Here is a 144,179-nt window from a genome sequence, read left to right as displayed (position 1 = left end):
ACATGCAGAGAGGACAAGGCAGGACAAATGCCACAAATGGGCAAGAGAGAGATAGAATTTCAAGGGCAGACGAAATCTAAAATGACAGAAAGCAGGTCTTTCTACCTTAATACCATGAAGTTAACAAAGCAACAAAGTTATCCAAGTGTGGAACATAGTTCAGGACATCTAATAATTTTCTCTTGTACCACACAATTAACAGAATATTTCTCTCTTTTCCTCCAGGCATCGGGTTCCAGAGAAGGGTCTCCATTGCAACAACAGAAGTATATAGTACTCACTACTTGAACTTCGAACATAGAATAAGCAGAGTTAGTCTCATGGTTCTTATCTTGACGGCAAAGTAACAGCAAGATTTGCACATGGTATTTCTGGAAGCCCAAGGACTTCTGGGGAGGGATCACTGGCTATAACGCAGGAGCTTTACATCCCCTGCTTATGAGTCAACAGTCAGGACTGTCCACATAATACCTTTCACGTGGTCATATTCATTACCAAAAGACCCTTGTAGGCTATAAATATCATATTTATACCGATGGTCTTGGAATTGGGAGGGCTCAATTTATGATTTTTCAACTGTATGCTGGTTATGCAAGGGGTATTTCAAATTTTGAATTTTGATCTTTTCTCAGCAGGAGTTTTCACAGAAAGAACCTCAAAGCACATAATAAAATATTGAAAAAGGATAAATAACTCTAGCTTGGGAGTAGATAGGAAAGAACTTTCCAAACAAAAGTACAACTTTTTAAATTATAGCTGATAAGATTTTACATAGAAATGGCCCTAGTGATATTAATGGCTGATTTAATGGAGCATGTATTAAAAGCTGGACTCTGCTACCTGCTGTATGTATCATGCAAAAGAGCTTTCCACAGCAACTCTCCAAGCCAGGTAGCAGTGTCCTTGATCTTCAGAAGTCTCATCAACGTGTTAACTATTTACAAATTGTAGGGATCACATGCCTTCAGGGACCTGCATTAAGAGGTGCATAAAGTTTATATAGTCTCACCAATCATAGATATAGTCGGCACAAGTATGTGATGCAAATTTGGTTAGCAAAACCTGAGAGTGGGTTTCCGTCCTTCCTCTCAAAAAAACACAAGAGATGACTCATTTTTGTCTATGGAGGTTTTTTTGTGTATATGTTGAACTCAGGTTGAGTTACTGAGCAAAATCACTCTCGGGCTGCGTACAAATCAACATCTTATTGGGCCCAGCGCGGTGGCGCAAGTGGTTAAGGTCCTTGCCTTGCACACCCGGGATCCCATATGGGCACCGGTTCTAATTCCAGCAGCCCTGCTTCCCATCCAGCTCCCTGCCAATGGCCTGGGAAGAGCAGTCGAGGAAGGCCCAAAGCTTTGGAACCCTGCACCCATGTGGGAGACCTGCAACAGTCTCCTGGCTTCGGATCGGTATAGCATTGGCCGTTGCGCTCACTTGGGGAGTGAATCATCGGACGGAAGATCTTCCTTTCTGTCTCTCCTCTCTGTATATTCGCCTTTCCAATAAAAAAATAATAAAAATAAATCTTTAAAAAAAAAACAAATCAACATCTTATTATGGCCTCACAAAAGGATTCAACCACTTGAGTCCTAGACAGTGATGAGTTGTAGGACCTATGGCTTGGAATGACATCACCTCTGTAGTCCTGTGCTTCTCAGCATGGGATTTGCATACCTACAACTGTCCTGAAATACTGACAGACCCCAATGAAACGCGTCAGGAGATAAAGCGGAACGCCATTTCATCTCCTTCACCAAGAAAGACTTGCCAGCAAAGGATAAAAGAGTGATAACTAAACACCATTTCTTTATCCGCTGAACCAAGGAGTGGTTGTTTGGCTTCCATTCTAGAGCTAGGTCCTTGTCTTGTCATTGACTGGTATGGTTTATAATCTGGCATTTGCACTGTTGGAAATTTCTTATTATGGAAGATGATAATTGCCCTTATTTTTCGGGCATTTATGTTCTAGTTTTCTGTGGTTGGCAAGTGAAAGCGACTGAACAAATAGCAATATAAATTATGGTTTATTCAAATAGCAGTATGTTATGCAATCACAGTTTCAGATATTATTTCAATATGTTTAAAAGCATTACATTAAAATGCAGGATATAAAAATATTTATACAGTTTAACCCAACTTTTCGCTATAGTAACATATACCAACAGCAAAAAAGATACAGTAAAATATTATTGGTGTCAAGCAATACAATGAACTATTTTATTATTCCTTTTATACTTTTACATACTTTCCAAAAGTCCACAATTAATACATACTAATTCTTTAATCATTAAAATATTAAGAAGTATTCAAAGTTGTGACTACCTTCTCTAGAAGGAAGCTTTGTATTCTATTTGAAACTATTTGAACTTAAAACAAATGATAAATGATTAAAAATGTAACTACACATGAAATATATATAAATGCTTAGGGAATATTGATAATATTAATGTGCAAAAAGATGTTCAAAAGCTACTTGGAAACCCAGCAGTCCAAGGGAAAGAGATACATTTTAACATGCATAAAAATTAGACTATAAATAAAGTTTAAAATAATTACCTCACAAAAAATTTCTTCACACAATATAAAAGATAATGCCTTCCATAAATATAAATAGAACATAGACCAAAAAACATACTTACTATAAAGTTAATATCCTCATGTTGATAAGAAAAAAAAACATAATCCAAAAGAAAAACTGGCAAGGCTCACAAAAGTATCCAAGTTAAAAATCTACACAAGTTCACTGATCACCACTGATCCTAAGATATCATTGATGTAAATTAATAGTTTAAGAAAACACAGCTTCTCAAAATTTAATGACAAACACTTTAGGAAAGCAATATCGTCCAGTGTTCTGAAGGATACACTTGTAGAATTATCAAATATTATATTTTAAGAATACCAACTATTAATAGCTTGAAATTATAAGCTTACTTTCTTTTTCAGTTTTCTTTATCTCTTCTAAGTCTATTTTATAGAAAATAGAGAACCAGGACACCAGAATGTATGTATAATGTATGTATGTAATGTATGTATGATTGTTGCAATATTGCAACGCCAGGAACTGTAAGCACCTGAATTCCCTTCATGGAGAATGGTTGAATAGGTTATATCTCACATCTATCTGAACTTCCTGCAACTCCTTAAAAAGTTTGACATTCGTTTGCTATGCTGCCAACATCTTCTAGTTTGTGATGTGTTGTGCTGCGGTCACATCTAGCATTTCTCAGTCACACCCCTAAAAAAAAAATCTCTGTAATTTAGCATCTTCTGTGCACTCAACAAAAGCTTCCCTAGTATTTCCTTCCCCCAAATTTGATCACATACACCTTTAAATCTCATTGACTCTGTTGCTTCTTTTGCCAAGTGAGACCAACCAAGCCCGTTGAAATTGTAGTCACACTTTCAAATGGGTGGCCCAAAAATTGTCCAATCTTTCCTAATTGGATAAAAGAGTCCACCACAATCAGTGGGGAACATCTTACCTGTACGTTCCTGTCCAACAAGAAGGGGTCCGGAAAGGCTTAAAACCCCAAAACACCTCCCAGCTTTCTCTCAACGAGTGCTTTTCCCTTTCTTCTTTCCCTGCTCACCTGGTCCCTTCGCAAATAAAACTTTAACTTCAACTGGTTCCTGACTTTTTATTTCTATACTAAGCTGGGAAAAAAAAAACCCATCGAGATTTTCTGGTAACACCAAGTGTCCTTATAAGGCTCAGGACTATCAGTCATTGGTTTGGAGAGATCATTTGATAGACCTATCTCATGTTCACCTGGCCACTTACCCACAAGGAGTCGGCCTGATGATGGTCTTTGTGATATCTGTCTTATGTCTTCATTGGATGTCCTATTAGTGGAGATAACGGTAATCTAGTGTGTGGAAGACCCTGAGTGATGGAGCAAGTACTACACAGTAATGCATCAAAGAAAACTCAGACCTGACAGAATTAAAGCAAGCAAGTAAAACTTTACTCAAAAATATCGCAGTTGCAGAGAGATGAAACCCAAGGGAAGTAATCTTTTTAAGTGGTAGAAAAGCAGTGATGAACAGTTTGGGGGCCAACACGGTGGTTTAGCAAGCTAATCTCCCATCTGCAGTACTAGCATCTCATATGGGAACTAATTCAAGTCCTGGCTGCTCTATTTCTGATCCAGTTTCCTGTTTATGGCCTAGGAATGCAGTGAAGGATGGCCCAAGTCCTCAGGCCTCTGCACTCATGTGGAAGACCCAGATGGAGCACCTGACTACTGGCTTCGGGTTGACCTAGCTACAGCAGCTGTGTCTATTTGGGGGAAGAACCAGGTAATGAAATCTCTCTGTCTCTCTGTCCCTCTCTCTCTCAAACTCTTTTAACTAAGATAAATAAATCTTTTTTAAAGATGATAATATTTTAAGAAATTATTATCATTCAATGATCGGAATGATTCATTGGTTGAATTATAAGATATTAATTGCTAGAACATAATCTGCGACAAATAACTTAAAATTATAAACATATTAATTTTTTTCTTTTGGCCAGTGTAATTACACCATCTGTGTCCACTAATTGGTGCTTCTTGAAGTTGAAGTCCTCTGCAACAGAGCGTGGGAGTCAGGAATTTATCCTCTTTGATTATTACATTTGAAAAAGATGGCTTTGACGTCATTAAGGAAATAGTCCTGGATAAATAATGCACTGGCAAAAGGTTGGAGAACATTTCAAAGGGGCATAGAAAGAATTTACTGTGGAATTATTTCTAGTCCAAATATTCTTTAAAAGAGACAAAATAAGGGATCACAGACAAAAGGAAACCTGTCTGTATTTTATTCAAGGTAAGGAGAATCATAAAGCCATCTTGGTCAAATATGATGGTAAGTGATTAAAAAACCTTCTCTTTGGAAACAGAATCCTAATAAGAAGCATTTGACAATCTCCAGTTGCATAGTTACTCCCACATTGGCCAATTCCGAGCTGTTAACATGCGGACACTGAACGTACAGAGGAATAGAAATGCTGGAGGGACAGCTCGCCTGGTGGGAGTTGACTGCAGCTTCCCCTGGCGAAGGGACACTCTTACACCAACCACATCTGCAAATGACCCAGAAAGGGGACCTAGGGCATGTTAGCATTGGAAAACCACTAGTGTTTCTCTGGCTAAAATCTACAAGCAATCTCGTTTTTAAAAAATACTTACATATTTTTTAAATTTTCTATAGACATGGAAAAAGATGTGGAGAAATAAATAACGGTAGTTAAAAATTTTCTCGGTAGGAAGGGTGGAGGAAGGGACATCATTCATAACTTTTTAGAACTTCATCCGTACCTTGCTTTACTAGTTACAGTGTGTTTATACTTCTTAATAATAATCAGCTCATATCATAATATAAATTTATTATATGATAGCAATATATGAGTAAATAGAATTTAGACTCTTCTGTACCTTTTTGTCCTCCCCGCGTAAGGAAATATCACCTTTCTGATGTCTGCCCTTTCTTCATTTTGTCTTTTAAAAGTATGACTAGGGAAAAAGACAACGCAATTAAAAATAGAAAAAAAAAAACTCTTTTGAACTTTGGTTTCTGCAAAATACATTGACATATTGTTTACACTCCTGCAGAAAAGCAAAGAGGCTGCTTAGTTATTTTCTCCGTCTTCATGTGGCCCTCTGGTAGAAGGTACTCCACCTGCCCTGCTGCTCAGTGGGAGCCCCGTCCTTCCGGCTGCTTGGAGCGCTGATCCTTGAACTCCAGTCACACCAGTAAGACATCTGCTTGCAGATCTTTGGAGCTTTTGTTCATAAGAGTGTGTTATATGTCTAAAATTGCATCACTTCTCACAGGCTCCACACTTCTGCAATGATTCACTTCCCTCATTTATCAGCATTTTCCCTGCTTTCTCCCTTGCCACCCTAGAGTCTAATTTCAATACAGTTGCCAGAGTGTTTTTATTAATAGAGAAGTCAAATTACATTATTTCTCTGTTCCAAGGCTGTAATTTTCCCCCATCTTTGTCAAAGAGAACCTCAACTTTTCTACAATGATCCACAAGGTTCTCTGTAATGCTGCCCACTCCTCACCAGCATTTCCTGCACATCAGCCCCTACTAGCCGGTGCTCACTCGCCTGCCCTCCGCGACATGCTATGACCATCACATCCCTGCCTCACAAAAGGTGCTTTGCTGCCCATCTACCTGGGTATCCTTTCCCCTCAGGTAAACTTGCCACTCTCTCACTGCCTTCGGACTTTTATCTGGAGGCCAGCTTCTCCCGGGGATCTTTAGTTGCTGTCTGCTTAGAATCAAGCACACAGATGCACAGGCATGCACGTGAGTGTGCACGCAGGTGCATGCACTTGGTCCTCATCTGCATTACTCTTCAGGAAGGCAATTATCGCCATCCAAAATGTATGTCTACTTGGCGACTTTTATCAGAAGAACATGCAAATTTTGAAAATAAACCAAAAAATCGGTGTATCTTCTTTAAAATGCAATCCTGCTATCTCTTCATAATCTGCACTATTTTTAAATTCCGTAGGACTAGATTCAACCTGTAGCTTCTTTCTTCTGATAGATACAAATAGCTTTTCTTTTCAACTTTATTTTCATTTTTTATTTGAAAGAGACAGACAGATCTTCCATCTCCTGGCTCATTCCCTGGAGGCTTGTAACAGGCCAAACCAGGAGCAGCACGTGCTGACAGGAACCCAAGTGCCTCCAATCACCTGCCTCCTCCCAGTGATGCATTACCAGGAAGTTGAAATTAGAAGCAGGTGTTCTGATGTGGGATGCAAGTTCCCCCAGTGGCCTCTTTACCAAAGGTGATGCTCCATACAACGTCAGTCTGCTCTAACAGGTAAAATCAAAGTGTAGTTTATGATCCTATTGGTCAGTACCAAATTTTTATATTAACCAAAAAGACTGATAGTAACACGTACTATCAACCCATAACTCCTAGAATGCTCCCTTCAACCTATTTTAATATTTACCAATTTTCCTTGTTATTTAATTAAATACGATCTTTGGAATGTGCCATTTTATCACTGCAACAGTCACTGCATGACCCTCTTGAAACATAGATGTTCCGTTTATTTGTCTCCTCACAATGCAATAGGAGTTGAGTGAGGCAAAGAATTTTTGTCTCTTTTCAGGACCTACCTCTGTTCCTGGCATGCTGTATGCAGAAAGCTTGCACACTAAGAATTACACTATGAAGAATTCTAAAGTTTCTGGAACATCTTTCCTTAAACATGATCCCACAAATTATTTTCTTCTCTTGGTATTTTTGGGTTTTAAACTGCCTCCAACTCAAGATTGCATACGTGAACAGAGGTTTGTGGTCAGATAATGTATTTAAGTAGGATGGCGCCTGGAATAGAAAATAAACCCTAGAAAGTCCCACTGAGTCATGGATATTGCACCAAAAAAAAAAAAAAAAAGAGGAAGCACACCTCCACACCTCAAACTAAACTATACATCACTGACTATGAAGAGAAAAAATCTTAGTTCCCACCTATTTGTTAACTGAAGCAATCGTCATTGGATTTTGATAACGTCATCTCAGACCACATCTGTCTCCTTTCCAACCACAAGAGGGAAAAGGCATGAAGAGAGCATGGGGTAACTGGAGGAAACAACGATTCCAGGATATCAACCCAGACACCTGCTATGGAACTTAGTAAGTGCTGCTGGAAGGAAGAGATGGGGAGAGGAAGCAACTCTCAAAGTCTCTCCAAGCAACACCTTGTTTTAGTAAACCAGGAAGAGTTTTAGGGCAGCTCTTTCCAGTAGACACATAATGTTAAGTCCCAAATTCAAAGTACTTGTACTACTTTTAAGTTTTTGCATTCAAAACAAGTAGAAGAATGAAATGAATTTCAATAATATTTCACTTAACTATATATCTATTCAAAATAATATTCATTCAATATGCAATAAATAAAAAATTAAAATTTTTTTTAGTCTTTTTTTCTATTATTCAAGTCCCTTGCAAATACCCTTGTGTTACAAATCGCGATAAATGGCTTGGAGAGGAGATAGAATTTATCAGAAATCTACTGGAATTAAGAAGGAGTAATGATTTGCCGTTTTCATTTTGATTGCTAAAAAGAATAGGGCTTTGGGCCATGTCTTTCATCAAAAATTCAGCCCCGGGGCTGTTGCCTCCTGAGGGCCTTCCGTCATCTCTGAGCCCACTTCACTCCTGACAGCAGATTTAAAACGTGACTCACAAGCTTGGGAAGAGTTGGGCTGTACTCATCACATATGTCCTTTGTGGTTTTATGGTTCTTTATTTAGCTTCTTCTGGTTCTATTAGAATCTCTACATGCTAACAATTGCTTTGTGGGTCTCCAAACTGCTCCCTCTCCCAAGACCCTCGTTCTAACCTAATGGCCATAATTGTTTCTAATAATAACTGTAATTATCCTTGAAATTTATATTTGTTTTTCACACATATTATCTCATTTGAACCTCAGAGCAATCTCATGAGGTTATCTCAATTTATGGGGAGAAGACTGTTATTCCCACAAGGTTCAATGGCTTCTCAAGGTCATACAGCTTACAAATAGGAAGTGAGGAGGGGGATTCGGGACAGAAACAAGTGTTGGTTCATGTTTGTGATGTTGGTTTTCTAAGTTCATTATTGAATTGTTGATATGTAATTGTGAGAATTGGGCTATGTGGATCTTTTGTCTTGAAATTTTCAGGTATGTAACATGCAGTTCTGTATCAAATAAACCACTATTCGAGTTTTCTATTGCTTCAAGAGCTGAGTTGTCAGTGACAATCCTTGGGAATCTTTCAGCTCTTCTAGGTTTTGTCTGCACACAGCAGGCACAATTTTTGATCAGTGAGTAGATTAAGGTACTTCAGGGCTTTTCTGATACTCTTGAGTTCATGAAGAAAGAATATATTACACTTCCTATTTCAAATGTTAAGTTGGGACAACACTGTACAGTAGACATTTAATCCAAACTGCATGCACAATCTTGCTTAACGATATTTTTATGCAGATCTGTTGATCATATACTTATGATCAATGGTATATTATATACTATTTCTGATCAATAGCCCAACGCAGTATCAACTAAGCATGCAATCTGTTTCTTCAGTTGCAATGAAATAGCTGACTTTACTGCGTTCATGGGTAGTCTGAGACATTTTGCATATCTGCTCCAGGAACAACACCATCCTGCGGCAGAGAGAATGAGCTCTGTTGCCCTTTTCTCTTTGTGCCATAAATACATATTAAGCACCCACACTGTATCCAGTACTTGAGGTAAGACATGGAATGGGTGGAATTCAAACAAAGCCTTCAGACTGCCTCCTGTTTTATGAGGGGTCACGGTTACGTTTGGCTGTGGCAGTCATTACGCCTACCTCCACCGGGAAGATGCAAATGTGTTTCAGCCAAGGGACCCCGCACATCAGAAGCAATTCGGAGTGAGCCAGACATGGGATCGAAGCTGATGGAAACTTCAGGACTCCTGTGTGGGAGTGCACAATGACGGCCCTGAGAGAGGGAACGGAGTTCATGAAGGGACGCCACTGGCGAGTGTCTCCCGACCTGAAGACAACAAGGACGCCTTCGATGACATCACCACAAGAAGCCACAGAGCAGCATCAAGGGCGTCTTCCGCTCCATCAATACCACAGAAGACCCCTCATCTGGAAGCTGGCAAAAGCACGGGGAAGGTGTCTGCCATTGACGCCAGCCCAGCATGCGTCCCCTCTGGATTAGCCCCTGTAGTGCGCCTCGTGACTTGAGCCACAACTTCACTCAGCAGTGCGTGGGGATAGGGAAGAAAAGATTCAGCTCCCCCAAATCAAACCCACGTCTGGAGGATGACACGGACAAGAATGGAATCGCCTCTGTCGCTTACCGTGGTGGATGGAAGCTTGGAGACGAGGCCGATGTGAGCACAATGCTGCCATGGAGGGGTCCTTCATCCACATCAAAATATTCAACCAACAGAATTCTAAGCGCTGCCATGACACCTGCCTGGCCTCCGACGGTGGTCCCATCGGCCCATGGAGTTGTTGAACTCTACCGACCAGGACCGAGTAACCAAAACCTAGATGAAGAACTCCCCACTGCCACAGCATCCTAGGCACTCAGCCAGCTGGTCAAACGTAATGAGTTCTCCTGCCAGATCAGCCTAAACATGAAGAACACCCAGAGCATCCTGCACTAAGTCATGGACACCTACCTGCAGCTAGAGAAGGGTGTCACATGCTCAAAGGCCCCAAGCAGGGCAGCCTGTCTACACGGCACCTTCAGCCCTGGCCAGGATGACAGGGAAGAAGAGGAAGAGAGAAAACAAGCCAGACAATGATGCAGACCTTGAATCTACAATGCCCTCCAAGCCTAAAAGGCCTTTGGTGCTTAGAGGCTCTGACTCCTGCTCTCTCGTGCTGGACAGATAAGAGTGTCTCTCAAGGAAAATTCAATTCACCACTAAGTAATATTTACAGGCTGAAATTGAAAACATGAAAAAGATAATCCTTGCGAATGGAAATCAAAAGCGAACGGCAAGAGCTAACATTCTATCACACAAGACAGATTTTTAAAAGGAGCTGTTCAAGGAGACAAGGAAAGTCATTTTATAGTGATTTTGTGACCAATTTAACAAGAATATATAATTAGGTGGCTCAGCAAATCAAGCCCCTACTTTAAATTCCCACATGCCAAATTGCTCTGCCTAGTTCAAGTCTCAATTGCTCTGCTTCTCCAGTCCAACTTTCTGCCAGCACACATGTGAAGCAGCACATGAGAGCTCATATACTTGGATTGCACTGGAAGGAACTCTTGGCTTATGGTTTCCATGTTACCTGATTGTTATAGGCATTTAGAAATTGAATTAACTAATAGATAATCTTCATCCTTCTTTTCTCTATCACTTTTTAAAATAAATAAATATTTTTAAGAAGTATGACGCTGTAGATGTATATGCACCTGACCTCAGAGCACTCAGATTTGATTTAAAAAGAGAGAAAAAAAGCAGCAGCTCTAAAGGGAGAAGACATAAACTCCAGTACAATAGTATTGTCTGACTTTAACATCCTATTTTCATGAATGGACGGATAATCAGCCATGGCCTATACTACGGACCAAATGCACACAATTGGCATTTATAGAATATTCCATCCTGAAGATACAGAATGAAAATTATTTTCATCAGCACGTGGATGATTCTCTAGAATAGACCAGATAATAGGCTATACAACAAATCTGGAAAAAATTTTTTAAAAACCTGAAATTGTCTTCTGTGAACATTTTGACCACAGTAGAATAAATCCAGAAACCAACAGAAAAAACTAGAGATTATATGAATGCATGAAGACTGAACAACATGCTCCAGACTGACTAATGAATCACTGAAGAAAACAAGAGAAGTTTAAAAGTTTCTTGAAACTAACAAAAATGGGAACAAAATATACCAAAACTTTGAGGATATGGTAAAAAGTAATTACCAAGAGTTAAGTTTATAAGAGTAAGTGCCTACATTAAAAAAAGAAGAAGAAGAAGAAGAAAAACAGAAAAAAAAAAAACTATTTATGTATCCCAAGGGCCCAGAAGTGCCAAGATCAGACTGTGCAATGTTCACATAACTGGTCTGCTGTAAAAGCTAGGTTGACTGCTGTGAAATGAAGGCACAACACCTCTTGGCTTCACATAATTGTATGAAGTGAAGTTTATCTTTTAAGCCCATTAGTTTAAAAGTTGAGAGACTGCTTTAAATTGCGTATTTAATGGAATTCTAACATGTAAGATCAAATAAGGTTTGAAACTTGGGGAATTTCCCCTGTCCTGCATCAAAGAATCTAATAGGAATTCCTTCTCAGGCAATCCTCCATCCAGCTGTCCTCCAGACAGGGAGTGGGAGAGCAGACATAGAACCACATCCACACACATTTCTCTTGTTTTAAGATTAATTTTATTTCATTTGAAAGGCAGAGTTAAAGAGAGAAAGAAGGAGCAACAGAGAAAGAGAAGGAGATTCCAGCTGCTGGCTCACTCCCAAATGGTCACAAAGGCCGAGAGCTCGGTCAAATGATGCCAGGAACCAGGAGCTTCTGGGTCTTCCATGTGGGTGCGGAGCCCCACACACTTGGACCATCCTTCACGGTTTCCCCAGACACAGGAGCAGGGAGCTGGATGAGAAGTGAGGCAACCAGGACTCAAACTGGTGTCCATATGGGATGCGGGCCCTACAGGCTGCAGCTTAAAACGCTATGACACAACATCACTGCCCACGCACTTCCCATACCCTTTCTTAGAAAATTCTACTCTGAATGCACACTGGGCATGCCTACTTTTTCCAGAGCCATTTGCCTGGTTTATCTGGTGTTTTTCTCTTTATGAAACTCTACTTCGTCATTTCTATCACAAAACAAATCCTAGTAAAGTAGTTCTATTTTTAAAAACTTGGGTGAGGGCCCTGCACGATAGCCTAGCAGCCAAAGTCCTCACCTGGAACATACTGGGATCCCACATGGGCACCTGTTCCAATCCTGGTGGCCCCACTTCCCATGCAGTTCCCTGCTTGTGGCCTGGGAAAGCAGATGAAGACTGCCTTGGGACCCTGCACCTGTGAGGGAGACCTGAAAAAAGCTCCAGGATTCTTGCTTTGAACTGGCTCAGCTCCAGGCGTTGTGGCATTGTGGTCACTGGAGAGTGAACCATCAGACGGAAAATGTTTCTCTCTGTCTCTTCTCCTCTCTATATATCTGCCTTTCCAAAAATAAATAAATAAATCTTTAAAAAAAAAAAACTTTGGTGAAACGCATAAACCTTTACATTCTTTAAAAGAAAACAACATCAAACAAGATGCTTCTGTTACCCTATGCAAGTTTGAACACCTGAGTAATTGTGCAAGCTCTTCTCTATATATAATAGTCAGGGAAAGAAACAATTTTTATGTTATCTCATGTAAAAGATGACCTTTCACTCAGAGAGTGACCACAAATGAACAAGTTCTTGATTCCTATGAGTTTAAGTAACTTTATGTCTTCGGAAAAACACCCATATTTTATAAAGCAATATAGTGGTCCCAAGCTGAACAGACCAATGAATGAAGAATGCATACTGTTAAGATAGTCCACTGATTTGACAGTTGTGAAATCTGAATTGAGAAATTATGGAACCAATGCCATGTGGATGCACAATCTAGTCCTGACTGTTGCCCTTCCAATCCAGCTCTCTGTTAATGGCCTGGGAAAGCAACAAAGGATGGCCTGAGTTCTTGGGTCCCCGCACTTATGCGGCAGACCTGGAAGAAGCTTCTGGCTCCAGATTGGCCCAGAGTCGGCCATTGCGGCCAACTGGGGAGGAAACAAGAAGATGGAAGATCTCTCTCTAACTACCATCTAAAATAAAAATGAATGAATGTCATAAGGAAAGTGGGTAATATGAGTATGTCATCAATGGTATGGGGTTCACCCGACAGAGACTCCAACCCTTTGGATTTCCTGACGGTTTCTTGTAGCACTTAAGCAATTTGATCAGCTCAGTCAAGTCCTACCCAGCACTACATCACAAAGGCACAAATTAACAACTGGAACCAACAGCATTTTTTGATCACGTGTCATGACTTAGGCAAAGTTGTGAAGTTGAACCAAAAAACTTCAAGGGAAGACGCATCATCACACTCCAAACACTGGAAGCATACATTTCCTGCACTCAAACCAGAAAGACCTTTTCTTAACGTTTAAAAATCTAGCAATAGATCAACATGGATAAAAATAATACCATTTTGAGCAACCACTCTGTCCCTTAGTAAGTAATCCTACACCAGCTGCTTTATTTCAGCTTGCTCATCAGTCAAATGGAAATTCCATACAATAATACCTCACACGGGCACTGCCAGGATTAACTAGAGAACTCATAATCTATGCAAATAAGCTACCTAAATCAAAGGCCATCATCAACTTCTGACCCTGAGAGCTTGTCCAACAAGCTATGACTAGTTCATGCCGGTAGGTCAAAGCACAGTTAAAGTATTATCATGCATCTCTCACAGGCTTTCTGAGTAACTGCCTTTATCTCCTTGCATTTACTTCCAACCTGTTCCCTGTCACCTGCCGACTTTGGCTCACTCTGAGCCTCCAACCCCCATCCTACCTCCAGTTTTGAACATGAATTATTCTTAATCTCCCCAGTATCTGAAAATCTGGCTTATCTGCTGCCAATAGACTTTACTGAACCTCTTCTAGTTCATTATCTAAATAAGGAACATGAAAACATATGATTAGAAGAGCCCAAGACTTACACTTTAAAACATAAATTTTTCATTTATAATAATTTTAGATTTCATAGAAGTTACAAAATAGTATAAATATATTCTTTATCTTCTTTTTGTTATTTATTTTAATTGGAAACACACTTATACAGAAAGAAGGAGATGCAAAGAGAAAAACCTTCCATCTGCTAGTTCACTCCCCAAGTTCCCACAATGGCCAAAGCTGAGCCTGTCCGAAGCCAGGAGCCAGGAGCTTCTTCTTCATCTCCCACACAAGTTCAGGGTCCCAAGGCTTTGGACTGACCTCCACTGCTTTCCCAGGCTGCTGGCACGGAGCTTGATGGGAAGTGGAGCAGCTGGGACATAAGTTAATGCCTATATGGGATCCTAACAGATGCAAAGAGAGAATTTCAGCCACTAGGCCCTCGAGCCGGGACCTTTGTTTTATATTCTTCTGTCAGTTTCAATATCCTTGATGTTATCTCATGTTGGCTGTTGTGCATTTGCCAAGTCTACAAAGCAAAATTACTGCATTTACTATTAACTAAGCTCGAAGGGTTTGTTTTTTGGTTTTTGGGGGGTTTTTGTTTGTTTGTTTGTTTTTACTGCTTTTTCTGTCACTGTTCTCTTTTGTCCATGTTGTTTCAAGATCAATTTCAGGAAATCCAATTGCTTTGAGTTAAGCGGTCTCTCTAACTTCTTTTTGGCTCTGACATTTGTCTTGTCTTGTTATTCACAACCCTAACACTTTTGAAGAGCACTCCGCATGAATTTTGCAGATCTGTTCTTCAACTCGGATATGCATGTCTTTTTTTTTAATTATTAAACTGTCATTGAAAGAATACCAAAAAGAAAATAGATTGTTCTTTTTCATTACACGATGTCTACATAACATTCCTGTACGTGGTACCCGTGGGGGGAGGTGGCATTTGTCAGAGTCACCACTGCCAAGTCTCTTTCCTCTGTGATTTTTGCAAGTGTGACGCCTCATCGTGCAGAGGCAGGCAAGTTTAAAACAGGCAAACGAAAAGAAGCAGGACAACAGAGGTGGAAAGGCGACTCGCACGCATGCTGCTCACGTACCCACGTAAGAGAGAAACATCGCAGCAATGAGGACAGCATCAAAACTGTCCAACGCTCCAGGAGTTCTAGAATCCGACTGGAAGGTGTCAATGAAACGAGGCCCTGGCTCCGCCAAGGGCAATTTTAATTACGTGACGGATCGCAACCAGGATGCAGTGGGCCGGGCTCATTACAGAAAGTGGACCTAACGTGTAAATTACATATTCTAGAAGCTTAACTATGAAGGGAGTGGGTGGAAAAGATGGTGACTACAAAGTCAGAGAAAGGGGAACTCTTTGAAAGTTTCTTATTTTTTTTTTTTCTCGGTGGGGAAGAGGCTTGACAAAAACTATATTCTGAGAGAAAAAAAAAAAATCTGAGAAAAAAAAAATAAGGTGAAGGTTAAAGATACAGGCAATTTTACTGGGTAGCATGAGTGTGCACGAGCTATGCCCCGCCCTGTCTGTCACAGATCTGGGCCAGCCTGCACTCAGCAGTCTGTCTGAATTTCATTGATTTGCTTACTGAGAATGTGCAGAGATGCAATAAAACTGAAAACACACATATTCTTAATAAAACAAGAGAGATGATTTCATCTTGGATGTGCCCAAATCTCCAACGAGCTGTTCATCCAGATTCTTAGTTAACTGTTTAAAGCTGGGTGAGCCCTGCCAAACTGGCTTTGCAGCAAGGCTGGGCAGGGCGCCGGCCTGGAAGCCCAGGGAACGGCCGGGAGCTGTGGCCCTTTGACTTCCCCTTGGCCCGCAGTGAACTCCCTCAGTGCAGGTTCTTCAATTTTATGATGTAAGAAAACAGGAACCAAAATTTTCCATAACAAACACCACTGCTTATCATCAGATTAAAATTATTACAGCCTGTTTTTTTTCCCCAGTATCTGTTACATTTTACCTTTAAAAAATAAGAATCCTTCAAAATTCCCATACTTCCCCCGAGGGCTTCAAGTGGTGACGATTATGGCACTTAATGAAGACTTAGGCAATTCTGTAAGGTAAGTATACTGTAAGTGACAAAAGGCACTTGATGAAATAAAACACGATAAATCTAACATAATGAATAAATTTTAACAATATTTGTAAATATCTAATCTACTATATCCAGCCAGTTTTATTCTGACATTTACATTAATTCTTATGAATTAATTTAAAATATATAAGTAGAAAATATTACCAGTACATACTATTAAGATAAAATTATGTTCATAGTTGATACTTTTTAAAAGATGCAAAGCAAGGGCCCAGCGTGGTAGCCTAGTGGCTAAAGTCTTTGCCTTGCACATGCCAGGATCCCATATGGGTGCCAGTTCATTTCCTGCCACTCCACTTCCCATCTAGCTCCCTGCTTGTGGCCTGGGAAGTCAGTGGAGAGCGGCCCAAAGCCTTGGGACCCTGCACCCATGTGGCAGACCCAGAAGAGGCTCCTGGCTCCTGGCTTCAGATCGGCTCTGCTCCAGCTGTTGTGGCCTTTGGGAAGTGAACCAGTTGAGAGAAGATCTTCCTCTTTGTCTCTCCTCCTCTCTGTATATCTGACTTTCCAATAAAAATAAAGTAACTAAATCCTTTCTTTTTAAAGGCAAAACAAAACATCATGCATTGAACTACAGTGAATCTGAGGTAAGAAAGAACTGCCATGGCAGAATTCAATTTTTTTCATGTTGTTACCTTCAGCACTTGGTATCGTAGTGGGCCTCAACCCCGTGCCCTGGCCATAGCAGATAAACATTGCAGAACTACAGGAGGAACGGAAGGAGGGAGGGAGGGAGGAAGGGAGGGATGGGGGAAGGGGTGGAGGGAGGGAGGAAGGGAGGGATGGGGGGGGGGTGGAGGGAGGGAGGGAGGGACGGAGGGAAGGAGGGAGGGAGGGGAGGGGTGGAGGGATGGAGGGATGCAGGGAGGGAAGGAGGGAGGGAAGGAGGGAGGGAAGGATGGAAGGAGGGAGGGATGGAGGGAGGGAGGGACGGAGGGAGGGAGGGAGGGAGGGAGGGGAGGGGTGGAGGGATGGAGGGATGCAGGGAGGGAAGGAGGGAGGGAAGGAGGGAGGGAAGGATGGAAGGAGGGAGGAATGGAGGGAGGGAGGGACGGAGGGAGGGAAGGAGGGAGGGAGGGAGGGAGGGAGGGAGGGAGGGAAAACAGATGCTTTGATCCCTTGTTATCTGAGTGATGCTCTTCTGCCACTTGCTTTGTCCTGCAGCACGTTTCACAATGCACATACTTTAAATATTTATCATTTGTGTGCCACACTTTTTCATTGTTCCCTTTCCTGTTTCCAGCCTGTTTCTTCTTCTGTAGAGCAATATGTAAGAGAACATCCCCCCTCCCACCCCACCCCACCCCCTTTTTTTTTTCAAAGAAAAGAAAGGATTGTATCCTATCTGGCAAATTTTCAAAAGTAAAAATTTAGAGAAGGCATTGAGTTCAGACCCACCCTTCTCGGGGCTGAGCTGAGTCACTTCACTTAGTCAGAGGGTATGGTGTTTAAAATATACCTTAAATCCATTATTCTAGCTCTTAAAGCCTGTGCCTTCTGACCTGGCTGAGCCACATATGCATCATGCAGTGAACACCTAGGCCAGCTCCATGACCAGGTATGTGCCCCATCTTCCCCTGCCCCTCATTTCCACTTGATGTCTATTCTGATAGCTACTCAACTCCGGAAAATCCCCCACCCTTGCCCAGCACCACCATCTATTCATGATCTGTTCTGGACCATGCCTGATTTTAATGAAATGTGTCTTCTTCAGCGCTTTGAGTTTATCTTACCTGCATCTTCTTCTGGCTGTTGTAGAAGACTAACCCAACAGACGTCTAAATTCCCTTACTGTGCAACCTGCACAAGGGACGCAGGAGTAGACACAAGAGCACCTGTCCTCCTTGCCTGGATTGATTGGAGAGGACAAATTAACTTATAAATTAAAGATAACAGCGTTCAAACACCAAGTAGAATCAAATACCACTTTCATATCAGGTAGGATAGGAAATAAAAACACACATGCAGGAGAAGAGTCTCCCAGCTAGTCATCTTTCTATCAGTAAATGTGAACATAAATAATAGAGCATACAGTTTCTGTTTGGAAGGGGATATTTGCTGCAGGAATCATTGTCCCCAGGTAATGGAACCCACACTCAGAACGATGGCTCAGAGCGTCATAACTCCCTCATTCACCAGCACACTGCACAGCATTGAGTGACCACTCTGAAAAGCCAAGAACTTTTTTATCCATGATTCAAAACAACCATTTTGATAGCTTTATTGGGATACAGTTTCTACACAACAAATAGCAAGTATTTAACATGTACTATATGCATATATGTGTGTGAATAAAATCATCATCGATATCAAGACAGTGAATATATTCATCACTCCTAAAAATGTCCTTCATCATTTTTTTAAGTTTTTATTTTAATTTGCATTGTAAAGAAGGTGATCTTTAACAACCTAAGCTGAGCCAGGCTTAAGCCAGAAACCAGGAACTTTATCTGTATCTCTTATATGGGATGCAGAGACCCAAGAAATCAGTCCATCATTTCCTATCTTTCCAAGTGCATTGGCAGGGTGCTGCTTCAGAAATGGAGCTGCCGGGACATTGAACAGCCCTTGGACATGAAATGTTGGTGCCTCATGCAGGAACTTAACCCATTGTACCCCACCACTGGCCCTGAGTACATTTTAAATACCCACCTCTTATGCCTCCCCATCATTGCTCATTCCCAAGCAACCACTGTTTTGTTTTCCATTGCCATGGCATAATTTGCATTTTCTAGAATATTAATTAAACAGAATTAGACAGTGTCTACATTTTTCATCTGGCTTTTTTTGCACAGTGCATAATTATTTTAAGATACATTAATGTCATTATAGGTATCAAAAACTAATTCCTTATTGTTGCCAGGTTGTTGTAATTGTTTGCATATACAGCGATTGTTTATCCATGTGTTGATGGACAGCTTGGGTTGTTTCCAGTTTGGGACTACTACAAATGAAGCTGTTATGAATATTTGTGTACAAATGTAAACAAATGCTACCTGGTAGAACGGGTGGGTCATACAGCAAAGGTATGTTTAACTCAAAAACTGCCAAACTGTTCACAACTTTGCTGTATTGTTTTTATTTCCTAAAAACAATGTGCAAGAATTTCGGTTACTCCACAACCTTGTGAACAGTTGGCATGGCAGTGTTCCCAAGTTCATACATTCTACAGCTACTGGTGTATACTACTGTGGCTTTAGTTCGCATTTCCCTAGTGACTAGAAAGATTGACATCATTTCATAATTCTGTTGGATATCCAATATGCCCTTGATGACGTATCAATCTCTTTTCCTTTCTTTTTATAATTAAACAAACTCTTCACATGTTCTGGATGTAAGTTCTTTTAAGCTTATTCTTCCAATCCATGAATTTGTTATACATTGCCATTAACTCATTTCTATCATCAACATTTTGTATTTCCAATGTATTTTTGCTGCCTTCCTAACCAGCATGTTTCAGTTTCAATCTATTACTTATAGCTGCTTATATTTAATCTTTTTGGACACAAATAGATCACCAATATCTTAATGGCTTTCTAGGGAAAAATTCATTTCCTTATTTTCCACTTTCTAGCGTCTTCTTGCATCCCTAAGCATGTGGCGCCACATTTATCCAACGATGGCTTGGATATTATTATCACAGATCTGTTGTAAAAACTACTGTGATCATATTAGAAGCACCTGGATGAACCAAGTTCCTTTCCCCATCTCTCCAATTTTAACTGCAAAATCTCTGCCTGTAAGGCAACATGTTCTCAGTTTCCAGCAATTAAGTCGGGTGCAATTGGGATTGAGATGTGTTATCAGTGTGTAACACAAGTACATAAAATATGTACTTCTCTGTTCAAATATGGCCTCTCTGTTCTTCGGTGTTGTTAAACTGCCTTAATGATGCTAAGATCTTTTTTGGAGAGTCTATAGGATTTTCTGCATATAATATGAGAAGAGTGAAAAATTGTAGCATGAAAATAATTTTCTAATATGGATGCTTGCACTTCATCTTCATGTCTTGCTTCCTGGGCGACTGCTTCCAGGATGCTGTTTAAAAACAGTAGTGAGGGGCCCGGCACGGTGGCGCAAGTGGTTAAGTCCTCGCCTTGCACGCCCGGGATCCCATATGGGCGCCGGTTCTAATCCCGGCAGCCCCGCTTCCCTTCCAGCTCCCTGCCTGTGGCCTGGGAAAGCAGCAGAGGACGGCCCAAAGCTTTGGGAACCTGCACCCGCTTTGGAGACCCAGAAGAGGCTCCTGGCTTCGGATCGGCATAGTATCGGCCCGTTGCGGCTCACTTGGGGAGTGAATCATCGGACGGAAGATCTTCCTCTCTGTCTCTCCTCTCTGTATATCCGCCTTTCCAATAAAAAAAAATAATAAAAATAAATCTTTAAAAAAAAAAAAAAACAGTAGTGAGAACAGACTCCCTTGCCTTGTTCTAAAAGACAGAGAAGAATTTCACTATCACCTTTTCCATTGTAGAAAATGATTATTTTATTCACATGCTAAATTAGATCCACAAAGTTTCTTCTATTTCCTAGCTGGCTAAGAATTTTTATCATGAATACATGCTAAATTTCATTAAATCATTTTTGCTTGTGCTAACATTATCATATGCTGTTTTCCTTTATACCTTTAATACAGCAAAGCACATTGATTTTCAAATGTAAAAACTGATCTTGAATTCCTGGAATAGCTTCACATGGTGAAAAATATTAGCATATTTTTATATTTTCCTTGGTAAAACTTTGTTGAATTTTTAAAAAAGACTTTTCATTTATGTTCAAGAGTCACACTAGCCTATGGTTTGCCTCTCTTGTACTGTCCATTCCTGGATTTGGTTTCAAGGTAAGGCTAACTTTGCAGAATGACTTGGTGAGTATTCATTCCTCCTCAGTTTGGGAGACATTCTTTAAATGTCTGATACAACTCACTGTGGAAGCCATCAGTGTCTGGAGTTCTCCCTGCGTTAAGACGGTTAAATGAAAAGTCATCCTCTTTCATGGACACATGACCATCCAATTTATATATTTCTGACTGAGTGTAATCTGGAAGTTTTTGTCTTTTAAACAACTTATCAATTTCATCTAAAAAACAAATACTGAGTCATTGTTATCATTCTTCATCACAGTGACCGTTATTTCCAATTTCAAATGTCATTTTATCATGGCTTCTTTTAAGGTCAGTTTATTTTTTTTTTTTCAAAAACTCCTGTGCATTTCTTTAAAGTCTAATTAGAGTAAATTGCCATCAGGAAGTTGAAAGTAATATGCTGCTGATTTTGCTATTTAGGGACATCATCAGAAATTTCACTTACCTTGTCCTGGATTCTCATTCCACGTAAAGTGGCTAAACAGTCCACTGGCTGGCTTTGCTTATGCAACTTGATACCTACCACATTTACCAGTGAAGAGGGCCTGCTTGCTTCCTTTCCCCCTGAAACATGTCCATTACCCTGGTCATAGACTTGTAAACTTAAATTATTATTCCACAGGAGGTCAGCTAGTACAAAGCCAAGGACAATGGTAATGAAAATCACAGATGTTGCGCAGGTGTTTTTCCCAGTGGTTAAGATGCTCATGGGATCGCCTGGGCTTTGGTTGTCAGCTCTGTTTCTGATTCCAGTGTCCTGTTAATGGCACCCTGGAAGGAAACAGGTACTTATATCCAAGTATTTGTATCCAAGATACTCAACCTGGGAGATCTGGAAAGAACTTTGGCTGGGTTCAACCCCACTATGAAGGCATTTGAGAAGTGAAGCAGTAGATAGAAAAATTCCTTTCTCTCCCTCTCTCTTTTTCATCTCCCTTTCCTCTCCCTCCCCATTGCTCTTTCAAATAAAAATAAATTAAACTTTTAAAAATATTAGTCATGTCCTGCTGCTGATGACACAGGAGTATCGCTCCTTGTTGAGTCAGGAGTATCGCCTCTATTAATGATAATTAAAGTGGTAATTCACACTTGCAGATCACTTGCCATATCCCAGGGCTTTTGCTAAATTGGAACCTTACAGACATTGTCCTATTTAATCCTTACAATAACCAGAAATGTAAGAGCTATTATTATCCTCATTTTGTTTAAGAAGAAACAGAGTCTTCGAGGAGCTAATACACTTGCCAAATCACAGTAACCATGAAACAAATTTTCAATGATAGAGACAGACGTAACAGGAAGAACCCATCTACTTTATCAGAGAATATTCATACAACAGGTGGCTATGAACATGAAGTTGAAAAGTCAAAATGGGATTTATGGAGGTTTTTTTTCACTGACTTGTCCTATTAACTCTGAAGGAAATTTCTCTGCAAGAAGTCTAAGCTATATTCCTCCTCTTACAATACTTACCTATTCTCTATGAGAAAGACAGAAGAATCTGTATTCTGGGGCCATCTTTGTGGCAAATTTTTATTGATTTTTGTATTTATTTGAAAGAGTTACAGAGAGACAAGGACATAGTGTGTTGGAATTCTTTTTGATAGTTGTTATTTTACATTATAATCAATTATGTCCAAGACATATTTTTGCTTGTGTGGTTTGAGTCCAGCCTTCCTGTGGATCTGTAAGAATGGACACTCGAGGGAAACCTATCCAGGAGGAGCAGAGTTCCTGGATGAGGCAAGAAGATCACAACGAGGCTTCCTGAAGAACCCTGGCGAGAAAACATCACCTTGCTGGGATCACAGTACAGAGCAACCGCGCTTACCTAAATGACCCTTGAATGATTCCTAGAAGTAGCACTGGAATATTTCCTAAGCCTTTCCTACAAACTGTGGCTCCCACTACATTTACCAATCTGATTTTAGTGTATCGACGAGCTCAGCAGATTTCCTTACACTAATACAATTATTTAGCTTGTTTTAGATGAAATGTGCATAAAGAACTATATTCCTTAGGTGATTCTTCTCATAAGAGCCGGTGCTATGAAGACAGGCATGCCGCTTAAATCCTGTCATCTTCTCTGTCAGTTCTCAGAATGTGTCTAGACATGCAGGAAGAAGTAAAAAATTGAAGCAATCAACTACATAATTTGGACAGAAACATTCCATACAGCTGAAACACTGTGTTGATTGGATAAAATGAAGCAAACTGCCCAACAGTCCTCATTTTTTACTGCCTGCTCAGACACAATTCTTATCTAGGATGCCAGAACAAGGCATAAATCTATGTAATCCATCTAAATTGGTGATAATCACTTCAGCCTCTGCATCAAAATAGAGATAGCTAGTCACAACGATATAAACTGCCAGCTCTCCCCACTTGACAGTTCCTGGGTCAGAGCTCGTCTGTATACACAATACCCCAAAACAACTTGATGGAAATTGGCATTGCGGTCATATATGCAGATGCAGTATCTGACCACTGAATCTTGGCTTACATGTTTACAAGGCAGTTAGTAACCAAACCTTGTTCTACAAATATGAAAGCAAAACTGAGACATTGGGCACCATATTTAGACAGCATTTCCATCAATCCCTGAAACACCGTATTTCAAATGATTCGCATCTTTGCTCTTCACCAAAAGCCCTATGCTTTTACTGTACTTGGAGGACACAACCAACAGCTGCGTATCTGGGAAGTACCTGTCACGTTAAAGAGAATCTTACCAATGAATCCAGTTTGGGTTAACATCATCCTACCAGCAGCTAACCATGCCTTGTCCTGGGGATGGTACATCTCCCTGTGCGTTCCTCTCCAGGGGTCTTCCCCAGCCTGTCCAGTGAAGTAAGTACTTGGTGTCTTGGCAGAGTCAAGCACAAGTGATTTGTTTCTAAGCCGTGCTGCAGTAAAACACCTCCTCCACCTTTTTGGTGGTGTTAGTCTGTATAGGGTGAGTAACAGTTGCAAATATAGATGCATGCCAATTGACAGGTGTTTAATTTTTCTTTACTTCTTTTTATTATTATTATTATTATTATTATTATTATTCTCAGTTTATGATACATCTCCATAGACCCTAGAATTTTCCTTGTCCCCTCCCTACGATCCCCTCCCACTGAGTTCCTCCATATTACTACTGTAGTATAGTTCTTCATAAACAGTCATATGTCCATCATTTCAGGCATGGACAATAGCATAGAGTCCAGCATCCTATTGTTAAGATATAGTTAACAGTTTCATTGTGAGTCCATCTTTGATTAGAGATGCATATTCCATTGTATCCTCACATCTGAATTTGATAGTCTCCGTTATAGTTACTATACATACCCTTGAATGAAAAGCCACAATACAAAATCAACAGGAAGAAAAATAGAAAGTTACAATGCCATGAAGTTAAATAACATGCTACTAGATATGATCATCTTCATTACACAGTTATTATACATTCTCTTAAATGAAAATCCACGAAACAAAATTAACAGGAAGAAAAAATAAATTAAAGTTTATTTTCCTGGCAAAAACAGTAAGATATGCATTTAACTCAAGGTTTTCTGCCAAGTTCATTTTTACCAATCTCAGAAGTTACAGAAAAGTTAAGAACCAGTTCTTTTACAACAATGGCACCATAATTATGGAACCAGGACCTCTGAAGAATAAAAGCCCACACTTCTACTGAGTCAGCACCCATTCTCCAACAGGTCCCGCCTCCAGAGTCCACAATTCTGGAGGCTCGGAGAACAGGGCTCTGGCATCAGGCATCCCTTTTCTTACTGCATCATAGCATCGTGGCAGGGCAAGTAAGCCTACACAAGAAGCAGAAGAAGGAGACAGCTGAACTAGCGTTGTAATAGCTCACTCAGGTATTACTCCCTCTCCAGAAGAGAATATTAATAAATGTAAGAATGCATAGCCCTCATCATCCAGTTAACACTTAAAAGACTTATCTCTTGATACTGTTACAATGCCAATAGTCACACCACATTCACAGGTGGCAGAAGAAATAGCAAAATAGCCTGAAAAGCAGGCTTCATCATGAAAGCATTTTTCTCTGTTTCAAAAATAGAGGAGTTGTGGGGTAGGGGTTGAGTTGCTTCTTGGGATGCCTGTGCTCCAGGTCAGAATATCTGGGTTGGAGTCCAACCTCTGTTTGTGCTTCCTGCTAAGGCACACCCTGCGAGAAAGCAAGTCCTTGCACATACGTGCTCCCACTCAGTGGAGTTTCAGTTACCTGCTTTTTTTGGGCACTGGGGAGTGAACCAACTGATGGAAGTTCTTCTCTCTGTCTCTTTCTCTATGTGTGTGTATATATCATTTGTATAAAAATATGATATAAACAATACGTGTATAGCATTCAAACAAAGGAATATTTTAAAAGCAGAAAATTTGATCTTTATGTCAATAATGCAATTTTATTTTCTTCATAATTTAAATTACTTCCAAATTTTAAAATAAACAGAAACCAATAATTAACAATTGCTATTAAACATGGGGTTTATGTTCATTTTCACTTACAACTTCATCAAAGACAGAGAAAGTCAACTTAGTATCCCCTAAGAAAGAAGATCCAATTTGCTTTGCTGCCAGTGCAAGTATTACTCTGTTGGCCAAATTCAGCCACTTGAAGATCTTTGCGAGTTCATGCTCTGTGCACTTGTAGGCTAGTTCAGGCATCTCCTGTTGGGTTTTTTAATTATTATTGTTTAATACCTTCAAATATGACACAAATGAACATTTTTGTCACTGAATATGTTTGCTTCCCTTAAACATCCTCTTAAAAATAGAAAGCTTAGTTTTATAAAACATTGGTTTATTCTCTATTGTTTTTAGCAGAGCATGATTCAGTAATGTAGACTATTTTATGTAATATTTTAAACAGTTTAAGTAGGGTGCTATAGGATAAAGAGGTAAATTGTAAAAGTTATAAACACAAAGATCAATTTTATGGGCCCAACACAATGGCTCAGTGGTTAAATCCTTACCTTGTATGCACTGGGATCCTATATGGGCTCCAGTTTGTATCCCAGTTGCTCCACTTCCCATCCAGCTCTCTGCTTGTGGCCTGGGAAACAGTAGAGGACAGCCCAAAGCCTTGGGACCGTGCACCCATGTGGGAGACCCAGAAGAGGCTCCTGGCTCCTGGTTACAGCTCAGCTCAGCTCTGGCCATTGAGGCCACTTAGAGAATGAACAAGCAGAGATCTTTGTCTCCCCTTCTCTCTGTGAATTTGCCTTTCAAATAAAAATAAGTAAATCTTTATAACAAGTTATTTTTAATAGAGTTACATTTTTCTCAGTTTTTGGAAGCTTTACATTATTTATTGTTATTGTTTTAATTGTACTCACCTCTCGAAAACCAATTGAAACAGGTCTGAATATAGAAACTCATAAAATAAGACAGCTAATTTTTATAAGAAGATTACTAAAAATAAATGAGGATAATTACCAAAGTTAAGGACTAAATTTAGTTTTGAGTCTGAAAATAAAACAGATGTGCGTTGAGAATTTATAATTCCCATTGTTCTCATGAAAAGTAACAGAATTCAAATATTTGGCAATATATTTCAGAGGGAATGTTTAGAATGTAATAGCCACCATTGAGTCAGTCCTAGGCCATAGATTTGCTGGGATACCCATATGAGAGTAGATCAAAGCATTTGTGGAATATGTAATTAAAGGTCAAGTTTATTTTGAAGGAAAGAAAATTTTTAATCCATGACTATGTTTTTCATGTTATGCAGTTCCCGTGAAGTTTTTGAATACTCTGCATATAACCTGTAAAGGAAAACATACTCATATCAATCATATCAATCCTTCTGAGAGGTTATAGGATCAAGCAAACAAAACATCTTCAACTACACTTTACAATGATCCTGATTCATTATTCAAACAAATATTTTCATCTCCCTTCTGACAGAAAGAGGATGTAGTATTATTAATGGAAGGTGAGCATGGCTGAATATGAGAGAATATAAAAGACATGAATGGTTTGGCAAGCGTTGATTTCTGGGGAACTGGCTCAGTGCGGGGACACAATGAGAGTTAATGGGAGAATGAAAACAAGCAAATCCTTTCATCAGCTCTGTGAAATATCAAATGCCTTAAGTCAGCGCTTGGCAGATGCAGCACGGCACGGGTTGGAGATGAATGCACTAACATGTTCCTGTTTTGTGGTTTTCTCTGTTGCCAAAAAAATTCCTGATGTGCAAAAAGCAGTGCTAGAATTCTGTAAAATTGCTAAAATTTCTCCTGTGTAGAATCTGTCATCCTGCCTTTGTTTTAAATAAGCTGAATCTATATTTTGTCACTTGGAATGGGTAAGGACATTCGCTTTAAAACTTGCAAATATACACTGTAAAATGGAAAGCGAGGTTGTTTGGGATGCAACTCACAGCATTGCTCTCCGTAAACTTCCAAGTTTAACTTTATGCTTCGTATTCACTTGTGCGGACTTCTGTATACTGTTTGAGGTTAGCGATGTCTACCATTCTTTTTTCTGTGTGGTTTTTGTTGGGAAGAGGGGAGGTAATACAATACGGCCACTAGTAAGGATTAGTAGCATTTTAGGTGTTTTCAGTTCTTGTGTCGTAACATTTTTAGTGCTTAGACCCAGCGATTCCAGAAGTCTAATCAGTACTTGGAGGGACTCAGAGTTTTAGCAAAATATTATGTGTATAATGCGGAGGTTACTAGAAGTATACCATGTTCTAAGGTATGCAACTTATGGATATGTACAATGTAATTAACTACATTTAACATACATATGTACATATATGAGTTTGTGTGTGTGTGTGTGTGCATACACACACAGTAGCCCTTCATTATCCACCAAGGGCTGCTTCCAAGACACCAAAATCTGTGGGTGTTCAAATATCTTGTATAGTATCTGCATATAAGCTATTTGCGCTTTCCATATTTTTAAAATTCATTTGGAAGACAGCATTACAGAGAGAGAAGTCTTCCTTCTGCTGATTCCCTTCCCGAATAGCAACAGCAGCAGCAGCTGAGTCAAGCCAAAGCCAGAAGCCAGGAACTTCTTCAAGGTGGCCCATGTGGGTTTAGGGGCCCAAGTATTGGGGCCACCATCCTCCGCTGCTTTCCCAAGAATATTAACAGGGAGCTAGTTTGGAAGTGAGGCAACTGGAGCAATAGCTGGCACCCCCATCTACTTTAGGTAATCTCTAAATTGTTTTATTAGAAGTTATTACAGTTAATAGCTAGTTATACTGCATTGTATAGTCCATGACGACAAGGGAATGTCTGTACACGTTCAAATCAGAAGCAACAGTTTTCTCAAGTATTTCTGATGTACAGTTGATTAAAACTGTGACTGCGGAACACAAGGAGACAGAGGGAGGACTGTACAAGGACACTGCAAAAAGTTCAAGGAAATGGATATTGTGAGATTTTCTGCAACTTGCTGTGTGGCCACTGGGTTTGGGCTTTAATTAGATTTCCTGGTTATCTTGAGACAGTATTTACTCTGTGTCCTCTGCAACCTAGGACTCCAGTGAGAAATGAAAACAATAGGTCAACAGGTGTTCTAAATTCCTTTGTGCAGGATGAGCTATTTTGGTTATATTTGACTTAGAAAAGAGAGGAACAAAGAGCTGCTGTGTTAAACTTCAAGGTGAGAGGGACTGGCACGAGGGCTCAACTGGCTAATCCTAGTCTTTCAATTGCCAGCATCCCATAGAGGCTCTGGTTCGTGTCTCGGCTACTCCACTTCTTATCTAGCACCCTGATTGTGGCTTAGGAAAGCAGTAGAAGATGGTCCAAGTCTTTGGGACCCTGCACCCACGTGGGAGACCAGCAAGAGGCTCCAGGCTCTTGGCTTCACAGCAGCTCAGCTTTGGCCATTACAGCCATCTGGGGGTGACCCAGTGGATAGAAGACCTCTTTCTGTCTCCTTCTCTGCAAATCTATGTTTCCAATAAAAATACATAAGTCTTAAAAAAAAAAAAAACTTCAAGATGAGAAAAGTAGGAGCTAAACTTAAGAGTGTGTGTTGGCTTACACAGAGAAGACTGGTTAAGAAACTGGGCTTCTGTTTCCCTCTCTGCATCACGGTGTCCTCTCTTTGGCGTGGACGGTACAGCGTGCAGAGCATAGGCCAGCTCTGAGGACAAATTAGGCAAAATGTTTGTCAATGTTTAGCCACGGCTTGTCGTTTTCTCTCTGTCATCATCATTGTCTGTGCAAGGCAGCATGACTTTGAACCACTCCTTAGCTAAACAGACTTTCTTCCCTTTCCATCTCTGTCACTGTGGGTTATGCACTGAGTCTCCAGAACGTATTCCTCTTGGAACTGAAACTTTGTGCCCACTGTCCGACACCTCCTCCCTTCCCTGCACTCTTTGTGCATAGGTATCAAAGCACCAAGATGTGTGCCATAAAGATGTATGATTTTTGTGTTTTGAGATATATCAACAAAACCTTTGTGAAAAAGAGAGTTATATGTAAGAGAGGAAGAATAAGAGGATGAAGTAAAAATTATAGAAAGAAAGAAAAAAAGGGAGGGAGAGATAGAGGTAGAGGAAAGAGAGAAAGAAAAGTCAGACAAGAAAAATTGACAGACAACAATTACACACTGGGAAATTTTATTGACAATTTGGTAAACTTTTCCAAAAGTCTGTCTAGTTCTCTTTAAATAAGGTGTTTTTCCCTCCAAACTTGCCATTAAGCATTGCCATTTTTTTTAAGATTTATTTTTATTATTATTGGAAAGGCAGATTTTAGAGAGAAGGAGAAACAAAGATCTTCCATCCACTTGGTCACTTCCCAAGTGGCCACAATGGCCAGAGCTGAGCTGATCTGAAGCCAAGAGCCTGGAGCTTCTTTCAGGTCTCCCAAGTGGGTGCAGGGTCCCAAGGCTTTGGGTTGTCCTGCACTGTTTTCCCAGGCTGCAGGCAGGGAGCTGGATGGGAAGTGGAGCAACTGGGACACTAACCAGCGCCCATATGGGATCCTGGTGCATTCAGGATTAGGAGCTTGCCTGCGGGCCATTGCACAGGGCCCACCATTTGTTTTTTAAGTGTTACAACGGAGTGAGCACTGTTGATTTAACATACTTGTCATTCAGTGTCCCCTAACTTCTTCCTCACTCCTCAAAGGACACCCTAAATGTTTGAAGATAAGTAGGACTCACTGGAGAAATGAAATACCGAGCCATCACAACCCCAAACTATTATTACTTTTTTCACATGTCATGGCTTTACTTCAGCTCTCTGTATTTTTCAATTGATTGATAGCTATATAGCACTATATTTAGCAAGCAGGAATTTAGCACAGAGCATTCCTTGATCCCAAAAAATACATAAGTGGCTAATTTTAATTAAATATGTAAGTGGCTACATTTAGCCAATAAATATATATGTATAAGCTCCTGACTACAAATTTTCAAAAAGTAAAGTATTCGCAGAAATAAAACTATTCTCTAAAAATTCAAATATCGCAGCTGATACTGTTTACAACATGCATTAAATTTAAGTGAGCTACGTTAAAATAAATCTGGCATATGTTGTTTATTCTACCTTATCAGATCTCATCCTGTTTTTCCTTCTTTGTCTTATTTTCTAATTAGTTGTGTCTGATCATGGTACTCAAGATCCCAGTGCAATCACCTCACGGAATTCTTAGCCAAAGAATATTACTAGTTCTCCTAGAATATTGCTTTCACTGATTGCTCCAAAAATGAACGAGCAATTCATATGTATTCTTATTGTAAGTGAAATTCTGTTTCTCAAAAAGAAAGAAAAAACAAACACACCTGTCCTTGAAAACCGAGTGTTCTTTACTGCACGCAGTGTGTAGATTTTGTTTTCAAAGGTTAAGGAATCAAGGATGACTCTACGTTTGGGTGCTGGCACTGGTCGCTAGCTAAGTGCAATGCTGCAGTCAGGTTTCTCATCCTTGACCCGTCAGGTCAAGGCCGAGACAGCTGTTTGTACATAATCTCTCTGTGTTTCAGTTTTCTCATACCAAATGCATATATTTTTCTTGAACACTTTATTTTAGGTGGAAGTCGGAGTTGCAGAGAGTAAGGAAGAAACAGAGAGCGAGGGCGAGAGGGTTCTTCCCCGTGCTGGTTCACTGGCCCTGGTCGCACAGTCCGAGACTGAGCCAAGTCAGGCTTCATCCTGCCTCCAACTTGGATGAAATGGTCTGTGAACTTGGCCCCTCTTCTGCTGCTTTTCCCAAGTCATTAACTGGATCCGACGTGGAGCAGCTGGGACTCAAACAGGCGCAGATGCTGGTGTTGCAAGTTGGAGCTTTACTCACTGTGCCACAATGTCAGCAAAATAGATATATTGAAGGTAATAGGCATTCAATCATAAAATTTCTAGGCACTAAGTGGTTAATTGTTGTAAAATGTGATGGTTCCCCACCCTTACTATAATTTCTTTCTAAAACACACAGTTCTAGGAAATCAGTGTAAGCATGGAGAGTCTCTCCTGAGAAGCTCATTCTGCATTTTCTGATTCCAACAGGAACTGATGTTGTGATATAAAAATTCCAGGAAGAAATCAAATCAAAGCAAATGAGCAGCAACAACAAAATAAGATAAATCTGGGTTTGTTTTGGTAGATGCTAAGAGGTTTGATAGACAGCTATTTGTTTTCACTTTGAGTTCACAATTTTTAATAACATTCATCTAATCCCAGCTCTTCATGTCCTGTCCCCTAAGAATTTGTTTTTAAGGGTTTTTTTCCTAATAAAGTGCTCTCTGGTTGTTCCCTGTGTGAACTGAAATTTTACTGAGACTTAAAGTCATATCTTAATTTTTCTCTCATTTCTCCTCTAAATCCAAGCACCATATTTCAGGTTCTCAAAAATTCTTGCTGAGTCATTGCTAATAAGACTTAAAATCTGCAGGTTCACCATTTACAAGTCACTCCCACATATCCCATTGCTTCGGATCCTCATTTTTGAAATATCCACATTTTTGAGTTTGGAAAGCTGAAATGAGAAAATTCAGTAATTCACAAGCTTAGCAAGACCAATAAGTAGTAGAAGACAAACTCCGAGTTCAGGGATTCAGGCCAGCTCCTCCGCCTACACGTTCCACGCAAGCTCTTCTTTCTCAGCCTCCACAATGGATGGACAACTCTAGGGTGTGGGTGTGGTAAACCCCTCATCTTTCACATCCAGGGGCACATTCTGGACTCCTACCCCATGTGCTCTTTTAACCAACAAGAAAGAGAATTGCTGAGATACGGTAGGGAAAGCACCCATGGGTAGCAATGTTCATGACTCTTCCTTTTGTTTATAGTCAAAACTTTGGCCAAACTGACTTGTAATTCCCCAGAATTTCAAAATGTATGCATCCTCTAAAACAGACTGGTTAGGGTGTTGGAGCCCTGAGGTTGTTCAGAAAAACCTCTACCTATTTAATTACACATTTTATTTCTTTTCTCCTTTAAGCCACGTTGCATACAGCTTCTTTAATGAGAGCTTCTTCAAACATTTGCCTTTGGTGTGGAAGATCAATACGTTCCCTTCAAATCAATTAGCCATGAATTAATTCTAGTGTAGCAGATAGAAGTCTCAGTTCACAAACGCAGGTGTTCAAGAAATATTGCAGTTTTATTGCTTTTTAATCAACTTAATATGGCGCCAAGCCCATGCTGCCATTCCCATCAACCTGAGTACCCCTGTAATCCCAGGTCACAGCAGCACTGATGAAGATTTTGTAAAGTGAGAAAAAAGCAGGAGGAGCTTCCAGCCTTGATCGCGACAGACAGCCTCCTTCTTCAGAAGAAGGAAGAGCAATGCAATGCCAAACTCTCCAGCACTCTTCAATTCACAACAATTAGAGATCTGGCCACGCGCGATAGCGTAGTGGTTAAAGTCCTCGCCTTGAACGAGCTGGGATCACATATGGCCACCGGTTCTAATCCCGGCATCTCCGCTTCCCATCCAGCTCCCCGCTTGTGGCCTGGGAAAACAGTGCAGGACAACCCAAAGCCTTGGGACCCTGCACCCACTTGGGAGACCTGAAAGAGGCTCCTGGTTCCTGGCTTCAGATTGACTCAGCTCCAGCCGTTGCAGCCGCTTGGAGAACCATCGGACAGAAGGTTTTCCTCTCTGTGCATCTGCCTTTCCAATAAAAATAAAATAAATCTTAAAAAAAAAAATTACAGATCTTTTCTTGGTCTGGCAGTGCTTGGTACCCGGGGTCTCTCTTCCTCTGGAATCTTTCCACACTCTTGTCCCATCATAATGCTTTATTCTCATTTCCTGTGTGACACGAAACTTCAAAAGCCATTTCTACTTTGTTTTTTCTGATAGGAAATTTCCACCAGTTCGGAGACTTTCAAGCCTTTGTGAAAATGTGAAAGGAGGAAGGAAGGAAGCATTGCTTCTTTTCTCCATTTCACAAAATAATAACAACGATAATATGAATAATCTCTGAGTCAAGGAAAGAGAGCCAGGCTGTATTTCTCAAAAAGCAAACTTAGAGATGAAAGGGGGATAACAGAAGAGAAGCATCAGTTAGTATTTGGCAACTTATCCTGCCACACTACCTTTGCTCTTGGATCTTTGAGTCAAGTAAGTGATTGCCACAAAGCTGTTTCACATGAAACAAGATTTAACAAGACTAGCTCCTCCAAACTGTGAAGTTGAACACAGCTGAAAGCATGCATTAAGAAGCATTACAAGCATAAAAGGTTCCCACAGGCCCTGCAGACACAATGCAAAATTGATGGATAAACACAATCTCTCTCCTTTCAGGGAGCCAGGTGAGAGGTGATGACGGCTGAACTGGACAGGATTAGAAACTCCAACATACACATCCTCCTGCGGATGCCTCCACACCTTCAGATTCATCTCTTTCACCCAAGCCTCATCAGAAAAACTTAGAAACAGCCTTTGGAGGACAGGTAACCACTTCTGTATTTCCGAAAACATTTGTCCCTTAGTCATTTTTAAATATCTGCCCAATACTGGAAAGTCTAGGTAAAGAGGCAAAGGAAGAGAAGGAAGGAAATTATCAAAGCCTTTCTCCAAGGCAGCAGCTAAATAGAACTAGCTCAGCCAACAGTTTCCCAAGTGAGGGGGAAAGACAGAACACTAATGAATCACCAAAATCCTGTTGGGCAGGATTACAGGCTTAGCACTCACTGGGAACAGATAGGAAAGAACCTGAAGGCTCCCTTTCAAAGACAGGAAGTTAACAACATTGCTTCTATAGATTTTGGAGACAAAATGTCTCCCAGCACCTTTCCTAACCTCTCTAACGCTTCACTAAATATCATTAGACAGGAAGACCCCTTGAGAAGCCCTGGGCTTTTATAACTACTGTTTGCTTTGTTCACTTGGAGGCACTTTATCTTGACTTGATATTGACAAATGGATTCGACGCTGACATTGTTAGCAATATCTTTTTGCTCAAATGTTTCCATTCTTCCTCCACCTATTAATTGTTCATTTATTTATATTGATATTAACATGTATTCTTTAGGTTATAAATTAATATTACTCCATTCCTTTTATTGACCAAGTTGTTTCAGCATTGTGAACTAATATTAATGTTAAAAATGAACATCAGAAGATAGTGAGCCCTATAAAATAAAAGCCATTTAAAGACTATTATCCCTATTTTATAATACACAAATCGAGACAAAATAATCTTAAATAATTTTTAAAGATCATGATTGGAACCCCAAACCACAGGGATCCACAGCAAGTATAACTTTCACACACCATTGCTGCCAATGGTTGGCAGAAAAAAAACACTGGAGAATGGCCAAAGGCAATGTTTGCACTGCACTTAAATGAAAAATGAATGATCTATTAAAACAAACTTTTAAAGGACATAAGTGGGATGTGAGCCAACAGTCATTTAATGTTATTCTATGTGGACCTACATCATAATAATTATTAAAGAGCAAGTAAATGCACAAAAAATCAAATAAACGTCTACACAGAGCAAAATATTTTAAAGGGCAATTGAAGCAACCTAACAATGTTCCTCCTGGCATCACCAGCTGGTCCATGGCTCTAATTTCCAGTAGCATAAAAGTGACCAATTTGAATTTTCTCTCTTTCCTCCATTTCTCTACAAGTCTCATTTTTTAAATTTCTTTTTTAAAACCTCTGGATGTTCAGAGAAACTGAACCAATGGGCAAGACCTAAATAATTGATTTGGAGAAATCTTTATGTCCAGGCCAGGAGGATTGTGGTGAAAGAGAGGCTGCCTCGACTCTAAGCTACCCCTAACTACACACATGATCAGCTAAGATCAACTAAGTAGACCTGAAGGAGAGAATGTTAAGGAAAAGTTGCAATTCTGTCCTGTGCCTGACAGTCCTTCTTTCCTATGCACTTTTCCAAAATACAGTAAGTTTCAAAGTCAGAAACCTAGCATTTGTGAGGGGGGGTCTTGACATCAAACAACTTGCGTGTCACAGGCTAGCGCTAGACCTGCAGCCACATGGCCTTTGGTCACGTGACCTTCCGCTGTATAACCTTCGGCAAGAAACACCCCTGAAACTGAGCTTTGCCTCCTGTGGAAGTGGAGTTATAAACAGTTACCTCCCTGCCGGGTCTATCTCACGGTTTTAATGATACACGTTAATTCGTGGCACAATGCAGGACATGTAATAGATATTCAATATGTCATCTTTTTTCACTCCCCAGGAGAAAGTCTTTACTTTTCCTCAAAATATAGACTCTTTCTGCTTTGAGACACAATATCTCTCTACTCCCGAAGGGCCCTTTGCTTCCCTCCCGCGTGACCAAAGACGGGACAGACTCTTCCTCCCAGGGCTGTAACTGTTTACTCGCTCACCTCTCTGAGCTGTGTTCCTGCATGATCTGTGTCACTGGCTATGACTTATCCCCACACTGCTTTTCAATGAAATGTAAGCCTTTTGTGTGGATTCTCTCACAAAGCTTGAGGGATTATTTCTTCCCTTCCAGTCACACACCTTACTCAGTCCAAAATGATACATTCCCAACATGATACCCATTAAAGGGATAAATGACACCTTTCAAACAAGTGTGCATGTGCAGCTTAGAGAGAGCCAAGTAGAATAAATGTCATTCTATTCATATACTGGGTAACCAAATGGCAGAATATCTTAAACTTTAAAAATCAAATTAATGAAATGTTGACATTTGGAATCTTGGGAAACGCCAATATGATGTACTTCAAATTTTCTCTAGACAGGAGTAGTTCCCTTCCTACCAGCAGGTGAGTTCTAGCTGCAAAGCCAGCTCCCTCCGCACCTGTCTCCCCTGGCAGCTCGAAGCCCTTCTCTGTGCTGCATTTCTCATTGCTTTCTTTCCTGAGCATTTATGTGCTAGGTATGACATTGGACATCAAATAAATAAATAAGTTAAGGAACTATCAGTCTCATGTAGCTGACTGCTCACCTATTTAAGCATGTTATTTACTACATTTCTTTGGCAGGACTGCCGCAGTAAAGCGGCTGAAACAATAGAAACATGTTGTCTGACATAGCTGATGAGTGGAACTCCAGGTCTAAGGTGCTGGCAGGGTTGGTTTCACCCTGATGGCTGTCCCATGATGCTCCCAAAGACTCAGGTGGCTGGCTGTGAACCTGAGCGTTCCGTGGCTGACACATCTTCTTAGTTTCTGTCTTCATGTTCCATGATGCTCATCCTATGTGTGTGCCTCTGTCCAAATTTGTCCGTGTTGTGGTAGCTTGCCCAAATGCACATAGTCCAATCTGACCCTGTCTTAAGTATCTACATCTGCAGCCATTCTATTTTCAAAGAAGGCGGTATTCTGAAATACTGGGGCTTAGGACTTTAACATATGGGGCAGGCAGTGCTCACTGTAACCCCTAACAACCATGCAATCTGTATTTTATTGTATTATTCTATTGTAAAGCTTACTTGACAGGAAGTGCTGGACTGGTACTCTGCACCATGACTGTACTTTATTTGTGCTGAGATTAAACTCTGGCCTTGCACTAATGTTTGACAAGTATTAGTTATCAGTACTAATAGTATTATTATTATTTGGGTATTAAATCTCAACATAATGTCAAACAATAATTCACCTCCAGTAATCAGTGATCAGTAACAGTCGAATTAAAAAAAGAAAAAGAAACACAGTTGTGAGAAGCACGCTGTGATGAATTCAGGTGTAGTTGGCCATAACTGGGAATTTACCAATTAGCCTCCATGATCTGAAATTAAGCATGCAGAAATTAAAGTGTAATGGATTTATTATGTAAATGTGTTCCTGATATATTGATCCATCATGGTTTTCATTTTTATCACAAAACTGCAGAAAGGAGGAGTGAATTTCCCAGTGGGACACATTTAATGAAATATGTGTGAACCACTAAATACGTATTAAACCTAAGAAGCATAAATATACAGATACTCATATCCTTTAACTCAAAAAGTTTACAAATTTTAAAAGACTATACAAATGATTAAGATATAAGATGAATGCTATGGGAATTCGATAGAAATGTGTAAAATGTTTTTAAAAATACACAAAATGTGTAAATATTCTCATGAGGCAACGGCCTGTAAATTTTTGTTAGCATCAACTTTTGCAAAATTACCAGCACCTGACTTGATCACAAAGGCATCTGGCTTTTAGACAAAATTGTATTAGGATTGTTGGCTTGAGAACATAGAAAGAGACTTAACAGCACGCTTTACAAAATTTGCTCGGCTTCCAAAGGAGGCTTAGATGTGTTGAGATTATGAGCATGAGTTTGAGATTATAAATATGGTGAGAGTTTAAAGTGGGATACAGGGCTGATGGCAAGAGGATTCCTAGAAGGGATGTGCATTAGCTGTTTGCTTGAGAATGACAGACAGGTAGAAACCATTGGTCCCATTACAGTTCGAGGAAAGCTAACCGGAGCAGCAAGATTCTGACAGATGACAAGCAAGCAGAGAAGCAACAATAAAGCTTCATGCTGGTGTGGCTGAACTTACTTTTCCCTTTGAAGTCATTTTTGGTGGCTCTAAGTTTCACCTTGCAAAACCTCCCAGTGTTTGAGATTTCCACTTCTGCCTCAGCGCTGGGGGCCTACCTGGTGAACATATCGAGAAAGACAAGAACACAAACTTGAACACTTTATGAAGCATATTCCCACATTACCTTCCAACCCAAATCTCATACATTGCTTCAATCATGTATTTACTGATATTATTTTCACAATATTTGAAAACTGAATTACCAAATTAACTTCAGTGAAATAATACGAGAAGTAGGGATGGTGTAGGTGCCGTCTGCTGTTAGGTTCTACTTATGACTCAGTTGTAAACGTAACTTCTCTGTCCAAAGCCGTCTAGCCACTCCAACCAGCCAGATCTGAGCATCTCTCTTGGTTAGCCTTCTGTCACAGCCCCCTGATTCTGTGTTTTCTCACCATTGTGAGTTTCTCTGAGGAGCAGCTCCTGCCCAGGCTCAGGTCCTGGAAATAGACTGGCCAGGTTTAAATCCTGTCACCAGTCCCCCTAACCTCCGCCATACCGTGATTCCAGGTCAATCGGCTGAATTCCTTTGATCCCACATCCTGATCTGTAAGTGGAGATTATAACAATCTCTCTTCATTCACGAAAAGTGCTTGAACCAGTCAGTCACTGCCCATATTAAGCACTCAAAAATATGTTTGTTATTTGATTCCCTCTGACATTCAGTGTGTGCTCAGAAAATCTTTGTTGGATGGATAAATAAGATTCCTTTGCTTAAAAAGACGAAAAGTGCTTATGTTCCTCTGCATTTCTCCCCAAACCTAGCTCAGTATTTGGTTAATAGACTTATTGTTAAAGAAAGACAAGGAGGCAAAGGTTTTATGTAATTAAGGAAACAAAACAGTATCATTTAGGACATTTCAGATAACCAGGACAGACTTTCATTTCACCAGAGGTTTTCTCCTTAGTCACATATTTAATCTACCGACACAGGAGACACAGTGGAGTTCTCTAATTTCACTTCCAAAGAAAAGATGTTCAGAATGAGTTAACTTCATCTTCCAAAACAAAAAAGTCCACAAGAGTTGGCGAAGACAGGTAAGAATGAAAAAGACTCCACCTTCCACTCCTGAAATAATTCTTGTGCTTGCTTCGGAGGCACATATACTAAAACTGAAACAATTCTTGGTCTTTTGCAGGATGTATGATACTGCCATAACATCTCGCTGAGGTGTTTGAAGTCATTCTTTAATAACTCAGAGAAGCGTTGGGATGCTGCAGCCTATCATGGGTCTGTGAAACACACCCACGAATCACAGCAGCAGGTGGAAGCCTGTCTGGAAGGTTCCAGGAGGAGGACGGGTAAATGTGGATGTCCGCTCAGAGGAACACCAGCGTTATCTAGAAGGCACGCATTTTCTACAAGCCTGCACCACTTTTATGGCAGATCTTTGTTCCAGATGTCAGCAAAGAACATTTACACACAGCAGAGATCTTTCATAGACATGAACCTTAATTATAAAACAACATTAAAGTTTAAAAAAAGTAAAATCATCATTTTTGATCTAATGCCACTTCCTTAGGAGCCACAATACAGCTCTAGTCATTTAGTACCTCTGAGATGGGGCAAGAATACAGGTTTTGTGAAATAAGGGTAGTGTTTTAATCATTTATGTATTAAGCAAGTCACTATTGGAACCCGGCCAAGGATCATGAATATAAATCATTAAGGCAAAATACATTCTACACAATATCCTAAAGAAATAAGCTAAGAAAAACTGAAAGTGAATGGTGTTACTCTTTGTTATAAATATGGTTATATTTGTCCTTTAAGACAAACAAAAATCTGTTGGCAAGTGGCAGCTCTTAATTTTCCTGCAGGAAAGGATGCCCCTTCGTGTCAATCACTCTGTGTTTTCATTTATTTCCTCAAGAAGCCATAGCCTTCAATCTATCTTTGGTATCCAATTCTGGTTTTGCTTTTAAAATGGCCCCAGTTCATTTCCTTGGTACTATGTATTGGTAGCCACATCTTATGTTTGTTTACTGGCTTACTGTTCCTTCCCATCACAAAACATGCTCTCCATGATGTCACAGATCAAAAACGCGCGGTGTTCCACCAGGATCTGGAGCATCCCTGGAATACAGTAGACAGTCAGTACCCGTTCTCTACCTGAACAGCTGGATAAGCATCATGTCACAAAGGAACAGATGCTATGCCCTGGGAGTCATAAGAATTCCTAGCTAGCATTAGTTTGAATTTTCTTTATATTTAGAGGCATAAAGAGGCAAATAACTCTGTCCTAGTGTTCCTGCCCTCTCGTGGGAGTGGTAACCCAAGAGGGAGGAGCCACTATTTCCCTCCCAGGCCTCTCCCACTTCCGGATTACTCACTCTCCAGGTGGTTTCGTTCTCTGCTTTTTCCACTGATTTTTTCTTTCTCAGTAAGGAAGCTTGTTAAAAAATGAACAAAAACCAAACAAGACAGTATCATAGATTAGCTCTTTAATGCAGCCTGAGCTGGGTGCGTTAGCCCAGAGTTTTCATGCATGTTTATTAATGAACCTTCCTCTGGAGAATAGAGGCATGCCCCCAGAAGTCTCCAGGAAATCAATTTCTGGCAAAACTTTCCCTAGAACCGTAACTATCTTGTGCAACAGAAACCAGGCTGCAGTGGTTGGCACAAACTTCTCCGGTGGTGTGTGAGCGCCATCTGATGCTCAGAAGTAGAGTGGCAGCCATTTCAAACTGATCTCCAGGGTTGACACAACTAATCACCAAATACCATCAAAACAGTCACTAGCTCAAAGTCCGTGAAATTTCTTATTAATAATATATATCCAGAAATACTCAGGGTGACTGCGAACAGCCTCCGTGTTATTTTAACATTTTTCTTTACATTAATTTTACTTTATGCCTGAGGTCAGAATTTTATCAAGGCAGGATTCATACCTCACTCTTGGCTATGCAGAAGCTCTAAAACTGAATAAGGAAGGGAGAAAAACAAACTCTTATTCTCAAGGAATTTTGCACTCTTGCAGGAGAGAGGAAACATCTTGACAACCTCAGAAAAAAAGGTCAACATTAGTCAGTATGAGTGTGACATGAGGAGGTTAAAAGTAGCTTAAAGAATACCCAGAACAGCTCAGAGCATGGCATATGTAATGGGCATGAGTGATCATTCCTGAGGACCACGGAACTGGGCGAGGGTGATCCTTCTGCTTAAACCAGTGTCACACCTACTGGCAAAGGTGTGGAGGGAAAGGTGCCCTGCGACACTGCAGGTGGAATTGCAGACTAGTGCTGCCATGCTGCAAATCAACGTAGAGAGTGCCAAGACAACTGAAAATTAATATGCCATTAGACCCAGAATTCCCACTCCTGGGAATATATCCAGAAAAAGTGAAATCTACATATGACAAAGTAATCTGCATCCCTATATTCATAGCAATCCAGTCTAAAATATCAAAGACATGGAAACAACCCATATGCCTACTGAAAGGTGGTTGGCTAAAGAAACTGTGGCACATCTACTGTGTGGAATACTACTCAGCCATTTAAAAGAATGAAATTCTACCATTTGCCACAAAGTGGTCCCAATTGGAGGCCATGATGCTTAGTGAATGAAATAAGCTAGTCTCACAAGGACAAGTGACATATATTCTTTCTGATATAAGCCAACCTGCACACTGAATGAAGCGACGTGTAGGGTAACAATTATGCACATATACCCTCGTAAGCAAACAGTGACACGAGAATACCAGGAAACAAAGAAGTGCTACAGTATGCATTTCTACTCCTGGGGGTCCTAGAAGAAGAACTCCCAATGAAACTGCTAACTACACCCTGACAACAAGATAATAAGTGCTCTACCATTGCCTCTACTAATGTCATGGCACATGAACCTGCAGAATGTTGGCACTGTGGCTGCAACTGTAGGATTATAGTATTATAAAATACAGGGGAATGTGGGAGGGGGAGAAGGTGGAGGCAGACCAGAGTGGGGTGGAGAAGCCTATATGAAACAGTATAATGAAATACGATAAATAAACACAGTTGTGGGGTTTTTTTTTAAGGTAGTGTCAGCAAAGGGAGACTTGCAACAGGGATACAGGGATACACTGGCTTTGGTACTGAAACCTAGAGGCTCAGGAAGTAGGGGGTATCCTGTAACAGGAACAAGAGAGTGCAGAAAAAGAAGGCAGTTGGAGCACAACAGCAGCATGCTTGCTTTGCAGTAGAATGAACCTCCAATAGTGCCGAATCAGCAGCAAACCCTTCCTCGCTAAAATGGCACAGGTCAGCAGAGGTCTGGCTGTGGACTCCTCTCTCAGAAAACGTCTCCCTCTGCGTGAGCTGCTGAGACATAACCTGACCTTGATTTCGGGTGTGCCTCCCTGAAGCAGAACACAGGCCTCCAGGACCTTCTTTGTATTTCTGGTCTACGGCCATTCCTCCCTGAACGCGCCCGGTCTTGTCTTTGCATTTCTGCTCCTCTTTGTCCTGTGAATATACCTTTAAGATCTTCCCACACCCGGGGCACGTGGGAGCCCAGGATCATAAACTTGTAAAACCATCTTTAATGCCTTTACAACGTAGGAAAAAGTTGTGCTTGAAAGACTTACCATGCTGGCTAACAGTTATATCTGAGCCTTCACTACTTGTAATTCCTTGTGAACAGAGACAAAACAGTCTGTAAGGACAGTAAATGGGAGCAGTGTTCATAGTAAGGAAAGCTGGTCTAGGCAGATGAGCCATGCGAAGGCCTTTCAAGTCTTTTCCTGCAATCACTCTATTTTCTTTTTAAGACTGCAATGACTTGATTTTATTTTACACTACAGGGCAGACACAAAGATCTATTATTTTATTTAACTTATTCCTGACACTACTAACACCTACAGAATACAACCTTTACAATAAAACAAAAAAATTTAAAAACCCTGCCTCTGGTCTAATTTCTTAAAAAGAAACCAAAATAATAAATAAGGGATTACTCATTGCTTTGCTGTTTGGGAAAAAGAGGTGATAAAGTATTCAAATCTTTTTATTTTCCTCACATCAAAGGTGAACTTGCTGAGTATGTGCTAATATTTCACATGGGTATCAACGAAGTCAGCATCTTCCCTCTATGGCCGACACAGTGTAGTGTCTGCCTTGGTCTGCATACTGCAATTTGCTCTCAGTAGGAACCAGCTTGCACTCTGAACTAAGGAAGCATCTGAAAACACCAGGGCGAAATAATGTTAAAATTTAGATTTATTGTCAGTCCAGTGAAGTTGAGCATTAACAATCAAGACAAGAGGTAAAGACCTATTTGGGCAAGCTGTGATTTCTTGTGTAAAAAAAAAAGTCCAATTTTAGTGTGTTTAAACTTCAAGGATTGGAATGATTATCCCCAGAAAAAACAAACTGTGGGGACAATGTAATGTTATGAGGTTTATGAAAAATTTGAGGAATATTTGAGGAAAAATTTGAGGAAAATTCAGACATTGGAATGCGAAGCACTATAGGAGTGAGGTTTTTCCCTTTGCTGAATATGTTAATCTGAACATGCAGATTCACCTGTTCAGCTTCCTTAAAAATTATTATTATGGACTCCCTGATAAAAATGGAAGTGAATAAACATTGAGAATACATACGGTGTGCAAACATCTGGGTTCAGGTAGTGCAGAGAAGGGCAAGGAAGAAAGCCACAGATTTGAATTTAAAACATTCAAGCAGCAAACTATTCCTACAGTCACATCCCGAGTCTCACACACAGTCTTAGAAGAATCATAGTCCAGGTGTAAACAAACAATCAATGAACAGGTCATGGGTTGTGTCACAGTAAGTTAAGCTGCCGCTTGGGACTCCAGCTCCCAGGAGTTCCTGAAGGTTGAGTTCCAGCACCTCTGCCTCCTGTCCAGCTTCCTTGTAATGTGTCTAAGAGGGAGCAGAGGAGGGCTCTGGTGCCTGGGCCCATGCTGCGCACATGGGAGAGCCAGATGGGGTGCCAGGCTCCTGCCTTCAGCCTGATCCAGTCTTGCCGTGAAAGAGCTATCTCTCTTTCTCTCTCAGCCTCCCTTCCTCCCTCAACCTTTCAAGTATATAAAGATAGATATTTTTTAAAAGAAATATAACTTTAAAATCAATCATTGATAAAATAAGCATTGGCTAATATCTGATTCCACCTCTAAGAGATATCTGGTATCGACTAATTGATAGAGAATAGAAGCTACCAGAGCTTAGGGAGCAAGGAAGAGGAATTCTGAAAGTGGTGATAGTTGGACAGCACTCTAAATGTATACAATGCCCTTGAATTGTGGACCTAATAGTTAAAATGGTAACTTTCATAACTAATTTACCAAAACATATTTTAATGAAGAAGAAATACTGAGTCATTGTCTATGCAGAAATGGGGAAGTATAATCTCAGGAAACTCTAACTGCCCCCTTATAGAAGTGACTGGAACATGGGCAGCCCAGGATGCATATGGGAGGCCCAGCAGAGAAGTGGACCTAGTGTTGGGGCTGGCAGGTCGACAGGTAATCAAAGCCCCTGCTCCCGCTTGAAGAAGGTGCATCGCCTCCATGTGAAGGAATCTTCCATACACTGGAAAGCAGTGATCAAACAACCATTACGCAGGCTGGAGGTGGAAGATGACAGATGCGGTTAGAACACATGAGATTTGCCCTTGAGATTTGCCCTCCTCGCCATCTGCACAAACCCGCCTTCTCAGGTCTCAGTTTGCATTTGGCAGATGTGAAGTGATGGGCCCGGGATGACGCATGACCGCTCCTGTCTCGATGGGTCTGTGATCCTAAGGCATCACGTTCCGTTCCTTCTTAAACAGCTCCAGATTAACCATGAGGAAGTGCACAGAAGCCCATTTCTTTAGCCATCACTACACTTTTCTGGGCTCTCCAGTTTCTTCCTAATTTTGCTTTCAGAGGGACAGGGATCCAAAGTGAACACAAGCTTCAAAAATTCTCCTTGGCACCGAGTATGGAGAAGCCGTTGCTCACCACTTCTAATGATAGCATTAAATTGCTGACTCTCTTTGCTGTATATTTAAGCAGTAATATTGCAGTGCTGACGCGTGTTTAGCTGTTGAAATAAACGGCAGTCATTGAGAATCAAGCTATATAGTAACAGGAACTACTTTGCTTTTTCTAGATTGGCTGGGTGATAAAAGCATCCTGATTACTCCTTTGAGGGTGAGGATGAAAGTAGGAACAAAGAAACTTTTTATAACCACTTTCCAGGATTTTGAAGCAATAAGGAACTCTCAGTAGCTTTTTTTAACCTGTAGTTTTTGTTCAAATAACACTGATCCAACTCACTTCCGCAGAATTGCTGTTAAAAAGAGCATTATTTTTTTTCACATTTAAGAATATTTTATCTACTACCATTCATGCCACTTCAAATCAATCAATGTGGTTGTATCGTAGAATGTTTTAAAGTATAAAATGGATATTGTAGGTTCAGCTTTTAAAGAAAATTTTCAACCAAAAGTGTGGTTTTTGCCTGTGTGATGCCAAATATGAGTGTTGTTGAGTAATTTACTCTTTAATTCATTATAATAAATAGGATAGACAGATTTTTTAAAAGCCTAAAGCACAACCATAGTAATGAGCAAAGTTATCCTAGAAAATAAAATTGCAAGAAAAATATCTAGGGCCCAGCACAATAGCCTATTGGCATTGGTTCATATCCCAGCTACTCCATTTCCCATCCAGCTCCCTGCTTGTGTCCTGGGAGCAGTCGAGGACGGCCCAAAGCCTTGGGACCCGCACCCACGTGGGAGACCTGGAAGAAGCTCCTGTCTTCAGATTGGCTCAGCTACAGCCATTGCAGCCACTTAGCAAGTGAGCCAGTGGACAAAAGATCTTCCTCTCTATCTCTCCTTCTGTCTGTAAATTAGACTTTCCAATTAAAAAAAATAAGAAATCAAATGAAGAAATATCTGTCAGATCCCAAGATGGAGAAAAAGACCAAATTTATGAAAATCAAGTGTAATTGAATAACATATCCCACCATAAGTAGTAAATGAACAATAGCATAAAGAAATTGTTTGCATTGGGTTATTTTTCAGTTTTAAATTCATTTTTTTATTAAGTTAATCCTCAAGTTCCAGAGAGTTCCTACATCATACAGTGTTTCCTTAATGGATGATAATTCATAGCTTGAGTATGCCAAAGGAAAATCAATAATGCTTCAATCATAAAAACATATTTCATTCAAGATTATAACAAACTATCATACAAAGACTGACAAGAGTTTTATTGGATGATCATACAGTAGTCTTATACAATAGTTCAAGACGTAAGAAATGGATTAAGAACAGTGATTAGTACATTACTCAAACATTAAAGCAAAATAAACTTTCTCTTTACACCTGTCAACACGCATTTTTGTGTACTTTCTGTGACCATTTCCCTCTGTTTAGAGAACCTATTTAATACAACCAATTCAGGTGCTGCTCAGGGCAACTTTACAACCACATTCTTCCTTCTGGATGAGGACCCATTATCTTTAAAGTCTCTTGAAGGCAACACAACCACTGCCATCTCCCATTGCTGGCAGGTATATATCTTACGCACTCACACACACTCTCTCTCTGTCATCCTCACGCGTTGGCTATTCCTCAATCTGCATTCAGAGCCCTGCAGAAATCCTTCTTGACATCTGCCACCTGGCACCCTGTAGCTGGGTTTAATAATGCCTCATCTATGTAGGAACATGTTTATTCATGCACAGCTTGCATGCATATACATGCAGACACATCCCACTTACAACAATGTCCACATAGCACAATACTGGTACATACAGTACTATCTTCTTTCTGGCTTCCCTCAATAGGTTGTAAGTACCTTGACGGCAGATATCATTGAGTAGTCAACTCTAAAGCCTTAAATCCCAGATGGATAATATATTTGATGTTCAAAACCATGGATCAACTAACAAATGCTCATTACAGATGCGATGATCTTCTGCAGCCAAGCGTGAGCCTGAGTCTCACTGCGCACCAGACTTGATCAAAGGGCTAGCTGTTGAGATGTGAGGTTGAGGGAGAGAGAGAAGGAATGCAGAGATTTCTGGATGCCTAGAATCCTAGAAACCATGACCCTAAGCCACCTTCCAAATCCCACTAGCTAGGAGAATGATTGCAAAGGGAGGGTGGTCACGGGCAATAAAAATTAGCTATACCTACTTCAGAATTTTATATGGAGTAGCTCAGAACTGAAGGAACACTAAATACCCGTTATCACAAATTCCAAGCAAAAATCAAGCACTGATAAGACTTAGACAATTTCCTTTCTAGTTAAGACAGTGACTCCCAGTGCTGAGCTGCTTCAGCATGATGATGTGTCCTTGACCCCATATTTGCATACACAGCCAGCATTACCAACACACTCAATAAACCATATGCTTCTGATGCACAAGAATGACTCTCATTGAATGTACATAGATGACAAGGTGATGGATGAAATCCAAATACACTGAAGGATGGTACTGAACTCATCATTAGCTTATCACTAAATATTTTCTTGGCTAATACATAAGTACACAGCTACTATTATGAATGAGTCCTGCAAAGTTTGGCCTCAAAGAAAGTATTTCATGCCAACAAAAGGGCTGGGAATTGCCAGCGATGATTCTACGCTGACGTATCTGGATTCCACCACTTCAACAAGCATATACAGATTGATCTGACTTCTTTCACAGATGAATTACGAATATTTGCAAGCTTTACTGGTGTGCGTAGGAAGACTAGATTTGCCTTTGGAATAATGAACTTGACGAAAAAAAAAGGAAAATGAAGATGCACACAGAGCATTTGAAATCCACACAAAAACATATGGATTTATTAGGCCTCCCCTGATCCTTGCATTGATACTGCAATATCATCTGAGCATGAATCACCTCTACTCTCATCAGGGCTGCTTCCAATCTACTGTCTCATTTCCACTTCCTGAAGATCAGCAGCAGCCAGTGCAGCAGGAAGGACAGACCTAGGCTCATCGGTCACTCTAAGGCAGGTTGATTGCCTGATCCTCCTTGAATTTGGGGATCTTTTCGAATTCACTTTGCTTCCTGAGGAAAAGTTGGGCCAGGATATGGTCTGCTGTGGCTTGGAGATTATCATCCATGTCAATGGTTTGCAGCTGTGGGTGCAAAGCCAAGGAAGATGTGTCAGCACCAAGCCACTCGGAACGTGACAGAGGTCCTACCACTGCCAGAGCACTTGCCTGTCTTAGAGCCACGCACTCCTGGCAAAGGGCTCGCTGTGTGTCCATGTTCCCTTGCCACAGGAAGCACACCCTTCCAACCTGGAGAGGAAAGGAAAGTAGCAGCTAAAGGGGCTGAGGCATCTAACGTTTTCCTTAGAGAGGATCCTGCCCAGCGGGAAGCAGTCTCACTGAGCAGGAACCAGAGCCATCCGCCCCTCCTGTGTGTATCTCTTTGTCCCCTTCCACTTGTGTGTCTCTATTTCTCTGTGTGCTGCTCTGTTTATAAGTCAATTCTCTGTCCCTTCCCAGCTATGTGTGTCTCTGGATATGCATGTGTGTCTCTCTGTGCTTCTCCCCTTACATGTAACTGTGTGCCTCTGTCCAGCTCTCGCTCTCTCTCTCTTTTCTCTCTCTGTGGGTGAGAGGGGATTTGTGTGTCTCTGGCAGTGATTCTCCCTCCCTCTTCCTTCCGTTTAGACAACATGTTCAAAACACACCCTATCACAAACACATCCCATCCCTCCCCCCACGGGTCCCAGCTGACTACCCGCCCCAGGTGCTCAGCAGGGAGCAGCGGTAAAGGAAAACAATTCTTCCCACCAAACATTCGGAAGATTGCCTCCTTCCCTGCTGCAACTTATTCCTGGATTATACCTTTACACTTAAAACTCTGTACTTCAATTCTCTTGCCTAAAGATTTTTTTATCCGAAATTTTGGGATTCATATTTATTTTCAAAGGTCATTTTCCAATTTAAAAAATTTGGGGAAAGCATTGTGGCAAAGCTGGTTAATTCACCGCCTGAAACACCAGAATCCCATCTGAGCACTGAGTCCTGGTCGCTCCACTTCCAGTCAAGCTCGCTGTTAATGAGCCTAGGAGAGTGGCTGAGGATGGATGCAGTGCCTCAGCACCTGCACCCACGTGGGCGATCCAGACGGATCCCTGGGCTTCTGGCCATTCCTGTCATTTGGGGAATGAACCAGCAGATGGAAGACATCTCTCTGTAACTTAGCTTTTGAAATAAGTAAATCTTTTCCTAGAATGTTTTAATCTATTGGTATTGCATTTTATATCCTACACATATTCAAATTTTTAAAATTTACTTATTTGAAAGCAAAGTTACAGAGAGAAAGGGAAACACAGAGGTGAGGGAGAATGATTGATAGACAGAGAGAGAGAGAGAGAAAAAAGAGACATTTCCCAATTGCTCGAAGAAAGTGGAATGTCCCACCAGGAGACTCTCCCTTCCCACAGCAGGACCTGCCCCACCCTGAGGCTGCAGCACCGCGCATGCGGCCTGAGTCAGGCTATGCTCTTCCCCGGAGATCTGAAGAACCACAGCCAAAGGAACTGTCTGTTTCTGAACTTGACCCTTATTGCCCTAATCAGTGGTCTACATGGGCATGCATCCTTCTCAACTATGTAAACATTATCAAAAACAAAAACTTTTTTAAATAAGGCCTGCAAAGCTGCCATCTCACACAACCCTGGCAGCTTCGTTTCTTATCAAGCTTCCTGTTAACGTGTCTGGAATGGCAGCACCAGATTGCCGAAGTGCTTTGGTCCCTGTCATCCATGGGGAAGACCCAGACAAAGTGCAGCCTCATGGCTTCTGGCTGGCCCTGCCCTGGCCCTCACGGCTTCTGGCTGGCCCTGCCCTGGCCCTCACGGCTTCTGGCTGGCCCGGCCCTCACGGCCTCCCGGGAAGTGAACCAAGCGAAGAGGATGTCTCCCTCTGCCTCCTCTGCATCTCTGCCACACACATACCCCTTAAACAAACAAATGTTTTAATAGAACTTTATGGATGCTGCAATTTCAAATTCATAGAATTTTTTTGTAATAAAGTACGAGTCCTCTTTATTTTTGACCATTTAAAAATACAAAACAGCCCTAGAAGGCAGGCTATGCGAAACAAGAGGCTGGTCACAGCACCTGGGTATAAACTGGCACCTCCTACTAAGTGCAGATCTTCCTCCAGCTCCTAGTCAAAACCCATGGTCATCCAGGAAAGCCTGTGTTCAGAGTAAGGTCGTCTTCACTCACTGACGTCTCATCCAGGCGGCGTGAATCCTACTTTTGCTAGAGAGATGGTTATTTTTACTAGACACCTAATAATGTAGTTCTAGAACAGTCAGCGGTTAACCACTTTAAGCAAATCAGAAACTTCGGAAAACCTACCAGTGGTGTCATTCACTTCAATCTTTCTCTTACGAGCCTGTCACCATCCAAAGCATTCTTGCCAAGCCCCCAAGCTTACCCAGTGTCAGGACGTGTGCTTCAGAGACAGGATGCTGGTAAGCTACCTAGGCCCAGGTAACGGGCTTGGTGTTAACTGCTTGAAAGAGAAACTTCTAATTTGGGCTCTTTCCTGACATGTGAAGCCCCCTTTCCAACATACCGGAAATCCCTTAGCACATGCTGCATTTTGGTGTTTTTTTTTTTTATTTCACTTGAGATCATGGGTCATAGAGGATGCTACATTACAGGATCATAAACTGGACTTCAAGGACTCTGATTCCTTGTAGGATCTGTTAGTTTAACCTCATAATGTTATCAACAGTTTTCAATTTAGTCTCTTCTTCTCTATCCTTCTGTCTCTTATCCATTTGTCTCTCTTCCTTCATGGTGCATTTTCCCTCTGACTTAAAATGGATGGATGTCGGAAAGGCTATACCACTGGATTAGTCTGTACACTGAGTCAGTGATGTGTATCAGGAGTAGGCCTTAGCCTAACAAATAATAAATGTGTCTTCCTTGTACCTCCACTGTCAAGCTGAAGACTCAAAGCCAGTTATTCTTCCTACATTCTGAAGAGCCAGGCCTCTACAGCAGTAAACGCTTGCGCTGAGGTTCAAACACGCTTCGGTTACGTGAACATGAGGAGGACCACGGGAAAGAGCCCTGGGACCACGGAAGTTCACCACTGTCCAAGGAACCCTGGGTTGAGGCACGCTCAGGAGAAGGGAACCAGAGCCAGAGTCCTAATGCCTGACCTTTTTTCTTTTAAGGTTTATTTTTATTTGAAAGGCAGATATACAGAGAAAGGGAGATACACAAAGATCTTCCATCCACTGGTTCATATCCCCAAGTGGTCACAGCAGCCAGACCTGTGCCAATCCGAAGCCAGGAGTCCAGAGCCTCTTCCAGGTCTCCCTCGCGGGTGCAGGGTTCCAAGGTTTTGGGCCGTCCTGGACAGCCCATCTCAGACCACAAGCAGGGAGTTGGATGGGAAGTGGGACCACCAGGACAAGAATCAGCACCCATAGGGGATCCCGGTATGTGCAAGGCGAGGACTTTAGGCCCAAGGCCCTATTCTAAAATAAGAAATCTAAGAATTAGAGGAGCAATAAGGATGACAATGGTTAAAATGTTTCAAAAAGGAAAATGTGAGACTTGGTCAGAGCTTTACAGAAATGCAAGCGTGAGAGGAATGAGAACTGTGTACAAGTCATGCGTATCTAGTCCCAAACTGAGGACCAACATGCCACTCAGAAACTTCAGGATTTGGGGGCATTTCAGATGCCAGGTTAGGAATGTACCAACAGGGAAGCCAGGCAAATACTCCAAAATCCAAAAGAATTCCAAAGTCTGAAATACTCTAGTCCCAAGCATTTCAGAGAAAGGATACCAAGCCTGGATTTCAAGCATGATAACAATATGCACAAAAGCAAAAACATACACAGATAACTGGGGAAATCTCATTAAAGCAATACAGCTAGAGCACTTTGGAAATAAGTACAATTTAAAAAGGAAATTAATCTTAGGAACAGATATAAGAAAAACAGGGAAAAGAGAGGAAGAAAGGAGACAAAGGAAGCAAGAGACAGAGGGACATACTAACACCAAACATCACTGAAAGCAACAGCGCGCTGTGCCGCGCTCTGCTGGGGGTCTGGCTCTGCTCTCCCCAATCACTGAGTGGTAAAAAACGAAGCCCACCATTGTAACATGTGAACAGATCCATTCTACATACAAAGAGGCACACACAGACTTGCACATTTGAAGAAATGTCAACTGTTCAGGAAATGTAATTTTATTGGCCTTTTGCGTCTTTCACCACCTTTCACGCTGCTGAGGTTTTTCACAAATTCGCGTGTCTCGGCAGCACGTCCGTCCAACGGGTTTTATGGTATGCAGGGAAGGGTGACAAAGTGGAACAGAAAACAAAATTAAAAATTAACATGTATAAAATCAATTCCATGTAATCAAAACACAGGAGAAAATAAGAAATCTTTTCATGATACACCTCTGGGCAACATTTTGTTATTGCAACATGATTTTAAAAGACATTATTGTAAGCTGTTACATATAAGACAATATCAAAAATACATACATTCATACATTTTGACAAGAAACAGCAAAAGATAAATATATACCAAAAACAAACCCAAAAAGACACAACTGCTCAATCTGGGCAGAAATACCAATGAAGATGAAATCAGATGTTGCCCCAAAAAACCTAAAAACAAAAATAATTCATTTCAGTCTTGACTCCACATACAAGTCACAGCTTTATCTCTGGTCTCAAGTAATTCTTGGAATTTCATTTTTATTATATATTTTTCAGTTCACTTATGTATCTAAACATTACTTAACATTATAACAATTTATTAACTGCTTCTATATATTTTCTCAATACACCTGATAGCACTGGGCAGATAAAAGTTTACCATCCCATTGTCAGCTTTAAGTTCTGAATCATCAGTCCAGAATGTTGCCCCCTACCCAGAAATATCAAAGAAAAATCTTGGCATTTAATCACGTAATTAAATTACTTCTTTAGAAAACTTCTAGAACACTTATTAAATTCAATATCTGAGTTAACTCTCTTGCATATTTCTGTTAAGAAGACTGGAATGAATAATTCTCGTGAAATTAAATACTTTTTAAAAGTAAAAGACTCAATCTTTCCATATTTAACACAAGATAGAAAACTAATGCTCTTTTGGTAAATACTATTGAATTTTCTTATGGTATCAGTTAGAACACTCTGGAACAGGCTCAGCCATTCAGCACTGGAGATGTTTCTAGAAGGCGGCGGTGCTGGGTCAGTGCTCACCCTGACGGCAGGGCCACGTCCTGGCGCTGCTCCCCAGGCACCACACGCACCGCACGTAGCGAGCACGGAACAGTTAGCAGCCGTTAGCTCCCATCATCCTCCCGTCTTCTGCCAAGGGGGACTCTCACTCGGCCTGCTGTGTGATCCTCGCACATCTGCTTAGGGACAGTCACTTCAACTCTGCATTGTTGTCACAGATACTTTAATCCTCAAAATAATGCCTGGTTTAGTTGTACATGCTACTTGCTGCAAAGCAGATCACATTCATTCAGAAAAACGGAACGTCAGTGGCAAAAAGAGTAAACACAGTTATTGGCAAATGCCTGTTAGACAAGCCAGGGCAACATGGTGAAAACCTCACTGGGCAAGAACTAAATAAATAAATAAGCAATAAATAGTATTTGTGCTATCATGTTTCATATGTCTGCTCTAAAACAAAGGTACTACTAAACGGTGGTTTAACAATCTGAAAACAAACTTCTTTGACCCAACGTGTTTGGGAATTACTACTGAAAAGTAAATCTGCTTATCAAGTGTGTTGCCATTTGGGTAAAGTATTAACCTGTTATTTGTGTGTATGTGTGTGTGTGTGTACCAATATTCTTTAATTTCATGAGGCTTTTTTTATATGCTACGTTAATAATGCTTTATGATTAGAATTTGAAGCTTTTGGTAAAGGAGTAACAATAACTCGGCCCAGGGTTGTAGCAAGCCTCCACTTGCGACGCGGGCGCTGCACGTCAGAGCGCCAAGCTGCTGGCTGCCACGCTTCCCGTCTAACCTCCCGCTAACACGCCCGGAGCGCCGCAAAGCTGCTGGCTGCCGTGCTTCCCGTCTAACCTCCTGCTACCGCGCCGGGAGCGCCGCCAAGGACGGCCTGTGCACTTGGACCCCAGCTAAAGACGACTGTGGGAAAGTTCAATTCTTACAAAACAATTCCATGACACCTGCTTTTGGCTTTTCCTTGTTTGTTTTCTTTAGTGTCAAGTTCCAAAAACAACCAGCAACTGAAGTCAGTTTTCAAATTTAAACTGATCACAAAATTAAAATTGGAAGATAATCTGGGAAATATTTAAATATTAAATTTTCAAATGTCTCCCCCAAAATGTTTTATGAAATGGCAAGAATTACTGAGACTATTTTACACAGATCCAAACCATGAACTCAGCAGGGAGACTTCCCTCTGTGTTACAGCATCACCCAAGGGGAAACTGGTGTTTGCAAATACATTCTCTTAAATACCTATAAGAACAAGTAACAAGACTTCCATAAAAATGGGAGATACCACAACTGCTGAAATTCCTGGAAGTGCTTAAAAGCCTATAAAAAAATCTATTTCAGAGAACTCAGACCAACAGAACACTTCTCAGTGGCCCAGGGCCAGATGAAAAGGGTAAGCCTAAGCATATTGCAAGGACAGGTGTAATTCATTGTCAGACAGCAAACACCTGTTGAGCTGAAGTAAGAATTCAGGACGCGTCCCTCCAGTTCACACCCCAGCATTCTGGCACAAGGATAGGTCAGAAAACCTGTTACCGCTCTCAAGGTTAGTTCTTTAAGATACACAATACCTGAACCAAGCACAGAATCGTATATGGCATATAATCATGTGGTCAGCTTAAGTCATACGAGAAAATACATGTTTGTTCCGTGGTCGCTATTTATTATCGGTGGTTTGCGGTCCTCTTCACATTTTCGGTGGCTGTTTCCCGCTGGTGTCATCCACCAGCTCTCTCAGGCGAGACAAATGGTGCAAGGCCCTTCACACAAAGTATAATAAACATCGTAAATACACCAGGAAGGACTGACTGGCCAACGCAGGCAGTGAAAGATGACAATGACGTTGTCAATTTCAAAGACAGTATGAGAAATTAACTTCAAGAACAATAAAAACATCAAATTTTGAGAATTCTCCTTTGTACAACTTTGGGATCTGAACAGTCACAATATTTTTCTAGAGTTTTAGAAATTTTTACTTAGGAGATTATAATTTTTTACATTCAACTTTTAAAAGTTACTTTGTTAGGAAGCCTAACAAGAATAACCATCACTGGTGTAACTGTGCCTGTGATGACAGTTACTGATGTAACACCGATGACATGTGCCACGTATTTTCCATGTAATTTTCCCCATAGTTCTATGAAGTAATAACTTCTTCAGGTGTGTTGCATATATCACTTAATAAACATAAAATTCATCTTTCAAATTCAAATTTAAGATAGCTTTAAACAATATATTAAAAGAGCTCTCAAGCCCAGCGTGGTAGCCTAGTGGCTAAAGTCCTCACCTTAAACACACCGGGATCCCATATGGGTGCCGGTTCTTACCCCTTCTAGTCCACTTGCCATTTAGCTCCCTGCTCGTGGCCTGGAAAAGCTGTAGAGGATACCCCAAAGCTTTGGGACCCTGCACCGGCATAGGAGAACCAGAAGAGGCTCTGGACTCCTGGCTTCCAATCAGTTCAGTCCCAACCTTTGCAGCTGCTTGAGGAGTGAACCAGTGGAAGATCTTTCTCTTTGTGTCTGCTTGTTTCTGTAAATCTGACTTTACAATAAATATAAATAAATCATCCTTTAAAAAAAAAAAAAGAGCTCTCAAGAGGAAAACTTATTGTATATAGGGGAAACCAATGATTTTGACAAAAAGACTGAATAAAAGTTGTTAAACATCTGATTTTTCCTAAAATAAAGCAAGGATTTCCTAGGCCTCACTGGAGAATCCCCTTAATTTCCAAGCTTCCTTCTAAACAAATCCTACAAGCTTTTCTGTACCAGATCTTCCCATTTCTTGGAAACCAATCAAGAAAATACTAATTAATCAATCCTATACATTTTAGAAATAAGGGACACTAGGAAAAATAGACAATATTAAGGATATCTGTGGTAATCTCCAATGGCAGTAATTTTCATTAAGTAATAGTGATTATAACACATATTGTTTCCAACGTGGGAGGAGTAAATGAAATCAATTCAAATAATGTGTTTGGTGCAAAAAACTTGAAATTCGTGCATATGTTTTCATAATCTGCATTTTCCATGAACTTTTTGAAGATACCTTACATATTTAAGGCTCAACAGATATTGACAAAATAAAGCACTCTTTCCCTTTCCCCACACAGCAGACAGGAGGCAGCCAGCAGTGCCCGCTGCCGTGGGAATAGCTATTTCCCTGGACTTCCTAGACACGTTCTAACTCAAAGGAAGACTGAGTGTCCGTGCTGCTCCCAGCCCCCAGTGTGGCCCTGAGGACTGAACTAGTAGATGGGAACAATCATCATGCTTCTGCCTCACAAACAAATAATCATAACAATAATAATTTTAAAAACTAGAATAGGGGGCCCAGCGTGGTAGCCTCGTGGCTAAAGTCCTTGCTTGCACGCGCAGAGATTCCATATGAGAGCCAGTTCGTGTCCCGGCCTTGTTTCCCATATAGCTCTCTGCTTGCGACCTGGGAAGTCAGTGGAGAGCGGTCCAAAGCCTTGGGACCCTGCACCTGCACAGGAGACCCGGAAGAAGCTCCTGGCTCCTGGCTTCGGATCAGCTCAGCTCCAGCCTTTGTGGCTGCTTGGGGAGTGGATTATCATACGAAAGGTCTTCCTCTCTGTCTCTTCTTCTCCCTATATATCTGACCCTCCGACAAAAATAAAATCAATCTTTAAAAAAAAAAAACTAGAAATGGGATCACCCAAATGGCTACATAAGGGAAAGTCATGATGATTTTCAACATGGAAAGATGCGCCAGCGGGAAGTAGAAGTCAAATCATCCCTGTGTCAGATATCAGGCTATACATCAGAGCCTGAAAGATTCAGATCAATCCCATTCTCAAAAGCTACAAAAAATTTAATCCTGGGTTAAATTTAACTAAGGATGCGAAAGAGCTCTACAACGGAAATCAGAAAACATTAAGGAAAGAAACAGAACACACACACACACACAAAATCCTCTATATTTATGGATTTAAAATATCATTAAAATATCCATCTATGCAAGTGATATATACATAAGAATGAAATACAAAAAAAAAGAGTGAAATCCTGTCCTTGAGAAGTGTAATAGCTGCGGCTCAAGAACACCCCGCTCAGTGAGCAACACCCGTCCCAAGAGCGCCCTCCCTGGCTCGTGGTAATGCACAGAGCACCAACAGGCACGATGCCCAGGACGCACTGGACAGCCGAGGCACCTGCTCACAGCTCTCGGCTCGGCTCTCGAAGACAGGAGCTTTTCTACTTCACAACTGCTGACTTTTTTTTAATTGCAGGGTTAGCTGGTGATTATAAAGTGAATTCAAAGTTTGTCATTGCAAAACCAAAAGAACAAGAAAGGAGAGAGGCTGGGTCCCAGGGGATGAGGAAGGGGATAGTAAGCATCCTTGTGGTCTTAGATCTGTAGATATAAAGTACCTACATTTTAAACAAAATGTTCTAAGATGGGTGTGGTGAGAGCTGTATAGCAAATATATTCTGAGCATTTATATTCATTGTATTTTAGATGTCCAAGGGGTTCTGATTAGATTCTTCATATATTTTAAATAGGAAATCATAGAGATTTAAGAGAATATTTTTCCCTCCAGGAGTAAATGGTGTGCTCCAAGAAGCTTAACTCTGACTAGCAGTTATCCAGTGCTGGAACTTTGTGATTTCAGTCCAATCAACACTTATGATGAATTTATGCACATATTCTTAAAGAATACTTACTTTTGAAGTGACTTTGTAATGGGAATCATACTTTCTCTCAATTGTAATGTAGAGAAATCATCTTCTGAACTCTAAAATTAAAACATAAAAAATGTAATTAGGAAATGCTATTTTAAATGTGATTATGAACATTACAAATATTTCTGTGCATCTATAGAATTCTAGTATGTCATTTTTAACAAAGCATTATATGATTTTTTTCTAAAAATACACACATACTTACGTTTATCTTCCAATAGTCCTAAAGTATGCTTGTAAAACATATTAAAAACTATATGTTAGCTTGAGGTTACAACTTTACTAAACAACGTTATATCTTTTTTCAAAGATTTACTTCTTTTTATTTGAAGGTCTGACACTGCAATGAGAAGGAGAGACGGAGAGGTACTCCATCCACTGGTCCACTCCCACCAGTGGTTGAAGTTGAGCTGATCCCAAGCAAGAACCAAGAACTTCTTTCCAGGTCTCCCACGTAGGCACAGGGGTGCAAGGACCAGGGCCATCCTTCACTGCTCTCCCACGTCATAAGCAGGGAGCTAGATCAGAAGTGGAGCAGCCAGGACAAGAACTGGCACCCTTATGGGATGCCAGCAACACAGGAAGATGAAACCAGTGCACCACCACACTAGTCCCACAATGTAACAGCACGAAGATGCTTAAAGGGGAGAGAGGACGGATTGTAGATCCACATGTCATTGTTATAATCATTAGAAAACTAAGCAAACAGTTCATGTAAGCAGGCGTTAGCATTTACTGAGTATTTTACCAGGTATCAAATACTAAAAACAAGTATTTTAAATAATTTATTTCAGTTTCCCTTCTCAAAAATTCATTTTACAGAAAAGAAAACATAAATGAAATGACAGGTGCAAAGACACACTGCAGGATCTCACAATCAATCTTTGAAAAGTCAAACTCAAATAAAATTTGAAAAGTCAAATAAGAGTAAAATGGTGACTAGTGGGAAAGCAGTGGTTGTGGTTAGAGATGCTGGTCAAGCACTACAAAACTTGTTAGGGAGAGTAAACTGAAGAGAGCTATGGTGCAACATGGTGACTGACCACAGTAACGAATAATGCATTACACACTGGGAAATCACCGAGAGCACACTTTACGTTTTCATCACAAACAGTAAGTATGTGACATGATAGACAGGTATGGATGTATCAGTTAAGCATGATTAGCCATTCCACAATACACACATATTTCAAAACCTGCGGCACATCAAAAATCTATATAATTTTTGGTGATTAAAAAATAACTAAATAAACCAAAGGAAATCAAAAGATGTTAAGCGATTTATAAAAATGCTGCACTTGTTCACAAGTGGCAGAGTTAGAATGCACAGTCAGACTTGGGAGAAGGAAAACCCGACTCAAATGCTCCTTCACAGGATAATCTGAAAGGAAAATCCATCCCTTACAGAACAGCAGCCCAAAGCAGAAGCAGAGCCTCACACTCCTAGGAAACGCGCAAAATTAAACAAGCACGATGACCCTAACATAAACCTCTATGTAAGTATGTCCAAAACAGTGAACACACACAGAGGAATAAAATTAAATTCTAAATGATGAATATATTTAAATGTTCGGAAAAGCTTTTCTTGGTTTGCCCAAATGGAACAAGTTAGACTACACAGATTAATTTTGCAGGACATTAAGCAATAGCTCTTAGAATCTTTTCATACTGTCACTGGAACACACATTGAAATAAAATGAATTTATAACCATGAAATTAAATAATGATTTCCAACGTAAAAAAACAAACACTATAGAATCTAATACTATAAATGTGAGTAAATTATTTTCCTAAAAATGAATTATTATACAACTCTATTTGTGGGAGACAGCATGCCTGTTAACACAGATTTATAATAGAGAAAAGACATAGGAAGCAATTTTAACATAAGAAACAATCTTCATGTAAACTCAGACCTCAATTCAAACAGCAAGTCTGTGCTTACCTGCTTGAGTCCTTCCTCTGGCTCCGTACTTTTATTCTGATTAAAGCTTTCTTGTACTGCTTGGAGATTAAATAACATTTGTTTCAGGGCTTCAACAGGACCATGGTGTCTGCCTCCAGAAAGGGTACAACTCTGAAGTTGCAACAAATAATAGCAGAAGGTTAATCACTAAACCTTGGGAGAAAAGCGGTCTTGTTTTACGTTTCAATAGAAAGCCAACATTAATATCCAAACAATACACGTCAGAAAGTACTCCACGACAGCAAATTTGCAGGGGCAGTGTTCTCATGCCTCGGGTTTTGCTGCCTTCGCAATGCCAGCATCCTGTGACAGACACAATGCTGGTACAAGTCGCAGAGTCTCTGCTAATGTGGAAAGGCAAGAGTAAAGGGCCTAAGTGATGGGCCATGCCACCACACCACCACGCAGGAAACTACAACCATGTTCCTGACTCCTGGCTTCCGGGTCCAGCCTGGCCCAGTCCCCACTACAGCAACCAAAGAAGCAGTAAACCAGCTAATTAGAGATTCACTTTCTCTCTCTCCTCCCTCCCTCCCCCCACCATTTTACATTAATTAAAGAAGTCAGAATTGCAACACAGCACTTTTCCATACCCAAAACCCATATAATGTTCCTTAGGCAACCATCCCAGAAATTAACCCAGCCATCTACTAGCAGCAAATACCAAACAAGCTAACACCATTCCCTGGAGAAACGACAGGCTCTTCAACAATGGGTTTTGGGAAAATTGAATTTCCACATGCAAAAGTTTAAATTGAGACCCCCACACCACCTTACACCCTATTCAAAAGTCAACTCACAATGGGTCAAGGGTCTAAACTTAAGACCTGAAGCTATCACATGACTAGAGGAAAGCATAGCGAAGATGGTGCAAGACATTGGTCCAGGCAAAGACTTCTTGAACAAGACTCCAGAAGCACAGGCGAAAAGAGAAATAGACACGGAATTACATCAAGCTGTTTCTAGAGAGTAAAAGGAGCAATTCACAAAGAGTCAACTGACAGGATGGGAGGAAATAATTGCAAACTATATGCACGCTAAAGGATTAATATGCAGAATATATAAGAAGCTCAAGAAACTCCACAACAACAAACCAAACCACAACAGTATTCAATACCAGGTCTGCTTAACTTGAAATACTAAAATAAACTACTTATAATTCTGGAAGGCATATGGATTTTTGGATATGTGTTAGGGACGATATGGGTCTTTCTCTGAAAAACATCTAACTTAGAATTTAATATATAAAAATAAATGTCAATAAATATATATGCATATATAGACACCATAAGTAATCTTTTAGTAAGTTGAAAAGATTTAACTTCCCCTACCTGATCGTCATTATTTAAGAAGTCTTCAAGAACCTGGTTGGCACACTTAACCCTTGCACTTCCACGAGGACTATCTTCAGAGCTGACAGGGACAGGAGATTTGCTACGCGTGATTTAAATAAATACAAGGTATCAATTAAGTTCTCAGCTTCTAAAAAAGTAGTATTTAACTTTTGATTTTTCATTTAAATACAAACGGTCACCAAGAAATCATCATCGTAGATAACTGTCATGATGTTGAAAAGCAGTAGCTGGCTCCACTTTCTCCCTAAATGACACCAGAATTCAGTGCCTACTACCTCCTTTCTGCTTCTGTCAGCCATAAAAATAACCACAAAGAAACACAAGATACCGTTCCTCAACCGAACCAGCAAGTCATCACCCAGAGATTATGCACCAAAATCTCACTTTGTCTAAAACAAATAGTACTTTTTAGAAATAATAAACAAGAAAAAAAAAACATGAATTCCTAGGAGTTTCTACTGGAAGGACAATTTCATGCTCTCTTACTTTAAGGCAATAGGACAGACTTGTACTCCAAAACTGGTACTGACATAGCACAGATCACCTGGGAAAAGGATTAATACTAAAGTTAAATTTCTTAGGACAAATCCCAGTCCCACTCATTTATTTAGATGAATTTCAGTGTCTATGCTGTGGTCCCTCCCCTCTGTAAGATTAGTAAGAGGTGTTGCAAAAATTAACTAAATTAATTCTCTGTGCATCTGGTGCGTTTAATGGTTGTGGTTAATCACGTTTCTGCTGCTCAAGGAGCGGTAAAAGCAAGAGCATCCCAGGCGGGACTGAGACTGTCCCCCAGTCAGACTCGAAACTCACTGTCTTGTCGGTATGTATCATTATAAAGTATTTGTAACTCGAGTCCTCACACACTAATTCTTCTTATAACCTTTTTTAAAAATATATTTTTATTTTGAATTTTGAATTATGTGGTACAATTTTGTATAAGCTGGGATTCCCCCCCGAACTCCCACCCTCCTGTCAGATTTTTCCCATTTTGTTACAATAGTGTAGTTCTTCATAGGGAATCATAATTCTATCAGTCTCTCATTTAAGTGTACCCCAACACTGTTGGTAGAGACAACGTCAGACAGTCCAGCATCCCATTGTCTACACATGTTCAACAGTTTCATTGGGAATCCATCTTTCGTCTGGATGCAGGGAAGCATGTTCCATCAGACAACCTTTAAATGTCACAATATTAATTTTTTTCTTAAAAAGCAGAACTTCAAAAAATTGAGAGTGACTTAGTGTAAGCTTTCTCACTTGACATTTCTCGTCCCTCTTTCTTCCCCAGCGTAGTTTTGACACCCACCATGTTATCCAAGGGCATTGACCTGACTTTTCAAGATGAGTGCGGAGCGCACACTCAGGTACTGCTATTCTACTTCTGTATTACCTGAAACTTTTCATAATAAAATGTTCTTTAAAAAAGCTATTATCTGGCTGTGGCTTTGGTCTATCTTTCAGAGTACTACAGTTAGCACATATTAATTTTGTTTCAACTTAATGACAGGTTGCTAATCTTTCAATCTCAAACTGCGGTCTATTCATTCTTTCACCACTACAGCATTAGTTTGATCTATAAACACATCCATCACAGTGTAAATTCTCTCTTCCAAATATGAACCAAATATGAACTACTGTAGACAAGATACTGAGCCATTTTGATGGTATTAATTATACAAGTTATATCATCTCATTACAACACACATTAAATGCGTTCAGAAATTTTACACTTGATTTAAACATTTCTGCTATAACTTTGACATATAATATCTGACATAATTTAAGCATTCCTGACATATTACAGACTCATTGATTTTGGTTCCAATTAAAATAGTGCAGTTATAATAATTTACACAGGCCAGCTGACAGAAAAATGAAACACTCAGAAATAAAAATAAGAGTTAAATAATGAGTTCAGACCCGTTTTTTAAAAAAGATAATGTGAAATAACATGAGAAATAATGCTAAAAGGAGAAAACAAAAAATCTTTAGTAATAGAGTCAAATCTAGTCAGAAATTATTCCAAGAAATGTATATTCATTTTCTAATCAATTGAGTCTATGTTATAACCGCGAAGTGGCTCCTGCTTCCCATGCTTCTGTGTGTCTGAGAGAGGGAGCTGACGTCTCACACACCCGGAAAGTGGCACACAGGGTGGCCAACAGAAATTACAGTCAGTATGTACAAGCAGGACGAGGTGTTAAACTTGGGAATCAATCAAGAAAGAATACAAAAATTAAAAAATTGTTAAGACAATTACCAGAGTCAAAGGCACGAGTTTGGAGTTATTAATATGCCCAACAATAAAACTTTCTCGTGTAAGCCCCCAGTTTATAACTACACACACACACAGAGTCAGCCGTCAATGAACACTTTTTAAACGAATCTGAGCAACTGTCACAGTAGAGCTAAGCACACAAATGAAAAGAACCCCAGAAACTACAGATATTTAATAACAGATCACATAAGAAAATACACACCATCATTTAACAAAAATGACAGCTAAATGAGAAGGTAAAATGTAAATGAGAAGTGATAGATAAATCCAATATATGGCAGGAACACAAGGGTGGGGCTTACAGGAAAATGTTCACAATAAATTCACAGCACTAGTCCATCTGCAGAAAAGCAATTTTTGTTGTAATCCTTCTATTAAGATATCAGTATTCATAGTGAAACCAAATGAAACCATAAGACAGAAGCTATATGCAGCACCTAGGATTATGAAGCATTACCCCACCTTGTGGTGAATAAGGAAAAATACACCTTTGAAAGCAAGCCTGAAAGCTGTTCTAAAAGAAAAAAGCTATGTTCTTAGGATCTGCCATCATTGTTAAGTAAGTCATTTAACATATAGATCTACTGTAAAGTTCTCCCATTGTGACTTACTTACAAAGGAACAGGAACATTTTCCCATGATCGCTCTGCTTCAAGTTTATCTAAGGAGCAAGGACTGTCATCCTTCTGCACGGCCCTTGGTAAGTCTTCACCACGCTGCTCTAGATTGCTCTTGGCCTTCAGGATAAGCAATTCAATTTTGTCACCTAATTTTAAAAGACTATATTACTCCTTAAGAAAAAAATTAGGGACAAGGCATAACAAAATCTGGAATCTATATAATTGAAATTATATAACCTGGAATATGCATATATTAATAAAAGCAAACTTTTTAAAAAATGTGCCATTTCAAGAAAACAAGACACTTTAAGTACAAAATGATATTACATAAATGAAGATTATAAGCATTCTAAAAAGATAGCATTACATCAAGAGTAAAACACAAACATTCTTAGCTATAAGTCAAGTAGTCTTCCTTTGGTTTAAAAATAACTTTTTTTAAAAAAAACTAAGAACAAAGTATTACCACTGAATGGTTTTTTGGCTTGTCCTGGGAGAAGTGGATTTTCACACTGACAGTGGCTATGTTCAGGATCACATTTGTATTTATTATCTAATCCTTTATCAACACTCAAGGCATTAGAAAAGTTTGAGGGTTCCAAAGCGTATTCAAAACCATCGCATTTATTCGTCAGCCGAGAAGTTCTTTGGGCCTGATAACTGTGTCTGGGGGAGCATGGATCTTCCTTAAATGCTGTATAAGCCTGCTGACCGTTCGCGTCGGGTAGCAAATCTTGACTGTGGAGCCAGACTGGATATTTGGAATCGGGTATACTAGTGACTCCTGAGACATTCAGGTCGGATTTCTGGCTCGTGAGCCATCTCGGATAATTCTTTTCAGCGCTGTGTTCTGACCTGTCCTTGAAAGGTGACTTCTTGGGGAAAGAGGAAGATGATTCAGAAATGCATTTATTGGTCCTATTCACAAGTTTGGGGTTTTTTAGCCTCCCACACTGCTTTCCACTTTTGCATGTGTACACAACAGGAGTGACTAATCTATCCTTGTCCATGGGAGCGGCAGGGTCTTGGAAGTCTGAACTCTGTTCAACGCTCAGCGAACCCAATCTTCCGAAGCTTTTCTTGTTTTTCTTGCCTGCTCGATGCCCTGCTCGGACGTAAGTGAGATCCAGGGATCCATCCGCTGGAAGTTTCAGCAGATCGTCAGTTGTTAGGCTGACAGAGTCTATGTCTTTAAAAGTCTCTCTTCTGTTGGGTAGGTTTAAGGAGTTGGAGTGCTTTATGCAATCAAGATTTTCAAAAGCTGAAAAAATAAAGCACAGTTCTGTTTAGCTTCGTCACACAAAACCCCCGCATGACATTCAACACTAAAGAGTTAAGGACAATCGCCTTCGCTATTTTTGCTTCATCCTCACTAAAGCGTTGATTAAAACAAAAAGGCATAGGTTAACAAAACAGAATATGTTTCCTGTCTGTTATCTCTCCAATCACCTGGATTTTCCTGTATTCTAAATTGACTATTACTTTAACTCTTTTTCATTTAGATATATCTGATGTATTAATACAATCACATTGACATTGTGTATTAGTTAATTTATTTGAATGGCAGAGTTAGAGAGGGTGGGGCAACAGCTGATGGGCCATTTGCTGACTTGTTCACCCAAATGAGCATGAAGGCCAGGGCTGGGACGGTATCACTCAGTATTGGCTTCAGCACAGAAATAATATGCTCTTCAATAATTGGGATTAAAAAAAATAATTGGGATAGTAACCTGCTTTCCTACCTAATCTTGCACTGGCATTGCATCTACAGAGACCAGCTGCTCTAACTCACTTTTAGAATATACTGCCCATATCACTTAGAGCTGGAATACAAACCTTTACCTAGACCCATTCTTGAAGTGCTCGGTGAGGTGTCAGGACAGACATTTGGCAGAGTGGCTAGGACACTGTTTCTCAGCAGCGAACCTGCCTTCAAGTCCTACCGGCCCCCACCCCCAGCCGGCATGGGGGCATGTGATAGCTGGAGGACTCTGGGCCCTAAACCCTACGTGGAAGTCTAGAATGAGTTCCTCGCTCCTGGATTCAGCCTGGCCCAACCCTGCACGTTGGAAGTATTTGGGGAGTGAATGAGCAGATAGGACAGTGAGCCAGGGGAATAGGAAATTTTTCTCTTTCAGATAAAATAAAACTTTCAAAGTAGATCATTTAAAAACTCATGTTCTTATAATAATATTTTAAATAGCTTATATGCATTCTACGAACTCCTCAGAGAAGATCTTCTCAAAAACAGTATGTTGTAAACAGTATTGTCTGACACAGATCAAAAAGGCCAGCATAGTCCTACGCCATCTGTTGGAACTGAGCAAATATAAATGCAAAAGTCAGGGCTTGTATAAAGTCATTTAGTCAGTGAGCGAAAGCCATAAGGGACGTGTTCACGCTCTTTTCATTACGCTACAGTCAAATGACTTGACAGTTTAGCGTAGGTTTCTTCAGGCTGCAGAGTGTCTGTGTTGTGGCACACCATGCTAAGTAACTGACAGCATCTAATAACAGTTCAAGGCCCTACCGCCCCATTGCCAACCCGACTCCCTAACACACCTGGGAAAGCAGATGGCGGAGACCTCGGTGGGGTCCCGGCCTCGCGCTGCAGCCTGACCCAACCCTGGCCTTCAGGAAATTTGGGGGAGTTAATCAGTAAATGCCCCACCATCTGTCATCCCCACCCTCTCTAACTCTGCCATTCAAATAAATTAACTAACCTTAAAGACAAAAGGTTCAAAGAAGACACAGATGAAAATTTCTAGGAACTAGGCAATCGTATTATCGTACAAAAACAGCTACATTTCAAAGTTATATCATTTTAAGTTATTTGTACTCCAAAACACATCAAGTTTTATAACACTACGCCACAACTCTCAAAGGTTTTAAATCGCTGGAGAAAGGAAAATGGAATCAACGCATACCACTGTGTGACGGATAACTATGGCTGGAGAACCGGCGCGCACGAGCAGACCCTGTGTCAAGGCTCACTCCCCCAGGGTTTGCACCTGCACCTGCATGCATCCGGCCTAGGTCATAGTCCTCGATATAGGCCTGCAGAGCCTCAGAGGCAGAACTGTACAGCTTGTTCTTGAAGTGGAACGAGCCGTCAGGGTTCGAGGAATTCCTCCCACTCAGGTCACAGCTTGCCAGGAGAGAAGAGATGGAAGATCCCTGGGAACACGTCCTGTGTCTCGTGTTGGATTTGGCCATGGCTTCCTCAAACCGGGTTGTTTCCATTCACTTCCCTTAAGGACAACTGCAAAATGAAAATACAAGGTGAGGATACCAATTCAAGGGAATAATAATCTCCAGAGAAAACAACAAGCACGGAAACTTCTGAAATTGTAAGAAATAACATCCGTGCTCTATAAATAACACTGCCTGTTAGGCATTCTAGATGTTTTTGTTATTTCTTCCATCAATAATTTAGAAAACATTTATTGAGCACCTGTTATGTACCTAGAGATATAAATAGAAAACTTGTCTTGAGAATATATAAAGTACCAAAGAAAAACATTCACTTGTTCTTTCTAGGATTTATTTATCTTTATTGGAAAGCCAGATATACAGAGAGCAGGAGAGACAGAGAGGAAAGATCTTCCATCCGATGATACACTCCCCAAGTGGCCACAATGACCAGAGCTGAGCCGATCCGAAGCCAGGAGCCAGGAGCTTCTTCTGGGACTCCCACGCAGGCATAGGGTCCCAAGGCCCTGGGTGGTCAGTCCTTCACGGCTTTCCAGGCCACAGGCAGGGAGCTGGATGGGCAGCAGGGCTGTCAGGATTAGAACCAGCACCCATAAATCGGGATTAGCCGGCACGTGCAAGACAAGGACTTTAGCCATAAGGCTACCACACCGGGCCCCAGAAAAAGTATCTAAAATAAGAAGGAACAATAGAGAATATCTACTTTTCTTTTTGCTAGTGAGTAAAAGTTATCTGACAATGGGAGAACATTCATGACTGCAGAACAATTTATACCGAGAAATACACAACATGTGCAGGCTGAAGAGAGGCTCATTAACTAGAGAGAAAAGAAAACCTAAAAACAGTACCTAGGTGTGGGCAGTTCCAAGATTTCAAGGCGGGACAGTGGAAGAGCTCGGTCCCAGCACTGAAAGGACACGCTCAGTACCTCGAGCGAGGCCCAGGCTGCAGGGAGCAGCGCCCCTGGCCTTCTGTCTCCTTCCATCTCCTACGAGCCCTGCTCTCAGATGCTCAGACGCATCAAGGGAAGGAGAATCTCCAACATCTAGCCTGAACCCTTTCCCCAAAAGACTGGGGAAACAATTTAGATATAAATGCCAACACGTGACTTTAGCTAGTCCTTCCCCCCCCAGATAGACTGGAGAAAATAATTCAGGGTCAGCAAAATGGCTCACTCAGCAAATCCTCCACCAGCATCTCACACGGGCACCAGTTCATGTCCTGGCACCACCACTGCCCATCTAGCTCTCTGTTTATAGCCTAGGAATGCAGAGGAACACAGCCCAAAGTCCTGAGACCCTGCACGCACTTGCGGGAGGGGGGACCCAGAGGAGACTCTTGGCTCCTGGCTTGGGAATCAGCTCAGCTCCAGCCATTAAAGCCATTTGAGGAGTGAAGCAGTTGATGCTCTTTCTGTTTCTCCTTCTCTGTGCAAATCTGCCTTTCCAATACAGATAAGTAAAATTTTTTTAAGGAAATAGAATAATTTATATTTATCTGTTAAAAAAAACCTACAAGTTACTTAATATGTCTTCTTAAAACAACACTATTAATGACTCCTTCACTGTCACTTTGGGCACTACTGTCCCTTTTCAATTGACACATCAGATGCAGCAGTGATGCTAAGATACGGGTCATTCAGCCTCTACAGCTGTTAGATCATGTCACGTCTCCAGAGGAATAACGAAATTAGAACAGCGGTTCAATAAATCCATCATCCAGTTCCCCACAATTACCAACACGCCCCGGCTTCGAAACTGCATCTCCTCCCCCTTCCCTCCACGTCGCTCTCAGGTCATTTTTTGTTTTAATCCCGTGTATCTTACCATTTCCTCCACAGGGGCTTCGGTTCGAATCCCCACAAGAAAACCCATCGTGCTGCAAGAACAAGAATGTTGAGCTTAACTGCAGGAAATGTCAACTCCTGTGATTTAAAAAAAAAAAAAGTTCAGGGTTAATCACGAACGGGAACATCGCCCAGAAAATGAAGAAGTCTTGGCAATCACGGCACCGTGCCTCGCGGGCCGTAGGAGTGAAGTGGGCTGATAAGTCACTGGTGGACGACTTGTCCACGCAGCAGCACGAGCGAAGGCCACAGCAGGCGTTTCGACCCACCCGAAGCCCACCCCAGCGGCCCGGGGCAGGTGTCTGCCCAGGGCATCCCTTCCCGGTGTCCTTAAACCGCAGAGTCCTCTTCCCGCTTCGGACGGTCCACGGAGGGGACGTCCCCGTGGAAAACACGCCGCACTCTCCGCTTAAACTCACCCACGGAGGCGCCAAAAGCGATTTAAAAAAAAAAAAAATCTCACGCTCTCGCCTACAAACCCAGGCCCGTGGCCGGCCAGGAGACGCGACAAAGCATCCCCGACAGGGACGCCGCCCCGCCTCAGGCGGGCTCCTCCGCCGTCACAAGCGAGGGCGACGCCCGCGCTCGCTTTCAAACCGTCCCAACATGGCGCTGGGCCGCGGTGCGCAGGCGCGGCGCTCGGGCGCGGGCGAGCCGGGGCCGGGAGCGGGCGCGGCCACAGGGGCCGCCGCGGGGCAGTGGCTGGCGACCCCTGCTCGGGAGTGTGCTTTCTCCTCCTCTTTCTTTCTGGGGTTGGGAGAAAGGTGTGCGGTGCTGGGCTGACATCCGCGGTGCCCTCCCTCTGCCCCACCTCGTAGGTATCCTCTGCTCGTTTGCGTCGCTGACAGGCTGAGCTTCTTGTAAGGCCAGCCCTGGGACTGTCGGGGAGACCCGGGGTTCAGGGGGAGGCAGATGCGGCTTTGGGGGGCTGCCCTGGTGGGCGCCCCCGGACTCCGGTGGGAGTGTCTCCATCCCGCTCTGACAGCGTTCGGTCCCGCGAGGAGCCACCCTCTGAAGCAGGAGGAGCTCCTCCCTGCGCCTCTGCCTCCCCTCAGAGCGCCTTCCACATCCTGCTGGCAGTCTGGGCTTCCAGCCAGCCCCTCGGACCAGAGGCATCCGTGGGGTGGCGGGGAGGAAGCCCGGCCAAGGGTGGGATTTAACTCTTTAGAGACTTTGATTTTTCAGGGACGGAAAACCCAGCCTGGACTGAGGACCCAGTCAGTCCAGGAAAAAAAAAAACACTGTAAACACAAAAACCCAGTAACATGGGTGAACCCGTCTACAAGGCTGGGCAGGGGACCAGGTTTAAAGGATCCGGTTTCAAGTGATAGATCGAAATAGGAAAAGATGCCCGCTCAATATTGGTTTCTGTTTATTTTCCACTGACCCTGTGGATGAAGAGAACTTTGCCCATTACTCCTCAACATGACCCAACTCATCCGATGCTCCATCACCAGGTACTGCAACTGTGCTCTTGCTGTTTGGCTCTTTGTTTTCACTCTTTCCAAGCCTACTAAACCTTACCTCCTCCCCTGTTCTGTTAGTGAAGACGCCCGCAAGATACAACATTCAGTTTATTGGATCCATTAAACACATGTCTACTATAGCAAGCAGTGTTGTGATGAGAAAATGGTAAGACGGTTCCTCTAGGAGTTCTGACAGTCTCAAGAATTTCTAGTCAATCACTTAATCAAGTTGCTGAGAAGAAATAATACAGAGTGAGGAAAGTCCAGGGAGCAACGAAACATTGTGAATGACAAGAGATTTAAAAGCTTACATGCTTTTTACAGTGTTCACTCCTTCCTTACAGTGATATCTTTTTTTTTAAAGATTTATTTATTTATTGGAAAGTCAGATATACAGAGAGGAGATCTGATGATTCACTCCCCAAGTGAGCGCAACAGCTGATCCGAAGCCAGGAACCAGGAGCCTCTTCCGGGTCTCCCACACGGGTGCAGGGTCCCAAAGCTTTGGGCTATCCTCAACTGCTTTCCCAGGCCACAGGCAGGGAGCTGGATGGGAAGTGGAGCTACTGGGATTAGAATGGGTGCTCATATGGGATCCTGGGGCATTTAAGGTGAGGACTTTAGCCTCTAGGCTACGCCTCCAGGCCCACAATGATATCTTAAAATGTCTTTTCATGAATAGTATTTTTAAAGTTCTCAAGCTACCTTTTATGTCCATCTTTGGGCATAGAAAAGACCTTCAAAAAGTCTGTAAATGTATGATAAAAATAACGTATCGATTTTAATGTTTTTACACCAAGATAACCTTAGCTTTGAATTCTGCTTTTCCGAGATTTTTTAAGTTCCTTTTTGTACAACAGATATTTCCTAATGAAGTTATGAAATAGAAGTAAAGCACTGAAAAGATGTAAAGCAAATTAGGAGTTGCAGTATACAAGGGCACTTTGAAAACTTTGTGGAAAGTAGACCTGCAAGACAAAAATAAAAGCACAAATTCTTTTTCTTAACATAAGTATCATCAAGTTCAAGATACTTTTCTTAGTAACAATATAAATCCTTTCTGCCCTAAAGAACATAGGGTTGTAGGAGTTTAGCCATTGCAATGCAGTCATTCTTATGTACTTAAAAGAGCAGCAAAATGGGTGCTATTTAAATATTTTTTTTAAAGATTTGAAAACAGAAGTCGAAGGAGCCAAATGAAGACTGTGAAGTGAGTCCCTGATGGTTTCTCATTCTTACCAATGATTCCCCATTGTAAAACCGCCCTGGGAACAGGGGCATCGTCATATTAGAGAAGGACTGCGGGGAGGAGGCTGCTCTGGACATATTTCTGATAGAACTGTGGCTGTCATGCTCAGAATCCTCTCCTAATACACCTGTGTCAGAATTCTTTGGCCCTGCAGAAATCCAACAGAAAACTTTGCCATGACTTTCCTTCCGGCTGATCCACGCTTGCCTTGACTTGACCGTTCCCATCTGTTGGTACCTTTGCCTTTGGAGTCTTCCTACTTAGGCCATGTTTCAGCTCATGCTAGAATTTTTCAAAACATTTCCATTTTTCATTCAAAGTTCTGCAGTTGCTTATAAAGCAGTTTTAGTCCTTTCTTCAAATGATTTATTTATCCCTTTGGAAACTTACGATTCCTTGAAAATTGTCCCCATAAGCTTTTCTTAAACAGCCATGGTTTTGCTGTTCTTCCATTTTTGATCTTGCTTCAATTTTAGCAGAACTGATTTATCCCACATTGATGCTTTCTACTCTGTAGTGTCTCACTCTGGATCCTCTGGAGACATGTCGTGACAAGTTAGTCGCAGTTCATTTGGGGCAGTTTTCGAAATCTGTGCATTCTTTTCCCATTCTACACACGAATGTCTTAAAAACCCATTACAATGACCTCATCAGTACATCCAAATAATTCCACCTTTTTGTTTCACAGGTTAGGAAATATGGAGATTTCCATGGGCATTTGGAGAAGAGTCCCAATAGTTACTGAAATTTTGAATTAGGTTTGTTAGAAAAGGTAAAGAAACCAAGAATTTGCTAAGAAAAAGTTTTTCAAATATAGAAAAGCAGTTAGATGTTGTGTCTCTTGCAGGAGAACTAAATAAGAGAAAACAGATTTATGACTGCACCTAAAAAGTTTTAAATCTTTTAAAGATTTTTAAATTATAAGGGATATTGTTACAGTTAAACATGGAGAGGGTTTATTGAGTGCCTAAGGAGATGAGACAACTTGTAAGAGTCTTTTGAATGATACATTTGTTTGTGTCTGTTAAGAACTAACCATTCTGATCATTTAGAATAGTGGCCTCACACAGTTTCAAGCACTTTTCCGTATATTAACTCTTGTAAGTTTCATAACAACTCTGTAAAATAGTTATTTCCCCACACTGTACGTGAAGTTCAAATGTTAGGCCGTTTACCTCACACAGTACAGCTGCTGGCGAGAGGCAAAAGGCAGAATTTGAATTTGAACTCAGCTCCATGTTTCTTTCCACCACATCTGTCAGCTTCCCCAACTGAACACGGCATGCTGTGCCATCCCAAACTCATACCAAAATAGGTTCTTATGCAACTGTCTGCTGCCCTATGCCACTGTCTTAGTTCCTGTGAGGTGCTACAACAAATGACCTGCGTGTGTGTTGTAGAGACCGTTGAAATTCACGTCTGGCAGTGCTGGAGGCTGAAAGTCCAGGATGAGGGAGTGGACATTATTGGCCTCTGGGCAGGGTCCTCTTCCAGGACGCATGCTATTAACTTGTGCCTGAAACCAGATTTGGTTGAAGGGGAAAAATGAGAATTTTGTCCTCATGACTTAATCATCTCACCAAAGGCTCCCACCATCTGATACCATCACATGGGAGGTTAGGATTTCAAGATAGAAATTTCCGAGAGAAAAAAGTAGCTATTCAGCCCACTTGACCTACTGAAGCACTAACCCCTAGGTTCCAGTAACAGATCAGTAGATGTGTTTAAATTAAGTTGATCTGAACTTGAATCTGGGGGGATATTATTGAAGCAAAGTCACCAGTGAGACTAAATTAGTCATGTGAACACACTGGGGAGGAATGTTCCCAGCAGAAGAAAAACAAAGTTGAAAGCCGCTCAGTTAAGAAGTCAGTTGGTTATAGTGAGGAATAATCAGAAGTTTAGTCATTGGAGCTGAGTGGACAAGACCAGGAGGCGTGTTTAAAGGGGAAGCCTGGAGTCAGATCAGACAGTGCCCCTGCCGTTCCTTTAAAAAGATGATTTCCAAAAAACATGTGACTGAAGGATTGTGATGCTTGCCAAGAAAAAGAAAGCATGATCCAGTTACTAGGAACGATGTCCGTTTATTGATTGACTAGCTTGTTCCAGGAACTGGAGTGAGATTTTTAAGTGCATTATCTTGTTTAATTCTTACACTAATTTTATAGGGTATTATTCCAGTTTTATACCAGAAGAAAATGTGGAAATAGTAATATTAATGCGATTCAATGACAGAGACGTGATTTAGCCCAGGTATCTGATTCCAAAGTTTAGTTGTTTTTTTTCAGCTTACCATATGTTCTTGTTTAAAAGCTTATGAATAAGGAGAAAAGCGTTCATGCATTAATATCATTGATAAGTAATTATTATTCATTGCTATAGGATAGACACTATGAAGTGATGTTATAATATTAAGTAGCATTTTTAAAGCTTTTACATGATTAAATTCTTACCAATTATTTGTTTTTAAAACTTTGCAGATAGATGGAGTATAAGGCAATTGCCCAACAAACTGCCCAAGAAGTTTTAGGTTACAGTCAAGATAAATCGGGCTGGAAAGTGGTGAAAACTTCAGTAAGAAAATAACTTCAACATGTTTCCAGAGTTTCATTCTGTTTTTTTTTTTTTTTCAATTAGAAACAATTCCTTGTAAAGGAATTTAAGGAATTTAAAGGAAATTTATTAGGATTTTATTAGGAATTTAAGGGAATTTAAAGGAATTCATCTTATTTAAGATATTTGTTTTACATACATAAAAACATATCTTATGTTTGGGTTATTGTTTTCATTATTATCTGACAGCTGATTTGTGAATTTTTACTTTCTCTTTGAGAAAAAGATAACTGTTTACAGCAAAGCATCTAGAAGATTCCTGGGAAATCTGTGAGTACACTCTCCTACTTAGTTTTCAAATTCAATGGAATTAACATACCGGGAATTCAGTGCTAGTTTGTTAAAATTATGCAAGCTATTAACTATTTGGCAATCAACTATTAAGTCACTAGGCTGAAATATTATCATTTGGAAAAACTTATTTATTTATTTACTTACTTCCTTGATAGAGAGAGAGAGAGCTCTCCCATCTGCTGATTCACTCTGCAGATGTTCAAAAATGTGCTGACTGCTGCATTAGATAGCATCACATCCTTACATTAAAAACTAGAGCCGTAAGACACCATAACCACACATACCCCTCATCAGTGATTATTGGCTTATGCTAAATCACAGCAGGTAAATGTTTAATGGATGCTTTTTGGAATAATACTAAGTAAAAAAACAACTATAAAAACATAGACAGAATTTGTAGGAAGATGAACTTTGTTTTTTGGAAAATGAACTTAATATAAACTATGGCAATGCATATTTGAGCCACACAACTTTCAGTTTAATTTTAGTTTACTGAATGCAGATATTACATTCACTGTTAACTTACTTGAATCTTTGTACTTTCATGGTGTTATGTTTTCAGCTTAGGCTAAATTTGCTTTGAACTTTCTTCATTTTTTTTAAAAGATACCGTATTGAAGGGATAATTCCAGAATCAACAACTAAGCTATCTGAATTCCTCTACCAACCTGGAAACAGAGTTTCGTGGGATAAATCGCTGAAAGTGTACAATATGGTACACAGGATAGACTCGGTAATGTGTTAACACTGTGCTTCCCTGCAGTAGTAGATTTTTAGTTTTATATCTTAGTTGGATATTTTGAAAACTGTATTAAGTAGACATTTAAATATGTGGTAGATTCCAATAGAGCTGAAATGTTGAAACAAGCCCTCAAACTTCCTTCGTTAGGCATCAATGGTACAATCCCAATTAGCTTTATTCTATTTGTGAATACATACCACATTCTGAATCTGGTAAACTGCCATGCTGATACCGACCTCCTGTTAAAAGGGAAATAATCTCAGGGACTCACTTCTATGATTTCAAAGGCAAAGATTTAGCATGAATGTATCTTAGTCATTTTACACTAGAAAACAGGAATGACACATATGTTGGGTCTTTAAAACAAGGAATATAGCACTTAAAGATTCAGGAAAAATATAAAGCAAAGAAATAACAGATAAGCTGTTGCCGTTTATTTACATTTTCAAATATATTATCTCAGTTAAGCAGATATGGAGAGAGAATAGACAATGAGAAAAGTACAATGAGAATCGAAAGTTGAAGACAAATGAGAGAATGGTCAGGTTTAGAAGAGGCGATCCACAGGAAGAGCAGGTGGAGGGAAACGTCAGGAGGAGACCACAGTAAGAGAAAGGCAGAAACTCGGGGGACAGTAATACACAAAAATAAGGGAAAGGAAGCAGGCTGCGGGAATCTAAAGGCTGGCACAGCACACTGCTGAGCTGTCATCCAGGACGGCCACCACAGAAACAGCCACCTAAAGGAGGTGATCGTGCCTTCGTCATGCTTTAGAATTTGTTCTCCATCTTTGTCACTGCATCTGTTTTTTCCTCTTATGAATTTATTTGTAGAAGAATCTTGACCTTGTTCCCAACCTATTCCAGACAGATATTTGTGTTGTTTTGACTGGGTAGTTCATTCCACAAACACGTTTGCACTCTCATTATGAACTCTGAACTGTTTCAAGAAGCCAGGATATACAAGGGACAAGAAAGAGCCTAAAATTTTGTCATGAGAAATGAAACAGATCAGTTGACCTTTTAAAAAAAATCACATATTCATGAGGATCATGAAGGCTGTGCTAAATAAGAATATGCATTTCAAAGGGTAATATTCATAGTAAAGTCGATGATTGGAGAGGTTAATAAAGACCTAGTCAGGAAAAGCTTCTGCTATGGCAAGGTGTTTAAGTTGCAACTGAAAAACAACACTGAGGGGAGACACACCTGCAAAGATCCAGGTGGAGTGAGAGAAAAGCAAATGCAAAGGCCTTGGGACTGGAGAGACGTTGGCACTGTTCAGTGAAGAGAGAAACCAGCCTCGTGTGGTGGAAACACAGAGACCAGGGAGCAGGGTGGCAAGAATGGCGTTGGAGAGATGAGGTTGGCGTTAGACTGCTCAAGCGTCTCCTGGTGAATGGGGAGACATTTTATTCTGACATCAGTACTAAGAGGAAAGGGGCTGGTTAGGGCTTGAGAATGCAGTAATGATGAAGAACAGTTAAAAGGCCATCAGAGTAATTCAGATGAAACATCTGGAAGCTCATGCTAGGGTGGAAGCAGCAGAGAAAGGAACAGTTGCAGGAGTCAGTGATTTAGCTTTGAGAGAAAGTCAGTGGTACTTTGCGCAAGGAGAGAGGGTCTTCTAACACTGGATCGTGATGAAGATTGTACAACAGCATATGCTTGAGAAAGCTCATTGAACTGAATACTTTCAGTGGGTGAATTCACGGTTCCAGAAAGCTGTTTGTAAAAGCATCCTTAGGTCTCTGGCTCACAGGAGTCTTCTTAGAAAGAGGTGGTCATGTGACTGATGGGGTGAAACAAACTTTCATGATTTTCCCAAACAAATCCGTTTGTAAGATTCCAGATCACTTGAAATTTGAATCTTTAAGTCTCCAAGCTTCATTCTAATCTCCATGAAAACAGAACAAATTGCTTAAAAATCTGGTATCACTTTGTCATTTATTTAGGACTTTGTAATTTTGTCTACTTTTATGAAACCGATCTTAAAAGACTTAGGGGAAAGAGAAAAGCCCAGGAATGTAAATTAGAAGGGCCCAGAAGCTTCCCCACAAATCACACACCTTGACCTTCCTGGGAGGTGAGCATTCAGTTTGAAAAATACCATCCATCTCAAGGAGAAATGTTGACATTGGACTGATTCATTAACCATCCAGTTCCATAAGCTCTTCAGATACTTCTGCTCTTGTTGCAAATCATCAGTTATAATGGAGAGAATGTTAGACTTGACTTCAACAACTTGAAAAGAGATTCAGAAAGATTATGTAACTTGCCTGGCGTTTCTTCAGCCAGTGTGTGGCAAAACCACAATTTGTGCCTAGTCCGCTGATTTAAATTCTAGGCCTTTTCAAGTACACCACTGTATCTCTGAATGGCTTTATACTGTAAGGGGAGCTGTTTTGCTTTCCTGTTAACATCTGTAGTATTCCCATCATCTCTGGAGCTCTTTTCTGATTGTCTTGCATGCACCACAGTGAATGGAAGGGATTCCCACTCTAGCATTGAGGTCCTCGACAAATGCACACCCCGACACTGGACAAAGGAGATAGGCAGCACTGCATGTCTTAGCCACTAACCACAGACCTAGGACAAAGAACACGTGATGCCACACAGGGCAGTAGATTGAGCAGGCAGGGGCTGTGCAAGACAGGATTTATAATGCCCAGTCCTTCCTGGTTTCTGCAAACACATGATTGGCCTTCTTGAGTAAGTCTCAGGACAACAGAGGCCTCTGAAAGCCCTTCAACCAGGATGCACACAACTCTAGTTATGATGATAACGCAAGATTAGGTGCCAGTTTCTCAGTGTAGGACTGAACGAGCAGGTGATCTCAATTATTTTCTGAATTTTCTACAGGCATAATCGAGGATTATATAAACCCAAGTGTTCTTTTAGCATTGACAATTCCACTTGATTTGGTGACAGTGTGTTAAAGCTTCAAAACTTTATGTTGTCCAAATAAAAGGCAATCTTGTGCAATGAAAGCCTTGAAGACAAGTACAGAGCATGGGTATGAAGTAGTTCCAGTCTTTACGGTCTGATTTGTTACAGGATACGTTCATATGTCACACCATCACCCAGAGTTTTGCCATGGGCTCCATTTCCCCCCGAGACTTTATCGACGTAGTATACATCAAGCACTACGAAGGGAACATGGACATTATCAGCTGTAAGTTGAAACATTTTGGCCATAGTTGGGGATTACTATGAGTTATTAATGGGTTTTCCTTTAATTTTAGATACGATCTGAATCCAATTATTTCCTTTATTTTTCTTATTTATTCAGTGAGACCAACAAGTGTGTATGTCATTACACAAGCCTGATCTTTCCCCCGATTCTCAGGTGGCGTCCCCTGAGCTTCAGCAACATATCCTCCACAGCTCTGGGAGGCATGTACAGACACTTACAGGCTAAAGCCTGAAGGTGTACATTTTTTGAATTCTAAGAAATAAAATTAGTTTGGGGAATATGTAATACTTCAGTTGCTTAGATTAGACCGATCTGCTAAATGTCCAAACTAGTGAAGAAATTTCCACTATGTAGGACTTCATATAAATGTGCTTAAATAGAGTTTAGAAATGTGACATTTGATGTAGCCCAGCCTCCTCCCCACATGTGTTCATCAGTAAAATTAAATTTCTCGTAAGCATTTCTCTACCATTTCATATCATGGGATCTCAGGAGTCTAACTCGTGGCGACGGGATTTGTAATAATGTTGGCATGAAGCTTTTTCTCGGTAGATTGATTTAACTTTGCCATCCCTATCTGGATGATCTCTTCTATTGTAACTGACCTGGGCATGGGAACAATTAAATGTTGTTAATTATTTCGTAGTCAGATTCCAGCTCCTCTGGGATGGCTGCAGTCCTCGGTTTCAGAGTCTAGCGACTCAAGCACTCACTCAGTGAGGACATACAGCACAAAATACCGGGTCTGAATTACGGATCTACTGTTACCTTCATCTTGAAGCCAGCCCAGTTTTATTTCATTATTTGTGGCCAGAGGGAAGTCAAGAAAGTACAGAGGTTAAGATGGACTAGAAAAGTCATCAATCATTGGCTACACAGACTACTGCTGGAGTCTCTGTAAGAAACATTTCTGAATGAATTTTCCATGAATATTTATAATTTTCTTCCCTGGGTCTGACTTGGCAAGAAGCTGAAGTCAGAAATGGGAATTCCACCCAGGTGTTCTCCCCTGGGCTGTGGCTGCCTGGACTGCCACGTCCGGTACCTGCCTCACAAGGAGATATTTCAAGCTACTTTGATTGACAGATCAGCTAGCCGCTTAAAAAGCTTTTCCTTAACATCAACATGAGCTGGTGCTGTGACAGAGTTGGCTAAGCCACCCCCCGCAGGGCTGGCATCCCAGATGAGCTCCACTTTGGTCCAGTTGCTCCACTTCCGATCCAGCTCCCTACTAATGCCCCTCGGAAGGCAGCCCAGGAGAGTGTTAGTGTGGGCCCCTGCTGCTCACCCAACCACTTCCCTCAAAATACTTTTTTAATCTTTATGGAAAACGGTCTCATGTTCATTCCTTTTCATCATCCAGCTAAAAGTGTGGATTTTCCGGGCTATCCTCCAACTTCACATTACGTGCGTGGATATAACCATCCTTGTGGCTACGTCTGTTCACCTCTGAAAGAGTAAGTGATTTCCATTTGTTTATTTTAAAAGCTTTTTTAATTCACCTTGCGATTTAGCTCAGGATTCCGAGCCCATCAGTAAGAAATGTGTCGGTGATTCTGTTGAGATAGAGGAAGCTAAATGTGATTTTGTAACGACATCTACCGTACAGCCACACTAGGTACTTCCCTGTCAAGAGATGATGAGCTGCCACTACTCAAGCACATGCTAACGTTTTCCTGAAGTTAAACTTCCTCCAACGCTTTCCATTTTCCTATTAATTTCCGTAAATAACTAGAGAATGTGAATTAAAGATAAATTTCCCTAGAGTTACAGCACAGTTATCAAATATGAATGCTTTATGTTGAAAAAACTTTTTTTCCAATGGCCCACCTGCAGATTCCTCACAATGAGGGACATGCAAATGAGAAAAGCTGTAACTGTCCCAGGGGCGTCACTGACCACAGGTGGACAGCCTCGGCCTGAAATTGCAACACTGAATTAACATTCCATGAAAGTATGATTGCGAATTGAACATATGTAACCTCACAGATCTCATAAGCTGCTAGGTGGCTTTGTATCAAGTAAAAACCATTGGTACATAAAACTAGATGAAAAACTTCATATTGATGAGATATTACCTTCTCAGTACAAGAAAGACTATTTATGTGAAAGAAACCAAAATAAAGTTAGATTGTAACCTGTATCCCTTCATGTTTCTCTACTCATTTAGAGAACTGTGAATCCTCACAGTGAACTCTGTTTAAGGCTCCAGTCATTACTGTATATATGATCTTTCTATCCATTTGTCAAGTTTGAATCACTGGCTTAGACTTTATTCTTTCTATCAGGGTAGAAATTAGCCATCAAAGGTTTACTATGTCAAATCAGTGAGGTGAATCAGTTGGTGGCAGGAACTCCGGTTGGGAGCTGACAGTGTGCAGTGTGCTGCACAGACCGAGTCTCTTTCAGGCACCTGTCGGCCTTCCGTTTCTGCTATGAGAAACATGGGACAAAAGCTTTGGTCCAGATACAAACCCCATCTGAGTTGTTAAACTGCCTCGGGGTCCCTGTGCCAACCTTCCTCTGGCTTGATGGGTTGCCTGTCTCTGTTGACTCTAAAGCATTTCTGAATACAGAAGAATTGAGTGACATTTAGATTGTCTTCAGCATTCAGGGAACTTCTGTAAACCCCAGCAAGGGGAAAGACTGGGTCCACCAACACTTCATTATTCTCCCTTGAACATTAAGATTTTTCATAGGATTAAATTCATGAAAAGGTTATAATTTTCAACATACTCTAAGCACTGACTTTTTTTTTTAATGGTTATCACCTTTATAAGTAAGTACATCTAGCAGGGTCTCAACAAAACCACAATAACTTAAAACTCAACATCATCTAATCTTTGCAAAATATATCCAATTTTTAGTGGAAATTTTGCATCATTCCTTTCCTCTTTAAACTCATTTTTAAATTTTTTTTACCCTCAGGTACATTATGCTAGTAGAATTTGTTTCATGCTTTGAAATCTGTTTTGTATCACTCTATCATGATTCTCTGCAAAATTGCACTTATTTAAAGTTTTTATATTTGCTTTGTTTCCTTTAACCACAGTATTTAAATGTAAAAAAAAAAAAATCCATGCCAGTTGTTGTTACAGTTTGGCCATAACCAAAAGAAAAAACAAAACTAGCAATTCTCATATAATTATTAACCACAAGGCAAAACGTTATTGGAAATACATATTTTGTTATTAACAAGACTTGGCACTTACTATGTGCTGAGTGCTGTTTTAAACATTGGCTTCCGTTGACTCATTTGATTCCCGAGCTGACAGTCAGCAGTGTTACCTTGCTCAGCTCACACGGAAGTCCCGGAATGAGTCGCTCTCCTCACCTTACGCGTATCTCGCTCCCAACCCAGGCTGATGACTGAATTCATGCCTCTAATTAATACACCCATTTTGCTTAACTGTGCACGGATATCACTAACAAAATGAAACAGCATTCAATGGCATGATGACTGATTGTTTTCATTGGCTAAATATAAAAACTCAGAAACGCACGTTGGTTTCAAATGCAAGCGTCTGACTGGTGCTGTCCGTCAGTGCCTTGAAATCCTTGTAACTTCCTTATCATTAAATCATTCCATGTCCTGTTACCAAAAATAGTTGAATGATCTAGTGGCTACTAAGCCAATTCGATCCTTAAATCTTTTGGAAAGAAAGGGACAGACACGACATGGACATGGATTCACGACCCAGTCATCCTCATTCTCTTTTCCAACTAACTTCCACTGACATCTCTCGAGATTTCCATATGCTGGAGTGAAAGGCCACAGCACATTCAGTACTGCCTCGGACGGTCACTGCGTCTTTGTTCGATGGAGTACAAGACGGAGACTGTGAAGAGGCCGATGGTAAAAAAAGGCCCATGTTTCCAGCAGATATGTTTTCTCAGATAGGTTTGAGGACAAATGCACATGAAAGTTAGGGATTTGAAAATTCACTCCCTTAACAGTATTCATTCTCTCAAACCCAGCTTAAAGATCATTGGGTTAAAATATAAAATATTGGACTTCTTAGAAGATAATCTGTAAATAACATGATAAAATGTTAAATATGCAAATGGCTGCATTGCAAAGATTGGCTTTTGCAGCTTGACTATAGTAACAAAAAATGAAACAGTCCAAATGTTAGTAAAAACTCGTTATAGAATATGAAATACTGTCTGTGACTCTGAAGAATAAGCAGAATAAACATACAGGTAAGTAGTAACAGGGCCTGGCACGGCAGCCTAGTGGCTAAGTTCTCACCTTGCATGCTTGAGGATCCCATATGGGTACTGGTTGGTATCCTGGCGGCCCCACTTCCCATCCAGCTCCCTGCTTGTTGCCTGGGAAAGCAGTCAAGGATGGCCCAAAGCCTTGGGGCCCTGCACCTCCCTGGGAGACCCAGAAGAAGCTCCTGGCTCCTGGCTTCCAATTGGTTCAGTTCTGGCCTTTGCAGTCACTGGAGAGTGAACCAGTGGACATAAGATCTTTCTCTCTGTGTCTGTGACTCCCTGTATATCTGCCTTTGCAATAATAAAAAAAACTTACGTACTTGACAGTCTTCTAAGAAAAAAGTAAAACTGGCTGCAGAAAAGTGAACATACTTAGTTTTACAATAAAATCCACATGTGTTTAAGTGGGCCCCACGTGCAGGTGTGCGTACACGGGCATGTGCGCAGGCCTGCGTGTCTGTGAGACACGTGTAGAGGCAAGCATCTGAGAAGGAACAGCTGAGACTGTAAACAGCCATCGTGCCTGGGGACTAGAGCCAGGGAAAATGCCGCTTATGTTTTCATAATAAGCATGCATACTTGTATAATCATAAAAATCAAATGACAGAAAGTGAAAGGTGCCTGGAACTATGATGATCTTAAGATACACTCTGACTAGCTCTTGCTTGTATGTAGAATTCCTGTAAAGCTGTTTGTGCTAATCGTACACCCCGCCCCCTTACTTCCTGTCATTCACTGATCCATCAGAAGTCCTGCGGGGAGAATAAATGGTAACCGAAGCAAGAATCGCATTCTCTGTCAACTTGCAGATTCAACAGCTCAGCCTCCAAGTTATTTTTCTGTTGTTAACTCTTGCTTACAGAAATCCAGCATATTCCAAACTGGTGATGTTTGTCCAGACGGAAATGAGAGGAAAACTGTCCCCAACAATCATCGAAAAATCCATGCCTTCCAACTTAGTAAACTTCATCCTCAACGCCAAGGATGGAATAAAGACACAAAAGCTCACGGCGTCACGTGACTGTCACCATACCGGTCATTCATCATGCCAAAAGAAGTGACGAGACCCTCCCCTGTGAAATCATGGGTGGCACTCACTGCCCAGTGCACCTGCGCAGAGGCCGCTCAACGATGCTACACTGTATTCTTATACAAATCACTGAAGATACCTTGTGAAACTCAGAACTCACGGCTGTACAAGAAGGCAGCATTAAATATAGTTTTTAACCTCACATAAGAATGATGTTAAATAACCAGTGTTGTCCATACACTTTTATCATTTGCTTTCGTTCCTCGGAAAATGTTCTGTGTAAGAATCAGTAAGAAAGGACATAGTCAGAGGTCAGTGTCGATTAAAGATGAAAAGACACTTGAAGTGGTTCCTTTTTTCACTGCTTAAACTGGGAATTCCCGGAAATGTGAACATAAACATCAGGAGGAATTCCACTAAAATGTAGGCTGATACTTAGAGTCATGCATCAACACTCAGCTCACACGTCCATGTCATTCCTCCCAAGCCCTTCTTGCTACAACCAAAAGATCCTGCAGTCACAGACACGCGAGGGACTCTCACGCGTGGACGGGAGGCAGGCAGCACACTGCCTGTGGGCCTTGGCATCTGAGGAGTGGCAGCCAGTGAGTCACCTGGGTTTCCTTATGGACTCAAACATCTCAGGACACTACAGAAGCCTCCATCCAGGCACCACTCACAGGCACATGCCACAACTAAAAACCAAAAATCTGCCCAAAAATAGCCTGCACGCCCTAGGTTGAAGGTCAGGAAACGGGAGCCCAATGAAGAAGAAGAAAAAAGACACTCCCCACCCTACACCAGCCCTCCACCACATTCACCCGGCCCCGAGGCAGAGCTCCTGTCCCATAAAGTAGGCAGTGATGCTCTGGCACCCTCGCTCTGCCCACAATCTCACGCAGAGCCCTAGCTGTCCCGCGACCAGGGACAGTGGCAGTCTTCCACTCTAGGAGGGCGTGATGATAAGTCCGATCCAGATCCAGATGCAGCTGCTCCAGATCAGAGCTTCCTACTGCCCTGCGCGCGCGCGCGCGCGCACACACACACACACACACACACACACACACACACACACACACACACACACACAATCACTGTTCAACAGGAAAAAGGATAAATACCGAAACACTAAAATAAAAGGATGAGGAGCAGAGTGGGTCACCACAAGCCTGATGCTCGCTGCGCCCACGTCCTGGCAGTGGGGAAGTGCTCCCCAACACAGATTCCACTCTTGGGGAGCTGCTGATGGCTTCGCTGTGCTCCACGGCTTCCAGGAGCCCTCTTGCCAGCTCTCTCCTTCAATCTTTCTGTAAAAATGCATCACTTTTGGGCCCGGCGCGGTGGCGCAGGTGGTTAAGGGTCCTCGCCTTGCACGCCCAGGATCCCATAAGGGCACCGGTTCTAATCCCGGCAGCTCCACTTTCCTTCCAGCTCCCTGCCTGTGGCCTGGGAAAGCAGTCGAGGACGGCCCAAGGCCTTGGGAACCTGCACCCGCGTGGGAGACCCGGAGGAGGCTCCTGGCTTCGGATCGGCATAGTATCGGCCCATTGCGCTCACTTGGGGAGTGAATCATCGGATGGAGGACCTTCCTCTCTGTCTCTCCTCTCTGTATATCCGCCTTTCCAATTAAAAATAATAATAATAAAAATAAATCTTAAAAAAAATGCATCACTTTCTCAGGCTGCTTTCTATAAAGAATGCTGGAGGCCACGAGGCATTTTTTTTAAAAAGATTTATTTATTTTTATTGGAAGGGCAGATATACAGAGAGGAGAACAGAGAGGTAGATCTTCTGTCCAATGATTCACTCCCCAAGTGACCGCAATGGTTGGAGCTGCGCCAATCTGAAGCCAGGAGCCGGGAGCCTCTTCCAGGTCTCCCTCGCGGGTGCAGGGTCCCAAGACTTTGGGTCTTCCTCAACTGCTTTCCCAGGCCACAAGCAGGGAGCTGGATGGGAAGCAGAGCAGCCAAGATTAGAACTGGCGCCCATATAGGATGCTGGCGCGTTCAAGGGGAGGACTTTGACCACTACACTATTACGCCAGGCCGGAAGCATTTTTATAGCTTGAACTATCTTTCAGTGCAAGCACTGGTTTCTGTTAGTGGTTTCTGTTAGCGCCAGGCCCTTTAAAACTTGTTAGTTTTCTGTGTTTGATTATCGTAGACTCCACGTTTAAAAGTCACACCTACCAGTGATACCAAATGCTTCTCTAAATTTTCCTGCTGTTGTCTTTGCCCCAGGCTTCTGTAGAATTTTAAACCATTCAGATGCTCAGTGCTGCACTGCTGCTCTGCTTTCAGAGCTCTGAACCCAGTGCTTACCAGCCTAGCATACCTCTTAGTTTCACTGTGTTGGTGACTTATTTTGAAACTTTGCATGACAGAGAGGCTGATGATAAAACAACAGCTCTACTTGCAAGTTTTTTCGCCTCTGTTGCTTCTGTTTCAATTCAAATGCTTGCAAACAGGACAGCTCTAGTGCTTACAAAACAAAATCCTGTACACCTCCAGCACCTCAATCCTATTCCGTTACGTGCCACCAGATGGCGCCTTCCACATTTTACTTGGAGAGATCTTAGGTCAGGAGCAAAGGTTTATGGGTATATTTTCCATTTTCCAAGGAATTAGAGGTAGCTATTTGACCAGATGTTTCATAAGAGTTTCTGAAAGTCATTTCCTCACCATTACTACAGCCTAACAATTTTAGCAATCCCCTGCTGTCCAAAAGCCAAAACAAGTTTTGTTGTGTATGTTACTTAATATAGAATGAAAAGGGGGTTAAAATGTTTTTAAAGACTTATTATTTGAAAGGCAGAGTTTCACAGAGAAGAGAAAGAGACAGAGAGAACTGGAGAGAGAGAGATCTTCCCTCTATCGGTTGACTCCCCAAACGGCCATAACAGCCTGAGCTGGGCTGAGCCGAAGCCAAGAAGCAGAAGCTTCTTCCTGGTCGCCCACGTGGAAGCAGGGGCCCAGGAACTTGAACCACCTTCCGCTGCCTTCCCAGACCATAAGCAGAAGCTGGATTGGAAGTGAAGCAGTGGCGACTCGAACCAACTCCCATCTGGGATACTGGCACCACAGGCAAAGGCTTAGCCTACTATGCCATGGCACCTGCCCCTAAAATCTTAAGTACAAACATAATAAATCAGGTCTAATACAGATACAGCATGGAAAATGGTTTTTAAAGTAATGGAATACAATTTACATATTATTCTAGGAATAGTTCACAGCTGAGGTAAACAGAAAGGAATGGATTTAATATAAATAATTAGGTAGTTAGAATATTATTTGTAAAAGTAAAAAAAGAAAGTTTCAGGTCTGAAAGGTGCCTTCTGGTATGTCATTCCAGAGTCCGACCAGGGAAGAAACTACTCCTAAGGCTACACTGAACAAACCGATATCCACCCGTCGTGTGTTGGCAGTGAAAATCTGGGCGAACGGAGCTGAGCCAATCCGAAGCCAGGAGCCAGGAGCTTCTCCAGAGCACAGCCGTGATTTAGTGAGTCTAGTTCTTGTATGTAGGCATACATATCTCTCCCCACCCCCCAAATTAAGGAAAATATACCAGAGCTGACCATGATTTCTTTTTCTTTTTAAAGATTTATTTATTTTTATTACAAAGTCAGGTATACAGAGAGGAGGAGAGACAGAGAGGAAGATCTTCCGTCTGATGATTCACTCCACAAGTGAGCACAACAGCCGATGCTGCGCCGATCCGAAGCCAGGAACCAGGAACCTCTTCCGGGTCTCCTACACAGGTGCAGGGTCCCAAGGCTTTGGGCCATCCTCAACTGCTTTCCCAGGCCACAAGCAGGGAGCTGGATGGGAAGTGGAGTGCCGGGATTAGAACCGGCGCCCATATGGGATCCCGGGCGTTCGAGGCGAGGACTTTAGCTGCTAGGCCACGCCACCGGGCCCCATGATTTCTTTTTTATTGAAAGCAATATAAAACGGAACCAATAGGAACATTTTACACGATTTCTTGTTTTGAATACTTGTATGCATTGTGTTGGAATTGACTTCCTGAAACATTTTAAATTAGTGTTTCATCTGGAACAGCTTCACCAACTTCCAACCCGGGAACAATGAGGTTTCTGCGGCTTTTCACCCTTTGCTTATGTCCGTACGATCTAGGGATCCGACCTCGTTCTCTTCCACGCAGCCAGCAGTTCCGTTTGCAGCTCTTCAGGCAGCGCATAGAACACCTGCGGATCAACATCTGAAGGAAAACAGATGTTCTGATCGGCAGTCTCTGGCTCTCGGTGCTCCGTGAGCTCTTCATCCCGAGGGGCTGGTGGGGTCGTCTGCCTGCGGCTATGTGTGGCGTGATCTTGAGGGACAGCTCGCTCACTTGGCAAATCTGGAGCCGGTGGAAAAACAGAAAGAGCAGGGTTTGTGTTTGAGAAGAGGAGCCCCTGGGATTTCTCAGACCCTGGACCCGTCTGGTCATGGTTCAGTCTAATATCGAGATGGGCATCTTTTCGGCTAGACAAAGAGGCAGAAGCCTTGCTCCCGACGTCCGACGTCCCAGCTTCCCCAGCAGACAAAAGGGAGGCTTCCTGGCTCCTGGGTAAACGGCCTGTAGATTTCAAGGGCCCATCTTGCATTTGCTTTGTAGAGAAGTAAGACAGGATTCCTCTAGAGGCACGTAATGATCTCAGGCTTTCCTTTCCTTGAAAATTCTCTGTAGGTTTTCCGGAAAGGATCTCATCTTGAATATCTCTGGGAAGTTGCTTAAAGACTTCTCGGTCAACACCCGCAGGGAGTGAACTCCGTGGCACTGCACTGGCACCCTTCTCTTGGGGAACGTCTATAGAATCCAGGGGACATTCCCCAGTGCTTGCGCTTGCGAGTCTTCCACTTGGTAGAAAAGTCCACTTCGTTTTTTTATCTTTAGAAAAATCTTCCGTATGAATGTCTTTTGGTTCCTAAAACACAGGGATAACAGGATAATTTAGATGTCTGACATCTGTCCGACAGAATCACTGCCGAAACATGCCAGGAGCTTGTTACCTGACAACATGTTTTTATCCTACTCAATGACTTCAAACCTTAAGCATCAGTTCCAAACAACTGGAGATGATCGATGAACCACAAGCGGTCACCGCCGAATGGACCTCGGTCACTCCACCGGCAGGTGCTCTCCGCTCTAGACAGCCCTGAGTCAGGGAACGTGAAGCCCACGGAGATCTCAACAATCCTGTAGTCACACTTCCAATCGTACAAACAGAATGACAGTGACCTCAAAAACACCAATTGAAGTAGATATCCTTTAAGATATAGGAATAGATCATCCATGACTGGTGTTCACAAAATTACTTATCACAAAAGGTCACATCTTATAAAAGCAAAAGTGATTTCGTGATGATAAAACTCTGACATGAATAAGATGTAAGGTTAATTTACACTTACATAAAATCAAAAATGTAAAACACCTTCATTTATAATTTGTATAATACAGTTTTTCACTTAAATTTGCCCTTTCAAGCTCCATAAAAAATGTATACACTTTCAAATACAACTCAGCAGACGTCAATAAAATAATAACTTCAGAAATTAGAAGGAGTACAAGAGAGTCAACACAGAGCCGTTATTTAGCACCTACGGTATGTTAGATATATGCAAGGTACTTTCACTTACGTTTAGTTCTTTAACGCCACACTAAACACGGGGTTTATAATTCCTATTCTTCAGATTCATTAAAACACAGAGCAAATTTCTTTTAAAAAGTCTTTATAAATAGAGAGAGAATACCAAAAAATATATATATAAACAAAGAGGAGGGCCTTCATCTACTACTTCCATAATATTATATTTTCTATTTTGAATTAAATGTAAAAAAGTATACTATTAACAATAAGCATTTAAATATCTGAGTTAGAATTACAAAATTTTAAGATTTTTAAAAGCAGTTCAAATTTACTAAGTAGAGATTTATCTACTTATTTTTTTTCAGATATATTTATTTTTACTTGAAATTTCAGAGAGAGGAAGAGGTGGAGAAAAACATCCCTTCCACTTCCGTCCAGAAGGCTGGGGGCGGGGCAAGGCCTTAGGAAATTCCAAGACTTAAGCCACTAATTTTTCAGCAGTATGAATACTTGGGTAGGCAGCAAGGTTCGGTTTCTAATCTTTGAAGATACCTCTGTATCTATCGATCGGTGTGCTGCCAGAAAGTCTGCTACCTCTGAAGACAGGGCCTGTCCCCAGCATTTTACTCTCCTTCCCAGTCTGATATAGTTCCCGAACACATCACAACATATTTAAGGTCAGCAACCATAATCAGACAGGCGAAGTGACTTCGGAAAGTTTGTAGAAAAGGAAATAACAACACAGTTTACTTTGGTATCAAAACATTGCAATCCATACACACAAGCAGGTTTCCAAAGTTCACAGAAAACACCTACAATGACATAAAAATGCATGGATTTCAAAAACTTTTTGCACAAAACTACTTTAAAGTTCCATTTTTCTATAAACTTTCTGCAGTATCTTCATACCACAGACATGCATATTATCAAAACAATATCACCCCCAACGTCTAAACTGCATGAGTTAAACACAATTCAGACTCAGTGAGAATATACTTACGAAACTGCGCTTGCCAGCGTGTGTAGCTGCTGATGACGGTATTAAATAATGATCCATAGGCCCTTTCTTTGAAGCACTTAGTTCCTTAAGATTGCAGAAGCACACACTTAGGAGTGTAAGGTGGAATGGCAGCTTCACATTCACCATATTTCGAAAAAGCTTCATAACTAAGTCAACCATCGGGGTCATGACATCACTGTGTCCTAAATAAGATGTTTAAGAAGACAATATAGAAACACACTGCAAACGATCTTAGGAGCTTTTTCTATTCCTGAGTTTAAGAAACTAAGATCCAAAATACGTGCCTGAGTACCCTGGCAGTGTTTACTAAACTAGAGCGTCTCAATATTAACACTAAATGCCAAGTGAGCAAGTGAGTCGGTGTTCTTTTTAATTTGTTTTTATTGGAAAGTCAGATATACAAAGAGGAGGAAAGATCTTCCGTCCACTGATTCACTCCCCAAGTAGCCACAATGGCCGGAGCTGAGCAGAGTCTAAGAGCAGGGAGGCTCTTCCTGGTCTCCCAAGTGGGTGCAGGGTCCCAAGGCTTTGGGCTGTCCTCAACTGCTTTCCCAGGCCACAAGAGGGAGTGCATGGGAAGCAGGGCTGTTGGGACAGGAACTAGTGCCCATATGGGATCCTGGAGTGTGCAAGGCGAGGACTTTAGCCACTAGGTTACCATGCCATGCCCTGAGTCGGTTTCCAAAGGATGTGAAATATAGGGTTTCTGGTTACAGTGAAATGACATGGTTGGAAAATCCTCCCCTTGCAAAACTATTATAAAACTTAGCAGCAACAATCATTTCAGAAATCTGGAGATGAATCAAAGGCAAAGTCAGAAAAACTGATTTTTGAAATGCTGCTAGAACTTGAGGCAGTGGGAGCTAGCAGCTTTCCTGCTGGGTCCAATCATTCTAGGAGGGTGGCTTTAAAAGCCAGTTACACGGCCCGAGGAGAGACAACCTGAACGGGGCGGGGGGCAGAGGCTCAGAGTCAGCACTGTTGCTAGCAAAATGAGCAAACAGGGTAGGAAATGAGTGAGGAAACCCCACAGCTCTGCCAGCCCCAGGCTGCAGCCGCAGTGCGTGGAAGGGCAAGGAGTTTAACCAAGGTATCTGCGAATGCAAGAACCACAGAGAGTCTAACGAGCTCCCCTTACCACCCTAGGTACGTGGGAAACTGCCTGTGTGCAGAGGAGTGACAGAAGGACCAAAAGCACACTGCACATTTCTAACTGAAACGGCTGCATGTATAATGAGATACGAGAAGGCCTAGGCAGAAGATAAAAGTCAGGGAGAAAATGTTTGGCCTCACAATCTCAATTCTCTTATCCCACATCCAAAGTACTGCTGGATTCAGAGGGTTCTATCCTTGGATCTGGCCCCAGACTCCAGCTGGCCACCAGTGTAGATCCAGGAAGGCAACAAGACTGGTTCAAGGAATTGGCTTCTTGCCTTCCAAGACGGATAAGGAAAAGACGCAAGACCATCACAGAAAGGAGAGCATGACACACAGCTGAGTCTACTTGCGATTTTTTATCTTCCTGCTCCAAATGTACCTTTCAGTATCTGTTCTGCAGTAATGAGCTGGACTCTATGAATAATTTTTGCAGGGAACATGAAGTAAGCTTTGCAACACAACACACCAGCACATACGGGAAGAGGAGTACCTCTCTTCCTCGTCCCAAGGTGTTGTCGTTCACTTGCTCCTGGCTGGTGTGCAGTCTCTTGCTGTCATCAGCACTGTTTTGCTACATGAAATCAGCCACTCTCTTGGCAACCAGAAACCCTGGCCCAAGTCCAGTGTCTAACTTAGGCTGATTCTACCATTGTTGGTGTTTAAGACAACTGGATGTGACACTGCCATCCCACAGCGGAGTTCCTGGATTTGAGCCCTAACCCCAGCTTCCTTCTGGGTACACCTGCAAGGCAGCTCGTGATAGATACAGTGCCTACCAAGTTCCCTCCAGCCACATGGGAGACCTGGAACGGGTACCCGGCTTCCTGTTAACACATGGCTCATCCCTGGACATGGCAGGTGCGAACTGTGGATAGGATATTTGCTTGGATGCCTCACAAAAATTTTTGGATTTGTTTATGTCTTTGAAAGGCAGAGTGATAATGAAAGTGAAAGAGTAGGGGTGCAAGAGAGAGGGAGAGAGATCGCCTACCTGCTGTTTCACTCCCTACAGGCCAACAACAGCGTGGGGCTAGGCCAAAACAAGGAGCCAGGAATCCCACTGGGTCTGCCAAGTGGACAACAGAAACTCAAGTATTTGGGCCATCATCCCTGGCTCCTCAGGCCCGTTAACAGGAAGCTGGATCCTAAGGAAGAAGCAACTGGCCTCCAGCCAACACAATATGGGAAGCAGGTGTTCCAAGCTACAGCTTAACCAACTGTGTCACAACACCTGTTGTTCAAATAAAATTCTAAAAAACTGAAAAGTTTTCAAAAATGACTTATGTTTTAGCCCAGAACTGCAAACTGTGGCCCAACTCATTCCGTCTGGTCACACAGCAGCCTTGACCCATCTAGCACCGAGCATTGCTCTCTGCAGCCCTTCCCAGAAACAGATCACGTCCTGCACCTTGCACTTTTGCAACAGAATGCAGATTGGTTCAGCACAACCCCCCACCAGCCCCTGCTTCCCTGTGCCCTACAGGACTAGTGGCAGAAACTTCCCAGCACGGGCACCGCACACATGCCCTTGCTCATGAACTTCCCGGCCAATGAGCAACACCTCATCATCCCACTTCCTTTCACATGCCCGCCCACCGGCCCCAGCCCATCTGGGGATCAGGGAGTCGTTTTTTCTTTCCAGCAACTATGAGCCAAGGCTGCATAATATTATTCATAATATACATTTTCTGTGAAGTTCTTAAAGGCCCCAAATGGGAAAACTGAGAAATCAGTGTAATCAAAGATTAGAACTTAGAACAGATAACAAAACTGATAAATCTTAGCTTAAATGCCAAATTAAAAAAGAAGACATAAATTACCAAAACTAAGGATGAAAGTGGAAACATCACTACAAACTGTAGAAAAATTAAAAAGATGAATAGTAATATTAATAATTTCATGCCACCTTCATGGATAAAATGTACAAATTCCTAAAAGACACAAGTACTAAAAGTGATACAAATGAAATACAAAACGAAAAGCCCCCCTAATGACTCATACATGAATTATTCACTGGACTCTTTTTCATAACAGCAAAAAAAAAAAAAACAAACCAGAAAGCAATCTATGCGCATATCGGTAAGTCACCTCATCCTACACCGTTATGACCGTTTTCTTCTCTTTAAAAACATGCAAAACAGCCTTAACTGATTTTTTTACTTCTAGCGTTATTTAATAACAACAACAAAATTTTCCAGTGAAAATTTCTAATAGAAAAATATTTCATGCTAACTTCTCTGAGCACCCTTCACGTTTGGAGCATATCATTAGCTCAGAGTTCGCTTTCCTTAGAGTTCAAATTCAGAGTTAAATTTCACGAAAACGGCCATACCCGTCCCCAAGCTCTGCACGACGTGAGACGGGACGGAGCACTGCCGACTCTCACGACCTGGGTACTTCTCGCACGAGTGCCGACGGATGCTCAATCTTACGGTTTGCGGCTTCCTTCCGTCCTGGCTTACTCTGAAATAAGTGGAAAGAAGGAATTACAAAAACACTACCTACAGATGTTTTAATGCAGGACACCTTATTTTTCTAAAAGTCTCAGATTTAACAACTACAAGGAAAAATCAAAAGATAAATTATGATACCAAATTAAAAAAAAAAGCCACCTTGGAGCCTATGTATAGCTCTTCAAACCCAATTGATCACGACCTTCGTAAAGACTCCTTGAAAGCACATAAAGGACACTTAACACCAAGCCACCAAGGTGCCTGAATACTAAAACAAACACCACAAAGTCTGTACCACCAACACTCTCAAGCCTCACTCAGAACTGAGTGCTGTCAAACGCAGACTGGGGCTGCAACATAACCCTAGCAAGCTGTTCTCTAATCCACCTCCAAAATACAACTAAAGGCAACATAATAAAATCCACAGATATTTCAAGAGACAGTCACTCACTGACAGAAGCAAATAGGTCAGACATGAATTTTTTATTCACCTTTTTTGAAAAATGAGATTACAAAAAGCTAAGTGTGAGCCAGGCAACGTGGCACTGCAGTTATGCTGCCAGTTCAGATCCCAACTGCCCACACTGGAGTGAACGCCTGGGGGAGTCCGGACCCTGCTCCGACTTCCAGGTTCCTGCTAACACGCACCCCGGGAGGCAACAGGTGATGGCGCACGCTCTGGCTGTCTGCTACCTTCCTGGAATGAGGCCCAAGCGCTTCTGCCCCAGCTGGTCCATTTAGGGAGAAAACAAACCAGTGGGCATTTCTTGCCTCTTTGTCCCTTTGTCTCTTGAACAGAGAATTTACAAAATCTTTTCATGTTTTTATGAAATTATATTACTTGTGTTCAAGAGCACTCCGCAAATAGATCCCAGACAGCTAGACTACCCTTACGATTCAAAGTGTTAAGGGTAATAGCCCGAAAGAGATGAAACTACAGGAACATGAGATACTTATGTTTGTATATTTAGAGGCCCATCTAAATGCTCTTGGGTTTGGTGCTGAAATAATTGTTAATGATATGCAAAATCTACCTAAACAGGAGAAGATCTAATTAACTGGAAAAACAAAAGTAATTAAAAAATAACATTTTCTTTTATGTATGCATGGTGAAGCCTGAAAAACCAAATATAAAATGAAAACATTGTATATTATTAAACACCAAAATTGAAGATTTTGAATTAGTACAATTACTGTTATTTTTTAACTTCCTGTTGGCTGCTTCACTGGGTTAACAAAAAGTGGCTCCTGTACATATGCTGTTAAAGTATCTTGTAGCTGAGCTTGTTCTGAAAGTAATGTTAATTAGAAACATTAGAAGAAACGTTACATCCTAAGCAACCTTAAACTGATGCTTATATGGCTCTGCATTTCTTTGCTTTCTACAGTATTTCACCGTTGCTCCAGAAAGAAAAACATCACACATGCATACACACACCCTGCTCAAAACACGAGAGCCGTGCTGCAGAACGTTGCAGCCAATTTCACGGCACCAGTTTTCTGGGATTCAGTCATTGGAAAACCACATTCCCTAGACAGATAACCCCTGGAGCCCCTACAGAAGCCCACCCACTCCGGGCTGTCAGACCTTTAACAACAGAGAGAGGATCCCCTGCTCCCGGGGTACCGAGAAACAGTCCTGATGACTGCTACGCAGCAGCAGAAAACCAAACTTCTCATTTAGTCTAATTTACACTATTTCACCTTGCCGCTCCCAGCTGACTCGCCAGGTACTGAGATCAGAAACCCTGGACACACCCAAGTCACTCACACTAAGCCCCATGATTCTGATTCCTCTGCTGTTATCTGAGGCAAAGGTCATATAAAGGGGTTTTAGAACTGTGACAAAAGAAACCCTCTTTGCATTTTTCCCCATTTAGTGAAAAGCAAGTAATGGTTAGGTTGAGGGCAAAGGCTTTGTAACTACAACAGCAAAGAAAACGAAAATCTTCTTCTCACCTAAGAACTAGAAGAAGCGCAGGACTGTAAGAGACAGCCATAAACCTCTTAGGAAACTACAACTTGAGATCCATGACTTAGCCAGTTACCAGAATCAAGAACCACGGCAGTGGAAGGCTTCCACGCAGGTAAGAGGACCTATTACTGCCTTTGAAATAGTTTTTAAGCACCAAAATCCACTGTCAGATGATGTATCTTTACATGGTCTAGTTTCCAGTTAACCTGTAAGTCCCAGGATTAAACATCAAGTTCATTAAATACTTAGAAACATGGATCAACAGTCACCTGTTCAAAAGACTAGCAAGTAGTTCTTCAATCTTTTGTTTCACTTCCGCTTCAGAGGAACATTTTTTAAATGAATCTTCTTCACTAAAGGACTATCAAAGAAGCAAAAACGAGGATTCATTGAGAAATAAGGAATCATATGAAGACAAACACATGCAGCACAGGCGTTGGTGGCATAGTGGCAAGCATGGCTGCCCTCCACATACATCACCCAGCTGTCAGTAGGAAAGACAAAGAAATACCCGATGTATTGCTATTTCTTGTGCCTGCTTTGAGGCATCGGGTTCATGCTGACGTTCACTGTTTCTAGCTGCAAGTCAGTGTCCTTCACTGGAAGGTTACAAAGCTCTACCATCCATTACAAACGGCATTGCATGATGGCAGCAAGGGTCTCCATCTGCCAGCACTCCGATCTGAGTTATCCTTGGATATATTAAACTTTTCCAAAGTATAGTATCTTCTTGAAATAAGAAGAGAAGGAAAGCAGGTGGGAAGGATGGAATGAACAAATAATGGTACTACCAACCTGAACGCTTGCTGTGCAGATTAAACAAGCTATTTTACATATATATAACATCATAATCATAAATATGTATATGCACATATATACATCTATATACACACACATACAAATGAGCCCTTAGTGAAGCTGGGACGCATGGGAAGGACGTCAGTCAGTGTTAACTGTTATTGCATCTTCCCCCACTTGCTGAATCTTTGGGTTATCCCACAAACAGTACGAGTCGTATTCCAAGTAATTAACTAGAGTTGTGAAATATTAGCACTTAATATTTCAATGAAAAATGTTTATTAATCTAAGCCAGGGTTTTCATAGGAATCCTGTACTAACCTTGTAGGGAAGATTAAACAGTAAGAATGTGGTGCTACCTACACTTAGATATCTTGATCTCAAACGGCACGACAGTTCCATCAGACACACGAACGTTAACATCATCCCTGACCTGTGGGGGCCCCGAGGGTACCACGGGACTGTCGTCCTCCCCAAAACTGAGCTTCTGGATCTTCTGGGCAACGGAGAGCCCCAGCTCCTTTTCCAATACCTCACATGGAAAGGTTTGAAGGTCAGGTACACTACTGATACCCAGTGCTTCAAGACGTTTGGCAGTTTTGTAGCCAATACCTAAACAAACAAAATGCCCAGTGTTACAAGTAGCTTTTCTCCTTAAAATGAAGCCAAGGAACTGTATCAGCTATGTCGCTAAGTTTTGTAGTTATTATTTGCCAGGATCCAATCCTGCTGTACCCTACGCTGCTCTTCCACTCAGGGCCTCAGAGTTCTGTGCCTGGCTCTGAAATCCTCAATGTAATACAGTGTAACAAGTACAGAGACAGCCAATAGACCCAATAGGACCCAACAGGTCTAGGTACTTGGGGTCCTGCCAACCACATGGGAGTCTCAGAGGAAGTTCCTGGCTCCTGGCTTTGGACTGGCCCAGTTCTGGCCGCTGAGAACATGTGAGAAGTAATCCAATAGACTAAACATTCTCTTTCCTTCCCTCTCTCCCTCTGTCTTTCAAATAAATAATGTGAGAAAAAAAGAAAAGAAATTCACTTTCACAGAATTTTACTGCATCTCATTCTCCAGCAATGCTACAGAAATGAAGATTAACATACCCATATTGATAGTCTATAAGAGTAAGACACTAGCTCTTCAAAGATCCACACCTGCCCCACGACCTGAATAGGTCATTGAAAATGAAAACGGAAATGGAGCCATGCGCCACTGCTGATGAAAGCAGGCTGTCACTGCCTGCAGCACTGGTAGACCCCACAGCTCCAGTTCAAGGTCCAGTTCAAGCTCAGCTGCTCCACTTCCACCGCAGCTCACCCCATGATGCACCTGGGAAAGCCGCAGCAGGTGGCCCAAGGGCTCGGGGTCCCTGAACCCACATGGGAGACCCGAATGGAGTTCCAGATTCTGGGCTTCAGCTTGGCCCAGCTCCAGCCACTGTCGCCATTGGGTGGGTGAACCAGCAGATCAAAGATGCCCTCCCCCACCTTCATTCCTCCCTCCCTCTGAAACTCCAGCTTTCAAATAAAACACATGGATCCAAAAGAAAATAAAGTTACAATTAAAGGTTTCCATTATGTACATTTTTTAAAAGACTTATTTATTTACTTTGAAAGTCAGAATTACAGAAGGAGGAAGACACAGAGAGAAAGATCTTCCATCTGCTGGTTCACTCACCCAGATGACTGTCACCGGCCAGAGGCAGGTCAGGCTGAAGCCAGCAGCCAGGAGCATCGTTTGGGTCTCCCACACGGTGGCAGGGGACCAAACACTCTGGCCATCTTCTGCTTATTTTTCCAGGTCCTGAGCAGGGAGTCCTACTGCAAGTGGAGTTGGCAGGATTTGAATCAGCACTCAAACAGGAAGCCAGTATTATATAACATTGGTCCCCATAATGTGCATTTTTAATAAAGATGACTTATTTAACATCCAGAGCTACAGAGAAAGGGGAGAGCACAGTGGGGTGGGGAGAGAGAAAGAGAAAGTGAAACCCATTAACACTGGTTCACTTCCCAAAGGCTCTAACAGCTGGGGCCGAGCCGGGCCTCCACGCACACGGGTGGCAGGGGTCCTGAAGGCTCCACTGGGAAGGCTCCACTGCCTTTCCAGGAACATCGTCACAGAGCTGGATCAGAAATGGATCATCCAGGACCTGCACTGGCACCCATTTGGAATGGCAGCATCACAGGCAGGGACCAAGCCTGCTGTAGCACCATGCAGGTCCTTTGACAATATACATTTTCCAAAAACTTTCTGAAGACCGCTCCTATTTCACAGATTTCAAAAATCATTGTACCATAATAAACTTACCTTAAGCGGTTAGAAAAAATACCCGAACACAGATGAAAAAACAAGTCCTAGCGTGGTCCCCAGCACAGTGTTAGTGTATCAAGGGCTGCAACAAGGAACCAGGAGGACGCCAACATGATGCAAAGGAGGAAATGTGATGGTTCCCTGGCTGCTTTGTCAACCAGTCTACACGTGTGTTGACATACATGCTTTCACTCCCTAAAAATGCACGCTACTTACATGTCAATCAGAAAGTTTAAAAAAAATTTTTTTTAATTTAGAAAACTAATTTCTAATTGTCTTTTCCTACACACTTTCTGAAGCATCTTAATAATTTTAACTACACAACACTAGGTGAAAAAAGAAACACAGTTCCCAAATTTCCTAATAGAGTTGCTTTAGAAAACATGTGGCTTTGATTTTGGTCAAAAGACACAAGTACACATGTGTAAGAATTAATTACATCGCATCTATATTTTCTTAAAGAAATGCAGTAAAACCCAAATTAATTTTCAAATACATTTGTCTTACCAGGTATTTCCTTTATGTGGCTCAAACTACGAATGAGATCTTGACAACTCTCAGGTAGTAAGACGGTTTGTTGGTTGGGCTTAAAGACGCCAGAAACTAACTTGGCCAGTAGCTTATTGGAAGCCACTCCAGCACAGCCAGTGAGGCCCAGCTGCCCCAGCATGGCTCCCCGCATCTCGGCCGCAATCTGAGACCCAAGAACGAGTCTGATGTGCAGGGCATCCCGCCGGTTTACAGCTATAAAAACAGACAGGCTTTTTAAACAGCACATCCAGAAATGCTCATCTTCCTTTTCACAAAACAATCTTTTTAAAGATTTGTTTTTATTATTTTTTTATTGGAAAGGCGGATATACAGAGAGGAGAGACAGAGAGGAAGGTCTTCCGTCCAATGATTCACTCCCCAAGTGAGTGCAATGGCCGGTAATGCGCAGATCCGAACCCAGGAGCCTTTTCCAGGTCTCCCAGGCGGGTGCAGGGTCCCAAAGCTTTGGGCCGTCCTCGACTGCTTTCCCAGGCCACAGGCAGGGAGCTGGAAGGGAAGCGGGGCTGCCGGGATTAGAACCGGCGCCCATATGGGATCCCGGGCGTGCAAAGCAAGGACCTTTAACCACTTGCGCCACCGTGCTGGGCCCACAAAAGAATCTTTTTAAAGATATGAGGCTTCACAGTATACACTCAAGCCCTGTCGCTTCCCCCTACTGCTGACCTCCCCTCCCCGCCTGCTCGCCATGTGACTGTTCTCTTTCACTCCCGATAGAACTACTCTAAACAAATACCCCAGGGGAACGCCAGGGCTCCGTGATCCTGGCCGCGAATGTATGACAAATTATGAAAACTGCTTTCATGGAAAAATTGCTACTGACACTGATAAAAACTTTCACCACATTTATCTGTTAGCAAGCACAGTAAGAAAGGAACACCATAGCTTTACAGAACTGACTCTAAACTTTCTACTCTGGCTTCACGAGCTTTTAAAACTAAATTCTGAGACATGCTTTAAGAAAGCCAGGGAAGAAGGAAGGTAGGAAAGAGGGATGGAGCGAGGGCAGGAGGAGGAGGAAAGAAATGGCATTCCATGCTGGGAATTCTATCTCTGAACTACACTAAATCTGTCCTCCTTGGGCCCCTCCTTATCCCGCTCCCGGGAGACTCATGTCTAAAGTCCATGGACAAAGTGCCGTGTGATTGGCCATTTACTTCCAAATCCCTTAGCACACAATCCATCAGTCGACAGCAAGAGCGACATACAGCCGGTTTGTCCTAACGCTAATAAGTGCTTCGGCTCTAGGACAGGAAACAATGAGTGTTCTCTGTATAATACTGTCACCTTCGCTGTATAATACTGTAGTTTTGAAAACTCACTTTAAGATAAAATATTGTGTGGAAAAAGGCTGAGTTAATGAGTCGGCATTCATCTTCTACTTAGGATGCACACCAAAGCTGTCTAAAAAATCTGCCTTTCAAATGAAAATAATAAATCTCACAAACAAACCAAAAAACAGGCAATTCATAAGATAAGGATGACCCACGGAGGTTTGAAAATTAAAATGGAAAAAAGACTTAAACTATCAGAGTACTAAGCTCCATGGCAAAAAAAACCTCACTTTTTGCACATTTAGTATGGGATAACAACATGTAATTTTTAGATATACTAGGACAGACCTGGCATATCACAGACTAGAGATGACTGCACTGCAACCAAAATCAGGATTTTTTTTTAGGTTAATTTATTTTTACTGGAAAGGCAGAGTTACGAAAAGGAGAGACAGAAATAAAGATCTTCCATCCACTGGTTCACTCTCCAAATGACCATAACAACCAGAGCTGAGCTGATCCGAAGCCAGGAGCCCGGAGCCTCTTCTGGGTCTCCCACATGGGTGCAGGGTCCCAAGGCTTTGAGTCATCCTCCACAGGCTCCCCAGGCCATAAGCAGGGAGCTGGAAGCGAAGGGGAGCAGCCGGGACACAAACCAGCGCCTATGCAAGGATCCCATTGCAATGCAAGGTGAGGATATAGCCACTGAGCCATCACACCGGCCCCAGGAATCTTTCAAAAGGACCCAACAAGCTCAAACATCAAAGAGTGGACACCCTTTTAGTTACTAAGTAGAATGAGAACTCACGTTGTTGGTTGTACACGTGACCTGAGACGGTGACTGCCGAGAGCTCATCGCTTCGAAGCTGCTGGAATCTCTTCTCCACCATTTCTGTCAGATCCACGAAGTTTTCATCAAATCCAAGTCTCTCAACAAGTGGACTGAATTCTTCCAGCAACTCTAAGTTGATATAATATTGGAATACAGAGGTAACTTAACTCACAATATGTTTAATCATTTCATATTTGAAGAACACATCAAATGTCCTCATGTTGTTCCACATAGTCACAATTCCACAATCTCTTAAAGTCCTCGGTTAATTGGGATTGTTCTCCCTGTACATTTTGTATAGAGACAATATTTTACAATAAACAAGTCGAAAAGCACAATTCCAGGGCAATGACTCATGGTGATATAGTTAGCCCTGTCTTCTATAATTTTTGCTCTCTGCCATACATTAAATATCTCTGCTTATGGTTAATTATCATCTTGAAACAATGTCAAAGAATAAATTACAGTCTCCTTCAGAAAGTAAAAACACTTAATGATCTCAGCTATATTTTCCACAAGTGTTAAAACAGCAAGGCAAAACAACACTTAACATCCTGAATCAGCACTGAGTCGAACAGAAGAGCCCTCCGTTTTGAAAGCAAAAGACAGCACAGTAGGATTAACCAGTTAGCATATTCCTTAGACACAGGAGACAGGCCACAGCTCACACGCACCTGAGGTCCTGAGTCTGGCTCTACACCTAGCGGCAACAGAAGCAAGCTACACATCTCTTTTTCTATTGTGTTTATTTGAGGGATATGGGGGAAAAAAAACCAAAAATAAGAGTGCCAGTTCACACCTAAAATGTCCTCCACAGCGGGGCCAGGCTCAAAGCCAGAAGCTGGGGACTCGATCTGTGTCCCCCATGTGGATGGGAGGGGCGGGCCGTGTCCCCCACGTGGATGGGAGGGACAGGCCGTGTACCCCACGTGGATGGGAGTGATTAAGCAGTTGTAACGTTTCTTGCTATGTACCAGGATGCATCCCAGCAGGAAGCTGGAGTCAGGACAGGAGCCAGGATCAACCCTGGAACTCCGAGATGGGATGCAGGCATCCCAGGTGGCAGCGGAACCACTGGGCGAAGCACCTGCCCCTGAAACAAGATGTCAAACAAATCCCACCTACCCCTCCAAGAAAAAGCCCAAACACGGTCAATTCCTGTACATGAAAGGTTTTCAGAGATCACAGCACCGGAATTAAGAGATGATGGTGGGGGCTAGCGTGTGGTACAGCAGACACCAAGTGAGAGGCTGGCATTCCAAATCAGAGTGCTGACTGGACTCCCAACTGCTCCACTTCCAAACCAGCATCCTGATACTGGGCCTGGGAAAGCAGCGGGAGACAGTCCAAGTCCCTGGGCACCCGCTAAGCTCCAGGCTGCTGCCTTCAGCCCTGCCCACTGCTGCCACTGAGGCGCAAACCAACAGACGATGCACCTCTCTCTCTACTTTCCAAAGAAATGAAGTAAATCTTGGGGGAGGGGCAGGGAAGGGAAGAAAAGAAAAGAAAGGGGAAAGGAAGAAAAGGAAAATGCTACGGGAAGCATTTAATCTAGTGGGTAAGCTGCTTCTTAGGACCCCAAGTTACAGTGGGCTAACTTCAAGTATCACATACAGCAGTTTTCACAATTCTACATACAAATGATGTTTGATACAGTAATGAACCACTTAAGGAACTTCATTTACTGATAGTTCCTTAAAAGCAGGCCAAAATTCAGTATGAAAATATCTACTGCAGAACGTATTTCTAAGAGCTAGTAACGATCCCACTCAGTTAGGGAAAGCATATTTATTATCCAAATAAGTGAAAGAAGGCCCTATCAATAATTACGGGAGTATTTGGCCTAGCAGTGAAGGTCATGCCCGTGTAGAGCCTGTTTCCCGTTTGGGAGTGCCTGGGTTCGAGGCCCACTCAGCTCTCAGCTAATTGGCTGGAAAAGGGCAGATGATGGTGCAAACACTTGGGCCCCAGCCAGCACAAGGGAGATCTTGGCTTCTGCCTGTCCCAGCACTGGCCACTGTCTCCATCTGGAGAATAAACCATTGCATGGAAGATCTCTGTCTCTCCTTTCTCTCTCACCGCAAATCTTTCAAATAATAATAAAAAAAAAATCTTTAAAAGTAGTAAGACTTTTTAAAGCGGAACAGGCATTAAAAGAAAGTATTTGAATCACTAAAGGACTTGTTAAATCACAAATACAGATCTGTACAGTCGGTACAAAGGAAGAGGAGAATCTACAAATATGACACGAGAGAAATTGTATAGCGACATTCAGCCTGCGATTACAAAGTAAACTGAAAGCATATGATTGCAAAAAATTAGAAGGAAAAACAAGGAAGGAAAGAAAGAGAAGGGAAGGAAGTCTCCTTATATTCTTAGAATCATGTCTATGGAGTACACAAAATCTGCTCTCCTAATATCAGTAATTTTTTTAAAAATTCATATAAAGAATATTGAGCACGTGCACAACAAGATATTTAACTCTATGTATTATATAACTGCTCTTGTTTTACACGTCTATAAATTTAAAGTTTTAACATTTGACACACACACTCTGACATGGCAGGTGGAGAGGCCGCGTGCAGTGCCAGGCTCTGGCTGCCAGTGTGCCTGGGAAGGCAGCAGCAGAAGGCCCAACACATCACTAGGACCCTGCCATCCACGTGGGAAACAGGGAAGAAGCTCTTGTGTCCTGGCTTCCGCTCAATCCCTGGCTGCTCCGAGCATCCAGTGAATGAACCGCAAGATGGAAGAGATCTCCCTCTGTCCGTCTTTCAAATAAATACATAAGTCCTTAAAAAAATCATATTCTAGGAATACAGTCTTTCTACTTATCTTTGTCCCCTCTCCGCCCATTTCAACACTGCGTGATTCCCTCTGAAAAGCTACCCGATGTTAAACATCCAGCACGTATCAGCTCCTGTCTCTGCTCATGGGCAGGGGTTGGGATGCTTATCCCACGGGTCTTATCATTTGGTCTGACCCCACCAAGACAACCGCAGGTGGGAGTGAACATTCAATAAATCAAAGCAGGCTAATTCTTAATCTGATAAATTATGGGCCACGAATAATATTATAGTACCCAAAACACCCAAATAGCAGAAAAAACAGGTTCACCACCCCTAATATACAGGCACATAAACAGAAAAGGCATTCTGGCCACTGTGACACCTCTTCCTCTGCATCTTCAATTCACTCAACAAAGCACACTCCACAGTCACATGGCAGGCAAATAAATGATTTTTACAGCTCTATAATAACCATCATATAGAAGTCTTTACTTATGTACCCTTTGTTAAAAATATTTATTTATTTATTTATTTGAAAAGCAAAAGCCTGGAGGGGGAGGGAGTGAGAGAACAATTTTCTTGCGAATCGTGCATTTAAACCCTTATTTTCACTGGATTTGGATTTCTTTCCCTCTGTATGCTACAGATATTTAATCCTTTCATCTAAAACCTCCTATGCTAAAAGAAATATTTTAACAATAAAAAAAAGATAATACAACATTGATGCTTAAAAATGGCTAGCATTGTCACAGAGCATCTGCAGGAGATTGAGCAAGGATCCCACACACAAATACCAAACTACGTGGGCACTCAAGTTCCTTAGCAAACGTCCTATTTGCATATAACACAGGCACATCCTCTACGGATTACTTACAATATCACTATAAATGCCATCCTGTAAAATACCAATATGAAACATGGACCCCATAATCTCCACCTGTAACCTTGTACGACGTTTCTCTGTAACGGGTCAAGTCTTCGCCGTTCACTAACACCAGCTGGGGGCACTTCTCCTTCGCCGCCTTGATGCTCATGAGCTTCTTCACCCCAAGCCTTCTGGCTTCGTAGTTGCAGGTAACCACCAGACTCTTCTGCTGCACTCCTATCAAAATAAATGTGTTATGAGGAAATCAAACAGAATTGAAGAAACTTTTTGAAAATGCAATTTACTGATTTCATGTTATGGTTGTATAAATTAAAATGCGGCATTTTGAAAATAAAAACCTCTCAGTTAAACGATAGCTTCCATTCATGAAAAAAATCTACAAAGCAGAAACATTTTCAAGCAATCTTCGCCACATGCAATGTGTGATACTTTTATATATCGTGTTTGCATATATCACTTTTAATCATTCATTGTTCTGCCTGCTCGTGGAAGAAGGGAGTTATAATCAAATATCTAAACACTGAGCAACAGTAGTAAAAATTCTATGTTAGAAGAAGGATCAATTATTTAAACACAAAATTAGTCTATATACTTCTCACACATAACAATACCACAAATGATTAGTCTACAAAATATTTATGGAAAAAAATAAATCAAATCCTTATTTTTTTTAAATGTAACAAAAATTAGCACTATGTGTGACTCCTGCATACATTTCACACACAGAAAAAAGAACTGAGTACAATTGCTTCTAGATAAACTCACTTCTCTTCTGAGCAGTCTTTGGAAACGCCACGTTCTGTGTGCTGTTGCATTATTTAGGGCTCTCCCTGCAACAAATACCCTTATCATGATTGTACTTTACCATAATCTGCAGAAGATAGCTATGACTTATTATAACTTCCCTAATGAAATGATTAAATTACAACCATTTGTCTACATACCATGCAAAAATTCTATTCCCAAGCTGCCACAATGGCTAAACAGACTAATCCTCCACCTGTAAGTGCCAGCATCCCATGTGGGTGCTGGGTCATGAACCAGCTCCCTGCTTAGGGCCAGGGAGACCACAGGAGATGGGCCCAAGCCCTTCGGCCCCTTCATCCACGTGGGAGAAACAGACATTCCTGACTCACTGCTACTTATACTAGTATTCATCTAAACTATGCACGCTGAGCCCCGGCATTGTGGCATCCATTGGGGACACTGGTTTGAGTTCTGCCTGTTCCACCTCTGATCCGGCTCTCCACTAACAGGCCTGGGAGAGCAACAGAAGATGGCCCAAGGGTGTGGGTCCCTGCATGCATGTAGGAGACCTGGAAGAAGCTCCTGGCTCCTGGCTTCAGCCTGGCTCAGCCCTGGCCTAGCTCTCTACTGCAGCCATTTGAGTAAACCAGCTAATGGAAGATTTCTCTCTCCTTCTCCTCTTCTTTCTTCTCTTCCTGTCTATGTAACTCACCCTTTTAAATCAATCAATCAAAAAAGTGTAAAATGCAGTAATGAGGAAGGAAACAGAAGTTGCATTATTCCCCTTCAGGTTAAACATCTGTTTCTAAAATTTTGATATTACAAACAAGGCAAAGCTACATGACTGATGCTCAAAATGTAACCACTATGTCAGAAATAAGAACTTAAGATTCATCATTCCTCAACTAAAAAAGGAACCTTCAATGCAGAATTGCGTCATACGGACACGCCCCCGTGCACACCACCATTCTGAGATGGTCATGGATTGGCCAACAATGAAATACTATTTTTTTTTAAAGATTTATTTTTATTATTTTTTTTATTGGAAAGGCGGATATACAGAGAGGAGAGACAGAGAGGAAGATCTTCCGTCCAATGATTCACTCCCCAAATGAGCACAACGGGCCGATACTATGCCGATCCAAAGCCAGGAGCCTCCTCTGGGTCTCCCACACGGGTGCAGGTTCCCAAAGCTTTGGGCCGTCCTTGACTGCTTTCCCAGGCCACAGGCAGGGAGCTGGAAGGGAAGCGGGGCTGCCGGGATTAGAACCGGCGCCCATATGGGATCCCGGGCGTGCAAGGCGAGGACCTTTAACCACTTGCGCCACCGCGCCGGGCCCGAAATACTATTTTTCTTAAAGAAACTTCTGGCGCCCACAACTTCTTTTGCCAGACAATCATTCACAATGCTACTTATCAAAACTCTGATCCCAAATCCTTCAAACCCCTAGAAATCCTAGCCTCATTCAGGTATGCAAAAATATTGTTAGCCCTTTGTTTAGTAAATCAACTAGGTTCAATTTGGATTAAACAAAGCCAGTACAAGAGGCGAGCAGCAAGGGCCCAAGATAGCTCTCCAGCCTTACATTCAAAGACTAAATCCTTTTAAAAATAGTTCTTAATGTATGACATAAATCGTAAGAATGTTAAAACAACCCAGTGTATCAGTAAGTGAATCTTTGAAGATTTCTTGTATTTAAAACGATGTTTATGCTTTTCATGGAAAGCCTGCTGTTGTAGTATTTGAAGTTCGTTTCGAAACATAAAATGACAAGAACTACTTGTTTTTGAGACACAGACTTGCAAAATGGCACACACTGAGAAAAAGCCACTGACCTCAAGAAAAGACTAAAGCTTTCTTACACTTTTTAATTCGTTTCTTCAGTTTGGCTTTAACTGGTCACTGCTGGCCCACGCTTGCAATGACATCAAGTTCACACTTCATAGTGAAAATGACTGTCCACAGAGCACTTTAAAAACACCTCCAGAACGACCTTACCACGGCCCACACCTCAGAATAAACAGCACGAGTACCAAATGCTGTTAGCATACAACAAAAATACCATATCAATGTCCATAATTACCTAGAGGTTTGTCCTTTAATTCAGGATGTGAAATCATTTCTACCTGTGCATAGAAACAGTCCAGGTCGATGTGAGCTACAACTCTAAACCAAGAGCTTCCAGCAGGTACCACTTGACCAGGAGCTGCAGCACGGATGCAAAAAAACACATAAACGCACATTCACACTGCTAATCCTCTAACAGCCACTGAAGCTTCCTAAGCCACGCTGAGAAAGAAAACTGAACAGCGATTTTCATTTCTCCTGACCTGATCAAAACATCGAACACATTAAACCCCATCAACTGCAGGGTCTTCAATATTGTTTTCTTCATTCGCATTTCCTTGTGCGTGTTATTCTTTCTCAGACTAGAAAAAAACTTGACCGAAAGTGTCTTAAAGTGTCCTGATCAATAACATTTGATGTAAGTGCTAACAGGATCACTTGGAAGTTCATATTAAGAGAAAAACAGGGCAGAAAAGTTAAAATGTCGGTTTTAACATGTCCTTACATTTGCAAAAAATAATGAGACATGAAATATCAAAGGACCATCTGTGTGTTCCCACGTGAGAGCCAGATTCCCGGTTTAATGCTTTCCCTGGCACCTGGAACAGTATATAGGCCACAACAGACTACTAAACAGCCCTTGTTAAATTGAGACACAACATTCCGTGGGCTTTAAGAAAGGTTTTTGGGGCGGCAGGAGGCAGAGGCAATGAGAGCTCTTCAACCAGGTTAAAATCAGGCATGCTCACTGCAGCGGTGGGACCCCAGCCTGGATGCTGGAATAGACCAAGAGCACCAGAGAAGGACACTGCTAACTTCCCAACGCACTTCAGTTCACCTGGCAATATTAAACCAACGTTGATTTCTTAGCTTTGGCAAATGCGCCAAGATACTAAGAGGACTCGCTTGCTTTCTCTCCAAAAATAGCTTCTTTTTTGTTTGTTTGTTTGTTTTGCTTTTCTTGCTTTTGCCTCCCGCCCCAGGACAGCTGGCCCTGGAGTCAGGCAGGGACCGGCTCCGCCTCGCCGCCCACCGAGGAGGAGCAGCGAGGAGTGCAAGGGACGCCTGCGCCTCCACGCGCGCGCGGGGTCGGGCCGACACCACCCGCCGTGCTCCCACTCGGAGAAGCCGTACCCCTCCGGACGCCCCCTTCTCTGCCTCCCACGTGACAGATAAACTCCCTACCCCCACCCCAGCCTCGCAGGGCCAGGCCAGGGAGACGGAAGGAGCCCAGGCAGAAGCTGGCGCCCTCGCCTCCCCTTCTCCCCGACCCTCTCCAGAAGCACCCCGCGCCCTCGCCTCCCCTTCTCCCCGACCCTCTCCAGAAGCACCCCCGCGCACCCTGCGAGCCGCCCGCCGACCCCGCGGCCCAAGCCTCGTCCTCGCCCCCTTCCTCATCCTCGTCTCTGCAGCCTTCCTCCCCCGGCTGCTCCATGCCGCGGCCGCCCTCCGTCGCTTCCGCCCGGACTCCGGGGCGGGGAGCCGCGGCCCAGCCGGCCGACCAGCCTGTTCCCCGGAGTGACGCGCGGGCAAGGCTGGCCGGAGCTCTGTCGGAAGGGAGGAGTCCAAATCCCTGCCGGCTCCTGGTTTATCTTGGGGGTTTTGCAGCCAGTTCCACACCACGAATTGTAACGTTTTATCTTTGCTGCGTTCTGAGCAGCTGTTAATTGTAATTGCTCCTTCTTGCACCGGAACAGTTTCTGGTGCGAGAAGGGGGGTGTGTTAAGGTAGACATAGGGTGGCCCGGAAAAGAGTGATTGCAAATACGTTATTAAGGTGTGTGGGGTTTTGTTTGTTATTTGTAAATGTGACAGATCGGATCCAGTTTTGTTTTGACAGAGATGGCGCCCATCGGTGTCTTCCTTCTCCAAATTCCCACGATTTGGGAGTGAGCTAGACCAACCAAAACAGAAACCAGGAATTCCATCCAAATCTCCCACGTGGGTGGCAGCGACCCAACCACCTGCCGCCTGCCTCCGTCTGCTTAGCAGGAAGCTGAGGTCAGGACCACTGGAATCGAGCCCCTGTACTCCACAGTGGGATGTTGCGTGTCTTCACTGAGAGGCTGAGCATCGGCTCCTGGACCCGATTACACGAACTTCTAGACTCTCCCTCTTGCTAACTGTGTGACTTCAATGAACTCTCGGGGGACTTAGCTGCGCCACTACACACACACAAAGTTCTCGAGTGTTTTAAGACTAACTGAAGACAGATAAGAAACTGACATACAGCTTTCATATCCTAATGTGTATAAAGCAGCAGGCACGGTGAGGGTGCTGAGTAAATGCTGGTTTTTTTTCTTTGCCTTCCTGAGGATGGCGTGTGTGTGTGTGTGTGTGTGTGTGTGTGTGTGTGTGTGTGTTTTCCTCCACTGACTTTACTTTCTCACACTCTTGGCCTCTGCAGCTTTGTCTCTCTCTCTCTTTCTCTCTTTCTGAATATATGTATACACGTGTGTGTAAATAGGTATATTAAAATATACATATATTTAAGCATGTGACTTTTTTTTACATAAGTCATCCTCTTTTCAGATAGGATGTGAGAACCTTAAAACCTGCTTTTAAAAAAAAACAAACCGTAAATGCATCCAGAAAGCGGAAGGAATAACCAGCAGAGCCAGGCACAGTGGTTGGAGACCAGCTCTTCCTCTCGGGGTAGTTAATTCTTAGACATTGGAACCATTTCCCTAAAAGTCTCCTCTAGGATCTAAAGGTAATCTACTTGTTTTGTGAATGCTTTTTGTAAGTCTGGAAAAAGAGCTTCCAATTGAGTACTTCATTAAGTGCCAGCCAAGGATCCAATCACTTTCAGGAAACTAAGGTTGGTTTGCTTTTTAAGTCTTCCAGATAGAGAATAATGCAAACGGATGCAATTCCATGGTGGAGGAAAGCAGTTCCTGGAAAAGGTCACAGGTCAGTGACTTTCACATGCGTCGTAAGCCAGAGTAAAAACGAGTCAGAATGACACGAACAAAACGGTTTCTTCCATCAGTTGCTGTCAGATTTTTAAGATGGCTTTTAATTTAGTGAAAGGATCGATACACACAGCCTTGGAATCCTTTGAGGAGCGAGCGGGACTTGTTTGCTCCTTTTCAGCTTATTTTATTCTTTTTAATTTGAATGAAAGAGGGAGATCTTCCACCTGCTGGTTCTTTCCCCAGGGCTGGCCCAGGTTGATGCCAGGAGCCCAGGACCACATTCAGATCTCTCATGTCCAAGGCAAGGGCCAAAGTCTTTGAGCTTTCACCTGCTTCTAACCCTGGAGCAGGAAGCCAGATCTCAGCAGAGGTGGCACTTGGTCCCAGGCCCTCTGCTATGGAACACAGGCATGTTCAGTGGCAGCTGGCCCCACTGCTGCATGATGTCCGCCTGCAGAGCCGGCCTTCTGGGTGACCCAGATGGTCACATAATGTCCCCCCACCCCCGTAGGCTTCAGGGTCTAGAGTTGTCATGTTATCTTCATAAACTTTAAACAAAGATATTCTCCTTTTCATTCTGCCCTGGCCCCCACAATGTATTAACCAAGCCTGGGATCCAGTAATGCAAGTGGCATAGAGAGTAACTCTTGGAGAAGGACTCTGTGTGAGGCACAGTGCTAGAGGCATGAAACGGGTCATGCAGATCAGTGTGGCTCCCTGGGGAGCCCGTGTCACCACTCTCACTTTAACAAAGCCAGCAGAGACCACGGTTATGTTCACGGTTATAATTTTAGTAATGGCAGATCTGCTTTTCAGAGTTTTCCAAAGGGAAGAATTTGTTATTAATATTTATTCTATGAGGGAATCGAATTCCTCTGTCCATTTTCTTAGAGTTTCAAACAGCAGATGAGAAGTGGGGAGAATAAATGTCCTTCAAATATATCAGGAGGAATAAAAATAAAATACGAATGAATATGTACTGCTCTCCTGTAGAGGTGTTTTTAGGAAAGCAGAGGTTTTTTTATTATTATTATTTATAAATCCTTCTCCTTGGCTTTGACAGTCTCTAAACCATGGTAATTTCAAGAAATAAATGTATGCTGATTTTGGATCACAATTGTATTTTTAGTCCCCAAATGAGGATAGTAATTGCAAGGTGGAATAAACACGATTAATTAAATAAAATGATCAAAGCAGTATGAATGGGGAACATGGCAAGCTTGGCTGGCAGGTCAGTTAGGAAGGGGTGGGCATTCTGTGCCATCGGTTAGAATGCTGCCTGAGCCACCCCTGCTCCATAGAGCGGTGCTGTATTTGATCCGGAATCTTCCAAGTCATCTTCTTGTTAAGGTACACCCTGGGAGGAAGATGATGGCTCCGTGCTTGAGTGCCTGTCAATCATGGTGGGGGACCCAAATAAAACTCCAAGCTTCAACCTCCACCAGCCCTGGCTGTTACATCTTTCTCTTTCCCTTCCTCCCCTCCAAAGCTTCAAATAAAATGAAAAAAAAAAAATTGTTTTTAATGAAGTGAAAAGAGAAGACTCTGGGGATGTTTTGGAGCTTTGAAAGTCAGGAAGTAAGCATGTCAGTAAGGAATGGGAAAGATCTCAGTCAGCCTAGCCAACTCCCCCATGTGGTTCGGAGAAGTTTACAAGGAGTGTCCAAGGGCTTTGGCATGGAGATTGCAAGGGCAGTTTTGAATGTTCATAGTTTTTCTTGGTAGATGATAGCTATGTAGGTAGAGCTTCAACGTAGACCAATTTGGATGGCTAAGGCACAGACAGCTTGGTCTTGTAAGGTCTTCGGCCTAATGCAGTGATCCTCAGCTGACAACAGCGTTGCTGGCTGCTGGGTGTGACGGTGTGCACACATTTCTGGTGCTCACTTTTGAGCCCTTGGAGCTCTGTGCTGTTGACATGTAGTCGGCAGAGGCCAGGGAGATTGCTGGACATTTTAGAGTGTGTGAGAAAACACCTTACAACAGAGCATCCTCTATTGTGAAGCATCAGTTGGGTCAAGGCTGGGACACTGGGTGGTGTCTACGCCACCTTGGTTGAACTAACTTCTCCAGGTTAGAGTTCCCAGGTCTTCAGTTATGTGCTTTTAACTTTAATAAGGCATGTTTAGAGAGAAGGAGGATATTAAAAAAAAAAAAGAAGAAGAAGAAATTGTATTTAGTTTTCATTGTGGGAATTTTAGCTCTGAAGCTCAAAAGCAAATGGAATGTGTTTGCTACAAGAGAGAACTGAGAAAAAATGTCCACACTTTTATGGAGTTTGTGAGTTGCCCCAAGGGTGAGAAGCTAATGAGTCAGAAATAATTGAAAAGGCAAAGAAGTTGAAACCAGAAAACTACATGCTTAAGATGGTTGAAAGCAGACCATAATTACGCTGCACTGGCAGCTGGACAGTATGCATGGCGTGTGGTATTTACTTAATGACTTTGATCCGAAGGTCCAAAGCCCTTTGCATAAAAGCCGCAGGAGCTATGAAGAAACTGTTTTTGTTGTTGCTGTCACACTCCGCACAATAGCTGCAGTTTGCAATTTCAAGCTTTCCCTGTGCGACCTAAAAGTGTTTTTGTGCATGCCCTGCAACCAGGGCTGAAAGAAGACATCAGAATCTAGTTTTTGTAACAGTCAGTCTCCTATTTTGACCTTTCTCTGTGGCTCTGCAGAAATCTGCTGAAAAGTCTGCAGTCATTTTGCTGGTGCCATTTTAAATGTTGCTTGTGAGGGTCTGCTTGTCATTTTGGATGGAGCTAGGCTGAGGCCAAGTGGGTCACAAAATACCTCATTTGGACCCCAGTTTGTAAATAAAGTCAGGAAGGTTCAGTCACTGGGAGGATGAAAACTATTTGGTGTCATAAAGAAAGTGCAAGTGGATTGACAGTGGTCAGGCACATTGTGTTCTTTCTTTCTTTTTTTTTTTTTTTTGCTCTTGTTTGAAGGGCAGAGAGGCAGGTCCTCATTGGCTGGTTCACTCCCCAGATTCCTGGAACAGCCAGTTCTAGGAGCTCAGAACTAAACGTAGGTCGTTCACATAAGCAGCAGCCCAAGTACCTCCGCCATCACACATTGCCGCTCAGGGAATACGTGCGCAGGAAACAAGGGTTAGAAATGGACGTGAGGAGAGAACCAGGATTGTACCAAATACCTGGCCTCACAGACATCTGACTTCACCATAACTGTAAAAAACAAATCCTCCCAGGGGCCAGTGTCATGGCAAAGTAGATGAAGCCTCTGCCTGCAGCACCAGCATCCCGTCTGGGCACTGGTTTGTATCCTGGCTGCTCCACTTCTAATGCAGCTCCCTAATCATGGCCTGGGGAAGCAGCAGAGGATGGCTCAAGTCCTTGGGACCCTGCACCAACTTGGGAGACCCCAAAGACATTCCTAGCTTTTGGTTTCAGGTCAGCTTAGCTCTCCAGCTATTGTAACCATTTGGGAAGTGACCTGTGAATGGAAGGTCTCTCTCTTTCTGTGTTTCTCCTTTCTCTCTAAAATCTGCCTTTCAAACAAAAATAATTTTAATAAAAGAAGAAGAAGAAGAAGAACCTTGGGCCCGATGTGGTGGCCTAGCAGCTAAAGTCCTCGTCTTGTATGCACCAGGATCCCATATGGACACCAGTTCTAATCCTGACTGCCTTGCTTCCCTTCCACCTCCCTGCTTGTGGCCTGGGAAAGAAGTCGAGGACGGTGCAAAACCTTGGGACCCTGCACCCATTGTGGGAGACCTGGTAGAGTGCCTGGCTCCTGGCTTTGGATCGGCACAGCTCTGGCCTTTGCAGTCACTTGGGGAGTGAATCCGCGGACAGAAGATCTTCTCTCTTTCCTCCTCTCTGTATATCTGACTTTGCAATAAAAATAAATAAATCTTAAAAAAAGAAGAATCTTGCAGGTTTTTTAAAAGAATAATTTATGAGTGTTATGGGGAATTTGGAAAACATAGAAAGAAGGTAAGAAAAAATGGGAATATTGTTAGCAATTCATAAGACTTGAATAGTTTTCAGAATGCACAATTTAAAGGAAAATTATTGTTTTGCTTTAGGAATGAATTTGTCAGTTTCTTCACCAAACCACATTGTGTGATGCATCACCTAATTAAATGACACACACACAAAAAAAGAATTCACTTGCTTTTCATGTTCATTTGAAGGCAATAAACGAAGACTGTGTGAACATAATCTTGGAAATAGTCATTTCAACCTAATCATTTTCATTTTATTTTATTTGAATAGCAGAGAGACACAGTGCCAATCTGTTGCTTTCCCCAAATGCCCACAATGACCCAGGACGAGGCCAAGGGCAAACCCGGGAACAGTCATTGGAGCCATCACTGCGCAACCTCCTGTGGACTCTCCTGGCAGGAAGCTGGAGACAGGAGCTGAGGCTGGGAACCAAACCCAGTACTCTGGCACACGGGCATCTTAACTACTCAGCTAAATGCCCGTTCTCCAGTTTCATTGTTAGTGCAATATAAGAACTCTATAAAGCAAAATAATATTTGTATCTGTAGAATTTATTTCCTAAAGTTGGTTCAAAGATATCAATGAGATATCTATTCATCGTAGAAATACTGTATCTCTTTTTTTTAATGTTTCTTATCTAAGAAAGTCTTGTAGCAGAAACGCATAAAATGAAAACCGTATTCTGCCTTGAGGTGATCACAAGTTACATAATCTCATAACTTTTGTTAGACTTTTATTTATAATGCCAAGTGGTGGCTCTACAATGGTAAACATCTCTGACCAACATGGATCACATGTGAATGTTATTCTGCTCTGTATTATTTTTCCCATGACTGCCTTGTCTAACCAAGTCTTTATGGATGGGACACAGTTCTGATTTTCACTGTTTCAAACAATGCTGCCGTGAGTTTTTTTTTTTTTTATTGTATTTCATTTTTGAGTGTATTTCAGTGGAAGTTTGATCCCACCTTTCCTAGGACTGATTTAACCTCCTAAAATTCTAGAAGAATGTTAACTTCTCCTCTGAAAGTGAATAAATAATACATGAGGCCTGTCTGTTCTGCCTTTTAATGTTTTCCCAAAGCTTTCCACTTCTCTACATCTGCCCGGGGTTCCTTCCTCACCCAGAAACACACAGTGCTCTCTGGCTCGGCCTATTTTAAAGGCCTCCTGCCATCTTCCTGTCTTCCCTTTACAATCTGTGGGCCCCAGAGCAGGCAGAACCATCCAGAACCATCCAGAACCAGCTCTGAAGGATGGAATCACTCAGAGGCTTCCTGCATTTTCTAAAATGCAGACTCCTTTCTGGCCATGGTCCTCCAAGCTCTACTGGAGCTGTTTCTCACAGCCCTCTGACCCTCTTTTCTTGCACTTTGGGCATGCATACCCCTTTCTGTGCTAGGGATAATTGTCCATCAGCAGTGGGCAAGCTGGAGACTCCAGGAGAACTGATGATAGAAGCTTCTTTACAAGTCAAAAAAAAAAAAAAAAAGAGGCAGAGAAAGCCCAATTTGCAGCCCTGAGACAAGCAGAGAACTAATCCTTGACTTGGACTTCCTGTCCTGTTGGAATCCAGGGGCGTGGATGAGGACCGCCTACATTAGGATGAGACACTTCTTGGTTTCACTGTACTGTTTCAAATGTCCATTTCATCCAGAGACACGCCCAGAATAATGCTTAACTAAAACTCCAGGCACCCCAAGGTCCAGTCACGCTGACACAAGAAGTAACCATTGCAGGATAATTACTGCCTACAGACCATTCTATTGTTTGGAAAGTTTGGCACAGAACTGATTGCTATCTTCTATTAATTCTCTGTTAAATGTCAGCATCAACGCCTCAAGCTGACCTTTCCAAACCACATTGTCAGAAAGCCTCCCCCGGAGTTACCGACTCTCTCACTTCTTGCCGAGCTTCCTTTGGAACACTTTTCTCACTACGTCATGACCTGCATTTGTTCACTATGTGTTTAGCTTTAACTTCTCTGTGTCTCTCTCTTACTACAATATACATTGTGTTAAAGCTGGAGATGTTGTTCCAGGGTTCCCAATGCGGAGCATGTTCTGAAGTCCCTACTTAACTGGTTTTTGATAGTTCTGAGATGCTATTGATTTCATTGCTCCAAAATTGAGGAAATCCTTCCAAGGTTCATTTGCTGACCTAGTCTATCTTAGAGTCTCAATTCACCCAGATACTCACTGTCAAAGCTTGACCAGAAGAACTGTCCAATTTTTTCTGGCCTTCATGGTACTAGACATCTTCTGCAGGCCTCAATGAACTGGTTGTCAGGTCCCACATGAGAACCTGGGTATATCATCCACTGCACAGGCCTCAGCAACCAAGGAGGCCCAATTCTAACACATACACTCCACAGTCAAACTACAAATCCTGGGATCTTCACTGTGGTTGGAGTTCTGACTTCAGTGATCCAGTTGGGGTCGGAGGGGTCCCAAAGAAAGCTCACAGAGGTGACCCCAGACCTGACTGTGCCAGCCAATGTGGGGTCCAGCTCAGTCCATCACCTACATCACCTTGCACACACTGGATGTTACACTCACCTGGTCAGTTTTGTCCCTAGCACCATCTCATATACAAACCCAGTCCCAGCATCTGTTACCTGGTGCTGTGGCAAAACCAAACCAGCCTGCCTTTACTGTGGCTCATGCCTGCACCCAGACTGGATATCCTCCAACCCAGCTCAAATGCAGGCCAACAGGTGTTGTATCCCTGTCCAGCATGGTTGGTCCCTGGTTCCAGCTCTCATGCTCATCAGCAAGAGCCCAGCATGGAAGCCCTGCAGTCTTACATGTGCTGGTAGGAGCTGCAACCCAGTCTGGCATGGTTCACCTCACCTTGGCATTAACCAGTGGGTGCTGAAGCCTGGCTCAGCCCAGTCTGGCCCGAGTCCCAACTCATACTGGGGGGTGCTGCAGCCTAGGCCAGCACAGTCATGCCCCAGTCCTGGCCCTAATGTGAACTGGCTGGTGTTGCAGCCCAGCCTAGCCTGTCCTGCACTCTGTCCTGGTTCTCACATCTGCCAGTAGGTGCTATGAACTGGCCCAGCCTGGCCCACTCCCAGACATGAGCCACACATGTGTCGGCAGGTACTGTAACCTGCCTTGATCCAGGCTGCCTCCAGCCTTGGTTCTTGTTCTCACCTGCAGGGACTGCATCCCTACAGAAGAAATCCCCAAGCTCCTCTATCAGGTCATCTCCCAATAGCAGATCTTGTGCACACCAACAGGTGTTCGATGCAATCTGACTTGGTCCATCTGCTGTCCTGGCAGGTGCAGAGGCCATGCCCAACTAGCCCATACCCATGGTAGCACTTACTTTTGGGTGCTATAGCCCAGCCTGGTCCACACTCAGACACAGCTCACACATGTCTCAGCAGGTGCAGAGACCCAGCCCATCCCATCCTGTACCCATCCTAGTTTCCACAAGCTCCAGTGGGTGCTGGAATCTAGCCCAGTCTTGCACACCCCACATCCAGTCTACAACCATGCCAAGGGAGACTGTAGCCATGTCTACCCAGTCCACCACCCCAATGTGGCTCCTGTGCTTACAGCACAGTGGGGCATCCCCTTAGCTCTCCAGCCAGGCTCGCTTACAGTCACAGACCTTGCACATGCTGGTGGTTGCTCCGACACAGTCTGGCCTAACCCATGATCCTGCTTGGCCTTTGTCATCATATGCTGCAGACTGGCCTGGCCTGACCCTCCTCCAGTACCAACTTTTACTGGTGCGTGCTGAGGCCTAATCTTGCCTAGCCTGACCCCATACCTGGATTTCATGCAAACCAGTAGGTATGATAACTAACTTAGCATGGCCCTCAACCCATCCTGGCTTCTTTGCATGCCAATGTGCTACGGTGTGTCCTGGTCCTGCCAATCCATTCCTGCCCCCACCCCCATACCGCAGGGCCAACCCACACATCTTGCCTGGCCTGACGAACACCCACCCTGACTCATGTACCCAACAGTGGGAGCGACAGTTCACCAGGGGAGTTCCCCAAGTTCCCCCAGGCCCACTCCCAGATCTTACATGTGCCAGTGGGTGCTAGATCCTTACCCAGCACAGTCTGCTCTCAAGCCTCTACTTCTGTGTGCTGCTGGATGTTGCAGCCCAGCCCACCTCATATCCAATTCTTGGGTGCACCTGTGGGTGCTACAGCCTGGACCAGCCCAGCCTGTTCTCAAATCCAGCACCCATGAATGCTGGTGAGTTCTATGGTCACACCTAGATCAGCCTGTCATCAACCCCAGATCTCAAGCAAACCAGCTGGTATGGCAAGTCCCACAGGGGTGAGCCCATGATCTCCCACAGAATCTGCTGCCAGACCCAGGTCTCCCGTGAGCTGGTTAGTGTCATGTCCCAGCCCAACATGGTCCATCCTCTGCCTTGATACTCACTGATGGGCATTGTGATCAAACCCTGCCAGGCAGGCCCCCAATCTATGGCTTTCACGTGTGCCAGTAAGTGACAATAAGGGTTGATGACAGCAACCCCAGCTCAGGTTGCCTGCATGGGTGATATATTCGTTTGGCCCCTAAAATCCTTCAGTAGCCCTCTTCTAAAACACCTAGTCTCAGTCCCCTCATTTACCTGCAAGTGCAGTAGCCAGCTTGGTGAAAGTCCCCCAGGAGTCACTCCTCACCTGTCACATTGTCCCTTAGCAGTCTTCACTCCCACACACCTTCAGACTCGCTTCCCTGGGAAATCCTTGCCCCTGTCCCCAACTGCCATGCCTGCTAGTGTGCAGATCTCCAAGCCTGGTCCTCTGCCGTGCCAGCCAGGGCCCTGCTTGCCTATTCAAGGCCCCCACACACACTCACACATGGGTCCCCATACCCTGTCTGCTGGTGTTCCAGTGTCTGTCTCTCCTCATGGTTAAAAAAAAAAGAACAGGCAACCTTGCTGGCACACTGGTATAGTTAACACAGATTTGGAACGAAACAGGCCTAGGACGCCCACCAGCTAATAGCTGCTATTTTCCCAGAGGGAGAAATACATACACACACACACTCACACACACACACACACACACACACACACACACACACACACACACACACACAGAACCATCCAACTACTGGTTCATTTCTGAATTGCTGCAATGGCTAAGACTGGGTCAAACTGAACTCTAACCAGATCTCCCATGTATGAGTATAAGAGGCTTAAGCTCTTGGTCATCTTCCATTGCTTTCTCAGGCATTAGCAGCAAACTGGATTTGAAGTGGAGTGGCTGGAACTTGAACAAGTGTTCATAGGGATGCCAGTGTTGCAAAAGGCAGCTTAACCTGCGAGCCAAAAAGTTGGGTTTCAATAAGTTAAATACAAGTACCATGAGTCTTTACTGCACTCCAATGAGGGGAATGAAAGCAAGAGCTTAGCTGAACGGGTAATCAGGAACTATATAAATATAATTTATTATATAAATATATATATGATTTTTAAAATCACATGCTTGCACACTTTATCTTTAGTTAAATGCATGACCCAGCAAGGATATATCCTATTTCCTTACACATGAAGACATGGAGGCTCAGAAAAATGTAACAAATGAGCCTATTCTAGGCTTCCAACCCCAACTGGGCTCTGTTTGTCTATTTATATTGACTGTCTTATCCTGCAGCAAATTCTGCTCTTAGTGAATTTCGCCACAGTTTTTTTTTTTAGGGTTTATTAAGGAGTCTTTCTTAACCAAGCTTGGTGATTACAGGGCACATCACAAGTCCTAATCGCAATCTAGTCCATTGGAACCTCAAAAGGAACTTCGGGGTCATTACCCCAAAGCCCATCCGTTAAGCTGAAGACCTATTTCCCAGCTTCCCCAGCAATAGAAGTTATCCTAACACTTCAAAATTGTAACTTTAAAAAGAAATGTAAGATTTCAAATGAGTAAGTCATATATAATTATAGTTTTTCAAAACACAGAAATGCATGGGAAAATCCAAGATATCTTACTTATTAATCAAATTATTAGATTTTGTTAATGAGTAAGATTATTAAGCTTATGCACTTTATCTCATAAATTTTTCATTTAATACTCTCAAGAGTTTAACAATGCATATTTGCAGCATAATAAGTGTGCTTTTAAAAACATAAAAATATCAATGATTCAAATGATGTTATCTTCTAATGTTTACTTTAAAAGGTCTACTTTCCTGGCCCTTTATTTATTTACCACAGTGAAAAATTTATAGGTCATCTCCTTAGCTGAAAGTTTGCCTTTCAAAGCAGAGCAAAATAATTACCTTTACTCTGATCTCATCGAGAGGTTCCTCATAAAAATTTAATTGTGGACTTTTGATACGGAGAATATTTTCCAGTTGAGCTTTTATTCCATAATGCACATATTCTCTGATTGGGTTGGCATAGGAAGCTGATTTACCTGATAGAGAGGGAAAGAAGGCTTTGCGGCTATTGTTGAGTTCCGTTTACAGTTAACAGTCACCTCATTAGACACTGTACTTTAGCACTCTGATCTAAGGCACAGGTTGAGACCTCTCCCTTGCATCACAAAACCAACAGCTTCCCTCTGCGTGGCTGGCAGCCCTTCTTGGTGGAGGCGCGTGAACGGCCTGCTCACATCTCTGCACCTCAACAGAGAAGGCTCTTTCACAGCTCCCCAGCAGGACACACACACTCACACTGCCTGCTGGGGCTTTCAAAACCGTACTGCAAACCAGATGATCCTTGTTAGCTGGGCATTCCTGGCCACCAGAATCATCTAGACTTAAATTTAAAATGCCTTTTCCTATAACACCTTGTGTAGAAATTCTGATTTAGTGAATTGAGGAGGAGGCTAAAAGAGCCGAGCTCTACACAGATACTATACAGCTCGTCAGGCATGTCTGAAACACACTTGTCTTAGATTTTTAAAACAAAGCATTTCTTATTTTTTGAAGCTTCTCTTATTTGTACTTACTGTTTTACTTACTTATCTTCCATCCTTTGGTTCACTCCAGATGATCACAACAGCCAGGGTTGGGCCATACCGAAGCCTGGACTCAGGAGCTACACTGGGGTCTCCCACATGGGAGATGGGGGAGCTTGACTGAAGGTGAAGTGATCAGGACTCAAGCTGGCACTCATGTGGAGTGCCAGCCTAGCAGGGGGATCTGCTGACATCAGAGCATTAACTCTCAAAATAAAGAATATCTTACTGCTGTGAGGTGTTTTTATTAGACAAATCCTAGTCTCTCCATTTACATTTACTTTTTCTCAGTGTCCAAAGAGATGATAGTAATAGATATCTCTCAGATTTATTGTGTGTATTTGACATGCGTGTTCTAGGTTCTCATTTGCTGGCCTATCAGCAATCAGTCACTGAAAACATGCCTGAAACAGAATCTGGAGAACCCATTAGCTCAACTGGTAAGTTGCCCTTTGGAAAGTCTCTAACCCCTAACAGAAAGCCTGGGGTTGAGTTTTTGGCTTCTGATTCAGAAATCATGGGAAGCAGCAAATGATGGCTTGATTCCTGCCTGCATTGAGTGCCTGGCTCCTGCCTGCGTTGGGATCCTAGCTCCTGCCTGCTTTGGGATCCTAGCTCCTGCCTGCGTTGGGATCCTAGCTCCTGCCTGCGTTGGGATCCTAGCTCCTGCCTGCGTTGGGATCCTAGCTCCTGCCTGCTTTGGGATCCTAGCTCCTGCCTGCGTTGGGATCCTAGCTCCTGCCTGCTTTGGGATCCTAGCTCCTGCCTCCGTTGAGGTCCTGACTCCTGCTTGCGTTGAGTTCCTGGCTCCTGCCTGAGTTGAATTCCTGGCTCCTGCCTGCGTTGAGTGCCTGTCTCCTGGCTTTAGCCTAACTCAGGCCTATATATTGCAGGTATGGGGGAATGAAAAGGAGCATTCTCTGTCTTGCTCTCTGTCTCTCACTGACCCTCAAGTACACACACACACACACACACACACACACACACACACACACACTTCAATGCAGAACTAGGCATTTGGTGCCAACTATTAGAATGTCTCTTGGGACAAGCTCATGCCATATTAGAGTTCCTAGGTTCAAGCCTCAGCTCTATTTCCAATATGCACCTAGGGAGGCAGTAGCTAATTTTTTTCCTCCTAGAAAAAAAATGAATTGAGTTCCAGGTTCCTGGCTTCAGCCTGGCTCAACCCTGTTTTATTATTTTTATTTATTTAATATCTATCAGTCTATCTATCTATCTATCTATCTATCTATCTATCTATCTATCTATCTAAAGGAAAGAGAGATACAGAGGTTTTCCATCCAGTGGTTCCCACTCCAAGTGGCCACAACAGCCAGAGCTGAGCCTGGCCAAAGCCGAGAGCCAGGAGCTTCATCCCACATGGGTGGCAGAGGTCAAAGTACATGGGCCATCTACCCCTCCTTTTCCCAGATTACTGACAGGGAACTGATTGGGAAGTGGAGCCTCTGAGACTTGGAGCATCTCCTATGCAATGCTGACATATCGGGTGGCAGCTTGCCCCGTTGGGCCACACATCGGCCCTCCATCCCAGTTTTGCAGATGTCTATGGAGTGACTCAGTAGATGGAGGTGGAAGATCTCCTTTCCTATCTGTCTCTCTGCTTTTCAATGTAAGCTATTGAATATATAACTATATGCATAGGTACATATATTGTGAATATGTTTAAAGCATACTTTTAAAAACTCAGTCTTGAATCTCCCCGGACCTGCTGCTTCAGAACACGCTTGCTGCGGTTTTGTCTTTCCTGGATGACTCACATGTACACTGAAGTTGTAGAAGCCCTGAACTAATCGCCTAGTAACTGTTCAGAAAACGTCACATGCTTTCCTTCTTATTATCCTTGTACCAATATTTTAATTTACCTGAGGCTCAGTGTCTCAGTACTCACTGTTTACTTGTTTGTTTCTTTGATTTAAAAGGCTGACTTACTCCACCAAATGCCTGCAAACGGCGATGGCTGGGGCACATGCAAGTTAGGAGCCCAGAACTCCATTTGGTCTCCCTCATAGGTGTCAAGAATCCAAATATTTGAGCAGTTCACCTGCTGTATCCTGGAGTGAGCATTACTTGACCCACGCACTCCAATACAGGATGTGGCAAACCTAGACAGGACTGTAATTGCTGCATCAAGCTCCCATCCTTTCACTTGCTACTGATTTCCATTCACGGAGTCCATGTTGAATGTCAGGGGAGAGGCACTCAGAAACAAACGTAGGATCAGGAAATCTGGCTGCAGCGAAAGATAAAGGAGGTTCCAGGACATCGTGCCAGGAGTGAAGCTGGCAACGCACATTTTTCAGATTGTTTTTCCCCTACTAATCATTTCAAAGGTTTGAATACTAAGACATTTCAGAAAGTTCACCGAATAGTGAATCATAATGCTTATTTTGATAAAAATAAATTTTTTGAGATACATGTATAGTTTTCTTATATATTTCTACTAATGTTTTGAAGATCCCTTAACATGCATGCATTTCAAAATTTTGGCACCAAAGTAAACTTTTCCATGAACTCTGTTTTCCACAAACATTTTGAGTTATCCATATGAGGGTTTCCTGACAATTTCTACTCAGATTTCACTGCCACGTGGGATTTGTGGCTAGCAAGGGAGGCTGAGAACTAATAATTACACTGGTAATTGCTTGAATAAAAAGTTAGGAAAAGCATCCTAAAAGGGTTTTAGATTCCTCCCCCTCTCTTTTTAAATCTCATTGAAACCTGAGGAGTCAGAAGAGGCAGATTAGGTAGAACCTGTCTTACTGCATCAAAGACATTTTTAGTAATTGTCTGTGTTAAGATGCACAGCACAAGTTAGAACATGGCAAACACAAATGAAGATATTGTAAGCTCTGTGGGTGTACTCAGGGAACAATAAAAAAGACACTTTACCACCATCAATATTTTAGCAGGAATACTTTCAGCATAACAGCAAAACTTTGTTTTGGTATAAAACCAATGGGAACTCTCAGTTTCTAAGTACTGTAGCTGTAGAAAAAGAGGGATTTTTTTTTTTCAGTGTCCATGTTTTCTCCAATGAGTGTGAACCCTAACAAAATTAATTGAGTTCTGGTGTTTGTAAGTGTTCTAGAACTGATACTGCTTATGGCAATGTTTGCTTTGATTTTTCCCTGTAGCACTAGTTGACATCCGCCCTTGGAGGCTTTTGATCCCTCTGTACTGTGTAGGTCAGCTAGCAGCTTGGCCTCATACATAGCCACACCTCTTCCACTCTTACAGGAAGTGGTCAGGTGTGTTGTCATCTGTTGTTCTCAAGTCCTTGGAAGAAAGATCAGTATATTAAAAAGACTGGAACGTCATGTTGGGTGTACCTAGAATTCCTCAGGTTAAGTCTTTGGACTTACTGCTCACCCTTTGCAATATTATACAGGCATGAATAACCATGCATCTTCTCCATTTCAGTATGGTAGATTCAGGAGCAGAGATGAGCCATGCCTTTCAAACCGAGATGATTGAGGCCACAGGCAGCTTGTAAAAAAAAAAAAAAACAACAACAGCATGACTTAGCAAAGAGGACTAGGACAGAGTGTCTGGAATCTTGAGTTCCCAGACTGTTGGTGCCAGAGTCTGAGGTCAAACTTTGTAGGCAATAGTCAGTGAGCGAGCACAAGTCTGAGACCAAGGTCACAGTCTGTGGGAGAGGGTCTGCAGCCGGGCAGCAGTCCACAGCCACAGGACCGTGTGTTTTACGATGTCCTTGAGACGACCACGTACTGACTTCCACGCATGGCCCACACCACAGCTTCTTGATTATGAACACGGACTGGTGGGACACGGTATTCAATGTTTGCGCCACATTTGACTCCCTAAGCAATTCAATGGAAGAGGTAGCAAGCCTTCTAAATCAGTCTCTCTAGAGAACAAGGCTGGCCTCTGGCCCCCACCCACCCCCTGCTTTCATAGTCTTTGTCTTGTATCTGTCTCATTTTCTCAGTTGCATATCACCCCCTTTACAACCCTGTTCATCTGCACTGGTTGACGTAATCAATGGATCACTGATAACTAAATTTTCACGAAAGGTGCTTTGCACCCAAATTCATAAAATAAGCCATTCTACATGTTGTTGGTTGAATAGGTTTCTTGGGGTCTTAATTATACTACCTCAGAGTATGATCTTATTTGATAGAAGAGAGATTTCAAAACAGATCTTCCATCTACTGGCTCACGCCCCCAACTGACCTCCACAGTTTAGGGCTGAGTCAGGCAAAGTCCAGGAGCCAGGTGCCTTTTCCAGGTCTCCTACATGGGTGGCAAGGTCCAAACATTTGGGCCATTTTCTGCTATTTTCTCAGGTGCACTAACAGGGAACTAGATTAGAAGTGGAGCAACTGAGACATGAAATAGCACCTGTTAAGAGATGCCTGTGTTGCAGGGGGCAGCATAACCCACAATACCACACACTAGCCCTGGAGAGAGACTCTGAATCAACTTAAACCCAACACAACTGGTGCCCTGTCAAGTAGAGGCTATTTGAGCACTGACCTAGGGAAGATTTGTGAAATGACAAAGCAAGAGGGTAGTTGTTTATAAGCCAAGGAAACATCCTTCCCTCACTAAAGGGATCAGCCTGCTGCCACCTTGAACTCAAGAACTATGAGGCAATATGAGATTTGTAAACCACCCGGTTTCTAACGTTTTGTTCCAGAAACAGCCAGCATCCAGACTGTTATGTACATATAGTGTAAGAAGACAAATGGCATTTCCAATTTTAATGTTGACTTACAGCTTCATGATAATAACCCTGTATGCAGTAAGGCCGTGATTAGGGCACCCTTTCATGGGTAGCATTCATTATCCTCATGCCAGGTGTTGCTGAGTTCCAGTCAACCTTTATGGATATCGAAATTTGAAGTCCAGAGAATCTTTGTGAGTCATGAAATATAATTTTATCCCCCAGCCATTTAAAAATGGAAAGAAACACTCTTCTTAGTTCACAGGTCTTACAAAAATTACTGACACTTCAAATTTGCTCCTCAGGGATGGCTCAGGGATTGGGACCCTGAGTTCACATGGAGAAATCTGGAAGAAGCTCCTGGCCACGGATCGACTCAGCTCCAGCTGTGGCAGCCATTTTGGGAGTGAATCAGCAGATAGAAGATTTTTCTGTCTCTCTTTCTATCTGTGGATTCCAACAAACAAATACATAAATAAATAAACAAATGCCTAAAAAAAATTTGCTTGGCTCCTCAGGTCCAACATAACACAGTTATCCCCAGCTCCCACCAAACTATTGGAGCGCAAAAATTCATACTTAACTTCATCCTTATACAGAGGTCATTTGCGGCTTTGGGAGAAAACATTTTGAAATAGTGGGGATGTTGATTTAAAAAAAAAAAATAAGGTGAAGTCCAAAAACAGGGAAGCTGCTCCGTTTGATGGAGACAGAGAGTCAAAGACGGCTTAGAAAGCTTTTCTTGTTTGTTGTTTGGGACCTGAAATACTTCTCCAGACTCCACATGACAGTTTTAAAATTTCTGAGCTGGTCAGAAAACAGTGAATCAAAAGCTGAGTCATGACTGCACTACACTTACAGCAGGAGTGTGAACTAGAACTGAAGTCCGCTCATCTGGGTCATAAGCCTCACATGAAGCCATCTCAACTCTGGCAAGTTTTGCTGCCATATTTGATGGCTCACTGACTGTGTTCTGTCACCTATTGTCTTGTGACATTAATTTCTTCTTTTTTTTAAGATTTATTTATTTTTATTACAAGTCAGATATACAGAGAGGAGGAGAGACAGAGAGATCTTCCATCCGATGATTTACTCCACAAGTGACTACAACGGCTGGTGCTACGCCAATCCTAAGCCAGGAACCAGGAACTTCTTCTGGGTCTCCCACACGGGTGCAGGGTCCCAAAGCCTTGTTGTTCCTGGCCACAAGCAGGGAGCTGGATGGGAAGTGGAGCAGCCGGGATTAGAACCGGCGCCCATATAGGATCCCAGCACGTTCAAGGCGAGGACTTTAGCTGCTAGGCCACCATGCCGGGCCCATTAATTTCAAAATAATTTGAACCTACCAAAAAGTTTTAAGAAATTCACCACTTTTAAATTTTTCACATCTCTTTCACACACACACACACACACACACACATCTACTCAAGGATCTTTTCAAAGCTGTTTGGGAATAGGTTTGATATCACATCTTTTGCCCTTAATATTTCAGTGAATATTTTCCAAGACCTATCATTTCTTTGGTGTGTAGTTTCTTAATCTCAAACTTGTATTATCATCTAAACAATGTGCATATTCTTTCCTGGCCTTAGTTTGTTCCAGCATGCTACTTAGTCATGTTTTTTCAGACACTGTTGCCTTTGAAATGCTGTAGTCTGTGGATTTCCCACTAATTTTCACCTACACAACTAACAAGAGTTTCTCAAGACCTCCTCTTTCTTCACAGCTGAGTTCTTCCAAACCCCCAGCATTTTATATTTCTAAGAGGGACAGGCCAGAACTGAACCATAACCCTGCTCCACATTGTGGCTGCCAGCCTGCATAACCAGAGCTCACTTGTTATTTTTCAATTCCTTTGAGTTAAATCCAAACTCATTACAACAGAGTAGTAGTTATTTTATTACTTCTATTCCTGTAATTCATTTTCACTTGAGTTTAGTGTGATTTCAGTAGCTACAGGATGGCTACTGATACACTAATTCATACATGAAATTAATAATGCAAAACAAACACGAGTTTTTTTCTTGGTGTTTTCTCTGCAGACCACAGGAATTTTCTGATGTCACTCAATTTAAGAGCCTGTTTCAGTTCTGCATTTACTGGGTAGGCAATCACTGTGGATTACTGAATTTTTCCCTTGGCTTAATTATCCAACATTTCTATCTGTCCTCTAAAGACCTGTCTTAGTCCATCACGGGGATTCTTGTAAGGATAAAATCATAAAATATATATGTGCAAAAGCTTTACACAAAATGCCAAGCTATTTAGATACAGTAGATAAGTAGATAGGTAAGTACTTAAAAGTAGGAGACATCAGAGGAATGATCCGGTCCAACTGGATTATTTTACAAGTGAGGAAACTAAAAGTTAGGAAGATTAAATCGCTCGTCCAGAGTCACGGAATTGTCAGACCAGGCTTCCTGGTTCCTAGACTGGTTCTTTGTTTTTAACATACACACAAATTTTAGCAGAGAGACATAGAAAAAGAACAACAGAAACGAAATCTCTCATCTGCTGGGTCAATCAAGTGCTCACAACGGCTAGACATGGGCCAGGAGCTGGGAACTCAGTCCAAGGCTCCCACGGGAGTGGACATGAATGCAAGCACTTGAACCATCACTTGCTGCCTCCTGAGTGGGAGTTTTTCTTTTATCTTTGAAAAATAGATGGGCCCGGCGTGCTGGCCTAACAACTAAAAGTCCTCGCCTTGAACATGCCGGGATCCCATTTGGACACCTGTTCTAATCCTGGCAGCTTCGCTTCCCATGCAGCTCCCTGATTTTTATTTATTTTTGTTACAAAGTCAGATATATAGAGAGGTGGAAAGACAGAGAAGAAGATCTTCTGTCCAATGATTCAATCCTCCTGTGACCATAATACACAGTGCTGTGCTGATGCGAAGCCAGGAGCCACCAGCCAGGAGCTTCTCCCAGGTCTCCCACACAGGTGCAGCGTCCCAAGGCTTTGGGCCATCATCCACTACTTTCCCAGGCTACAAGCAGGGAGCTGGAAAAGAGCTGCAGCAGCCAGGATATAAACCCGTGCCTGTATGGGGTCCTGGCACATGCAAGAGGAGGACTTGAGCCATTAGGTTACTGTGCCAGGCCCCCTGGGTGTGTGTTAACAGCAGGCCGGAATCAGGATCCAGAGCTGGAATTAGAACGCAGGGTCTCAAACATGAGATGTGGGCATTTCGATCCACATCTTCACTGTCAGACTAAATGCCCCTTCCTTGATCGGTACTTCTCAGCGTCAGCAAACTGTCTTCCTAGATGGACTTCCCTTCTCACGTGGTTTAGCTGCATCCCCCAAACATGTTGTGAACAACATGACCGTAAGAACAACTCTGACTCATTTCAACGCATGAGAGTATGCCGACTTAGAAAGAGCTAGATGGTTTAAAGAAAAGACACAAGAATCAAAGGTGGCTTCGAATTGAATTTCATGTTATTTGAAAATGTCAGGAAATAATTCTTGCCCATTAAGGTGCCAATTCTGTAAAAATGTCAATAACCAGGATCTATATCAAGCTAGTACAGATTAGTCCTTAGCTCAAGGTCAACGCATGGCCAATAAAAAGCTGCCCATGATTTTATAACCTTTCCATCGATTTAATTATAAGCTATTAGAACAGTTCGGCGGTGCAGCATTTCTGCTTAAGGCCCAATTCAGTGCTGATCTGAAAACTTAGACTCAAAATGATTCAAGAGGATACCAGCAGACAAAATAAGTAACACATCACTTTGTCTCCAGTGTTGTGTGCTGGAGGACACTGGATTGAATCTACCGTTGCTGCCACTCAAGCAGATCTCATTGCTGGAAATAGGGAAGTAAAACATTGACTCAGTTGGAACCCACAAATTAAAGAAAAGGATGTTCTATTATTCTGATAGTGAAAGTCTTCACGGGGTGCTCAATATTTGACTCAATATTTCTGTTGAGGTGAATTATAGAGGGATATGTTACTGAGTTTAGAGAAAAGATTGCAGTCTCCCTAGTTTAGGTCAGTGGTTTTAAGCTAATAGAAGCTTCCAAATTGTCAGTTTCAGAACCTTGATTTCATGCACCAGAACTATCCTATTGTCCTCTGTGAAGGTTAGCATGATCAGATTCAGGATTTTATGCTTTTTTTTTGCATAATATAATTAGACTATAAGTTATGAAGTTCTTGGCCTCAAGTTTATGCCCCTAATATATTAATCGTAACATCTAAATATGAGAAGGATGCAGTTAGTTTTGGATTATTAATTCTACTTTTGGATATATCTGAAATTTTTCCGAAAATAGCCAATATAATTGGAGAGCGCGTCAATCAGAACATTGAAATTACTTTAATTCAATAGCATTTTGTAAATACAAAACCAAAGTGCGCATTTCCCACCCGTCATGGATGTCATGTTCTCAGACAGTAATATGGTTGTCAAGACTGTTGCTGTTGAGATCATGACCACAAAGAATAGTCGGTCTTAGGAGAAAAACACACCCCTGAAACTATCACCTGTGTTGTAACTCAGTTCATAAAATTGGATGGCAGCCACTTTTGAAACAAACTGGAATTGCTGGCATTGTAGTAGGTGAGTCACCTTTTGTCAGTTATTCGGAAAAAAAAAAAAAACAACTGCTGAGGAAGATTGTCATATTAGCATCACGATGTCAGACTGTACAAGTCTCGTGTTCCTGAATCAGCCCTTTCTGCCTCGAAATGTTCTGCTTCTGGTCTTCCAAGTCTGAGCAAATACTTCTGTAACACCGAGCCCTTGGACAATGCATCTTAACATCAGAGTATTGGTGAGGAGAAAGGCTGGTCCGAAAGCCACATACGGACAGGCTGGCCCTGTGTCCTCTGAGCTCAGCCTCACCTCCCAGCAGGGGATCCAACTGATCCGCACCTGTGCATAAGTCATTCCTGACTTTCTGTTGGCTTATTCTTTTTTTAATCTCAAAGCCTGTAATTCAAATCCTCTCCAGAGTCTGTTAACTCAGAAACAGATCCAAGGAATTAAAAGATGTTAATTTCGAACTTAATTTGTGGTAAAAATTAGTTTTGGACGGAAAATCAGCTTTCCCTTGAGAATACTAGCCTGTCTCCCCTAGGGCCTTACCCACTGTGAACTGAAAATAAATACTCTTATGTGAACAGCCAACCTGATGTTTCTACCCAGTAGCAGGGTAAGAAGCTGGTTCTGAGAGCAGAGGCCTGTTGGGACCTGTGCGAAGGCAGACACACCTGCCAGCTGAGTGATTAGGACCGGTAAGCAGAGCAAGCCCATAGTGCCCCAGGGGAGACAAGGCTGGGCCATGCCACCATGAACCCTTGCTGGACAGGCTGCCTCCTCTCACCAATTAAATAATCTGTTCTTGTCTTGGGGAAGATCAAAGAGAAGATGGGGGGATGGGAGTGGAATGGAGACAGAAAGTAGATGCTGAGCCTCTAGGGGAGAAGACCTCAAGTCCTCTTCATTCTTTTTTTTTATTTTCATTTTTAAAGATTTAATTATTTTTGTTTGAAAGGCAGATTTACAGAGAGAGAGAAAGACCTTTTCTCTGCTAGCTCATTCCCCAAGTTGTCACAATGGCTGCAGCTAAGCTGATCTAAAGCCAGGGACCAGGAGCTTCTCCCAGGTTCCCCACATGCATACTGGTTCCCAAAGCTCTGGGCCATCCTGTACTGATTCCCCAGGCCGCAAACAGGGAGCTGGATGGGAAGTGGAACAGCCTGGACAGCGAGGGGTTAACACTGCTTCCTCTCCCATGTAATAAAAACTGGGAAAAGAAATAATCACTAGTTTTTCGGATGAGACACACAGCGTGTGAGGGTTCTTCAGCTAGCCGGTCTCCCTGAGAATGTTCAAGCCAGGGAGGATTCCAGCCGCAGATGGTCCTATTTATCGATACATTCAGGAAAAGCTACTGCATTGAAGTTAGCATAACCACCCTAGAAGGATAAGACATGCTAACAAAATAAAACAAGGGAAAACATCCGTCCTCTGATTCTGAAAAGGCTTTCAGTGGTCCTTGAATCAATCCAGATTCGTAGGACGCAGTAATTGGCCCAGGGCATGGTAATATCCAGTAGTCAAGAGGGCACATGAAGGAAAGGTGACTTAAAGCCACAATGAGATACCAATAGGCATTAGTTAGGAAGATTATCAAAGCCACCAATGGCAAAGGAGAATATAGAGCAACCTGAAATCTGCACGTTTAGGTAGTTACACCCATGGAGCAGTGAGTTTGTAAATTAGCATTTTGGGGCCAGTACGTGGTGCAGTGGATTGGACCACCACTTTGGATGCCTGCATCTCATTTCAGAATTCAATCCTGCTAACGCATTCTGGAAAATAACAGATGATGACTCAGGGGCTTCAACCTCTGCCACCCACATGGGAGATGCAGCCTGAGTTCTGGGCTCTCATACACATGACATACATACACCTTCTGTATGTCATTTACCAAAGAGACACTGAAAACATTTATGCATAAAGATTTGCAAATAATATTCATTATAGATTCATTGCAATATAAACAATTATCCAAATGTTTATCGATATGTGCATGGATAAAAATGAATTGTGATATTTCCATGAAGCTGGTGTCATGGTACAGCTAGTGGTATTCCTGCCTATAACACCAACATCCAACACGGGTGCTGCTCTGTGCCCTGGCTGCTCCACTTCTAATCCAGCTATCTGCTAATGGCCTGGGAAAACCAGTGGGTAATTGCCCCTGAAACCCTCTTGAGAGTTCCAGAAAAGCTCCAGGACCTGGCTTCACCTGGCCCAGCCCCGATCACTGTGGCCCAAAGTGGGAGTAAACCACTGTCTCTCCCTCTTTGTAACTCTGACTTTCAAATAATGAACTTTTTTTTAAGCTAAGTGATATTCTTTTGATGTATATGTTTTGGTTGTGAATAAAATAAAAAACAACATTAAAAACTTAGTACTTTAGGATCTTTAGCGTGTGTCATTCCCCAGTGTATTTACAGGATGAACATTTTTTGTCACTTTCCTGTGGAAAAAAAAAATTGCATTATAGACCTTGAGTATACTGTGGTTAACAGAAACCATAGCTGATAGATCAGGTTTTGTTCCACAAAGCACATATGTTCAGATTTTGATACTAGCAGAGTTATTTATTCCAATTGGTGCATTTATTGGCTGCACAACGTGGGTTGCCATGTCATTTGCAGAGGGCATGATTGTGGTCTTAAGTGTGTGCAATAAAACCTTAGTTCAAATAGCTGAACTCAGTAGTCTAGTTATGCTAGGAGATGGACGTGATCAATTTATAAAATAGCCCCATAATTCCATCAAAGAAAGCACTGAGTTGGATTATTACTTGATGAGGCTCATGAAATTCCTAAGTTTACTAGCTGCAGATCCAGGCTTGTCAATTGTTCAATTCCTTTGTGGCTTTCAAACATTTTTAAAGCACTGGACCACTTAATCAAACAAAACCTCACTTAAAGACCCACCTCAAACACCACTCCTGCTATACATAAAAACACAACCATTTTAATGATGCTTTTTCTTTTTTTTTGGTAACTTGCTTCGATTGTAGAAAATTACTAGACTCACACAGAGAAGCAGTTTGAACTGACATTTTCTAAAAGTCAGTCCCCATAAACTGTGTTCATCCTTTAAAATGATCAGGGGCCCGGCTCAGTAGCCTAGCAGCTGAAGTCCTTGCCTTGTATGCACCAGGATCCCATGTGGGCATGTAGGCATCACTTATAATCCCGGCTGCTCCACTTCCCATCCAGCTCCCTGCTTGTGGTCTCGGAAAGCAGTCGAGGACGGCCCAAAGCCTTGGGACCCTGCATCCACGTTGGAGACCCGGAAGAGACTCCAGGCTCCTGGCTTTGGATTGGCTCAGCTCCAGCAGTTACGGCCATTTGGGGAATGAACCATCAGATGGAAGATCTTCCTCTCTGTCTTTCCTCCTCTCTGTGTATCTTACTTTCCAATAAAAATAAATAAAATTTTAAAAAATAAATAAACTGATCCAGAACCTGGATAGGATGGTAGTACTCGTTTGCCTCTAACTCGAGTCCTAAATATCATTTAACAATTGATCTCATTCATTACCAAAAGAACCGGGCAGGAAGCGTCAACACTTAGGCCTTAAACCGAGCCAATGCAAAAGCGTTACATTTGCTAGGCTTGTACATGTCCTGTGAGTGCCTGATTTTTCCTACTTGTCCACACCCGCAAAGCAGTCAGCCCAGGTTGTACATGACATTGCATGATGGCGCACGGGAGCACAGTGTTTACACTCACACAATTCTATGTGTTTAACCTTAAAATTGAAGGGAGAAAAAGCTGAGTCAGAACAATGCGAGGAACCAGGGACGCAATTGGGAAGTTTAAATGCAAACATAGTTTTAAAAGTTCATGCAAAAATGGAATTAAAAGATAATAAATTAGGGCCTGGTGTGGTAGCCTAGTGGATCCCTTGCACACGTCATGATCCCATATTCACACAGGGTCTAACTCTGGAGGCTCTGCTTCCCATCCAGCTCCCTGCTTATGTCCTGGAAAAGCAGTCAGGATGGCCCAAAGTCTTGGGACCCTGCACTCACATGGGAGACCCGGAAGAAGCTCCAGGCTCCTGGCTTACGGATTGGCACAGCTCAGTGGATGGAAGAGCTCGTGCTCTCTCCCTCTCTGTTTCTCCTTCTCTTTGTAAATCTGCCTTCAAGGACCATCGCTGTGGCATAGTGTGTTAAGCTGCTGTCTGTGATGCCAGCATCCCCTTTGGGTGCTGGTTCTAGTCTCAGCTGCTTTCTGCAAATGCATGTGGGAAAGTGGCAGAAGATGGTCCACGTCCTTGGGCCCCTGCACCTACAGGGGAAATGTGGAAGGATCCTGGCTTCAGCCTGGACCCCCTCTGGCTATTGCAGCCATTTGGAGAGTGAATCGACAAATGGAAGATCCAACTTTCAGATAAATTGATCAATCTTTAATAAAAAGAATTAAAGGTATACCGTAGGGACCTGGGGAGGATAGTAGGCTGGATAAATAAAGCAGAGCAGCCAACACTGACCCAACCATACATGAAGCCCAGGAGAACGTTGACTGTTATGCTCACAATTGTAAGCTACATATAGGACGTGTAGTTGTCACAGTGCTAGATGCTGACACCCCACGTCACTGTGCCTTGATCACCTCTCCTAATTCACACTCAGGAGGCGGGAGGTGATGGCTCCAGCACCAGGTTCCCTTCCACCTAAGGGGTGGGGGAGGGCAGCTTACAGGCATTTGGAAGGTCAACACACACGAGGACAGAGTATCTGTCTGCCTCATTCTGTCTTTGCTTTTCAAATACATTCGTGGAAATTTTTAAAATCCTAAATCACAGGTAAACACAGGTAAACTGTTCTTTTGCAGTTGTGTAATTAGAAGAATCCAAATTTTAAAACTGGATGGAGCGAGGCTCGACCACAGTTGTATTATTTAGCAGTTGGCTCACTCTGACAAGCACTGTAGCCTCTCGCTGCCTTTGGCGTCTGTAAGCCACAGATAACAACAACCTCTCTGCGTGGTGTTGCAATGTTAGATAAAAGGGATGCAAAGCGTCCCGACAAGGGCCAGCCTGTAACAGGCACTCGTGAAAAAGTGGCAATTACCTGAATATCATGAGGTGGTGCGTCCAGACCTCAGAAGGGACCCAATGGCATAATCATCTCCAAAAATTAAAATAACGCCTACCTGTGTTCCTAAAAGTTAAATAACAGTAAGAAGTATATCAAGTTTATGCTTTATGTATATTCACGGTATCTGTCCATCTCTGCGCCTCAGCACCGCTCGCCAGAGGCAACGCGTTTTCTGCCCTTTTAGTCGCCTCCTCAAGTGGATCTTCACCTCCTCGGTTTGGAGTTGAATCATTCAAAAATTCCTGTATGTTGCAACCGTCTGCTCTGACAGTTACATTTCCTTTCTTGTTTTCCTTTCAAGTTAGTGCTGAGTTTTTTCAAAAGGAAACTTTCTCGTGATTCTATGCAATTTTTACTGATTTTTTTCCCTGCACATCCTCAAGAGCTTTTTAATAACCGTCTGTGAAGTTCTTTCCTTGTCTGCCTAGACATGTGCTTGCTGCTGCTTTCGACCACTTCGTCCACTGCGGAACGTTGCTCTCTGGCCCCATGGTCTAACCGAGTACCCTCCTCCATCTGCATCCTTCTGTAGAGTCCCTTGCTCTCGCCAACATCGGAACCCCCTTCTCCTGGATGCCCCATCTTCCTCAGTCTTCTTTTATTGGTTGATTTATTGCCACTTGCCAGGAAAAAGTGTTTGGGACATACATCTTCTAAGACGAATCTTACAAGTGTAAAAATATTTATCTTTCTCTGTGTCTCTCCTTGTCTTTGCAAATCTGCGTTTCCAATAAAAGTAAATAATCTTTAAAAAGTGGGGAGGGAAGGGGCAGGGAACAGCACATTGGTTCAACTGGCTGGTCCTTTACTTCCAAGCACTGGCATTCCATGTGGGTGCCAGTTCCTGTCCTGGCTCATACCCTTGTAATCCAGCACACTGATAATGAGCCTGGGAAGGCAGCAAGATGGAAAAGCTGGAAATCTGGTTTTTATTTCTCCCTGGAAAAGTAGATTTCAGTGAAAAGGAGAAACACAAAGGTCTTCCATCTGCCGATTTACTCCCCAAGTGGCTGCAATGGCTGGAGCTGAGCCTAGCTGAAGCCAGGAGCCGGCAGCTTCTTCCAGGTCTCCCATGCAGGTGCAACGTCCCAAGGTTTTGGATCGTCTTCTGCTGCTTTCCCAGGCCACAAACGAGCAGGTTGGGAAGTGGAGCAGCTGGGACTCAAACCTGCACCCATATGGAATCCCAGTGCTGGCAGGGCAAGAATAAGCAAATTGAGCCATCACATCTGGCCGCTTCCTTGCTTTTTATTTCTGAAACTCTGATTTGTCACATACTGGTACTACTAGCTTCATCTTTTTCTTTTTTCTGCTTTTAAACTTTATTTTCTAATAGTCCCACAGACCTTTGTTAAGGCTGCGATCATAGATGCACATCTAGGAGCTCTCTCTGGTCCTCTGGTGCTTGCTGAGTAGTACTGTCTCGCTGACACATCCTGAAACATGTACAGAGTATGTTCATTGCTGAGTAATACAACATTAATTATATATTTTTTAAAGTTTCTTCAATTCCTTTTGTTGTTTCTATTTCTTCCAAAGTTACTTTTCTACTTTTTTTTCCTGTGTTTTTCTATCGTAGGAACTTTCCTGTAGAGTTCTTACATATGATGGCCGCAGGGAAGCATAGAAAAAGGAAAAAGCTGTTTGGCAGCTCTGTGAACTGGGCAGGAAAGACTTGAGGGAATACAGAGACGATGAGACAGCCACACAGTCACCTCCAAAAGCACTTAAGTGAAAACGCTCAACAATTGAGATGTATCCTCAGGGGGGGAAAAAAAAAATCTGTCTTGCAAAGCAAGTGGATGAAACAGGGTAGGAGAAAAGCAATGTACCCAGGTCATGCTGACGACGGGTTTGAAATGTGATCGGCGGGATGACCTTGTCTGACCCAGACTTATCGGCGGGATGACCTTGTCTGATCCAGACTTACCGAGAAGGTGAGGTAAGGGCTGAACAACGTGGCACTCTGATCACAATGATAGTGAAAACAAACATAAAGGAGGGACCGGAGGCCAGACCCTTGTTCCAAGGAATCCAGTGACCATGTTAGGGAAAAGTGAGGCACGAGAGGCTGAGCGTGGGGCCATGGGCATGGTGCTGCTTCTCATGAAAACAACATCCACGGTTTGCCCTCTCATTACGGAGGCAGGATTGATATCAAAGCACAGATGAGAAGGAGAAATGTTAAAACCGGGGCCCGATTATCTCAGCTGAAGTTCTAGCTGCCCCATCTCCTGCCGTTCAGCTACATCTTGAAAGATTAAATAGCATATGCTCCTATATTCCAAAATGATAGCGCTTAGGCAAAAATTTATCAAAAGACACACATCAACTTATTCTCAAAGGCTTCCTCCTTTGTCTTAACTATTTCATGATAAAGCAAGCTCAGACAAAATCTGGATCTAAGGACAGGAAATTGCTCTCCGATTATATTGCTGACTTTCTTTGTGTTCGCCTGACCCTTGCATTATGTATCCCGGTGAAATATCAAAACGTACTTCACCGTACTGAATTACTGCACCAGTATCTTTTCTTCTCTAACTGGTCTATTCAGGTCTTATAATTCATCTAACTCTAAATGTAGTGTCAGGCCCAGCAGCATGGCCTAGCAGCTAAGCTTCTTGCCTTGAACACGCCAGGATCCCATATAGGCACTGGTTTGTATCCCAGGAGCTCCACTTCCCATCCAGTTCCCTGCTTGTGGCCTGGGAAAAGCAGTCGAGGACGGCCCAAAGCTTTGGGACCCTGCACCCGCATGGTTCCTGGTTCCCAGCTTCGGATCGGCACAGCACTGGCCACTTGGGGAGTGAATCATCGGACGGAAGGTCTTCCTCTCTGGCTTTCCTCCTCTCTTTGTATATCTGACTTTGTAATAAAAATAAATAAATCTTTAAATAAATAAATAGATGAATGTAGCATTAACTCATCTGAATATTTTTATAACTTCTTAGAGAAATGGAACACTTGGACGTGATTTTGAAACATAACATTTGAAGGAACAATTTTCTTCACTCACAAATGATTCTAAAAAGAGAAGTGTTGTTTTTCTACTCTTGCTTTTTTCTTTGTTTTTAAAAAGGTTTCTTTATTTCATAAGAGTTTCAGAGATAGAGAAAAAGAGAGAGAGAGAAAGAGAGAGAGAAAGAGAATATTCTGTCTTCTGCTTCACTATGGCCAGATCTGGGTCAAGACCAAGACAGGAGCCATGAAACCCACCTGGGTCTCCCACATGAGTGGCAAGGGCCCACACGCTCGGGCCACCTTATGCGGCTCTTCCCAGGAAGTGGAAGCTGGGACACAAACCGGTGCCCAGAGAGAATGCTGGTGTCACAGGATGGGGCTTCACTCAGTACACCACAAAACTGGTCCCTCTACTTTCATTTTTAAACAACTAGTTCTTTCATTTTTCTTCCTCGTAGCCAAGGTCACTGTCCCAACCCCACGAAGGGAGTGCGAATGTTGAGTCATTCCAGCTTAACCCTTTCCTCCTTTTTAGCATTTTCTACTTGCCCAGCCCATGTGTTCTGGATTATTCTTATCCACATCAAAAAGCCTGAGATCAAAGATTGGCCCCCCCAGAAGCAGAGCGAGACCACAGACACTGTAGTCAGAGCCAGGAAGGTTACTGCACTCCATTTTGTAATTCAGTGACAGGCCCACTCAACTCTCACCCCACATTCCATCTTTAAACCTGTGCTTTGAAACAATGAAGAGTTACATTTGACGCTGTTCATTGCAATTTTACTCTTTGTTTCTTCATTAGATCCACTCACTATTCAGCAAGGATTGAAGGGCGCTGGGGTTTGGGCACCCTCAGGGTCTTAGCAGCAGCCAAAAAGTGGGATTCTTTTTCTCATTTGGAAAACTGGAATAGATCTCCCCAGTGCTCCCAAAGCCACGTTGTCATCAGCATGCAGGAGTCTGTCGCTCTGGCTGAAGCGGAAACAGGTGGTCTCACTTAGGGTGAGCCTGTATAATGACAAGAAAGGCCCCTACAAATTGGAGGAGCCGCCATTGAGGAACTAACCCAGTAAAAAAGGCATGACAAACACAGCCTCAAAGCATAGCAGCTGCTTCTTGCACCTGAGGACGTGTTCTAAGACCTCCGGGGATGATGACTGTGATCAGACCGAATACTGTGTCTATGATGTCTCTTGCTGTACATACATACAGCGCTTTCACACCATCTCGTTTCCACTTAACCGTTACCGTGCGTCAGGGCCGTAACCGACCCTTCGAGGCATGACACCGTAAAAGCACACTTTTTCCCCTCCTTCGCCCGTTCATGGGCAGATTTGTTCCGACCATCATTTTGAATCATCTCAACATTTTTTTTCATTAAGTCGCAAACTTCCATCTTGTGCCTGAAACTTAGCACTTCACAGCTTCTGTTAGGCACATCCAAATGGCCGGTATCACCACTCTTCCACTTTGAAATCATTAGTAAGTAAAATCAGGCTTTACTGAAGACAGCTACTGTGACTGTGGATTTGATAACAGAGTTGGCCAATGGGGCAGGAAGTGGCTAGCGGGGTCGGTGACAAACCGCATGTGTCGCATTTGCAGATGGACAAAGGGACGATTCATGTCCTGGGCGAACAGAACAGGACAGCAGAAGCTTATCCCGCAACTTGGAAAGCAATGCTTTAAAATTTGTGAATCAGTTATTTCTGGAATTGTCCTCATAATGTTGTGGGTTGTGAATGGTCACGAGAAGCACAATTGGATAAGGGAGGGACTGCTGTAACAGAAAGAGAAGCAGACGATTGTATCGCAAGAGCAAAAAATTTCAGTATGTGGGATGTTTGGGGTTCTGGCCTATGGATGCCAATGTATTTTTCAGGTGAATACATTTTGATTGAAATGAAAATTTTAAGTTAAAGCTGTGTAGGAAAAAAAAAAAACTGGCTAATGGAATACATCTGTGCCTCTAAGTTGTAAAAAAAAGATCACATCCCACATGTACACTCAGAAAAAAGGACGGTTGCTCTACATTGTCATGGTCAATGACAAGTCATTGAACTACTGCTTCTGGGGCAGCAATGAGATTACAATCTGAACAGAGGTTGTCTCTTTGAAGGCTTTTTTTTATCAAGGTGTGAAAGAGAGACCTCTCTTGGTTTGTACAATAATGGGAAAGCCCACCAACCATCCTCCCTTGCTCTCTCTCTTAAGTGTTTTTCCTTCCTTACTCGTTGCAGTTTTTAAACACAGGCATCTCACACTTGCATGAATTTCATCAAGATTTATGCAATTCCTCGAAGAAGAGACCTGAACTGCTGAAAAGAATGCATTTTGCTTGGGAGCAGAGATGCATACTGCCACACATCGTGACGTCCCAGTATGCTCGTCTCCACTGTATCGTGGAAAATAATAACAATTAAAAACACACACACACAAAGATAGAGCATTGCACAGTAAGTACTTAAAAGTCCAACAGCAGTTTGTTCCAAAATGGTCTATTTTCTCTAATAACTGAAAGTATAACAATAAAACAGTTGCAAGACTCGGTTAAGCTCGTCTGCCTACCTGCTACCTGGCTCTGCTCAGGGCGTTGGCTTTTTGTCTTTGTTCTTTGCTTCCTAGTTGCAATATGGCTGTCACAGCTTTCAGAATTTATGTCCAGGTTCCAGGTCCTGACAAAGAAAAGAGGGTGGTGCTAAGCATGCTCCATCTGTTTTGTTTTGGAAAGAGTAACTGTAATTACCTTGCTCCTGTTCTTACCTGAGCGAGACTAGGGGGATATTTCTGTCTTCCAGCCTCTGCAGAGAAGAAGGAAGGGGCTGTTAATAGTTGTTGTGCTATGTCAAGCAGGCTGTTGATCATTGACCATTGAGAAAGCTGGTGAATCATTTTTGTTTCTTTTTTAATCTTCTACCCCAGAGGACAGTATCCTAATCTATGTTGCAGAACATATGGTGCTGGTAACATATAGTAGGAGCTAAGCAATTGTGTTCAAATGTAGAATTATGAATACCTTGTTGGGGAGTCCTGAGGTAGGGCGACTGTTGACACATAAAGCCTGAAATATTTTAGACCAGGCTCCTCAGTCCAGATCATGAACTCTCTGTACGTTTTTATTAATGCCTTCCTTTTTAAAAATGGTTTTCATTTTCATTGAAAGTCAGGGAGGCATGTGTGCGCGCGCACACACACACACACACACACACACACACACACACACAGAGGAAGGTTTTGGTTACTTTCCAAATACACATAATAGCCAGGGCTGGGACAAGCTGAATGCAGCATCCAGATCTCCTGTGTGGGTGGCAAGGACCCACTGCTTGAGCCACTGCTGCCTCTCAGGGGAGGGATCAGCGAGAAGAGAGATGAGGAGAAGCCAGGACTCGAAGCAGCACTCTGATGTGGGATGTGGGTCTAAGCGGCATCTTTTTTCTCCAAAATTTTTGAAATAGACGTCAGAGAGAGAGAGAAAGAGAGAGAAAAGAAGAGAAACAGAGAGGGAAATGAAGAGAAAGATCTTCCATCCTCTTAGTCACTCCCCAAATGGCCACAACAACCAGGACAGGTCTATGCACAGACAGCAGCCAGGGACTCTATCTCTGGGTCTCTCAGGTGCGTCACAGGAGCCGAAGCACTTCTGCAACTTTTTGCTACTTTTCCAGGTGCGTTAGCAGGGAGCTGGATGCAAGCATAGCGGATGGCACTCGAACCAGTGCTGTGACAGGCAACATCATCCTTTTATCAGCTGCCAAACACACTGTGCCCAGCACCAGCCCCAATCCCAGGGGCATTCCTAACTATTGTGCCAAATGCCTGGCCCTATCAGTTTTTAAAGTGCTGGCAGGAAGTACTGCAGGCTAATAGTAAAACAGAAATTAGCAAAACCAGAAAGAAGATACTCTGAGAGCATTGTAAAAAATTGCAACTAAGCATATATTCAAATGTTTATATAATTTTTGAGTATAGTAGTAGTAAAATCACCTAAATTTATCTGAACTGAACTGAAACATTAGTGCAGATAGACATTAAAGTTCAACAGTGTTTGTTTAGAAGAAATTTTGTCTTGGACTGTCCCTTTTGATTCTTCAATATTTTTGAGGAATTGATCCACAGTTCAAGTTCAAGCTGATATAGACGAGACTAAGGAAATATTGCTTTACAAATATGCCTGTAAAAATAATTTAAGTCTTATTTTGGGCCCAGCATGGTGGCCTAGTGGCTGGGGTCCTTGCCTGTAGCATGACAGGATCCCATATAGGCATCAGTTCTAATCCCGGTGGCCCCACGTCCTGTCCAGCTCCCTGCTTGTATCCTGGGAAAGCAATCAAGGATGGCCCAGAGCCTTGGACCTTGCACCTGCTTTTGGCTTCTGGC

At 42.4% G+C, this 144,179-nt stretch overlaps 3 protein-coding genes and 1 long non-coding RNA gene across 4 annotated transcripts; 2 read left to right on the top strand and 2 right to left on the bottom strand.

Annotated features, from left to right (window-relative positions):
- The first annotated feature begins 16,191 nt into the window (after positions 1-16,191).
- On the top strand, positions 16,192-21,025 carry LOC121159597. Its single transcript, XR_005884397.1, has 3 exons — positions 16,192-16,291; positions 17,805-17,884; positions 20,963-21,025. It is a non-coding gene; the product is annotated as an uncharacterized LOC121159597 (long non-coding RNA).
- A 34,011-nt stretch (positions 21,026-55,036) lies between these two features.
- Positions 55,037-69,881, bottom strand: CUNH18orf54 (chromosome unknown C18orf54 homolog). Its single transcript, XM_040985018.1, has 8 exons — positions 69,356-69,881; positions 67,244-67,578; positions 64,783-65,577; positions 64,312-64,462; positions 61,392-61,494; positions 60,040-60,171; positions 58,077-58,147; positions 55,037-55,142 (listed from the first exon to the last, which is right to left on the bottom strand). Exons 2-8 carry the CDS (start codon positions 67,557-67,559, stop codon positions 55,070-55,072), a joined length of 1,641 nt encoding a protein of 546 aa, XP_040840952.1. The 5' UTR covers positions 67,560-67,578; positions 69,356-69,881; the 3' UTR covers positions 55,037-55,069.
- Positions 69,882-70,034: 153 nt separating this feature from the next.
- On the top strand, positions 70,035-84,530 carry STARD6 (StAR related lipid transfer domain containing 6). The gene is made up of 9 exons (XM_040984737.1): positions 70,035-70,189; positions 70,776-70,832; positions 72,779-72,862; positions 74,571-74,664; positions 74,924-74,973; positions 75,604-75,730; positions 78,796-78,913; positions 80,298-80,391; positions 84,018-84,530. The coding sequence occupies exons 4-9, from the start codon at positions 74,575-74,577 to the stop codon at positions 84,214-84,216; spliced, it is 678 nt and encodes a 225-aa protein (XP_040840671.1). The 5' UTR covers positions 70,035-70,189; positions 70,776-70,832; positions 72,779-72,862; positions 74,571-74,574; the 3' UTR covers positions 84,217-84,530.
- A 3,579-nt stretch (positions 84,531-88,109) lies between these two features.
- POLI (DNA polymerase iota) lies at positions 88,110-110,340 on the bottom strand. The gene is made up of 10 exons (XM_040985017.1): positions 109,986-110,340; positions 108,661-108,783; positions 105,881-106,045; positions 102,131-102,283; positions 100,007-100,243; positions 97,617-97,795; positions 96,655-96,746; positions 94,290-94,420; positions 90,779-90,981; positions 88,110-89,115 (listed from the first exon to the last, which is right to left on the bottom strand). Exons 1-10 carry the CDS (start codon positions 110,077-110,079, stop codon positions 88,318-88,320), a joined length of 2,175 nt encoding a protein of 724 aa, XP_040840951.1. The 5' UTR covers positions 110,080-110,340; the 3' UTR covers positions 88,110-88,317.
- Positions 110,341-144,179: the final 33,839 nt, after the last annotated feature.

Source organism: Ochotona curzoniae, unplaced genomic scaffold (genome assembly GCF_017591425.1).
Source record: "Ochotona curzoniae isolate NIBS_2020 unplaced genomic scaffold, NIBS_Ocur_1.0 contig_43, whole genome shotgun sequence".
Lineage (NCBI taxonomy): Eukaryota > Metazoa > Chordata > Mammalia > Lagomorpha > Ochotonidae > Ochotona > Ochotona curzoniae.
The sequence above is the reverse complement of the archived record's forward strand: the minus strand, read 5'-3'. Positions and strand labels throughout refer to the sequence as shown.

What these genes read in the sequence shown, in the direction of transcription:
- CUNH18orf54 (XM_040985018.1), bottom strand. Translation starts at nt 67,559, where the DNA reads ATGGAAACAACCCGGTTTGAGGAAGCCATGGCCAAATCCAACACGAGA. An exon ending in AGCCAAAAAACCATTCAGTG is followed by an intron (nt 64,463 to 64,782) that starts GTAATACTTTGT and finishes TTTTAAAATTAG; the next exon opens with GTGACAAAATTGAATTGCTT. An exon ending in GAAAATGTTCCTGTTCCTTT is followed by an intron (nt 61,495 to 64,311) that starts GTAAGTAAGTCA and finishes AATCACGCGTAG; the next exon opens with CAAATCTCCTGTCCCTGTCA.
- STARD6 (XM_040984737.1), top strand. Translation starts at nt 74,575, where the DNA reads ATGGAGTATAAGGCAATTGCCCAACAAACTGCCCAAGAAGTTTTAGGT. An exon ending in AGAAGATTCCTGGGAAATCT is followed by an intron (nt 74,974 to 75,603) that starts GTGAGTACACTC and finishes TTTTTTTAAAAG; the next exon opens with ATACCGTATTGAAGGGATAA. An exon ending in TGGTACACAGGATAGACTCG is followed by an intron (nt 75,731 to 78,795) that starts GTAATGTGTTAA and finishes GATTTGTTACAG; the next exon opens with GATACGTTCATATGTCACAC.
- POLI (XM_040985017.1), bottom strand. Translation starts at nt 110,079, where the DNA reads ATGGAGCAGCCGGGGGAGGAAGGCTGCAGAGACGAGGATGAGGAAGGG. An exon ending in GTCGGCGGGCGGCTCGCAGG is followed by an intron (nt 108,784 to 109,985) that starts GTGCGCGGGGGT and finishes TCCGTGCTGCAG; the next exon opens with CTCCTGGTCAAGTGGTACCT. An exon ending in CCACATAAAGGAAATACCTG is followed by an intron (nt 97,796 to 100,006) that starts GTAAGACAAATG and finishes TTGTTTGTTTAG; the next exon opens with GTATTGGCTACAAAACTGCC.